The sequence below is a fragment of the Miscanthus floridulus genome, chromosome 10 (genome assembly GCF_019320115.1).
Source record: "Miscanthus floridulus cultivar M001 chromosome 10, ASM1932011v1, whole genome shotgun sequence".
In the NCBI taxonomy this organism is placed as follows: Eukaryota; Viridiplantae; Streptophyta; class Magnoliopsida; order Poales; family Poaceae; genus Miscanthus; species Miscanthus floridulus.
Window position 1 is genome coordinate 20521164 of NC_089589.1, and position 144179 is coordinate 20665342.

The window sequence follows — 144179 nt, forward strand, 5'->3', positions numbered from 1 at the left end:
ACTTGCGGTCGAGTTGTTTTTAAATTCTATAAAGAAGCAAACGAAGTCCGAAAATCATGAAACTTGCATCCATACTCCATCCAAATAAAATTTCATGCGGTGTACTCCGATGTTGGGAGTACGGATTGAGTACATGTTGTTACACCCTAAAATTTCATTTGCAAATTATAAATTAAATTTGAGCATTTATTAGATCTTCTATGCATTTTAACCTAGGCCAAATAAAAAAAATTGGTTAATTAAAATCAACTATAAGGTTTAAAAATATGTTTGTTGCATTCATGCCGAAGCATATTGTTTTTTGTTGAGTTTAGGGCTAGGTTGTTTGAGGTGGAATTCAAATTTCATTTGAGTTTTGGCTTGGATTTGAAAACTAGAAATGGAAAAGGATTTATTTTTGAAAAACTCTCTTCTTCCTCTTTTCTGGCCCAACTTCAGAGCCGGCCCAGCCCCACGCGCCCTCCCTTCCCTCCTTTGCGCTCGCGGCCGCTCCGCGCTGGCCTGCTCCAGCGCCTACGCATGCGCGTCTACAGCCAGCAACGCGGCCCGCTCCGCAAACACGCCCTTCCTCCGCGCGCACGAGACCGTGGCCCAGCTTCGGCCTGCTACCGCGCCTACGCCTGAGCATCCGCTCTCTTCCTCTCACTGCACGTGGGACCCTCACGTCAGACGCGCCTCCCTCCTTTCCTTTCTTCACTACCCGGTGATGGTGTTGCCATTCTCGGCAACTCACTGCTGCGCCCGCGCTAGCAATGAAAGGGCTCGCAATCCTGTGATTCTGCAGCTCCACCGCGCTTGCTTTCCATTCCCGCAGCGCCCCTCTCACCTATAAGACCCGTAGCCAAGCCCTCCCTCTCTCCCTTCCTGTCCGCTCGAGCTCGCACACCACCGCCCCGTAGCCGCCTACTCCGGTGCCCAATCCACGTCGCCGACGCACCCCGGAGCTTTGCCGATGTAGCCGTAGGTGTCCTCACCACTTTGTTTTGGTAACCATTCTCTCAGAATCGCTCTCACCGGCGACGTGTTCTCTTTCCAGTTTGGCGCCGTCGTCGACCGGATCCCTTGGAGCTCTCCTGGATGCCGCGAACGCTTCCATCGAACTCGCATGAGCCGCTTGAACTTCCCGTGCTGTCTTTTCGGTAGATGTCGCTCTGGAGCGCCGTATCGGCGAGCTCTAGTCGCGTCGTCCATGGTGCCGCCATGGGGCTGTCGTTCCAATATGCTACCCCTCCCTACCTTTCAGTCGTATCGGACTCACGTTGATGCACTCATCGATCCCGTGCCCTCGGCTTGGTCTGGGGTGGCCGGAATCGCTCATACCAGCGACACCGGCGAGCTCAGGCCATCGGCACCCATGGCGCCGCCATGCGGGCACAGCACGCCGACGAGGGAGGCCCCTTCGTTCACCTGCGCCGTTAGATCATTAGCGAATGGCTCAAATTAAAACGTACCCCTTCGGGGTCATAACGGTCCACCGTGGACCCGTGGACTCGATCCACGGCATCCACGTCACCGGCCCACGCACACGTGGTGCATCGCAGCACTCACGCGTAGCCGCGTGGCATCTAGTCAGCAGCCACGAGGGTCAACCCGTAGTCAGCCACGCACTTTTGCAATTTAGCCCCTCGGTTTTTAGTGAATCAACCCACGGTCCAGTATAGTTCAAAAGAATTACTTTTCAGTTCTGTTTTTATCCGTTTTAGCCCCTGTAGTTTTTGCAAATAGTGTGTGCCGTCCATAATTTGTTTAAATTCAGATTTTATTAGTTTAAATTCGAATTTGAGTTCGGTTTATTTACAGAAATGCCATTGAATCTTGTTTTAAGCATAACTTTTGCGTTTTAAGTCCGATTTGAGTGATTCTTTTGCTCACGTGTTCATAGTAGTACGTAGATTAGTTTTATAAGCTTTTCAGTCTATATTTCTACTGTTTGGTGTACTGTTCTAATAGAAGTCTATTTGTATGCATGTGATGATTGGATTGGATGCTTGATTGGTGAATTAGAACATGTTTAGAGGGTGATCAGTTCGGGGTGAATGAGGACCAGTTGGGAGATCAGCAGTACCCGAAAGAAAACTTTGAGGAAGGCAAGTGTAGCAAAGGCCCCTTGTACCTATGAACTCTATATTCATTTACATGCATGTGCCTAAATTTGAATTACCTTTAAGGACTTTACCTAGATTACTATTGTACAACATATCCTTGATACGTATGGTTTGGGATGCATTTTGTATAGATGCTGCAGTGCTCAACATAAATAATTGTTAAACATGACTAAAGGTATTATGCAATATGTTAAAATGGAGCTTTTTAGCAACAGTTAGGGGGCTAGAGTACGGGGTTGAGTGCTCTAGTGCCTCTCCATAAGGACTTAATCCTGAAGCGGCCACCCAGGAGGTTTCGTACAACCCCAAGTGTCATATGGCTCTGACTTTAACCTGTTACCTAGATTGTACTAGTTCATCTGTAGCTTTCCGTAAGGGCAAGAGGGGGCACTAGTTGGTATGTTTCTTTTCCTGCAAGGGGTGTGTACCGTGCCGTGACCATGAGTGTCACTTCTAGAGGAGGGCCACATATGGCTAGACGGCTGAAACCATAGCAGCTACAACTTGTTAGTGCGACTAGCGAAGGGTTACATAGTGAAACCCTGCCACACTTCCTAAGTAGAGGTGTTGTGGGCTTTGCAAACCCTGGCATTGGGAATCACGGCTTGGTGGGTAAAGTTATACAATTTCTGCAGAAATATTTAACCTGTTATAACAGCCGTGCTCACGGATACGAGCGATCTGGATCCTTCATGATTAGTGGTTACTTTGGATGGTTGGGAAATGGATATAATCTTGATTATTCACTATTACCACTTGGGATTGGGATTATTCACTAAAGTAGTGATTCAGGATGCTAAAACTAGAACAACTAAAATTGCTAACCGCAGTCAAACCGTGTCTAGTCTTTTGAGCCTCATAGATCCCTTTGATATACTTGCTAAGCATGGTGAGCTTACACTTGCTTTACATTCAATGAAAATCCCGGATGAGTAACAGATAATACATATGAAGAGTTTTCAGAGGATGTCTAGGACTACTAGGATGATGTTCACCAGTTGGAGTCCCTGTGGCAGTTTGGGTTTAGTTTTCTGCTGTGTTAAAGTAAATAGGAAATAAGGATAATCCCATGCTATACTTGCCTTTTACACTCGATTTCCATTTAATGCAACTCTCTTAAAGAACCTTCGGTTATCTTCTGGTTTTCCGCTCTCCAGGGACAATCGTAGCAATCAAGCATACCAACATACAACCAAACAAATGGAGAAAACTAAGAGCAGTACACCACATGAGACAAAACAACGTACTAAAAGAGAGCTAGTTCTACGGTCACAAGGTCAGAAGAAACGTCGAGATCGGAGCTACGGTTAAAATAAACGACTGCCGGAAGATTTGTATTTGTAAAAAAAACAAAACAACTACAAGCTTGATTTATTTTAATTAAGAAAAACCATATGGCTGACAACAATTTAGATTAGTCAATTTGTATTTTTCTTCAAAAACAAGTTAAACCTAATCATATCTTATTCATAAATGTTGCCGTACAAATTAAGCAAACTAAACTTTAACTTTACAAAATAAAATGACATGTGAGAACACCTATTTTTTAGTTTAATATATATAACGTGGTTTAACTAATCAAATTATAAATAAAGAAACTATATTCATGTAGCGGTTAATCATATAAACATTTATATATAAAATACTGTGTACCACCTATTTTACTTTTAATTAGAAACTAGTTCCCTGCATATTAATCAATTTAATATTTAACTATTATACATAAAAAATGAAAATCGTCAATACTAACACGTAGATCACGTGAGCACAAGAATTCTTAAAAACATAGTTATGGCCAAGAGGATATGGAAAATTGAAGATATAGGATCTCATTTAAAGTCATTAGAATTTCAAGATGAATAAAATAAGTAAACGATAAGCTTGCTTGATGATCTTGAGTAGTGGATGTACGTACGCACTGTATGCACCTGCTTGCTTACGTGATGGTCAGTTTTGCTTGTGAAGCCTAGCGACAGCAACATCCGCCGAGTAGACAAGCGGCAGCGACATAGTCGACCAACATCAAGAAGGGCGGTGGCCAGCACAAGCTAGCATAGGCAGCCAAGCAGAAGATGCATGGTGATTAGCTTCAATGGCAAGGTAAGGGAGCACATCCACGGTGACTGACCCCTGCAGTATTCAGAGCAGAGAACACGCACGGCATGGAGTCAAGACACGTCAGGATGGCTGGAGCGGCTCTACACCACCGGAAGTCGACCGTGAGCTCGGATGGCCGGTCTTAATCTGCCATGAGGTCGCGACGGTGTCTGCTCGTGCGAGCTCCCTGGCAACTAGAAAGAAGCAACGGGAACACCAGGGATCAGAGAATTTGCGAGAGGGCGAGACAGAGAGAACGAGATGCGTTGCTCACGTTCACGGGAGGCTCTTTGAACCATTGGCTGCAACGCAGAAGTGACGGAGAGGGAGATCCCGCTGCAGCGGCGGTGAAGTTCCTGGCGACGCGCAGCGTGAAGCTATATATCGGCGTGCCGACTCGTCCACAGCGTTGACGTCGGTCATCCGGGCGAAGCAGGAGGTGATTGGTGTCGGCGCAGATTGATGAACTTGGGCGGCGGCGCTTTGACGACGAGAGCTAGGGCATGGGATGGATGAGAAATTAATGGAACAGGACAGGATACCTAGTGCACTACTCTACGTAAAAAAACGATTTTTAGCAACGGTTCGATTTTTTTTAGCAGCGGCTGGTGATGGAGCTGCCCCTACAGTGACGTGCTCGGTTGCCCAGACACCAGCCGCCCCTACAAATGGAACAGCAGGGGCGGCTGGTGTTACGAGCCGCCCCTACAAATGGGGTCTGATTTGTAGGGGCGGCTCAATCACCAGCCGCACCTAGAAATGATATTTGTAGGGGCGGCTGGTGATTGAGCCGCCCCTACAAATAGCCTCGTATTTATAGCACCGATTTGTAGTGGCGGCTCAATCACCAGCCGCCCCTACAAATGCCTCCCATATAGAACAGATGCAGCACCTTCTTCCTCCTCGGGTCACTCACTCCAACCCGTGAAAAAAGGTGGGAAGACCTTGGGCACCTCCCAAAAATTGCTCTACTAAGGGGGGAAGGTTTTGGTCTAAAATCCTTTGGTGGAGAGGTTGTAGAAGGTAACAAAATGCTATTCCATACTTTTTTTTGAAGTTTTAATGGTTGGTTAGTGAGTAATTAGAGTTTTATTTTTCTCTCTCTTCTATGGTGCTTGAGCTATTTATGAAGCAAATTAGACCCAACTTTTGAATGTACTAGGGTAAATTAGGGAGGGGAACAAGATCATACCCTTATTTGGTACATATTTCTTGATTTTATTGAACAATTAGTTAGTTTTATGGATGTTTCATGTGCATGTGGATCTAGATCTAGAGTTTGGTTTTTTATTAATTTCGTTTTTGTAAATTTATGTTTGATGAAATTGGACTAGGGTTTGTATGAAAGATATTGGGTAAAGTATAATTCTTGCTAACTGTTGTCTTTGAAATTATTTATTGTAATCAATAAATATGTATTTTAATTATTTATGAATAAATAGGCCGTTAATTAATTTTCTTTTACTATGGTATGTTTGTATGCTTCATGTAATTATATTAGATTTATATTCATATATATCTGAAGTATATACAATTATTCTCAAGTAATTATTAATTTGTTTCATTTTTATATATATCTAAATAAGTACTCCTTTAATGTTTGTTTTGTTGTTGTTGTAAAAGATGGAGTACATGAACTCTTGGATGTATGGTTCGTTAAGGTTCAAGGCAGGTTTCCGTGAAGAGGTGGATAAATTTATTGAAGCCGCAAAGAAGCATGCAACGACATTGAAAGAGAATAAGGATACAATTATTTGCCCATGTAAAGATTGCAAGAACCGTATGGCATGGACAGATGTGACTATCATCAGATCACATTTCATTATGCGAGGATTTGTTGAGGACTACACAGTGTGGATTCATCATGGTGAAACGGTTATTGTTAACGACGAGGATGAGGAGGAATACGACGATGAAACCATAGAATCCCTGTCCCAATATTCAGCAAAGCTTGATGCACGAATAGATTTCGAGTTTGGCAATGAACAAGGTGGTGATGCTGGTTTTGGGATCGTAACGACGAAGGTGGTGCCAATAATGATGGTGGAGCACGTGTCGGGGATGAAGATGATTTGGAGGACATGATTCGAGCCCTTGGACCAGAGATTTTACTAAATAGCCCAAAAGGTCTAGAAAATTTGGAAAGGGTGACAAAAGCATCGAAGGAGACTGTGTATGGTGTTGAAAAGGGTTGTCCGATACATTGGACATTGCTACGTTTTGTGCTTGAGCTGCTCATCCTGAAGGCTAAGTATGGCTGGTCAGACTGTAGTTTCAATGATCTATTGCATCTCCTGTCATGGGTGCTGCCACAGCCAAACTCAGTTCCCACCAACACATACCAAGAGAAGAAGGTCAGAAGTCCATTGACAATGGGGGTTGAAAAAATCCATGCATGCCCCAACCACTATATACTTTTTCGTGACGAAACGTTCAAGTCACTGGATAAATATCCCTGGTGTGGGGCCAGCCTGTACAAGAACAATGACCTTTACGGTGGGGACGAAGCCTCCACGGGGAAAAAGAAGAATAAGAAGGGTACCAAAAAGGTGGTACAAGAATCTCAGCCCCTAGAGGACACTCCATTAGGCAACGATGCAAAGCAAAGAAGAATTCCTGCCTTGGTAATGTGGTACCTGCCAGTGACCGGCCGCTTGAGACGTATCTTCGTAAACCCTAAAGAAGCCGCACTCATGACATGGTGGGATGATGAGCGCAAGGTGGATGATGATAAGATTGCACACCCGGCTGATTGTAGTCAGTGGCAAATGTTTGATGAGAAGCACAAAGAATTCAGCGATGACCTAAGGAATGTACGGTTTGGCTTGAGCATCGATGGAATAAATCCCTTCAATGAGAGGATGAGCGACCACAGCACATGGCCAGTGATCTTGACCATGTACAACATTCCAACATGGCTGTGTCAAAAGAGAAAGTACCTTCTCCTCACTATTCTTATTTCTGGCCCTAAACAACCAGGCATTGATATAGACGTGTTCCTCGAGCCCTCGATGCAAGAAATGGAGAGGCTATGGAGGCATGGGGAGCAGATGTACGATGCGTTCCGAAAGGAGGACTTCATATGTAGAGCAATAATATTTGTTACTACCAATGATTACCCCGTGCTGTTTGCTTTGTCTGGACAGATCAAAGGGAAGACGGGATGCTTGGTTTGCTTGTATGGTACTACATGGGTGTACTGTCGATGCGGGACCCACAGGATACCCCACAAGGGAAAGAGAAGATCTAGTCTAACTAGGATTCTTCCCATGTAATCTTAGTAGTAGTACTATTTAGTAATCCTACTAGGAACTCTCATTGTAAATCGACTAGGACTCTGGCCTCCTGACTATATAAAGGAGGGTAGGGCTCCTGGGAAAAAGGAGAACAGAACAACAATTGTACGACACTTCATAATCAATTCAACGCAGAGGCTAACGCCGGCTGGACGTAGGGCTGTTACTCGACCATAGTCGAGGGCCTGAACCAGGATAAATCGACTGTCTCTTGCGTTCACCATCAAGTTCTGCATACGCTGAAGCCCGAACAATACTGCCCCGGGGACCCCCGTGGCAGGCTATCGGTGGTAAAACATCGACAGCTGGCGCACCAGGTAGGGGCTTTCGGTGACTTTGCATCCGAGAGCTCGATGGACCTCGATAACATGATCTTCCCGACGGGATCAACTTTCATCTTCGGCTCATGGATCTGCGAGGCGGACAACTACGGCAAGCTTCAAGGCCATCTCCTCAAAGATCCGGATCATCATGGAGAATTTCCTATTTCAACAACTACGACGGATCAGCTCACCAGAAGATTCGCGCAGCTCATAATATCCGATTCAAATCAGATTTCACGGCTACGCGCATCCGACTCGAATTCAAGTTCCGTGTCCAAGGTGAAGTTTTATCCGAGTTCTTTCAAGAAACCGAGTTCTTTTTCGGCAGGATTCCAGAGCACAACCCAAAACAACTCAGATTACATTCAGAGTTCTTTCAAGAAGTCGAATTCTTTTCCGTTTGGGCTCGACAACATGGCAAAATCCTATCAGGGACAGTTCGAAAGATCCTTCAATCCAATGCTTGGGATACCACTGACAGGAGCCCAGGAGGGTCTTGTGCTAATGATAACATCGCAAGACTGTATCATCCACTGGCTAGGTTCCGTTCCTGAAGATAGCGGAACCCAACTAGTCGGTACAACAACAACAGCTACTCTACCTTACCAGGAAGGAGACTCGATCTGCGACATTGAGGCATCTATTGAAGTCATCAGCAACTCCAACAGTATGAAAACTAACACCAATAACAGAACGGCTCACGCACGGGAAGTACTCATGGTTCGACGTCCTCGGTCACCATTAAATCCCCCAGAAGCACCTGATGTCAGGTCATCAGATGAATCAAAATCCAACATATCACCCTTTGCCCAGGGTTACGATGGAGAAACCGAGAGTCAGAAACAAGCTAGAGAAAGAAAAAACAAGTTGAAGCAAGGGCGCCAACACCGTGCTAAGCAGCGCAGGGAAGCCTGGATCAGATATGAGTCAGAGTTGGCTGAATACGATAGAAGAAAATCACAACGAGAAGTCAAAGGAAGACGCACGGCAAATACGCCTTACGATAAGATTCGAGAAGCATTAGAAGAACTCAGGGCAACTTCATATCCCGGTGAGAAGTATGAACAGCTCCAAGACTTGCTCCGGTCGACGATCCCGAGAACGCATGAAGAAAAAGCCCAATCAAGACTACCCGCTAGATCAACAACCCACAGGTAAGAAGATCAAAATCAAAGGAAGTCCGCTTTCGAAAGACTTGGGCCAGGTGGAAGCCATAACGGAGAAAGTAGGAAGGAACATAATCAAGGCCACCAATTTGAACAGCCAAGAAAGACCAAGAGTAGGGTGCCTACCCAGACAGCTTCGTAGAATTATTCCCATCAAAACAACAGTTGGCCAGAAGGAGGAGCCAAATCCGAATTCAAAGAAGCCGGAACACACGACAGATTCCCCTGTTTCGCGAACAGGCTTGCATCGGTACGATTACCCCATAAGTTCAAACCGTCTAACCATTCTAAGTATGATGGCAAAACCGAACCAAGGCAATGGCTCAGAATATATTCACAATCAATTGAACTAGCTGGAGGAGACGACGATATCAAGACCATGTTCTTTCCCATGGCACTAGAAGCCATGCCCCTCCAATGGTTCGACAAATTAAATCCAGGATCTATCAGAAATTGGGAGGACTTGCAAAGTGCTTTTTGTGAAAATTTTGCAGGAATCATTACACACCCAATCACTCATGCAGAACTGAAAGGACTCAAGCAAAAGGGAGGCGAAAGTCTCAGAAATTACTATCGATGATTCGGCGAACTACGGGCTCAAGTGCATGACATCACCGAACGAGAAGTAATTGAAGCTTTCTCTCACGGAATCATGGCTAGGTGGTAATTTCAAGACTTCTGCAAAGAAAATCCGAGAAATAGTGAAGAGTTCAGACGAACGGTAGAAAAGATGATTACTGCAGAAGAAAAAACACGAGAGAGGTTCCCGGATAGAAGCAACCAGGACAACCCGGACAAGCAAAATCATCGAAATAGCAGACATCAAGAAAGAAAACGTAGACCAGACAATACCGTGGCAATGGCCGACAAATTAAAGAAGTTTTCCAAACCCAGAAGATATGATGACATTGAAAACATACGTTGCCCATTGCACCCTAATGGGAGGCACACCATCCAAAATTGCTACACTTTCAATGATCGATACACAAGAAAAGATAGTAAGGAGAACACCAAAGAGGACAATCAGAAAAAAGATGAAGACAACCACGAGGACAAAGGATTCCAAAAACCCAGGGGAACGGTAGCAGTAATCTTCTCAGGGGCTCCAGATTGCAGAAGCAAACATCAAGAAAAACTAGCACTATGGACTATCATGACAGCAGAACCGGCTACACCAAGATATCTCAATTGGTCACAGTATCCTATCCAATTTACCAGAGAAGACCAATGGACTAGCGTGGGAAACGCAGGCCATTATCCACTGGTTCTAGATCCAACTATTGCTGGTATGACTGTCACCAAAGTACTAATCGACGGGGGAGCCGGGCTCAATATCATCTTTTCAGAAACACTAAGGAAGATGGGACTACAACTTGCCGGGATGATTACACCAACAAGTACACCTTTTTACGGCATAGTACCAGGCAAGGCAGCCATGCCACTCGGACAAATTACTTTACCCGTTACTTTTGGAACTCCTTCGAACTACCGAACAGAGTTTATCAAATTTGAGGTCGCAGACTTCGATTCGTCATATCATGCAATCCTCGGACGCCCAGCACTGGCAAAATTCATGGCAATACCACATTATCCGTACTTACTACTTAAGATGCCAGGACCCAACGGTATCCTTTCTCTTCGAAGTGATTTGAAGCGTGCTTTTGACTGCGACGTTCAGGCAATCCAAATTGCAGCCAAAGCAGAAGCCGACAATGGAAGAAAAGAAATAGCCACAATTGCTGCAGAGATGAGCCAAGAAGAATTACAAATACCAGCTAAAAAGCCCAGCATCATCGCACCACCAAAAGAAGCCGACGTCAAGCAAATCGACTTGGGCACTGGCGGTACCTCCAAGACAGCAACCATCAGTGCTCACCTCTTGGCAAAATAGGAACTCGCGCTCACCAACTTTCTTTGGGACAACAAAAATATCTTCGCTTGGAAGCCGGCCGACATGCCAGGTGTCCCAAGAGAGTTGGCTGAGCACAGATTTGATGTTAATGAAAGCTCCAAGCCTGTAAAGCAACGGCTACGATGATTCTCACCCGACAAAAAGGCAGCGATTAAAAAGGAAATCACAAAACTGATGGCAGCCGGATTCATCAGAGAAATCCTTCATCCAGACTGGCTAGCAAACCCGGTCCTTGTGCAGAAGAAGAACACGGATGAGTGGCGCATGTGCGTCGACTACACAGATCTTAACAAACATTGCCCAAAAGATCCGTTTGGGCTACCACCGCATTGACCAGATAGTTGACTCAACAGCAGGGTCTGCACTATTATCCTTTCTCGATTGCTATTCAGGGTATCACCAGATCGCATTAAAAGAACAAGACCAGAGCAAGACGTCTTTCATTACTCCGTTCGGTGCTTATTGTTACAAAACCATGTCGTTTGGACTAAAGAACGCTGGCGCCACATATCAAAGAGCTATCCAAACTGGCCTTGGGGAACAAATCGGTGAAAATGTGGAGGCATACGTGGATGATGTAGTGGTGAAAACAAAGAACCCAGACACTCTGATTGAAGATTTAAAGCAAACCTTCGAAAACTTGAAGAGATGGAGATGGAAGTTGAACCCAAATAAATGTGTATTCGGAGTTCCCTCAGGACAACTACTCGGATTTTTGGTCAGTCAGCGCGGGATTGAAGCCAGCACCAAGCAAATTCGAGCTATAATAGAAATGGGCCCACCTAGAAGTATCAAAGATGTGCAGAAACTAACAGGATGCATGGCGGCCCTCAACCGTTTCATATCAAGACTCGGCGAAAAGGGATTACCTTTCTTTAAACTACTAAAGAAGACAGACAAGTTTGAGTGGACAAAAGAGGCCGACGAAGCTTTCAAGAAACTTAAGGCATACCTCACATCCTCACCAATTCTCACACCCCTAAGGAAGGACGAAGATATGATGCTATACATTGCGGCGACTACTGCTGTGGTCAGCACGGCAATAGTCGTAGAAAGAGAAGAAGAAGGATGCGTGTATAAAGTACAACGACCCGTATACTACATCAGCGAAGTATTATCTGAATCAAAAATATGGTACCCGCATGTACAAAAACTACTCTACGCCCTATTGATCACTTCACGCAAACTTCGCCACTATTTTGAAAGCCACCAGATCACAGTGGTGACAGACTTCCCGCTCGGAGACATCTTACACAACAGAGATGCGACGGGACGCATATCAAAGTGGGCAGTTGAACTCGGAGCTCTTAACATCGACTTCACCCCACGGAAAGCAATCAAATCTCAAGCCCTTGCCGATTTTGTGGCCGAGTGGACAGAGATTCAACAGCCTTTATCAGATACAATCCTTGACCACTGGAAGATGTACTTTGATGGGTCACTCAAACTAGGCGGAGCCGGTGCAGGCATTCTCCTCATTTCTCTAGAAGGAAAACAACTCAAGTACGTCCTTCAGATATTATGGCAAGCTACAAATAACGAAGCAGAATATGAAGCCCTCATCCACGGGCTACGAGTGGCAATTACCCTCGGAATCAAGAGATTACTCGTATACGGCGATTCAGCAGTAGTCATCAACCAAGTCAACAAAGATTGGGATTGCACCAAAGAAAACATGGGTGCTTACTGTGCTGAAATACGGAAACTTGAAAAACATTTCCAAGGATTAGAAATTCTACACGTCCTGCGCGATTCCAACATTGCAGCAGATGTCCTCGCCAAGCTCGGATCAGACAGAGCGAAGGTTCCACCCGGCGTATTCATAGAAGAGCTATCAGTTCCCTCTATCAAACAACCCGGTGAGACAACCCCTGAAATTCAGGCTAAAGGCGTTCAGATCTTGGTAATCAACACTTCATGGAGCCAAGTTTTCATCGACTATATCAAAGAAAATAAATTGCCAGCAGATAAAGCAGAAGCCACCCAAGTTGTTCACAGAAGCAAAAACTACGTTCTAGTAGGAGATAGACTTTACAGAAGAGCAGCATCATCAGGAGTACTCCTAAAATGTGTCTCATTTGAAGAAGGCAAAGAGATCCTAGACGAAATACACTCAGGTTGCTATGGAAATCATGCCGCTTCAAGAACACTGGTTGGCAAAGCATTTCGCACCGGATTCTACTAGCCAACTGCTTTGAAAGACGCAGAAGAACTTGTTAGAAAATGCAAAGGTTGCCAAATGTTTGCGAGACAAGCCCATGTACCAGCTCACAATCTTATCTGCATCCCACCCGCTTGGCCTTTTTCCTGCTAGGGGCTGGATCAAGTAGGACCCCTGAAAAAAGCAAAAGGCGACTTCGAGTACATCTTTGTAGCAATCGACAAGTTCACCAAGTGGATTGAATACAAACCACTCGCGAAATACAGCACAACCAAAGCAGTCGAGTTCATCCAAGACATTATCCACCGCTTCGGCATGCCCAATCGAATCATCACAGATCTAGGCTCCCCCTTCACAGCTACAGAATTCAAAAGCTGGGCACAAGACTGTGGTTTCAGTATAGACTATGCGTCTGTTGCACATCCAGAAGCCAACGGACAAGTAGAAAGGGCTAATGGACTCATACTAGCCGGATTAAAACCAAGGTTATACAAAGAACTAGTGGACTATGGGTCCAAATGGATTGAAGAATTACCTAAAGTAGTATGGGGGCTACGAACTCAAATAAGTAGAGCAACAGGCTACTCACCCTTCTTCCTAGTTTACGGGTCAGAGGCCGTACTGCCTGCCGACTTGATCTGGACATCACCAAAGATAGAACAATACGATGAAGGAGAAGCAGAACACACAAGAAGATTAGAACTCGACAGCTCAGAAGAAGTCAGAGTAAACGCTACCCTCCAATCAGCCAGATACCTACAAGGTTTAAGACGACACTACAACAAGAGTACCCATCCTCGATCATTACAAGTCGGAAACTTAGTGCTAAGAAGGATACAAAAAACTGACGGACGACATAAGCTACTCAGTCCATGGGAAGGTCCGTTCATTGTCACAAAAGTCACCGGACCAGGCACATACAAGTTAATAACCGAAGATGGAAGAGAAGTCAGCAATACATGGCACATCAGCCAGCTAAGAAGATTCTACGCGTAAAAACAACTCAAGAAAAAACAGATATGCAAGCCACAAGGGACCAACGTTCACAATCGACAAAGGACGATATTCCTCGACAACATATGTATTAGTAATCAATAAAGATGATATTCATCCATAGCATGTCTTGTCATGACTTTCAACTAGTTGTTTTCATGAAACAAAAAGCAAAATGGCTGAAAACATGCCTGAGCATCTCGGCCGAGAGCAAAATAGCTGAAAAGACGCTTGAGCCCGCCGATGAGGGTAGCAAAAAGCTAACACCCGAAACAAAAAGCAAAATGGCTGAAAACATGCCTGAGCATCCCGGCCGAGAGCAAAATAGCTGAAAAGACGCTTGAGCCCGCCGATGAGGGTAGCTAAAAGCTAACACCTAAAACTAGTCGACCGAAATTAAGCTTAAAAATACCCTCCACCTCTTCGTTCTGAAAAGCAAGAGGCTCGGGGGCTACATCCAGATAGGAATACTTTTTCCTCAGAGAAGCACAGCACAAGCGCCACTCAAGAACCGAAGTTTGTCAAGGCAACATTCTATGCCGAGTCGTTTTACATAGCACAGACGAAAGGTTGTCAACACAAAGATCTACATCTAACAAGTCATAGCGCGGACAAAGCACTCGATGGATCACAAAAGAGGAAGAAAGAAAAGTACTCAACAAACCAAGGGATTTTGCCAGGATAACGCACAGAGTTGTTTACAGAGCAGAGACGAAAATGGGACAAAGTACTCAGCAAGTCAAGTAACTCCGACCACACCCGGGCAAAGAATACATCAACGAAAATAAAGAATCTTCATTTGAAGAGGAGTGTAATATTACAAGAGGCTGGTCAATTGGATCAGGCATTGTCATCAGGAGGGGAAATATCAATATTAAGACTGTTTACAACCCTACTGGCTAAACCTTCGACCTCAGACTCCATCCTCTCAATGGCATCAAGGTATTCTTGGCTATCAGCTTCCTCTGCTATCTTGGACAGAGGCGCCTCTGGAGCAAGGACCCGGACCTAGGCCAGCACATTCTTGGTACATACTTGAGCACACTTCTTCGCGAACTCTTGGAAACGAGTCGGAATCCGAGGAATGAACTGAGCCCAAGATTGCCCGTCATCCGCTGGAGTCCGGAGAACATCAGCTACTGAACGAAAGGATTTCCACAAAATGTTCCAATTTTCAGTAGCCGTCGCCAGCTTCCCAGACAAGTCTTCAATAGTTTTTTGGGCCTGCACAAGATCTTTATCAGCTCCATGCCTGATCAACTTAGCAAGTGCAAGTTCTTCTTCAGCATGAGTAATTACCTCCTTAGCCTTGTTATGACTTGTACGAACAAGAGTCTTCATTTCATCAATGCCCTCCGAGAGCTTTTTTCCTTCAACTCGGAGAGCTGGACAAGACACCAAACAACAAGTCAGCAGGAGGGAAAGGTTTGAATACTGAAAGGAACAAAGAGAACTCGGAATACCTTTACATTCTTTCTTCACGGCTTCCAAGCTCTTCATGGCCTCTAAGTTCTTTGAAGCCTCCCGGATAGCAGCATCTTTCTGTTTCTCCAACTCCTGGGCAACAGTGTCTCTCTGTTTCTCTACCTCTACCACCCGGGCACGGAGAGCATTTTCCTCTTTTTGATGCGACTTACGCTCAGTCTCCAACTCGGCCCGGAGGAGGTCAAGGTCAGTCTTCAGAGAACTTACCTCGAAGGACAACTTCTTCTCGGTTTCAGATGAAAAGAAGAAGCCGGTATGGTCACGAGAGAAAGTCTAAACAATTAAAGAAAGAGAAAAATAAGGCGTAAGGACGAAGGCAAAACAAATGGCCTAAGAAAGAATCTCAGAAAAACTTACGTAAAGCTTCTCCCCAAAAGAAGTCGCAGAGGATGCCAAGCTCCCCCAGGCTACGGTCAGCTCCGATAGCCGATGGGTGGCATCGAACTGTTGCACCACGTCACCGGTAAAAGAGGGACCGCCGGAAGCAAGAGAAGGGGAAGGAGAGGCCGGCTGGGGCGAAGAAGGAATGACCAAAGCAACCTCCCGGCAAGCCAAAGCCAATCCCTCAGAAGGACCCAACGCGACGGCCACAGTCACCTCCAGGGTAGCCAAGTCCGCAACTTCGCCAGGTAGCTCCGAAGCCCCCGCAGCAACTTCACCAACAGTATGTTGCGAGTCCTGAGGCTCGGAACTCAATGGCACGGCGGAAGGTTGAGAAGAAGTCGATGAAGAAACGAGAGAAGACGAAAGACTGAAAATTGATAAAAGAAATAACCGATGAGAACCAGAAGAAGGAAGACAGAAGTAAAAGGATGAAACCAGAATCTACTCACCCAGCCACTTTCTTCTTCGCGAAGCCAAAAGAAGGCCTCGCAGGGGGGACCACGACGGCGAAAACGTCCCCGCCACCCGACGACGGGAGCGGGATAGCAGATACCGGAGCCACGGAAGAAGCCAGGGCTAGAGCCATGGAAGAACTCTGCACTGGAGGAGCGGTAGAGCTCGGTACCGAGGCTACCAAAGAACTCGACACCGGAGCTCCAGAAGAAGTCGGCGCGGGAGCCTCAGAAGAACTCGTACCCGACGTCCGATTACTTCAAAAAGTTCAGGACTAAAAGTCAAGACAAAGAAGAAAAATTCAATGCAACAGGAATATGAAAACAACTCACCGCCGCATGATGAGGGGTACTTCGTCATCCTCCTCTCCCTCAGCCAAGGAAACCAGAGCACCTGCTAAAAAAAGAATAAAAAGTACTCGGTTCAAGAGAAAAACAGGAAAACAAAGGAACAAAGAGTATTAAATGTGCTCACCTAAGAGCATGCTAGCAACAACTGGAGTACCTAAGAGAGTACTTGGTTTGCGAGGCTTCTTGGAGACAGGCAGGCCAGATGAAGACCCATCTATTCGCCCCCTCTTCGGGACACTACAAGGACCGCGAGGGACTAGACGAGGAACATATTCTTCATATACATCAACAAATCCGGAAGAAACTCCAGGAAGTGCTGTGGAGGATGGGGACTTACTAGTTGCAGAAGTTCCAGCAAGTTTATCCCAGTCTCCGCCATGGCAGGGAGAACATCAAGAGGGATCGGGTCAATAAAGTTCCGCCCAAGCACCTATGAAAAAGGATAAAATAGCAAGACAAGGAAGAGCTAAGCAAAAATGGATGCAGCAAGAGTACATAAAGTATCCAAACAAAGAGATAAGCAACTCACAGCTAGGGGCGGGTTGTTGGCAGAGAACTCAGAGACAGCAAGAGGAATAACGCTCACTCCTTTCAGCATCTTCTGGAGACGCTCGAGTACCTCCTCATCGGTCAGCTGAAGGGCTGGGACCATGCGTGAAGGATCCTCGGCCCCAGAATACTCGAAGCCAAGGTGTTCCCGCTCTTTCAAAGGCTGAACTCAGCGACGAAGAAAACTCAAAACAATACCGAAACCGATTAAACCCTGCTGTTTCAGCATGCTAATCCTATCAAGGAGTGGCTGGGTCACTTGAATCTCAGCAGGTGACTCAAGTTTCTTGTCCCATCGGTCATTCACCACAGGACCAGATCCAGAGTGGACGACAAGGGAAGGGATTAAATTGGCAGCGTAAAACCAGTCGGCACGCCAATCTTTTACAGAATCAACCAGGTCATAGTCAAAGAACTTGCTCTTAAGACCCTGGCGAAACTGAATCCCGCAACCGCCAAGAACGCTGGTTTCTTCGTGGCGGGGTTGAAGTTTCAGACGAAAGAAGTAGCGAAAAAGAGATAGAGAAGGAGAGATTCCAAGGAAAGCTTCACAGAGATGAACAAAAACGGAAAGATGCAGAACAGCATTAGGGGTTAGATGGTTCAGACTAACCCTGAAATAACCAAGAAACTGATGAAGGAAGGCGGAAGCAGGAAGGCAAAGTCCGGCGCGGACAAAGGAAACGAAGAGGACAATCTCACCAGGACCCGGAGCAGGAACCCGATGCTCGCCCGAAACTCTCCATTCAGCGATGACTTTGCTTTGGATCAAGCCGTCGCTGACGAGCTCGCGCAGCTGATCTTCGCTTGTTGTTGGAGCTGGCCAAACCTTCTGAGCAGCCCTCATGGCCACGAACTCTTGGTTCTCGATCAAAGAAAGGGATGACTCCTCGTCCACGAAGGTCGCCTGGGACTTGCTCACGGTTTTCTTCTTACCCATGAACTAGCGGAAGCAAAAAGGTACTGGGGAAGATGAAGCTAGATGGCGGCGCTAAGGACGGCGGTGGCAATGGCGACGACGGATGATTAAGAGCTAGGGTTTGAAGGCAAAAGAAAGGCAGTAAGGAAAAAGAGGACGAAGGGTCTATAAATAAATTTTACAGCGTTAGAAACGGCCCACCATGCCCGTTAAAACACCGTGTGAGAACGCAACGGTCCATTTACCGACGCAGCTAAAACGACAGAGGGCACAAATCCACACAACGGTACAATCCAATGGGCAGATTTCAGACTTATCCGTCCAGCACCACGGCAGGGTTATCAGATCACTACAAGAACAACCCGTCAACCAAGAAGAAACAAAAGGCTACCTTCCAAGGAACAAAGGAACTCGGTTATTTAAGAAAGAACTCGGTAATCTCATGAACGACAGGGATCACAGCTGAGAAGTAAAGGACAACTCAGAAGACAAGATTCGTTCCATTACAAGCGACTTCAAAAATAGAAGATTACAAATCTTACAAGACCCTCCAACTGTTTATTCCAAATAGCAAGAGGCTCGGGGCCTACACTCAGTGAGTGCACTTTTTCTTCAAAAAAGCGCACGTCACCAAAAGACTTCCTCAACGTAGACCACTACGAGACATTACGACAAAAAGAACCCGGAACAAGCCATATTCGAGTTCTTTTTGATAAAACTTCAACGAACAATCAGAGCAACTTCAAGGCAAGATCCTCCAGCTCCTTGTTCCAAATAGCAAGAGGCTCGGGGGCTACAACCAGATGGATGTACTTTTTCTTCAAAAAGCACTCACCACTCAAAGATCCCAAGAAGCGCTACAAGGTTTCACTCCAGAAAGCACTCGGATGATGTTTTGTTCCTACTCAACAAGACCTGAAGGAGCAAAACAAGACTTTCAGAGCTCAACCATGAAGTGCTCGGGGGCTTGTCGATGCGGGACCCACAGGATACCCCACAAGGGAAAGAGAAGATCTAGTCTAACTAGGATTCTTCCCATGTAATCTTAGTTGTAGTACTATTTAGTAATCCTACTAGGAACTCTCATTGTAAACCGACTAGGACTCTGGCCTCCTGACTATATAAAGGAGGGCAGGGCTCCTGGGAAAAAGGAGAACAGAACAACAATTGTACGACACTTCATAATCAATTCAACGCAGAGGCTAACGCCGGCTGGACGTAGGGCTGTTACTCGACCATAGTCGAGGGCCTAAACCAGAATAAATCGACTGTCTCTTGCATTCACCATCGAGTTCTGCATACGCTGAAGCCCGAACAATACTGCCCTGGGGACCCCCGTGGTAGGCTATCGGTGGTAAAACATCGACATGTACCTAGATGCATCCAAGAAGATAGTTTACCTAAGGAACCGACGCTTCTTAAAGATAAGTCACAAGTACCACAGCAAATTGTTCTTTAGATTTTATGACAACGCCCCAGAGATTGAACCCCCTTCGGAGAGACGTCATAACGGAGAACACATGTACAGAATGGTGAAAAACATACACGTCGTCTATGGAAAGAAGAATCCGGATGGGACGAACAGAGATAGAAGCACACCTCCTGTCGAAGGCGTACCTTTCAAGAAACAATCGATCTTTTTTTAGTATCTGCCTTATTGGCCAGACTTAGAGGTCCCCCATGCCATTGATGCTATGCACATGCAGAAGAATGTCTTTGAGAGTCTCATTGCTATCTTGATGGACATAGGCAAGTCAAAGGATGGTCTGAAAGCACGAAAAGACATGGTGCAGCTAAACATGATGCCACAGCTTCACCCGGTACCTAGGGCTAATGGAAAATACACTCTGCCCGCGGCGTGCTTCAACCTAACACTAGACGAGAAGAGAGCTATATGCACTTTCCTGAGAGGGATCAAAGTCCCGACTGGGTTTTCAGCAAATGTGAAGAAGCTAGTGTCGATGAAGGACTTGTCAATAACACACTGCAAGGCTCACGATTGCCATGTGATGCTGACAATATTTCTACCTATTGCAATCAGGGCTATAAAGCCAGAGTTCTTGAAAATGGCCATCACCCGCATGTGCTACTTCTTTTCGAAGATCTCACAGAAGACGATTGGCAAGCAAGAGCTGAGTGACCTACATGAATTTGTGGTGGAGACACAAAACCAACTGGAGATGTGTTTACCTCCTGCTTTTTTTGATATAATGCCACATCTCATGATTCACATGGTTCATCAAATACAGGCGCTTGGCCCTTGCTACTTGCATGAAATGTGGTCCTATGAGCGGTTCATGTCGGTTCTAAGTCGATACGTGCATAATCGAGCATACCCAGAGGGCTCCATAGGGTTACAGTACTGAAGAAGTCATCGAGTACTGTCAAGAGTACCTACAAGTACAGAAAGGGATTGGTAAACCCGATTCTCGTCACAAGGGTAGGCTGGCTGGGAAGGGCACCAGTGGTAGACAAGTGTTCATCGACCATGATTACAAAGTGGTGAGTCGGGCGCATTACAGTGTCTTGCAGAGTACACAACTGATGCAACCGTATATTGATGAACACTTGGCTATCATTATGGCGGAGAGAAATGGTCGTTTGGATGATTGGGTCATGAAACAACACAAGCAATGACTAACTACATGGTTGAAGGACTAAAACATACCGCCTGGAGAAACCATAGACTCTATTACCATCAGTAGGTTGGCGGAGGGGCCATCGAGACAAGTGACATCTTGGAATACTTATGACATCAATGGGTATACGTACTATACCCACGCAAAGTATAGTAAATATGTGAACCAAAACAGCGCCGTTCGAATAGAGGCTCTCGATGGATTAGGGCGAAAGATCCAATACTTTGGCATCATTGAAGATATATGGGAACTTGACTATGGAAGGGATATAACGGTGGCCCTATTTCGATGCCGCTAGATCAAACAACACCAACTGAACGAGATCGGATTGAGAGTCCTGGACCTCGAAAATCTAGGCTACCAAGATGACCCTTGGGTGCTCGCTTCACGTGTCGCACAAGTTTTCTATATGTCTGACCCACAAAGTAACCTCCCCCCGAAGAAGAAGACAAAGCACGTGGTTGCCTCCGGGAAACAGCACATTATTGGAGTTGATGGCGTGGACGATGTTGAAGCTTACAATAACTACGATGAGATGCCGCTATTCACAGACTTTCCTAAGAAGATCAGTGTTGTGGAAAAGAACCTCCCCAAAGACATATTGCCATGGGAACGAAAAGGTGTCAAGAGGAAAGTCGTTACACTGGGCTAGCTAGTTGTTGAACGTGGAGTGTTTGTGTAAGTGCGTGTTTGTAAGACTTTATTTATGCATGCGTGTGAGACTATATATTTATGTACATGTGTAAGACTACATATTTTTTTATGTGTGTGAGACTACATTTATGCATATGTGTGAGACTACCCTTTGCAACATTCAGATGACTCTATTTGAACATCCACTCTATTACTACTAAAACTTTATGAAATCACTTAACACTTTATGAAATAAAGAAATGACCAAAATAAAAGTAGGAGATCTTGATGAGTTATATAACTCTTATATTCATCACCTTTACAGCTGAAATCATTTAGTGTTTGAAAATCAGGTTTGAAGCTGTAATTTTCTAAAATTTAAAATTTGAATTGTTCAAAATTAGTGACAAAGATAGATGACTAGATTAAAATGATAGAGCACGATTTTAGAAAATTTTAGGGAAAAAAACAATCACATTTAGAGTTAGTATGAAGGAGAAAAACTAGTTACAAGTTTCAGCCATAGATTAAAAAGAGAAATCACACTTGTTCATCATTGATCATCATGAACAGCTGTGATTTTTCTTTTTAATCTCTGGGTAAAATTTGTAACTAGTTTTTCTCCCTCATACTAACTCCAAATGTGATGATTTTTTTCCTAAAATTTTCTAAATTCTTGCCCTATCAAGTTAGTGTGTTGATTTGGTTATTCTTTTCATTTGACAAAGTTTGAGCACTTCAAATTTTCAAATTTAAAAAAATGACAAGTTCGAACGAGATTTTCAACCACTAAATGATTTCAGCTGAAAAAGTGATGAATACCAAAGTTGTATAACTCATCAAGATCTACAACTTTTATTTTGATCATTTCTTCATCTGACAAAGTGATAGTAAACATTGTTCACAAATCAACATGTTTCTCATATAGTTTATGAAACTATGAGTCATATGTGAATTTATGAACAATATTTACTAATACTTTGTCACATGAAGAAGTGACCAAAATAAAAGTTGTAGATGGTGAGGAGTTCAACAACTTTTATGTTTACGACTTTTATTGTTGAAATCATTTAAGGTTTCAAAATCTTGTTTGAAGTTGCCATTTAGTGAAATTCAAAATTTCAACTATTCAAATTTGGTCAAATGAAAATATGATCAAAATAAAAGTTGTACATATTGATGAGTTCTACAACTTTGGTATTCGTAAGTTTTTCATCTGAAATCATTTACTCTTTCAAAATATTGTTTCAAGTTTAAATTGTTTGAATTTCAAAATTTGAATCGTTCAAACAAAGTCACATGACAAGATGACCAAAATAAAAGTTATACATGTTGATGAGTTATACAACTTTTATGTTTATAATATTATCATTTTATTTAATTTAATGTCATAAAATTGTAGTCGAAGTTTTAAAATTTAAATTTTTAATTTTTGTTTTTTTGTTTTCTATATTGTTTTGAATACAATTGTTTATATATATATTTCTTCATATATAGATTAATAAAAAATATTATATTTGTGCATATACACAAATTGTTTTATATTACTTTGTGTTTTTATGATATAAAAAATATAGAATTTATAATTAAAAAAATAGAAACTATTTGTAGGGGCGGTTGGATCAGGAACCGCCCCTACAAATGCATTTGTAGGGGCGGCTGGATCAGGAACAGCCCCTAGAAATGTATTTGTAGGGGCGGCTGTATCTGGAACCGCCCCTACAAATCATCCCAACTATATATACAAGGCCGCACACAGGAGTTGCCTGTTGGGCGCTCTCTTCTTCTCCGACGTCGTCAGGCTGCCTCCCGGACCTGTCCCGACGCCTGCCCCGCGCGCCCCCTCCTCGCACCCGCTCCCTCACCATCCTTCGCCATGCGCTGGGTCGCCCCTCGCCGTAGTCGTTCCCTCGTGGCGCAACCGCGCCCACGTTCCCCACGTCGCCGACCGTCCGTCGTCCCTCGCCGCCATCCGGCCCTCTCCCGGCGGCCCCCCTACAGATCCGGCCTTCGCTTAACTCGGAGAAGCCGCGGCACCTTCACGGCCGCCCAAAACACCCTGGATCCGAGTAGCTCCGCATCCTCTTCGGTAGTTCACAGTCCTAGCGGTCGGATCCGGTTTGCCAAGGTTCGTTTCTTCCCTTTTCTACCCTACCTACTGTTCCCTTGATGCAAAAGTGAGTCGCATAACAGGTACTACATCACAAAAGGCTTGCATTTGACTATTTGTGCTCAAGTATTGCTGCTTGCAATGGAAACCTCAACTCTGCATATCATTCCTTCCTTTGAAAAGTGTCTGCCCCAAAAAACTGATTGTTATGAAACCTAAGCACTGCAATCTTATACTACGGTCAATTTTATTCTTGCATAAATTTATTGTGGTTCAATATCTTGTAGATTCTAACTGGTTGGATAAGAAGATACTAGTTTTTAATTTACTGTTCTGAGACCTACTTTTGTGGCCAGCCTGGTAAACATCCAAAGTCAAGATAGCTTATATATTTGTAAACCTTGAAATCAGAACACAACAGTCAATAGGGACAAGACCATTGCCACAATGTCACCATATAGGTTGTCCATAGGTTAAGCTCATCGGGAGAACATAACTGACATTGTCAAAGAATAACAGAAAAATAGTTTTGACTTGGCTTTAGTTCTAATATTGATTACAGCTGGAGTATGGTGTTTGTTTATCTGGATTTTGTATTCATCAGCAAAGCTCAAGTTATCACAGAACTGAGTTTTGTCTCACATGTCCGAGACACTTCATCAGTCATCAGTATTGTTTGTACTTGAGTTCCTGTTTGAATGTTTGCCTAGCACTTAGGGTCGGAGATCAAACCATGACACTTTTATTAAATTGTATGTCATGTTGCAACCCCACGGACATGTTCACAGCTAGCAGTTTATAGAAAAAACTTCAAGTACATGTGAAACACTGCTGCTTGATGTGTCGTCTTATTTTTGTGTGTGCGCTACATAGCCAACTAGCTAGCCGGTATATATGTTCGTCCGACTGACCGACCTCACCACCGGCACACGTACCTTTCCCATGACACTTACAGTTTCAATTTCATTACCGAGCAATCGATCTTATATATTACATTATGACATCTGTAAAACGATTCTTCTATGATTCATCCGTATTGATCATGGATCATATGCTGCATTATTGGCCAATACACTCTCAGTTTGATTGCTCTTTTAGGTTCATTTCCTCACTCTTTCTTAGACATTAGATGAAATAGATAGCCTGTTCTACTGTTGTAATTAATGTGCTGCTATTCTATTGTCTCAAGTCCTACTGTTGAGGGTGGCAGTTTAGCCTGTTTTTTATGCTCTTTGTTTTTGCTGATTTGGATACACTTCTTTTTGGGATCGACCCATCATGGTCGTCTGCATTGTCTTATTATGAATAGATATCCTGTCCCCGAGGTAAATAGAAACTGACACTTTACTCAATATGACCACTAAAATATATACTTAGGGTGAATCTAGTATATATCGTTGCTGGAGCATTGCTAACTCAATTCATTGAGTACAACTAGCTGCAGTTCATTGAGTTTACATTTGGTTTATTTATTTGCAACTCAGATTACAGTGGTTCATTGAGTTTCAGAAAATTTATAGTAGCTAGCTGAGTTTAGTGTGGTTTTCATTTCCTGTGCAATGTCATTTTCATGATACAACAATCTACCTTTATAATTTGTTCCATGCTTAGCTGTTGTGTTTTTTTGGAGCTGTTTGTTTCTTATATTAGTCTCTTTTTAGCTTGAACTGCATGGATGCTTGGCCCGTTGGTGGATGGTTAGTTGTAGGTTAGTTTCATATCAATGTTTGAGTGGTTAGTAATTGAGCCTTTCAGTTTTAAATATTTGAGAAGTGAATAAAATAAGTTTCTACTACTACTGCTGGCTGGCTGCTGGCCGGCTACTCTACTACTATACTGTCCTCCTGCTCTACTACTATACTGTCCTCCTGCTCTTCTACTACTATACTGTACTACTCTACTACTCTACTACTACTACTATACTACTATACTGTCCTCCTGCCTTTCAGTTTTAAATATTTGAGAAGTGAATAAAATAAGTTTTAAATATTTGTTTCCCTTGCTGTTGGCTGCTACTCTACTACTATACTGTCCTCCTGCTCTTCTCCTACTACTCTACCACTCCTCTTCTACTACTACTCTCTACTCCACTCTACTCCTCTCCTCTCCTAAGCAGTTGTTGCTTTTTTTGCTACTTCTACTACTTCCTTACTACTACTGTTTACTACTTCTACTTCTGTCTTCTATCAACTACTTGTACTTCTGTCAACTACTTATACTACTTCCCTACTACTACTGTCTACTATTTCTGATTGTCCGATCTGTCTATCAGGTTCAGAAGATATTAAGCATATGATGTTCATGTGTGATTGAGCAAAGTCAGTATGGCAGCTGTTGCTTTTTTTGGGAAGCAGCACCTGCTTTTTTTTATCAAATCTCCCCTCTCCTCTATTTTTGCCACCTTTCCTATCCTCTATGTTTGGGAAGCAGCAGCTGCTTTTTTTACACATTTTCCTCTCTATGTTTGTTAAGCAGTTGTTGCTTTTTTGCCAAATCTCCCCTCTCCTCTCCTCTCCTTTGTTTTGCCGATGATGAAATTGTCCAAGTCCATACATTATATGGAATATGAGCTGATGATCAAGAACTTGTGAGGAACTTGGCATCATTAGCAGCCGCCCCTACATTACCTTCTCCTCTCTTCTCTGTTATGATGCCTTGATGCTCCAAGTTCAAGATCAGATGATGTTTGACATGTTTCTGAGGCCTCTACCACTGCTACTTCTCGTTTTTTTATATATTGTTGTTTTATAGGACTACTTTGGTTTATAGACCTTTTTGATTTCTTATACCTTCTCGCGTACCTAAAGCACACTTTCTTGCATCTATTAGAATAAAGCGCGAAATAATGTCGTGGACACCAGACAGTGCAGCCCGATGCCCCGAGCATGATGAGCAGCCAACCCTTAAGGAGCAAGCACTAGAGGACCAGCTTACTCAGGAACAGTTCAATAAGGAGGTACAAAATGATCTAGAAGTGATGCTTACTCAGGAGCAGTGTGACGAGGAGGAAGGCCCTGAAGGAGAGGCTGCTGAAGGCGAAGAAGAGGATGATGCTGATGATGACTCAAGAGGGATATGTAAGTCCCGAGGATCCTTTCCCACGTGAAGCCAGAAGGAGGCCAACGGAGGAAGATTTGGACAAGGACTTTGACCCGAACGAGGAGGTAGGGAAAAAGCCTTAGCTTGTAAATTTTGCTAAAGCTTTGGCTGTGTTACCTCTGCTAACACTTTGACCTGTCATATATACAGGTCCCTCCTGAAACTCGGAAAAGACGACGTCGACGTCCACGACATCTCGCTGGACAAGATGGAGTAGAGGAAAGGAGAGCAGAGGCAACAGCCACAGAGACGGATCACGATGCCTCTGCTCCACAACCTGAAGACACAACCATGACTACCAAGCCTAAGAGGAAACGAGGGGATAGAAAAGGAAATCTATATCCAGATAAGGCATGCTATGTGATAACGGAGGTTGGCCCAGCAGGGGAGGTCCTTGAGCCGAAGGAATTAAGAGGACAATTCCGTAATGTGATCGGGGCCCTAGTAAGAGATAAATTGAACCCAACAATCCCTAACTGGAAAGAGGTACCAGAGAACAAAAAGAATGAACTATGGGATAGGCACTTGAGGGTCAAATTTAGATTTCCGGAGGGTAAGCACGAACTGGTAAAAAAATGCTTTTAGGATGATGGGAGAGGTATTACGACATTGGAGGTCGGACCTCAACACGAAGTATATCCAAAAGGGGTTAACTCTATTCAAAGAGTTTGGCAAAATAACTCCTAGTCAATGGGAGGAGCTCATAGCTCAGAAGACTTCACCGGAGGCATTGGAGCTCAGTGCCCGTAACACCGAGCTGGCGAAGAGGAACAAACACCACCATCATCTAGGCCCGGTGGCTACTATGCCAAGGAAGAGTAGTTTAGAAAGATGGACGAAGAGGCCGCAGCTGCTGGGAATATCGATGTGACAAATCTGAAGGTACGCTCAAGGAACTGGATATATGCGAGGAGTACAGAAACATCCGGCAGTAATCTTAAGTTTGATAAGCCGGAGACCCAAGAGGCGGTATCAAGGATACTGAAATATGCTGAAGACAAGGAGAAGGGCTCCTTCAATCCTTCCAGAGAGAGGGACGAGCTTAGCCTTGGCTTGGGAAACAAGGAGCACACAGGCCGCACCAGGGGGCTAGGGAAAATGACGACCTGGAAGCAAGGATTCGAAGAGGACAGGCACATGTACAAGAAACATGGCTGAGACCGGGAGACTAGTCTTGAGCTCCAAGTGAAGGCTCTAGTTGCGAAGGCGCTGGAGGAGCAAGGACTGTCTACGGAGCCACGGATGTTAGTGACGCCGCCGGGAGAACTGGCATTAGTTGGCAGCCCTCCGAAAGTTCCTAGCAGCCAAGGTTCCACTACAGCCTCAACCCCCGTCGATCGCATACGGGAACCAACTAGTTGCACCTTGGTGTTTCTAAGCGGCCGACAGAACACTATGATGGAGGTTGCAACGGGTGTGGCACATCCTCCCGGTGGCTTACACCACAATAATAAGATACCGTCGGATTACACTAGGGTCGAGGTGCATACCGTGAAGCCCGAGTTCATGTAGTGGAGGATAGACTACGCAACTCCCGAGGGGCTAGTGTTACTCGGTGACGTTATTGGGCAGTTCATCCTCTGGCACAAACGGGACATTATATTGACTGCTTCTTCGCCGCCTCCCCCTCTCCCAAATTTGGAGCGAGTTGTTGAGGTTGGGGAGATATTTTCACCGTCTCGTGACCACCACGTACCTGAGATGCCACATTCTTCCCCGCCTCCTAGCGAGCATGTGCCTGATGAGATGCCACAACCTTCTCCAGCTCGTACCAAGCAAGTGCATGATGAGATGCCACAGTCTTCTCAACAAGCACAGCCGATACATGAACAACGAGTGCCTCCTGAAGAAGGTGATGCACAAGAAGACAAGGACGTGCCTGAATGGGAACTTCGAAAGAAGATTCCAATCAACATAAGGCCAGTTTATGTTCTGGTGAAAGATGTCTCATCGGTGTCCAAGTGGTATTCACATGACCAGTTCAAGCCTGAGAACCAAGTTAAACAAGTCCCAGAACGGGGTTCTGAGGAGGCCGTAACTAGCAAACTCCACCAAATTGCGAAGCATTATCCAAATGTTGATGACATCAAATGGTCAAAGGATTGCCCGAAAACATATGAAAGAGGCAAGCCCTTTATACCAAACCGGGACATCCGGCGCCTACCACTTGGAATGAGAAGGTTCCATGATTGGTACTTGCGTGTTCTCCCAACAAGCATAGATCTCGTACAAGCATGCTTCCCCACCGGCACATTTGGAACCCCAGCCAGGAAAATTGTCTTTGACTTCAATGACATGCACACATGCTTTCACCTGGGAGAAATGGAGATGAATCTAATTCGCACGTGGTGCTTGTAAGTCCTTGTCCTCCCGATATGATATGAATGTAATCTTTGAATTTTGTTGTAACTAACCAACGTCGTGATTTGTAGAATGCAAGTGCACATTGTCAAACAAATGCCAAGTCTGAAAGCCGGGTATGTAGACCCTTAAGCTATAGCCCAACCAAATTTTAATTACCCTAAACAGTGGACAGTGGATGCCAAAGAGCTAGCTGCTGCAAAGACTCTTCGGGAGAAAGAGCGCATCTGTACGGCGAAACTAAAGGAAGAGTCCCTTAAGGTTGCGGCATACATTGCTCTGGCTTTTAAAAATCTACAACAACACTCTACTATGTGGCTACCATACAACTTCGAGTAAGTTCAACTATATACTTAAAGCTTTGTTCGATATATTTTATTCGATGCAAAAGAGCTTATCTAGTTCTATGATTAAATCCATGCAGCAACCACTGGATTTGTATAGCCGTCGATGTCGGGAGGAGCATGGCATGGGTCTTTGATTCAATAGATAAGGACCCGGCGACATACAAAGACTTCATATCGATTCTCAAGACGTATACATATCGACAATCCTCATTAGCTTATATATTTGTATACATACTTGTAATGTTCACTTATGGATACTTACAAGTTGTATTTGCTAAAATAATTCGAACAGGGCATTTAGGTTCTATGTCACTCATCATCACGGAAGGCATGATCCAGTGAGGAAGGAAAAGCTGGCTATAAAAATACTATGTGCGGTAAGTGTAACTTACTTCTTCAGTACTCCGTTACATGGCTGTCAAAAGCATTACCTAACATTTTCATATGCAAAACACACAGTGCCCCAAGCAGAGACTTGGGAGTGTACATTGTGGATACTATACATGTTCTATGATGAGTAACACCAGTGCCTACAGGAGACACCCCTTAAGGGTAAGTTTGAACCTCTTCATCAGTAGTATAAAAACTTCATACATGGTATGAAATACTAAACCGAAACTTGTTCTCTTGTAGTGGAGAGAAGAGAAAGGAATGAAAAAAAGACCCATACAAGGATGACCAATTCTTAGAGCTCGTTGACGACCTTTGCAACTTCATATTGGACCAGATTGTACACGTCAAAGGCGCCTACCATGACCGAGAGTCTGACTTAGGTAGAAATCCTCAGTACCAACACCTTCGTGAGACTGAAAGGCTAGCTCTAGGACGTTGATAACAATGTTTATGGAATTTGTATATTAAATGATGGATTGTATATATCCTTACGAATTGGACTTGTAATTATAGTTTATATAATACTATTGTGCTGGTAGTCGTGTTCGGAACGTTGGTCGCGGGGCGTTCGGCAACGCGGTTCGGAACGTTGGTCGCGGGGCGTTCGGCAACGTGAACGTTGGATGGAATACGCGGAAACATACAGTTCTGGTCGAATTTGAATTGTAAATTTGAATTTTTTTTTGCGGGAAAACGTACTGTAGGGGTGGTTCTAGATTGAACCGCCCCTACAAACAGGTATTATAGAGGCGGCTGGCACTATAGCCGCCCCTATAAATCAATTTGTAGGGGCGGTTGGTGATTGAGCCGCCCCTACAAATCGATTTGTAGGGGCGGCTCAATCACCAACCGCCCTACAAATCGATTTGTAGGGGCGGCTTGGGAACCGCCCCTACAAATGCATGATTTGTAGAGACGGTTCGGTAGGGGCGGCTGGCCAAACCGCTCCTACAAAGGGTTACCAGCCGCCCCTAAAAATGCTTTGTGTAGTAGTGGTGGCTGGGTTTATCATGTGTAAGATACACACCTTCACTTGCGAGTCTGAGTCGACGTGGTGGTAGAGTCCATCTTGAACACGGCAGTGGTGGTGGTTCGCTGGCACCTGGATCGGCGGCAAAAGGGCAGGCCAGCCTGGGAAGGCCTGTCTAATGCTCAGGAGGACCCCGAGAGAACTACTGGTGATCCCGAGACAAATATTGGAGATCGATTAAAGGATGAGGCACGCACAAATAAAATATCTTGAGCTCACGAAAAGAAATTTAGAACATCTAAAAGAAACTGATTATGCAGCAAGAAATACAAAGTTTCACCGAGGAGAGATAATAGAGGGAGATTGATAGATGATGATAAGAAAAGGATTTTGGAAAGCTCCACGCATATAAAAGGATTAAACTGCAGAAACAAGGAATTTTGTTTCACCAAAAAGACAGAGACATGTCGAATAAAGATAACACATTTTGAAAACTTTATGCACTCACAACACAAACTCAAGTAACAAGCATACATCATATCACCAAAAGCCTGTCAAATTGATTTCGAAAAATTGGGAAAACCATTTTTTATAACTAAATTTGCGCTAGCTCGAACCAAACTTGGTAAATTTTATCCAAATATTAAAACAATTTATTTTATTTAGTGTTTTCTATTCACAACCCAAAATTGGAAATTTTGGGGTGTGACATTAACTGCCCTACATCACCACATCACCATTTGTTGAGCTTCTTAGCCATGGCGTCCACATTCTTAGTGAGGTTGTCAAGCTGCACAGCCATGTCGTCCATATTCTTATTGAGGTTGTCTACCTTCACAGACGCAGCGTCAACCTGCACAAACTTGTTTTTGAGATTGTCGACAGCCCAAGCTAGAGCGCGGAGCTTGTGCAATATGGGGGCAGTATCCGTTGCATCCAGGGCGTCCATGAGGTTAACTGGTGACTTGGAGACCTGTGGAAGAGAAAGCATAGTAGTATTACTAGTAGTCAATAATAGTAGTTGCTAGAACAAGTTTTTGCTGTTCTAATTTCTAAAATGCATAATATCTACCCAACCTTTCATACTACAAAGTTTTAGGTCTCGTTGAGCTCTGCAATTTGATAAAGGGTGTGTCTCCATATGAGATTTTTTGGTATTTTCAAAACTTTGAATAAAAAAGTTAACAATAACAAACTAGTAGATTGGGTTGGGCACAACAACTTTGATATTAACCATGTAAACATTCAAGGTGGTTTAGAAATTTTAAATATTGAATTTCAAAATCTCAGAACTTAAGACACATATTTGGGACTTTAAACAACTTCAACTCAAAAAACTTTCAACTACAAAGATGTAGATTATATTGAGTACTACAACTTCGGTATATATGACGGCAACATCTGAAGTTATTTGGAACTTTTACATTTTAAATTTCATATTATGATAAATTTAAACAATATTTTGGGATTCTATATAGTTTCAACAAAACTTCTCAACTACAAAGATGTATATCCTTTCGCGAGCTACAATTTTAATATAAAATTTGTCTTTATTCAACTTCATACAAAAAAGTTACCAACTATTTTTGGGTGCAACTATTAGCAGTGTTGGGGATTTTTAAGTGTCCACCTCTATTAATCTATTTTTAGAGGCGGACCCTTAGTATGCATCCCTCTGGTATTAGTGATTTAAGAGAAAAGAATTTTAAGATGCCCACGTCTATTAATCGATAAACAAAGGCGGGGCCTTAGAACGCCTGTCTGGTTAACCAACTATAAATAGCGATGGTCACCTTAAGATGCCTATTTTTGAAAGAGGTGGGCTTTTGCCTAGAGACCACATAACCAATTATGAAGGCAGTCCGAAGATGTGGCTGGTCCAGTTAATCAGAGAGATTTTCTCCTAAAACCATTTTTCTAGTAGTGGGCTTGAACTTTAAAAAAGGCAGGACTCTTAAGAGGTTTGTCTTTTATAAATAGACTATATTTTCACAAGGTAGTTCTCTGAAGAGGTCTGCCTCTTTAAATCAATTTACGGAGGTGATCATTATTTGGGTATCTCCTAGTAGACTAAATTTGAAATTGACTAGTATTACGAGAGACACTAAAACTTTTCTACCGCTTTTATAATAAAAGGGGTCGTCTCCAAAAATTATTTTTATGCAAGTGTCTTGGCAATGCCATGGCCATATATGGGCATTACAACTTTAAAATGTGTCAAGCACTACAACTTTAGTATATGAGATGTCTCTATCCGAGATTGTTTTGAAATTTTAGTAATTTGAATATCAAAATATATGAATTTAAATTAAATAACTAAGACTTTAAATAACTTTAAATAAAAAATTTATCATTAAGAAACCTGTAGATCAGGTAGGCCACTGCTACTTTGTAATTAGCCATGTGAACAATTAAGGTCGTTTGGAAATTTTAAATTTTGATTTTTTGAATTTAAATAACTCCGACTTTAAAGCTTTTTAACTACAAAGTTGTAGATTCTACTAAGAACTATAGCTTTAGTACAGACCATGTTAACATCCAAGGTTGCTCAAAAATCTTAAATTTTAAATTTGAACATTCGAGAACTGAAAACAACATTTTGGGAAACTAACCAATTTCATATAAAAAACTTCTCAACAATAAAGTTGTAGATCACATCGAGGGCTACAATTATGATGTAAAGTCCGTCTTCATCATAGTTCATAGAAAAAGTTATGAACTTTTTAACAGCAAAAAGTGTACCACAACATTTGGGCATCAAGATTTGGACCCCACCATGGGGCTATGGGCATCAAGATAATCAAAAACAACATTTGGGTTATCGCATTTGGACTCCGTGCAAAGAAACAAGTGTGTGGACCTATTATGTCGAAACCGGCGGTTTCCCAAACCGGCTAAGCTAGTTTTCCTGGATTCTGAGACCATTTGGAGTCCCGATTGGTTTTGGCTCGTGTTTTCACGTGGGAAACTTAAAGAAGTGTCTTAACCATGTTTCCTACTCGGATAAGACCAACCCCTTATATATCGAAGGATCACGGTTGATTGAGAGCTTCAACATCTAATCGTTCAAATAACATCTGTTACTCCTTTTACCCTAACTTTTCCAACCTCCTATTGTTCTGCGCGTCTCTCAATGAGATTCGGTGGCATTCTAGGTGGTCTTGCCGACCCTAGGACAAAACCTTAGCGGTCATCTCCTTGACAGGTCTTTCTGGGAAGTGTTCTCAAGTTCTTTCGGCAAAGAACGGGCTTGAAATAGGCTCTATCGACTTGTTGGTTAGTACGTGCTGATTTCAGAGTTACAAGCTGCGTGATAGGTCATTGGGCCACCTGGTGCATTCTAGGCCTTGCTATTGTGTGATCCGAGATTCAATTAGGCATCAACATATTTTTTTTTGATGCAACTATGTGTAGACGCGGGTTTCTTTATATGCCCGCCTTTATTGATCGATTTCTAGAGACAGACACTTAGTATGCCTGTCTATGTTAATTGTCATTTTCAAAGATGGGCATATGTTAATCGATTAACAGAGGTGGTCGCCTTAGGACATCGTGGCTCTGTTAATAGTCAATTAACAAATACGGTCACCTTAGCATGCCTGGCTCTCAAAATAAATAAGAGCTGGGTATTTGCCTGGAGGCTGCATGGCCATTTATAGAGGTAATCCTTAGATGTGTCCATCTCTATTAATAAGAGAGGTTGTCTCCTAATTTATTTTTGAAGTAGAGATACCATGAAGTCCGTTCCATAGTCTTATGTGCATGCACTCGTCGAAAATCTTCCTACTGCTTACCTCCCCATGTGGAATGGGCCTATATACGCAAAGCACATGTATTTCACTTTTATTCTCACTTCATGTGAAATGGTTAATCCAGAGGAGAGTTCTTTGGAATGATAATTATTATAAGCTATGCTAGCCCGAACCTCTTTAAATAACCAAGGTGACACTAAAACACAACACACATGGATACAACATGACGGACCAGAGCACACTAATGGGCGAAGGTATTACACCTACTGTGCACTTAGGGTTAAACATCAATTGTTAGGATGTGTTTTCATTTTAATTGTCAATCCCTCATCCCCCACTACACATAAACACACACACTTTCATTTTTATCTTTCAGTTTCCAGGGAAATAGTATATATGTTGCTGGTAATATGAAGAGCATCCATGCTTTCCATAATGAACATATCATATACGTACCTGCAGGCCAATTAGATCTTCTGGCAGATCAGAATACATTGACATTTCATCAACCCTAGGTTCTAGCTCTTCAAGTTCATCGATAATGTCCTTTATTTCTGGCCTTTTATCCCGATTTTCATCTACACATCTTAATGCTATGTCGATGCACCTCTTCACTGGTGAAATGTCTATTTCCCGTGGTGATGAATGCCCCGACGTGCCCTGCAGCTTTCCTTTCCAGTTTGTAGTTACCTACGAAACGGGATCATGTAGTTAATTAGATGGCAGTTACACTCAGATATATCTAAGTAGTACATAAAACACATAATATTCACAAATCTCTGTTCATGATACGGAGAACAATTTTCCTTACGAGCTCAATAAACTGTTTGGGAGGCATTGTACTACGGTGGTAGATGCCATTATTTCCAGCCATTATTTTTATCATGATTACTCCCAAACTGAAGACGTCAAACTTCTTTGATATAGCGCCATCAAGTATGTATTCTGGTGGCATGTACCCCCTGGACCATAAGAAGCATAAAAGATATTAAAAATAACCACACTTTTTTGTTGGCAAAGTGTTACAAGAATCAATAGCTCAGAACATGATTGCCCAACTTACAGTGTTCCCTTGCGGATTTCAGTTTGATGAGTTATTGTAGAAGAAACAAGCCTAGACAAACCAAGATCTCCAATCTTTGCCGTCATCATATTGTCCAGCAAAATATTAGCAGGTTTCAAATCAAGGTGGTAAATAGGTTTTCCCTGTGCACTATGTAGGTGGTGTAAACCCTCACAGGTACCTTTAATTATTTTGAAGCATGTGGGCCAGTTAAGACCACAAGATTCATCTGCAATGGGAAAATGAAAAACACATAAGGTCTATCGAGTTTGAATACGTACACCGATTTAAACTAATTTTCTCATATTCGACGTACAAAACCATCAATAAATTAAATAAACTAATTTTCTCCTCAGTCCTATAATCGCACGCATGCCATATTCCAGAATACAGTATACCTGAAATGTGATTCTCAAGGTTTCCACCTTCCACATATTCGAAGCAGAGAACTCTCTCCATTTCATGAGTAGCAATTAGCTTCCCCTCATGACAGATGAACTTACGATGTGATATTTCATGGCAGTAGCCAATTAACCCAACGATATTGGGATGCCGTATCTTGCAAAGGTTACGGAATTCATTGTCGAACGCGTTATCATCAAGTCCCTGCAGCTGATGAAGCCTCTTCACAGCAATCACTTGGTCATTATACAGGCCCTGTTGTGATCAAACTAGTTAGTATAGATGCATAAGGAGTGGTGCCAAAATAGGATTATTACGTTGTAAATAAATTATTAGATATACCTTGTAGACAATTCCATAACCCCCACTACCAATCATCCGATCAATTCCAAAATTGTTGGTAATATCTTGAAGCATATGGAATTTAATGTCCATGTTCTCCCCCACAAGGCCCATCTTGGATCTCTTGTTCCTGAGACACAAAAGGCCTTTTCACACAAGACTTCAATCCAGCATATGCTAAATAGATTCACAAAGCGTAACAGGCCGCAGCCTCCCACCCCACCACCGCCACCCACTACCAACCGACTTCTTTCTGGAGGTGTAGGAATAGATTCCTGCTCACCAATCTCTTCACTGGTTTGCCGCGGTTGGTCACTTGATTGTGCTGTATCCATTTCCATCTAAAGAATAATGATCAGTCAATGACAAGATGATTAGTGCTTTTAAATGAAGAAAATAGTGATGATTATATGTTCAGTGCATTAACTAGTAGCAACAAATTAATTCTCGCCAACCACTTTAGGTGTTTTCTTTGTCTGCACTCCAATTCACCCCCACCAATGACATGGATTTTGAGGGATTTTCTACCTAAATCCCTATGAATCCATATGCATTTGGGTGGACTGGATTGAAGCCGAACAAGCACTTAATGTTTACTCCGTACCTTCCTACTGGTCCAGGGGTTGCGCAATACAACATCACGTGCAATGGCCATTTTGGTTTTATAAATAATTTGATAATAGATGGGATGGTTATTTCTTTAAATTAGAGAAGTGATAATTATCGTGTTCAATGTTTGTCGATCACAGCAACTAGTTCTTGCTAATCTATTCAATGTTTACCTCCACTTGGTGACTTGGTTCTGGAAGAGTGGCATCAGGTTTCTGCTCGCAAATCTCTTCACAGGTTTCCTCCTGTCGAGGGGTGTGGAGATGTTCAGTTGTTCGTAGTAGTATAATGAACAATCAAACGATAGGATTAATTGTTAGTTAGAACGAGAGAAGTTATATTAAATGTTTGCACTGTAATTTGGCGAAGGCATCTAATGGTCAATAGTCTCTTCAAAAAATAATGTTTACCTCTGCTGGGTGACTTGGTTCAGCAATTTCTGTACTGGTTTGCCGTGGTCGGTCGCTTGATTGTGCAGTATCCATTTCCATCTGTAAAATAATAATCAGTCAAACATGCCTCTGGGTACCAGGTGTAGTATAGTATGTTAATAATCACTGTTAAAAGGATGAAACTAAGTGATAATAAGTAAGTGTCTTCATTCGGATCTTTGATGTTTACCTCAGGGTACCAGGTGACCTCCACTTCCACTTCAACTTCATTGCCGTCGTCAGTTTTAGTCGAACAAATTCCATTGTCGAAGCTGAGAGGAACATTCACTTTAACTTCCTTGCCGTCATCAGTTTGAATCTGCAGGTGCACTACAATGTGAAGCACCCTCCCACATGGTACAGCAACCACATTCCTCGCCAGCTCAAGAAGGAGCCATGAGTTGTCGTTGGCAGTGGAGATACTGGAGAAACGCTGACCCTTTCCCTTTGCACGCCTGAAGAGGACGCTCTTGTGTTTGCTTTTAAAGCCATCTATGCGCGCAGTGACTTTACCACTGATGATGCCACCAGGACTGTGCCCATCTTTGAGTCGCAGCCTGACCTGTACTGTTGCCTCCCGGGCGTCTGACATCACCACGTAGGTGACCTTGGCTACCGGCTTGTGGCTCTCCAGAGTGGTGATGGTACCGCGTGCGGGTCGCATGGTATCCACTTGGGCAGCGTGCCTTGGGTCATCACAATCCCATTCCCATTTAATGCGAGGATGCTTGTCGCTGCCGCTGCTAGTACCCGTAGATGTTGTCCTTGGGATGTCGATTTTGATGGAGAAACACCCGTACTCCGCCGAGATGCCCCTGTAGGGTCCAGTCAGGACCAAATCCACCATTCCCTACATGCATGCAGTCATTGATTAATAATAAGATAGTAGATTGAATGTGAAAAAGATTCCACATAAGCAATACCAAGCATTATATACTCACGTGCCCTCGTTGACATTTATCCTCTTGTTGACCTATATCCTCCTGGCGGTGTCCTTGCTCGTCCCTCCTGTAGACGATCTGGCCTCGTTTCCCGTCGAAGACAACGATTTCCATGCCATCAACAAGAAGGTTGGCATGCATGGCCAAGGCCAACAGCTCCACCCGCGGTCGGCCATGGCCCTGGGCATCGTCAGCCTCCACTGGTTGGCTAGGGCGCTCGGATTCGCCAGGATCATTGTCTTGGCTACGCCTAGTGACCATGCGGTCGTCGTCCTCCCCGCCGCCGGGTGGGCTATTGTTGTTGCCTGGCCTAGAGCTGGGGCCGCTGTCCTCCCTGGATTGCTTCATAGAATCACCACCACTGCTGGGCGGGTTACTGGGTTGGCTAGCAGCAGAGCCGCCACGCTTTCGACCTTTTAGCACAGCATTTCGCACGAGGTAAATGGCTTGTGCCTCTGAACCGCACTGGGGTTCGCCGTAGTTTCTTTCCTTCCATTCGCGGAGTTTGCTTGACAATTTCCCATATTTCCACACGAAATCACGCATAAGTTGCCTGGTTGATTCTCCGATGCCGTGCATCCACCCACCAACAGCAAAGGAGTTGTGGAGAGGATTCATCCTTGCAGACTCACAGACTATAACGATCAGGGCCGCCAGTGACAACCTGGCATGGGAATCATCAGCATCCGCCACATCTGTGTAACTCGAAAGCTCGCACACAGCACACTCCGCGGATCGACGGCCCAGATTCTTGGTCTTCAGTTTCCTCACGATTTCCTTTTTTTGTTTTTTCAGATCCTTGATATGATCCAAATTTAGTATGGATGCATAACTGGTGCCCCACTTTAGGTCTTTAGTGCTGTGATGATGGTAATCTTCGGGGATCAAGTATTTGCTATCCTCGTGGTTGTCGCGAAGCTTGTAAAGAACTTCATTATTACGGTTAAAGAAGCCATGGACGTACAAGTCGTCATCCTTCATGACCAGGGTTGTGGACGACGTCTCCTCGCCCTGCCCGTTGACCACTTGCAGCTTGACGCGAACCCACCTTCCCGGTTCAGGACGCGTCTTTCTGAGCAATGGGTGTTCTCGGGTGGAGGAGAGATTTAACAGGTGGTGGCCTTCCATTATATCCTCGCGATCTGGGTGGTCCGAGAGGATGCGACGTAGAGCCATTTATGAATTCAGTGAATGACATCACATCATCTCCGAGGGTGTATACTACAGTTGGATGCCCAGACACCATTTTCACCTGGAGCATGCATGGAAATTTAGTTAGTTAAAATAATAAAGAAAGCAATATAATAAGGCCATATTTACATCCATAGCACTACCCGTTCACTAGCTATGTACTTAGAAAAGCCAAAACGACATAATTTAAAATGGAAGGAGTATATACGTTCTTAAGGATCTAAACAGGCAGACTAATTGTTAGCCCATCAATCAAAGAGTAATTGTTAGTCCACTAGTCTACAAAGCCCCTATTTGGATGGACTCGAACTTATTATTAGTTGGACTAAAGTTTAGCGGACTAAAGTTGAATCCAATGCCATTTGGATACATGGACTATATATAAGCAATTAGTTTTCCTAAACAAAGACTCATATACACCTTTAAGTCAACATTAGCTCACCTTTGCCAACCAGTGAACTAACAACTCATTGAGGTGTGGACTAAAACTAGTCCATCTTTAGTCCTCATGTTTGGATTAGCTAGGTAGGACTAAAGTTTAGGTGATTAATAATTAATCCATTGTATCTAAATAGATCCAAATTAAACCAGCTAACAAGACTACTTGTCAGACTTAGTCGATCTAAAGAGGCCCTATCTATCTATTTCTTTAATGTTTGTCGCAGCTACTGGTCGCAAATCTGTTGCATGCATGTTTACCTCTACTGGGCGACTTAGTTGTGCAGGAAAATCTTGCATGCACTCCACCCGTGTGATTGTCCCTTTAATTTCGATGCCGGTGCCTTTCGGAGTTTGACTTTGAGTCAAAGTTTCTTTGTCGAAGATGAGCGTAGCTTTCAAATGTTTAGCTTTGTTGCTATCTGGAATTTTAATACACAGGTCCACCTCTATGCGAAGTACCCAGCCTGGCGGGACCGGAACAGCAGACCTCACCAGATCAAGACTCGCCTCCGAGCGGCCAAGAAATTGACAAGATTCCTCTGCAGCCCAAAAAATCATCCCAAAAAGTCGTGTCAACTTCCTTGAAGAATTAAAAAAACATTTATAATAGAAATAAGTATCATTGGATTTTTCTTTAATTATATTTTAATAGTATACCTATTTGATATCAATTTTCTCTATAATTTTAGTTAAAATTGAGATGTTTTTTGACTCGTGGTGAAGAAAGTTGAAATGAATTATAATTTGAAATGGAAGGAGTACCTGTGAAGAGCATGCTTCCAACTCGGAAGGGGACGCTGTGCCTGTGTTCATCGACGATGAACGCCACGATTTTACCGCAGACACTGGAGATGTCGTTATTATTGACCCGCCGCAGGTTGACCTCCACAGTGTACGGGACCATGAACATCTCCGGAAAACTCACCTTGAGCATCTCCGGGTAAGCAAATGACAATAAATCTCCCACCATGTATTCCTCTACAGCACAGGAATTCCCGTTAGTTCCAATAACTCTTGACAGGGTGACGTGAGGATAATCTAACTAGAATTTTGGGCAGGTATTGATCGAAAAAAAAGAATTTTGGGTAGGTTTCTGATTATCAGGGCCTGTTTGGATTATGATGTCTAAAGTTTAGTTAATTAAAGTTGAGGACTAAAAATTTACACCACTTTAGTCACATGTGTGGTCTAAAGTTTTGTGAGATGGTTTAAATTTTAGACAACACTTTAGACCTCTTGCTTGGAGCCTCATGAGCTAAAGTGGTCTAAAGTATAGTGGTAGTTTAGACCATAGGTCCAAACAGGGCCTCAATTTACCACACATCTTGCATTGCCTACCAATCCTCCCCAATGTTATCTTTACTATATTACTATTACTAATTAGAGGCCCTAACGGATGCACTATATTAATTCTTATCAGATGCGCTAGGAAAAAAAGATAAATCCGACAAAACCTCACAATAATAATTAACATAGCCTTTAATTTGGTAGACTCTGATCATCATCGTAGATAATAGCCATTGGATCTATCGGAATTTATAAAACAAGCACATTGTTTAGCTTGTTTAGAGTTGTTGGTTTCTATGAATCAACTACAGTTGTGATTTAAATGATTGTCTATGTTATGCATGACTTCCACGCGTTCATTTTCACATAGTTAGCATGTCCAGTACATGTCAAAGAAACATTCGAAGTACTTAGCAAAGGACTACGTCAAACTTATGTACTATTTGTTGTCTTGGTACTGATACCGGATAGCTTTCAACTCTGTAGCTGTCTGAGGTTCAATTGTGCAGCCACTTACTCTATATCATTGCCTTCAACTCTCAAGACCGTAACTAGCAAGTGGTGAAGTTTGTATTATTATTGCTTAGGAAGGGTGATCTATTGTTGGGGGAGCGCCCTCGATGCACCACCCTACCTCAAGGCCCTCGACCCACCTTTTCCCCACGTGATTGAAGTTGTACGCTTGCCATGGAGAACCCTCACGCTCCCATCCGGCCTTTGCCTGTGCCTTAGCCACAGGTATCGCTCCGATGGGAGCAGGCTCTGGGACACCCACGATGACTTGGCCTATTGTGGCCTCGCCTTGATTCTTTGTCTTGCAGGGTCAGGGGTGATGCGCAAAGCCGGCCGATCAAGAACTACCTAAGCAGCCTTCCCACGAGCACCGTCTCTGCCAGACGGAGAAAGGTGGTCCCCCCAAGCGGAGCTCCTGATGGCGTCTTCTGGGTAGTTGGGTACGGGGCACTAGAATGTCTACAATGCCCCTGTACAAATGTAAGGAGGCCCCTGGTCGGTTTCTTGGCAACTATAATTTTGATGTGCCCCCCGAGTACGGCCTATAAATACCCGATGGCACTACAGCGTAAAAGGACAAATTAATTGTCATTCACCCCTGAATTTATTTCACTTACACTAGCCCTCGCTTATACCTTTGCCCTGCCTCGTTACATTCTCTCCTGTGGGACACCCTTAGCCTCCACCGCATTGCTCGTAAGCGTGGGTTCAAACATCTATATGCACTTAACGACACATAATGCGTTAGTCATGCACTTTACGTCACATAATGTGTTAGTCACGCCATAGCTGATCGGTTTAATTTACTTTCCAAATTTATCCTGTGAAATATCTCTGATTACTTTGATTTGAAGCTAATTCATTATGATAATAATTATTGGCATTTCTCTTGCACTCTTAGGATCTTCATGTCTTGTTTAAATTTGCTAATCTTGCGAAGCTATGGAAATTAAATTTATTAGATGTGTGTATTCACTACTGGATTCAGGTTCTTTGCCGAGTGCCTGAGGCACTCGGCAAAGGCTATATTGCACTCGGCAAAGCCTTTGCCGAGTGCGGCACTCGGCAAAGCACACACGGCAAAAAATTGATCGGCAAAGCACTCTTTGCCGAGTGTATTTTATCGGGCACTCGGCAAAGGCTTTGCCGAGTGCCCCGGAAGCACTCGGCAAAGAAAAGCGACCGTCACGGCGCCGGTCCCGTTGACGGTCACTTTGCCGAGTGTCAACCCTGCAGGCACTCGGCAAAGATTTTTTTAATTTTTTTTTAAAAATTTCTTTGCCGAGTGCCAACCCGTGAGGCACTCGGCAAAGAGCTTTTATTTTTTTTAAAAAATTTTCTTTGCCGAGTGCCAACCCTCCATGCACTCGGCAAAGATTTTTTATTTTTTTTAAAAAATTCTTTGCCGAGCGCCAACCCGGAAGGCACTCGGCAAAGAGCTTTTATTTTTTTTTTGAAAATTTTCTTTGCCGAGTGCCACCACTCTAGGCACTCGGCAAAGATTTTTTATTTTTTTTTAAAAAACTCTTTGCCGAGTGCCAACACGGCAGGCACTCGGCAAAGTTTAAATTTTTTTTTTAAATTTCTTTGCCGAGTGTTATAGTCACAGCACTCGGCAAAGCTGGAAAATCTGGTTTCTGGTCACCCATTTTGCCAGCTTTGCCGAGCGTTGTGACCATTGCGCTCGGCAAAGGGGTCCTTTGCCGAGTGCAACACTCGGCAAAGTGACCCAAAACGACAAATTTTTTTTTTGCATTCCATCATGACAAATACATTCATACAAACATATATCACATATATATCTCATCCATCACATATATATCTCAACCATCGCATATATATCTCATCCATCACATATATATCTCATCCATCCACACATCCATCCGCCCATATCACATCCATCACAATATATAATAATAAGTGCTCAAGTCCATCCAAATAAGTTTACAAGTCCATCAAAGTCCACAAGTGCATCACAAGTCCATCACCAAGTGAACAACAAATGTAAAAAATACAACATGCACTCATCTCGGCCACTGCGACTGTGGTGAAGGCCCAGATGCATCATTCGTAGGTGCATGAGGTGGATTATTCGAACCACCGTCAGATGGAGACTGCACAAAGGAGAAAAGATTGCATGTGAGACAAGATTATTTTGATAGCTAATCTAGGACGATAGAGGCCATACAAGCAAAGCACAAGTGAAAGTAAAAAACTTTGATACTCACAGGAGTAGCTGCAGCTGCAGGACGCGGAGGCGGAGGTGGAACCAACAGCCCAGGTGGCAGAGACAAGCCCATACATTGCCCAAGCCCTTGTAGGAAATCCGTAATGTCCATCAGCCTCTGCGCCTGGGCCTGCCGCTCGGCCCGCTCGGCCTCCAACTGGGCCCCCAGCTCCTGACGTTCCTTCATTTCTTGTTCCAGCCGGGCCAGCAATATTTCACTCCAATGTTTCAGTAATGCAAAGCTAATTAAGGTGTGTAAAGATCAATGTATGACGAGTAAAACAGGAATAACCTCGAGTGCGTCGACCCGGTGCTATGCAGCGGTCGACCGTGTGCGAATGGCCGGGCTCTCGCTCGTGCTCCGTGCTTGGATCTGGGAGAGAGAGGGAGTAGAGGCCGTGTCGATGACGCCGTCGCCAAGCTAGAACCGTCCATGCTTCTTGCCTTGCCCCGCCCTCATGACGGCCTCTCCATCGAAGTCCTGGGTGCTCGGATCGTGGTCTGCCCCATGGAGCGACCTCGCCACCTCAGTGTACTCACTGATGCGGGAGTGGACGCTCGGGTTCGTGTATGCCTCGGGCGGGTCCTCCAGGTTGAAGGAGACATCGGACGTCGCCTTACCCTTGTGGGCCATACACCATGCCTGGAAGTCCGAGCAAGCCTGGCCACTATATGACGCCGACTGCGAGAAAGACAGCACGATGATTAGAAATCAGACAGAACTGAGCGTGACAATAGATAAATCAATTCGCGTACCCATGCTTGTTTGTATCCGGCGAGGTTGCAGCTGCCTTGATGGTGTGCTGGACCTTGCATCAGTAAACGACGGTCCCAGGCATCCCTATGCATCTTGAGGTACTCCTCCGTGAACCACCTGTCCACCATCATCGCCCAGCACTCGGGATACGCTTGGCACCACCAGGGAATCACCTACACGTCATCAAGTATTGGACATATAAGAAGATCAAATTAAACCAACTTAATCTCAAATCGAATCAATATTGATGTTCTTCATTTACCTCAAGGTACTGCTCCCGGGTCAGCTGCATCTCTCTTGCGTCTTTCTTGGTTTTCCTCTCTCCAAGCTTCGACCCGTAGTAGGTTACGATGGCCTGGATGCGCGCCTCGTGATGCATGTCGGTGACGAGTTTTTTACAGGCTTTGGTAGTCACCTGCTCCGCCCTGGCCTCAAATCCTTCCTCGCATCTGTAATAAGTCTGCATACAAAAGCGATGTATCGATTCATTATTTCAAGAAAAGTCTAATGAATGCGACGTATTGAGCAATGTTGTGCAAGGGAGACTTACCCAAAACTCTGCCTTCACCCGCGCCGCCTTGTTGGGGTACTCCGCATCGGAGGCGACGACGTAGTGGTCAAACGAGTAGGCCGGCTCCGTCTTCGATGCGTACGTGACAATGCCAGGGAAGTGCTGCCTGCACAAAAGACCCAAGATGCCGTTGACTAGCCGTGCGCTACCACCCGACACAACCACCCAGTTCCTGCACAAGTAATTAAGAAAAAATTATTAGTTTTTTTCATCATATCATATGAAGTAGTGGTGATAACATATACAGTTACTTACTTTTGTCCTTCGGGGCGAATCACTGGGCGTTGGTGAGGAAGCGGAACCTATGGGAGGCCGCGGGACCTCGCAAGTAGACACTCGAAGAGGAGTTGGAGGAAGCGGAACCCGTGCCTGCCGCCTCCCCCCCCTCCTCCTCCTCCTCCACCTCCTCCTCCTCCTCCATCTGCCGAACCAACTCCTCGTCTGACTCATCCACGGGCGCCACCTCCTCCTGCGGCTGGCGGTCCTCCTCACGTGGCGTGGGAGGAGACAGCCCCCTCCTGCGGCTAGCGGTCCTCCTCCTCCTGTTCGATCCCTCTGCCGCCCCCTCCGCCCCCTCCTGCGACCGGCGTGGTCTTTGGTAAATCGAGTTCACAGACCTATGACGGTCGCCCGCCATCTTTGTTCAATCACCTGCAATAAAAAAAAACAAGACATAATTAGAAATAGGTGCAAAAATAAACAAAACATAATTACAAAAAACATAGTATTACATGTATTAGAAATATATGCAAAAATGAACAAAACATAATTACAAAAAACATAATATTACATGTATTAGAAATAATCTTCATGATTGAAATTAGTTGGATCATAGGTCTCGTCATCACTATCAACATTGTCCAACTCATCAACACTATCCGAAGGAGGAATGTTGCCTTCATTGTCATTGCCGAAATGTAATCGCTCAAGCATTTGTATGTCCTTCAGATTTCGCACCTCGTCTCCAGCGTCCTCGTCATCATCCCTTTCATTATCTACTTCCATTCCTATCTCTTCGGTTAAGTCTATGTCAAACCTCCCTTGTAGCCCCTCTTCTTGATAGAACTCTCCATCATATGTGTTTGGGTTGAAGTTATAATCTTCATCGTTTGGGACAGGTAGTTTACCGTGTGGCGATACCTTGTGCACAATAGACCAACCCTTAAGATGCTCTGCGTCTTTGCACGCGTATGACGTATAATAAACCTGGACGGCCTGTTGAGCCACAATGTAGACATCTTTTCCTGGATAGACGGAATCCTGTCGAATCTCGACTAGCCCAAGCTTAGGGGTCCGTCTTGTTACACCAGGATGAAACCAGTGGCATTTGAATATGACAGGAGTAAGAGGTTTGGAACCATAAAATGATAGTTCGTAGATTTCTTCAATTCTTCCATAATAGTCGAGTCCATCAGTGCCGGGCGTACCAACTCCGCTGTTTGTGGTTTGTCGATTGGGCCGACTCTGCTCGTAGCTTGCTGTGTGAAAACGATATCCATTCACGTCATAACCGGTAAATGACTTGACCCTAACGGCACAGCCATTTGCAACCTGTCTTAACTCATCACTTATAGGCGCATCAGTTTGGGCTTTCTGTTTGAACCAACAAATGAAATCGGGGCTCCCTGGTCCCGCACCCCGTGAAAGAAGGGTATCATTTTCTTGCGGGGTAGGTTGCCTTGATCCATGCTAGGATTGACGAAGAAATTCCCTGTACCAACGAGAAACAAGGGGGTTGGACGACGAAACAAGGACATACGGCGAAATGAAACAAGTTCGTTTAGAACTTACCGAATGAACGGTTGCACCTCGACAAGGTTGGTCAACACATATAGCATGATACTGCGCCACTCTTCATTTTTCAATTGCTTAGTGGTCGATGCACTTGCGCTTCCAAGTTGCCCTTGGAAAAGGCTGAGGTTCGATTCATTTTCGCCAGCATTGTAACGAGGGGGTGGATTATGAACGTTAGGAAGTTTCTCAGTGTAGTATTTCTCTGTGAAGTTCGACACCTCCTCTAGAATATATGCCTCTGCAATGGAAGCCTCAATTCTGGCTTTATTTCTACATTTTTTGCGAAGAGTCTTCAGACATCTCTCGATTGGATAGCACCAACGGTTCTGCACGGGCCCCCCCATCCGTGCCTCATACGGGAGGTGCACAATCAAATGCTGCATCGACAAGAAGCATGCGGGTGGAAAGATCTTCTCTAACTTACAGAGCAACATGGGTGCCGCTTTTTCCAAGTCATCAATGATGGTCCGAGAGAGCTCCTTGGCACAAAGCTGGCGGAATAAGTAGCTCAACTCTGCCAGCACTTGCCAGACATGCTCCGGGACATAGCCTCGAACCATCACCGGAAGAAGCCGCTCAATCCATATGTGGTAGTCATGACTCTTCATCCCGTTGACTCGCAGAGTGCCTAAGTTAACTCCCCTCTTTAGATTCGCTGCATACCCATCAGGGAACATTAGCTTCTTGATCCATTCAAGTACTTCCCTCCTTTGGTCCTTTTTCAAGACGAAATCAGCCTTAGGCCTTCTCCAGGTCTTGCCACGACTAGGAGGTTGCATCTCTTGATTTGGTCTATCGCACAACGTTGCTAGGTCTACTCTAGCCTTTGGGTTGTCCTTAGACTTTTCAGTGTCCATGAGTGTTGCCTAAAGTGCCTCGGCGACATTCTTTTCAGTGTGCATTACATCAATGTTATGTGGTAGAAGAAGGTCATCGAAATAGGGGAGCCTCGTCATGCCCGAGATATGAGTCCACATATGCTGCTCACCATATCCCACAAAACCACCTTCTTCATTGGGCACGAGAGCACCTATCTGAGCATGAACCTCGGCACCATTCATCATCCGCGATGCAGGGTTTGTCACTTTGACGCCTTTCGTAAAGTTCTTGATGTCTTGTCTGAATGGATGGTCAAGAGGTAGGAATTGACGATGTCCTATCAAACGACGAATACTTGCCACCCTTCTGCAACCAAATAAACCTCACACCTTCCTTGCATATTGGACATGGGAACTTCCCGTGAACACACCAGGCGCAGAATATCCCATACGCCAGGAAGTCATGCAGGGAGTAGTGGTACCAAACGTGCATTTTGAAGGTTGTCTTTGTAGCTCGATCGTATGTCCATACCCCTTCGTCCCAAGCACAGGACCAATTCATCAAACACGGGCTCCATGAACACACCCATATTACTCCCTGGGTGTCCAGGAATTATCAACGACAAGAATACGTTATGTCGTTGAAAGGAGACACCGGGGGGGAGATTAAGGGGGATAACAAAGACGGGCCAACATGTGTATGGGGCAGCCATCATTCCATAAGGATTGAACCCATCTGTTGCCAACGCGACACGTACATTACGAGCCTCATCTGCTTTGTCACGATGTTTGTCATTAAAGCGGATCCAAGCTTCACCATCGGATGGATGTACCATCTTGTCAGGATTGTACCGTTTGCCATTTTTGTGCCATGTCATCTGTTTCGCGGATTCCTCGATCATGTATAGCCGTTGGATCCTCGGTAGGAACGGAAGGTACCGTAGGATTTTCATGGGGATCGTAAGTTGCCTCTTCTGGCCATCATCAGAGTCTACCTCCAGGTACCTAGAGGATTTACACTTTGGACAGAACTTTGCATGCTCGTGTTCTTTCCTAAATAGGAGGCACCCTTTCGGACAAGCATGTATCTGCTCATACGGCATCTTAAGTGCTCGAAGGAGTTTCTGTGACTCGTACATGCTCTTCGGCAGAATGTGGCCCTCCGGAAGCAAGGTGCCAATCACGGCCAACATCTTATCGAAGCCAGGTCGACTTAAGTTTAACTCAGACTTCAACCCCATTAAGCGTCCAATGGCATCCAGTTGAGACACCGTTGACCGATCGTGAAGGGGTTTCTGTGCCGAGTCCATCATATCGTAGAACGCCTGTGCGGCTGCTTCCATCTCCTCCTTCTCACGTCCCTCATCGAACTGTCCTTGGTGAAAGTCATCTAACATGTCTGCTACCCCGGCATCAGCATCAAAAGCCTCCACCCGTGGTCTCACCACCTCCTCTCTCATACGATGGGCTTCACCATGGTGGACCCACCGGGTGTAGTCCGGCGTAAATCCATTCTTCACAAGATGTTTACCCATTTCCACCTTGTTTACCCTTCTCCTGTTTCCACATTTGCTGCAGGGACACAAAACTAGGCAATGTCCTTTAGCAGCGTTGCCAAATGCACTGTTCAAGAAAGCATCGGTCTTGTTCATCCATTCCGTGGTGTAATCACTCTGACTTCTCCAGCCCGTGTACATCCACTGACGGTCATCCATCCTCTAACATATGTATCGGCGAGTAATGTAACCATCAATTGCATCTACATGGTGTTCCTACTGTCTAATAGGTGAGGATAGGTCCTAATCCCACCCGCAGATGTGTAGATGAGGTTAGTTTTCATGCTCTACTCCTATCCGAGACAGAATTTCGGCAGCACCTCCCCGCTGTTCTCCAGATACACGTCCTGCCAAAGAAGAGTGTGTATCCAGAGAACAATAGGGAGGTGATCCCGAAACTGTCTCGGACTAGAGCAGAACATGGAAACTAACCCATCTACGCATCCGCGGGCTGTCCAAAAAGCGTGGACAATCCGAAATAGATACGGTCATAGATATGCAAAGATCTGCATACCTCCAATCGTATCTCTTTCGAACGGGAGACGCCTAACTGGGTTACGCGATCTACGACAATGATACGAAAAGAGGGGTTATACCTAGGGTGGCGACGGAGTCAGGCTAGCGGGGCCGTGGCGGGTCGGTGCAGTGGCGAGACGACGCGGTGCAGGCAGACCGACATGGTGGCGAGAACTCCGACTCAACTCTGACGGGCTCTTCTCTACAAAAATGGAACAAAATACTGTTATTTACAAAAAAATATCGGCAGAACCTCCCCTGCACGGTGAGGTTTCCAAAACCTGCAAAAAACAACGGCACGATGGCCGACAAGCACATATGGCTCAACAGAAGCCATGTAGTTTGGATATCAATCCATGCAGAAGAATATATCCAAGTAGTACCACTACTTGTACTACTACTTTCACTATTGCTACTACTACTACCATTGGTTCTTCTAGCTACTACCACTATTGCTACAACTACTACCATTAGTTGTACTACTACTACTACCACTACTTCTACTACTACTACCACTAATTCTACTACTAATACTACCACTAGTTGTACTAATACTACCACTAGTACAACTAATACTACTACAACTACCACTACCTCGACAATAATAAGTGAGAAGGCATACCTGACGGGCGACGGGGTAGGGGCGGGTGGCGTCGGGATTGGGCGGAGTCGGGGACGGGGTCGAGCACGGATGGCGTCGGGGCGGGTGGTCCACGGGGCGCGGCCGGGGGCAGGGCAAGGCCGGAAAAAAGGCGCGGCCGAGGCGCAGGGCCGGCCAGGGTCAGGGCGGCGTGGCCGGGGGAAGGGCCAGCCGGGGGCACGGCGCGGCCTGGCGCGCGGGCAGCGGGCGGCGCGGCTGGGGGAAGGGCCGGCCGGGGGCACGGCGCGGCCGGCGGCAGGGCGCGAAGGCAGCGGGCGGCACTGGCCGGGGGCAGGGCCGGCCGAGGGCACGACGCGCGGGCGGTCGGGCGCGTGGGCAGCGAGGGCAAGGCGGCGCGGGCTGCCGGGCGCGCGGGCGCCCGGGCAGCGCGGCGTCCGGGCGGCGCGGGCGCGCGGGCAGCGCGGCGGCCGGGCGGCGCGGGCGCGCGGGCAGCACGGCGGCTGGGCGGCGCGGGCGCACGGGCGGCTGGTGGCGGCGCGGGCGAGCGGGGCGGGCAGGCGTGGGCGCGGGATGGCTGGCAGTGACTGCCCGGCCGGTCAAAAACCGCTATGTCCGCGGCTTTGCCGAGTGCCGGATCAGGGAGGCACTCGGCAAAGATTTGTTTTTTTTGTTTTTAATTTCTTTGCCGAGTGCCCCAGATCTGGCACTCGGCAAAGATTTAAATTTTTTTTTTAAATTCTTTGCCGAGCGTCTCAGATCTGGCGCTCGGCAAAGAAAATTTTTCTATTTTTAAAATAATTTGCCGAGTGCCCCCTGGACGGCACTCGGCAAAGATTTAATTTTTTTTTATTATTTCTTTGCCGAGTGCTCCTGTGGATGCACTCGGCAAAGAGGAAATTTTAAAAAAAAATTTAAAACATTCTTTGCCGAGTGCCTGATGGCTGGCACTCGGCAAAGACACCCTTTGCCGAGTGCCATGCCCCGGCACTCGGCAAAGTTTTTTGTTTTTTTTTGTTTTTGGCCTCCAATTTTTTTGTGCAGCCTTTTTAAAGCACCAGGAACTCCTAGTTACAATTTAGGGATTTTTTGTGGCTTTTTGTTATATTTAGTTACTTTATTTCGTTTACTTGAATTTTTCCGGAAATTAGAAATTTGAACTGCACGTGGTACAAATAATGGAGTTTAATGATTCGAAAATTGATAGTCATGTTAGTGAGTGTTGTGAGAGGCCGTATCCAGGAACGGACCCGAAATTTCGGACATCTTGTTCACGAAACATGTCCGCGAAATTGCGTGTGAAGTGTTTATAAATTCTATAAAAAGCAAACGAAGTCCGAAAATCATGAAACTTGTTGAGATGTCGTGATATCATATGTGGAGGCTATGATAAAAATTTCAGAAGATTTCGTGCACGTTGTCACGTACGATGCTTACAAACCAGGACATCTCCACATGTGATATCTGCTCGAAGTCGCTCGGCACCAGTTCAAGGTGAGACATCCCTTCATCTTCACATGCTTGGATTCATGTGCTGAAATGGCAAGAGATGTGGGTGCAGCCAAGGGGGCATACAGCCGTAGCGGTCTTATATACTGTAGCGGTGGCAGAGATCTGTATTATCCAGAGTGTGAGGCGTCATGGAAGACCTAGGGGCATTGCATTCTTGTCTTCATGAAGTCACTAGCACTAGATTGAGATGAGCAATTCCTTCATCTTGCCATCCTCAACGGTCATAGATATGGCAGCAGCATTGGAAATCTTTACAATGAGAGCACGAGGGTCGGGGAATGAAGACTTAGGGGCACCGTGTTCTTGTTTGCTCAAAGTCCCTGGGCAGTAGTTTGTGGTGAGCAATTCCTCATCTTAGCAGCTTCGGTAATCTGCCGTGTTCTCAAAATGGCAAGAGACATGGGTGCTGGTGTATGCGTCCACACCAGTCATAGATATAGCGGCAGAGATCTGTAAGATTGAGAGTATGAGGCGTCATGGAAGACCTAGGGGCACCATGTCTTCTTGAAGTCACTGGGTGCCAATTTGACATGAGCAATTCCTTCATCTTTGTATGATCGGATTGAATCTGGCCATACCCTCGTGCTGAAAATGACATGGAATCTGGTGTATGCATCCACAGTGGTCATATATATAGCGGCGACCACAATGATGCCATGTACAAGCCAAGTGTTCCTAGAAGTCTTGTTTTTATTTTATATAGTTAAAGCGAAGTATTGTTGTCCTGTTTTAATCTAACATAATTGCTCATGGTTTCATTTTAGTCTTTACCTTTTCTGAAATTAGAGTTCTCTAGTTATACTAACTGCAGTCTTCTGATATGGAAAATTCCTCCCTGTGGTTTCTAAATAGATTTCAGAAATATATGGAATATGCAATATGAGTTCTGCAATCAAGCCTTCCAGAAATGGCTTGAGCCCTTATAGCTTTAAAACATCCTTCACACAGCAGACATGCAGTTCTGATAAGAACTATTTTTGAACTTGCTCGTGAGGGAGAAAACATTTTGCATTTTTACTTGAGAACTTAATATTGTGTCAAAGGCCTTATTGATTATTGAGGATTTACATTATTTGAAGGGACCTTTGAGGTGTCGAGTTTACCACCTTGAGGAAGATAACACTTCTTTTTTTTTACTTTTTCACCCGCTTTCTAATTTTTTTTGTGGCAACAATACTCAGTGCTACCTCCGTTACAAAAAAAATTTGCTAGTTTGCTAAATCAAACTATCTTATAAGTCAATGAGGCCAGCCTGACAGGCCGGGCTTCAGTTGTACCCGTGATATTAGTTTTGTGCATTCCCGATATGCCTTCTCAACTTATCATCATCGGTTATCATATACATTTTTCCTCTGATTATTATTACCTTTGATGATAACCAGGGAGGAAGCCTCTGCAAGGTCTCCAGCTTGAGTTTGAGGCCAAGTCAGCTCATGATGGTGCATGGTATGAATATATATGTATCTCATACTACTTTTGTTGTTCCCTCTTTACAGTGATGTATTATTGTAATTTATGCCTAGGTAAAAATGCATTCACTTGCTGAGTGATTAGGCTAGTTAGTAGACTAACTTTACTATCATCCATGTTGCATAACTTGAGGAGGCTGCCCAATGGCCCAAGTTAAAGAATATCTGGAAGTAACTAGGTGGTCCCTCATGGAAAGAAATGGTTTTTTTTTTCTGAAAGCATTGGAGGAACTTATATACTTGTATGCATACAAAAGGTTTAAACAAATGAATAGGAAGTTATGATAAGAGTGCTTGTCTAAAGTTATTTGTTACATGTGGTCTGTGACACTTTAGTGGCACACACTAACAGAGCCATACGTATATCTGTTAATTCATCCACTGTAAGTTTATAAGCACTTTCGTTGGCAGTGGCGGAAGTGGTCTCTGCTCTGTCCTTCACTTCAAACTAAAACAATTTTATTCTTACATTTGTGGCGATCTTATATGTTGCAGGTATGATGTTGGTGCCTTTCTGTCACATAGGTGGTTGAAATCAGGCAACCTGGTAATGAACTTGGACTTTCATTTAATATTACTGAAGCCTCTATATGATAAAGATATTTGAAGTAGTACTTTACAAAACCAGTATTCCAACAGTGAAATTATATATCATTCTGTTGTTGGCTCTCTTCGTACTCTATGATTGCATTTGAAAGGAGATCTGCAGTAAGAAATTCTAGAGATGATCTGCTTCATTAGCTCTACTTGTGTTCAAACACGCCCATTTTATGGTCTCCTAGTTGACTGCGCAACTGAAGTCCAAAGCATACTTGGAATGTTTCAGATTTGAGATAGGGTCTGCAAGCTGTTAAGGATAGATGCTGCAGGATGTGGTAGGACTAGGAGGCCAGAGGCCAGTAACTAGAGGCAAGGCAGCACTAGGATGGAGTTAATCCATATTCTTAATCTTGTGTACAAGATAATTGGGAGTTTATAGAAATCTTGTCTTGGGGATAGGTCTTTCCTTTTTTCCAATTGCAAATCGCTTTTCTACCCCCACTCGTTAACCTTATAAGCATGGCTTCCAACTTTATGGAAACTATCTTGTCCAGTAGTGAACCACCATGTCTAGCTAGCAGAACCGTGCCACTTTTGAATTCCATCTATTATTAATCTATACGACGGAGACATTTCCATACCATAGTCACGGGGGTCAGGGATGTCATCTAAAAATCAAGGGACGTCATCCAAAATCAAGGGTTGGGGTCGAAAAGTTCTACATCCCAAAACTGCCTAGATCATTGCTCCACAGGAGAACAACATGGATCCAAAGGTCTGAGTTGAGTAATAGGAGATGTGGTTTTCAGTTGCTGAGATAAGCGTGACAACCAGAGTTGAAGAGGACTATACCAGCAGCAGCGGGGGACAGAACTATGCGACTTAGGGAGAAGCAGCAGCCGAGTCAAAATTAAGCATTCTCAAATGAAATTGGGAGCACAAAAGTGAAGCTGATACCATGAGCAATCGATATTACTAATGCCCAGTGTGAGATGTTGGATACAAGTGGTTGCACAACTGGAAACAGAGACTTTGCTGAGTGCAAAATTCTTTGCCGAGTGTCAAAAATCGGGCACTCGGCGAAGATCTTCTTTGCCGAGTGCAGCACTCGGCAAAGAATTGCACTCGGCAAAGATTTCTTTGCCGAGTGCCGGAAACTCGGCAAACACGGGCACTCGGCAAAGGACTTCTTTGCCGAGTGCCAGACTCTCGGCAAAATCTCTACACTCGGCATAGGCTGCCCGTGAAACGGCGCCCTGCCACGGCCTTCTTTGCCGAGCGCCTGCGGTTAGGCACTCGGCAAAGATTTGTTTTTTTTTGTTTTTAATTTCTTTGCCGAGTGCCCCAGATCTGGCACTCGGCAAAGATTTAAATTTTTTTTTAAATTCTTTGCCGAGCGTCTCAGATCTGGCGCTCGGCAAAGAAAATTTTTCTATTTTAAAAATACTTTGCCGAGTGCCCCCTGGACGGCACTCGGCAAAGATTTAATTTTTTATTATTATTATTTCTTTGTCGAGTGCTCCTGTGGATGCACTCGGCAAAGAGGAAATTTTTAAAAAAAAATTAAAACATTCTTTGCCGAGTGCCTGATGGCTGGCACTCGGCAAAGACACCCTTTGCCGAGTGCCATGCCCCGGCACTCGGCAAAGTTTTTTTGTTTTTTTTGTTTTTGGCCTCCAATTTTTTTGTGCAGCCTTTTTAAAGCACCAGGAACTCCTAGTTACAATTTGGGGATTTTTTGTGGCTTTTTGTTATATTTAGTTACTTTATTTCGTTTACTTGAATTTTTCCGGAAATTAGAAATTTGAACTGCACGTGGTACGAATAATGGAGTTTAATGATTCGAAAATTGATAGTCATGTTAGTGAGTGTTGTGAGAGGCCGTATCCAGGAACGGACCCGAAATTTCGGACATCTTTTTCACGAAACATGTCCGCGAAATTGCGTGTGAAGTGTTTATAAATTCTATAAAAAGCAAACGAAGTCCGAAAATCATGAAACTTGTTGAGATGTCGTGATATCATATGTGGAGGCTATGATAAAAATTTCAGAAGATTTCGTGCACGTTGTCACGTACGATGCTTACAAACCAGGACATCTAAGCATCGTACGTGACAACGTGCACGAAATCTTCTGAAATTTTTATCATAGCATCCACATATGATATCACGACATCTCAACAAGTTTCATGATTTTTGGACTTCGTTTGCTTTTTATAGAATTTATAAACTCTTCACACGCAATTTCGCGGACATGTTTCGTGAACAAGATGTCCGAAATTTCAGGTCCGTTCCTGGATACGGCCTCTCACAACACTCACTAACATGACTATCAATTTTCGAATCATTAAACTCCATTATTCGTACCACGTGCAGTTCAAATTTCTAATTTTCGGAAAAATTCAAGTAAACGAAATAAAGTAACTAAATATAACAAAAAGCCACAAAAAATCCCCAAATTGTAACTAGGAGTTCCTGGTGCTTTAAAAAGGCTGCACAAAAAAATTGGAGGCCAAAAACAAAAAAAACAAAAAAACTTTGCCGAGTGCCGGGGCATGGCACTCGGCAAAGGGTGTCTTTGTCGAGTGCCAGCCATCAGGCACTCGGCAAAGAATGTTTTAAATTTTTTTTTAAAATTTCCTCTTTGCCGAGTGCATCCACAGGAGCACTCGGCAAAGAAATAATAAAAAAAATTAAATCTTTGCCGAGTGCCGTCCAGGGGGCACTCGGCAAAGTATTTTAAAAATAGAAAAATTTTCTTTGCCGAGCGCCAGATTTGAGACGCTCGGCAAAGAATTTAAAAAAAAATTTAAATCTTTGCCGAGTGCCAGATCTGGGGCACTCGGCAAAGAAATTAAAAACAAAAAAAAAAACAAATCTTTGCCGAGTGCCTAACCGCAAGCGCTCGGCAAAGAAGGCCGTGGCAGGGCGCCGTTTCACGGGCAGCCTATGCCGAGTGTAGAGATTTTGCCGAGAGTCTGGCACTCGGCAAAGAAGTCCTTTGCCGAGTGCCCGTGTTTGCCGAGTTTCCGGCACTCGGCAAAGAAATCTTTGCCGAGTGCAATTCTTTGCCGAGTGCCCGATTTTTGACACTCGGCAAAGAATTTTGCACTCGGCAAAGTCTCTGTTTCCAGTAGTGATCGAAGATTATTGACCTGTTACGTAGTGTAGTTGCTCGCAGATCTTATACTAGAACTTGTATATAACTAATAACTAGGAGTAACTATTCTAAGTGAAGTATGCCTTTTCTATTCTTCCATTTTATTACTTTGCATTACAACAATTCCAAAAGTGTGACACTTTAAGAACTATAAACTCTAACTATGTTATCTTATGTTTCAGACTGTTGATTTTAGAGGACATATACTCAGGGTTTCTGGATTTGTTTGACAAGAGAGTGATGTAAGCTTCTTTTCTCAAAAGTTTAAATAGTCACTATGCTTAAGGTTTGACATGCATTTGTTTAAATGTGTCTATGAAACATTAGAATGAAACTATGCATTGAGAATACCAGTTTCATCAATGTTTCATTACATTTTATCCGAGGTGGTATTCTTGGAAACAATACTATGAAACTCTTTACTGAGAATGGCCTAAGTACACATGATAACACAACCATGCAGAATGTGGATACTTGCAGGTAGGGAGCAATGGGCAGATTCACTACTATGTCAAACACATAATTATGCTAAAATTTCAACTAAATTTGCATGTAATTTCCTATCTCATGTCTCTTTTGAGACATCTGTAACAAATTACCCACCTTCACTATTATTATAAATAACCTCTAAATATGCATCTAAATTACTTATATTTGTAGATATATAAAATATCCTAAAGTGCTCCCATATATGCTTTGTAAATTATCCATTTATATATTTTCAATATATAAAATTAACTTAAGGTATACAGGAAGGACGAGCATCAGTGTGCAAGTCACACATCTATATGCATGTATGAACTATGACTATATATCGCTTTTCATGTGAAAGACTCTACGTTAATTCTCACCAGACGTATTAGAAAAAAGATAAATCCTAGAAATTCTCACAACAATCAGGAACATCTAGCCGTTAATTTGGTAGATTCTAATCATCATCATCATCATCATCACCACCATCAATAATAGTTATTGGATCTATTTTGTTTTGTAAAAAAATTAACCACCCCTACCATTATAAAAAATACATAAAGTCCCCCCTAATTTTACCTTTGAATTACCCACATATGCCATTATGCAAGAAAATTTTAAAGAACTCTCTAGCTTTGTATCTAAATTACCCACCAATGTCATTATTAAAGATATTTTTCAAATACTCCCTAATAGTTTTTTATAAATTACACATTTTGCCATTATGAAAGATAATGCAAAGTACCCGTATGTTTGCACAAAATACCCATGTATGCCATTATGAAAGAAAATATAAAGACACATATTTTACTTTCACCTGTCATAAGAAACTAAACAAAAATATCTCTCAAATATGAAATAAATACTAATTTAAGCTATCATCACAAGTTGTTTAATATCATGATGTACGATATATCTATAACTACTAAGTTAAAAGTAAGTATAATGTTATGTTCCACCATGTGACCAAGTAAACATGTATACATTAGGGCAATTATTTATTTTGGTAGCTTATCATGCATGGAAAATTGTTCCTTAATAAACCACATAGCAATGACACTGATAATTTGTTCTAAGTTATATTAATACTCTATGACAATAAATTTCATAAGTTATCATATTCTAAATAAGTTTATATATTTTGATTGAAACTTATGCTGTAACAATATTGGTAATTTAATTTTAAACACTCTATATTTTATAATACAATGCTACTACACTTATAGTTCTATGGTATAATAAATTCAACATCTTGAGTACTGTGGTGCAAGCTGAAAAAAATCTGTAGCATTCGATAAGAATAATATTTGAAAAATCAAAATTTAGCTAGATTGGTAATGTCATAAGATATAGTCTACAACAAGAGTAGCCATAGTTTAAGTTAAGGTTTCAACACATATTAAAGATACAGAGAGGTGTCATGCAAATAGGAAAAAACTATGGATATATAGATGAAAAAAACATATAGATCAATGATTGATAAATTTATCACAACTAGATAGGAACTACATTATATCTATTATGCATATTGTATTAGAAAATGAACAAAAAGAAGAAGAAAAATCTATGGTTTAATATAAGTAACTTTTGTTAGTCAACATATTAAAAAATAATTAATGTATGTCTTCTAAGATAGATTTTAACCCGTGCAAGAGCGCGGATTGATGATAGACTAGTGTATATAGAGCACGTAACTAGTAACTAGAGTCGTTCGCAAATGACTAGTATGCGTTTTTGTAACATTTGTAGCCCACGCGCGGGTTGAATGATTCTACAGACTAGTATATGTACCTTGTACTATTTATATATATGATGAAATGCATCCTGTCGTTAAAGAAAATGCAATATTTTCCCCTAAAAATCCAATCCCAAAAATCAAGGATATAAGACTGTGGGTATTAATGGCAATACTGCAAGTGTGGTTACAGAGAAGATTAACCAAGGGAACTATGCAAATGAGTTTACTGAGACGATGGATCAAGAAAGTCAGCTTATGCTGGCAATGGGAACTGCACCTACTCAGTTGATGACAACTGCAGTAGATAAGCTGATTAATCAGCAATTCTGCATGGGAGAAACTTCATATCTGCAGGAGTTGACTCCTAAGGATATCACTAACAGGGATGAGTGCTGTAACCAAGTTGTTTGTTACAAAGTGGATGTTAGTAACTCTGAAGGGAACGTGCAGGGGGGGGGTCTGACCTGTGGAAGACACCTGAACAGGAGAGGATTGTGAATTCTGACTGCCACGTTGTTGGGAACAAGTTCTACAGTCTGATTGAAGATGAGTCCAATCACTCAAAATGGGAGGAATTCAGAAACTTGGCTAAAAAGGACTCGGCTACTGAGGATTGCTCTATATTGTTGAAAAGGTTGGAACTAGAAGGATCAGAAGATGAAGAAGATTTACTGGATGAGGAAGATATGGTCTCTCTGGGTGAGTCTGGTATTCTACCTAATCAAATAGAGGAATTGGAAGATATAGGTGTTGACAAAGGGGCAACTAAGAAGAACCAGAAGAGGAAGACAGGTTGGGGGCCTATCCTAAGGGCTCCTAGGCCTAGGAGAGGACATGAGGATGGAAGGACCATGCTGGAAAAAGCTCAGGACCTGAAAAAGGTTAAAAATCTCGAAAAAAGTACTTACCCAAAAAATTCCTTTGCTTCTGAGAATAATGCTGCTTTACTTAATAAAGCCAGATGTGTTAATATTTCCTTGGGTATTGATACCTCTACTGCGAATGATACTATTGATAGTCTGAAATTAAAAGAATTATATTTGAAGAGAAAAACCCAGAGGTTAACCTCCCAGATAGCTTAGACTCTGTGTTCGTTGATGAGGAGTTTCCTCCTCTGTCTAAGAATGACGCCACTCCGGTTTAAGGAAAAAAGGAAAGAAAATGACACTACATGGGTACAACTTGCCTCTAAAGGCAAAGTTTCCAAATAAAAAATAGTGGAAAATGATAGGTGCCTTTTGGAACATTAGAGGCCTTAATAAAGAAGGCCGTCTCCAATGCATAACTGATTTTGTTAAGGATAATCAATTAGACTTTGTGGGTTTTCAAGAAACTAAGGAGAGCTTTCAGGACTCCTTTCTTAACTATGTTCATAGAGGTTTTTGCTGGCACTGCCTTCCAGCAGTTGGTACTGCTGGGGGTATCCTGGTAGGATTAAATGATAGAAAATTTGAGGCTTTAGCCTGGGAGGATGGTAAATATTCTGTTGCTGTGATGATTAAAAATTCTCTTGATAAGTTTGTTTGGAGACTAGTTGTATGGTTCACCTTATGAAGCGGGGAAGTTAGAGTTCCTTCAAGAACTTGAGAATATCCTAGGTAACTAGGATGGACCTACTGTGTTAGGAGGAGATTTTAATCTCGTCACTAATGCTAGAGAAAAAAGTAATGGAATTATTAATCAGAGATGGGCCGATCTATTTCAAGATTGGATTAATAAATTTGGGTTGATAGAGCTTAAAAATTCTTCCAGATCTTTTACTTGGATGAATAATCAAGACCAACCTATTTTTGCTGCTCTAGATAAAGTGTTCTGCAACACTGTCTTTGAGCAAAAATATCCTCTCTCTTTTGTTTCTGTCAAAGCCAGGGCAGTTAGTGATCATGTACCACTGATTTTGAACCTGGGTTGTCAGGAAAAGAAAAAAACAAAATATTTTCAGATTTGAAAAGTGGTGGCTGGAACAGCCCTATTTTAAAGATCTGGTTATTAAAATCTGGAATACTCCATGTGCTTTCACAGATCCTTTAGATATATGGCAGTTCAAGGTTAGATTGATTAGGAAAAAAGTGAAAGGTTGGGCTCTTAATATTAATGGTGAAATTAGGAAGATAAAACCAGAACTCCTTAAGGAGTATGAAAAGCTAGACATGAAATTAGAAAAAGAAGGTTTGCAGTTAGAGGCACTACTAGAGAACAGACTTTAGAACGATGTCCTAATTTAGCATTAGCCTCGGCATTTTTTGCCCCCGGGACTAAAGGACCCTTTAGTCCCGGTTGGTAATACCAACCGGGACTAAAGGTCCCTGCCCAACGGTCGTCCGCGGGGCAGGGATCTTTAGTCCCGGTTGGTAAGGTTTACCTTTAGTCCCGGTTGGTAATACCAACCGGGACTAAAGTTTTTAGTCTCGGTTTGGGTGATGCCCCGGGAATAAAGATTAATCTTTAGTCCCGGTTTGGACCCCTAACCGGGACTAATTATCCTGGCCTATAATTCAGCTCATTTCTTCCTCCCCGAGCCCGAGCCATTCCATTCAAACTCACTGCCTCTGTTCTTCAGCTTGCTGTTGTTCTTGTTCTCTCCCCCTCCATTGGTGTTGCTCTTCGATTTTGGAGGTAACAAACTTAATCCTTTTATGTTTTATCAGTAGCTTATCTCATTTTGCGATGTAGATGCATGTGTAACTTTATATGTTGGACTTTATTATGATTTTATATGTCATTTTTAGCTCAAAATCACATGATGATTTGCATATATGTTTGGATAAACAAAAGTTAAATTAGTTCATCAAAATCACGCCTCGCTCGTCCTCGCTGGAGCACGCGCCATCCTCGTCCCCGATGTTACTATCCTCGGCAACCTAAACGCCCACGAGCTCACCGATATCGAGCAGGTCACTTAGAATTATTTTTTCCATGAAATGAAATACTTAGAAATCATGCCTTTTATTTTTTAAAATTAAATTTTCCATAAAATGAAAAACTTAGAAAATAGTTAGAAAATTATAGAAAATCCGTACTAGTTGAACTTGCGGACCGTGTTCAGGTCGGCGAGCATGTTCTCTGCCGAGCGGTAACGGACGTCAAGGAGGAGCTTTGATTCTACGAGGGAGAGCGGCAACGGTCGTAGAAGACCGTGTTCCCTTTCTCGTAGAATCGGAGCTCTTCCTTGACCAAGTACGGTGCCGTCCGGTGGAGAAATGCTCGCCGAGTTGATCACGTAAGCAAGGTCAACTAGTACGGATGGTTATTTATTGAAACATGTTTTTGAGCTATAATTTGATGGATATTTGATAACTTTAGACCTACAAATGTCATCTACAAATGTTACTATCCTCGGCAACCTAAACATCCGCGAGCTCACCGATATTGAGCAGGTCACTTAGAATTATTTTTTCCATGAAATGAACTACTTAGAAATCATGCCTTTTTTTAGAATTAAATTTTCCATGAAATGAAAAACTTAGTAAATAGTTAGAAAATTATAGAAAATACGTACTAGTTGAACTTGCGGACCGTGTTCAGCTCGGCCAACATGTTCTCTGCCGAGCGGTAATGGACGTCAAGGAGGAACTTTGATTCTACGAGGGAGAGCGGCAAAGGTCGTGGAAGACCGTGTTCCCTTTCTCGTAGAATCGGAGCTCTTCCTTGGCCAAGTACGGTGCCGTCCGGTGGAGAAATGCTGGCCGAGATGATCACGTAAGCAAGGTCAACTAGTACGGATGGTTATTTATTGAAACATGTGAAATCCGTACTAGTTTTGTTTAAATATATCATTTTAGAAAATATGAAATTTACACTAGTTTGCAAAAATAAGTATAGAAAGTAGATGACAACTGGTACCGGATCCTCGGCCTCTCGTTCGGTTGCGAAACGACTAAGGCCAGAACTCCCTCTCATTATCTGCGGCAAGTGTAAGCAGAAGATTGTGATGGAGTACCGAGTCAAGAGACAGGGACCCAACAAGGGTCGTGTTTTCTACAAGTGCCCGGATCGCAATGTGAGTTTCTTACGCATTTTATAATTATGGCTAATTGACCTGCTTTTCTTGAATATTTTTGACTAAATATTTTTTGGCTTTAATTTTAGTGGGAAGGCAATGGATGTGATGGTTGGTACTGGGAGGAAGATTATGCTACATACGTGCAGAATTTGGGTGCGCTTGAGGTAGTGGCTGCTGCTGATGAGGCAGTGAGCCAGCAGGAGAAGCTTATTGATATTCAACAGAAGAATGATTTGTCTGTTTTAGTTGCGTACGATCACGAAATAATTATGTTACTGAAGTGCATTGTAGTTTTAGTTTGTTTAGTGATAGTTGGGATTGCTTACGTTGTAGCCAGGCTTAGTTAATTAATCAACCGTGTGTGTGTCATTTATGTTGTGTAATAAAATACTTAATTATGTTCAAGGTTTTCATAATTTGTCGTGTAATACAGATTATGTCACGCCATTGGATGTACAATGCCGATCGCTGCTCCCAAGACTTTATTGAGGGCTTGCACTATTTCTTAGGTGTGGCCGAGGCAAATAAGCGGGATGGTTTCATGTGCTGTCCATGTGCCCTATGTAAGAATTTAAAGGAATATTCAAGTTCAATGAGTCTTCATTCACATTTGCTTAAGTCAGGTTTCATGTCAAACTATATATGTTGGACTAAGCATGGAGAAAGCGGGGTCATGATGTAAGAAGGTGAAGGAGAAGATTTAGACATTGATGACATTATTGCTCAGTATGGTGCCTTTGATGATACTACAATGGGGGGAGATGAAGAAGAGGTAGCGGTAGAAGATGATCTCGGTGATGCTCTTGGCGATGCCATTCGTGATGCACAACAAGAATGGGAAAGTGAAAAAGAGAAAGTTAAGTTCGAGCGCATGCTTGAGGATCATAGGAAGTTGCTATACCCGACGGCCGAAGAGGGGCAAAAAAAGCTGGGTACAACACTAGAATTGCTATAGTGGAAGGCAAAGAATGGTGTATCCGACAAGGCATTTGGGAATTTATTGAACCTCATAAAGAAGATGCTTCCGAAGCCAAATGAATTGCCCACCACTACGTACGAAGCAAAAAAGGTTGTCTGCCCTTTGGGATTAAAAATCCAGAAGATACATGCATGTCCTAATGACTGCATCCTCTACCATGGCAATGAATACGAGAATTTGGATGAATGCCCGGTATGTAAAGCATCGCGGTATAAGATCGGGCGCGATGATCCTGGTGACGTCGAGGGTGAACAACGTCCTAGAAAGAAAATCCCTGCCAAGGTTATGTGGTATGCTCCTATAATACCACGCTTAAAATGTTTGTTCAGAAATAAAGACCATGCAAAGTTGTTGCGGTGGTATAAAGAAGACCGTAAGGTAGACAATATGCTGAGACACCTAGCTGATGGGTCCCAGTGGAGAGCGATAGACAGGGAATTTCCAGAGTTTGCAAATGAGGCTAGAAACTTAAGGTTCGCCTTAAGTACAGATGGTATGAGTCCTTTTGGAGAGCAGAGCACTAGTCATAGCACTTGGCCAGTTACTCTATGTATCTACAACCTTCCTCCATGGTTATGCATGAAGCGGAAGTTCATTATGATGCTGATCCTCATCCAAGGTCCGAGGCAACCTGGCAACGATATTGATATCTATCTGAAGCCATTAGTTGAAGAACTTCTAGTTTTATGGAACAAACCAGGTGTACGTGTCTGGGATGAGTACAAACAAGAACACTTTGACCTACGAGCAATGTTGTTCGTAACCATCAATGATTGGCCTGCTTTAAGTAATCTTTCAGGTCAGACAAACAAAGGATATAATGTATGCACACATTGTTTTGATGACCTTGACAGTATATATTTGAAAAGATGTCAAAAGGTCGTGTACCTTGGCCATCGTCGATTCCTTCCTTTGAATCACCAAGTAAGAAAGAAAGGGAAGCATTTTAAAGGTAAGCCAGACCACCGGAAGAAGCCTCATAACCGAACCGGGGAAGATGTACTCGCAATGGTCAAGGATATGAAAGTAGTATTTGGAAAGGGACAAGGCAGTGAATCTATTCCCAAAGATGCTAAGGGACACGCACCCATGTGGAAGAAGAAGTCCATCTTTTGGGAGCTACCCTATTGGCAAGTCCTAGAGGTCCGCAACGCAATCGACGTGATGCACCTGACAAAGAATCTTTGTGTGAACCTGTTAGGATTCATGGGTGTGTACGGGAAGCCAAAGGATTCACTTGAAGCACGCCAGGACTTGCAGGGCATGAAAGAACGAGACAACCTTCATCCAGAGAAGATAGATGATGGACGTCATTACTTAAGTCCTGCTAGCTACACGCTTAGCAAAGAAGAGAGGGACAGCATGTTCGAATGTCTAAGCAGCATCAAGGTCCCATCGGGATTCTCCTCCAATATAAAGGGTATAATAAATGTGCCAGATAAGAAATTCCTAAACTTAAAGTCCCACGAAGCTATGTGCATTCCTCAATACGTGCTTATGACGCAATTGCTTCCAGTTGCTTTAAGAGGAATTCTACCTCCACATGTACGTCTAGCCACCGTGAAGCTATGTGCATTCCTCAATGCAATTTCTCAGAAGGCAATCAATCCAGTGGAACTAGCTACTCTACAGAATGATGTGGTTCAATGTCTTATCAGCTTTGAGTTGGTGTTCCCTCCATCCTTCTTTAATATCATGACACACATCCTAGTTCATTTGGTGAAGGAGATTAGTATTCTTGGACCTGTGTTCTTACATAACATGTTCCCCTTCGAGAGGTTTATGGGAGTCTTGAAGAAATATGTGAAAGTCCGTTCTAAGCCTGAAGGAAGCATCGCCCAGGGCTATGGAACAGAGGAGGTCATTGAGTTCTGTGTTGACTTTATTCCTGACCTTGCCCCGATTGGCGTTCCCGAATCACGACACGAGGGGAGACTCAGTGGTAAAGGAACTTTAGGGAAGAAAACATATATCGGCATGGAAGACGATTATTTCAATAAAGCACACTACATAGTTCTTCAGAACTCGTCATTGGTGCATCCGTACATCGAGATACATAAGGAGTTCTTATGATCCAAGTTTCTAGGGAAGACTGAAGCTTGGATTAGGCGTCAGCACATGGAAAGTTTCAGTGGTTGGTTGCGAAAAGAATGTCAAGGCGATGACAATATTGATGAGCAACTGTATTTATTGGCTAGGCAGCCATCGTGGCATATCCTCACGTACCAAGGGTACGAGATAAATGGGAATACATTTTACACAGTTGCCCAAGATAAAAGGAGCACCAATCAAAATAGTGGTGTTCGCATAGATGGCACAGATCCAAATGGGAATATACAAACATATTATGGCCGCATAGAAGAGATATGGGAACTAGACTACGCACCTAATTTAAAGTCCCTTTGTTCCGGTGCCAATGGGTGAAGCTGACCGGAGGAGGGGTAACAGTCGACAAAGAGTATGGAATGACAACAGTGGACCTCAACAATATTGGGTACAAAGAGGAACCATTCGTCCTTGCTGCCGATGTGAGTCAGGTGTTCTATGTGAAAGACATGTCTACAAAATCAAAGAGAGGAAAAAACAAAGACATCAACTCAATGATCAATGAGCCAAAGCGCCACATAATTCTTTCTGGGAAAATAAATATAGTGGGAATTGAAGACAAGTCAGACATGTCAGAAGATTACGAAAGAAATGTCCGAATTCCACCCTTCATAGTGAAGAAAGATCCAAGCATCATGTTAAATGATGAAGACACTCCATGGTTACGACAAGATCATAACCAAGGGTCATACGTCAAGAAGAAATTCACTATTGTGCCCGCATGATACAACGATGCATGTTTAATATATTATGTTTTAGAGACGGATATTATGTAATATGTTATGACTTCACAATCCTTATATAGGCCATTTTTGAGAAAGTTTAATATATCTTGCTGAGATGATCAAACTTGGTATTTGAGAAAGTTTGGACGGTTCAAATTTGTGATTTTTAAATTTCGACGCCTACAAACTAGTTTTCGGGACCCTAGATTGTCTCAAATTGAAAAGTTTTGAATACCAAGTTTGTTAAGCTCATCAATATCTACAATCCTTTTATAGGCCATTTTTTCATTTGAGAAAGCTTGAACAAAATGTAGTTCAAATTTCACAAGTGTGTGACATAGTTTTAGAAAGTCTATATGAGATTCAAGAAGTTGTGATTAGTGTTTGACAAAAATTTCTCAAATGGGAAAATGAGCTATGTAATAATTGTAGATCTTGCTGAGATGATCAAACTTGGTATTCAGAGTTTTTTCATCTGAGGTCATTTAGTGTCTCATTTGAGCAAGTTTGACCAAGTCAAATTTGGTCAAATGAAAAAACAACACTTTGACTCTAGTATTATGAACTATAAATTACTTCTAATTGAAAAGTTTTGAATACCAAGTTTGTTAAACTCAAAAAGATCTACAATTGTTGTTTTGGTCAACTTTCCATTTGAGAAAGTTTGGACGGTTCAAATTTGTGATTTTTAAATTTCGACACCTACAAACTAGTTTTCGGGACCCTAGATTGTCTCAAATTGAAAAGTTTTGAATACCAAGTTTGTTAAGCTCATCAATATCTACAATCCTTATATAGGCCATTTATTCATTTGAGAAAGCTTGAACAAAATGTAGTTTAAATTTCACAAGTGTGTGACATAGTTTTAGAAAGTCTATGAGATTCAAGAAGTTGTGACTAGTGTTTGATAAAAATTTCTCAAATGGGAAAATGAGCTATGTAACAATTGTAGATCTTGCTGAGATGATCAAACTTGGTATTCAGAGTTTTTTCATCTGAGGTCATTTAGTGTCTCATTTGAGCAAGTTTGACCAAGTTAAATTTGGTCAAATGAAAAAACAACACTTTGACTCTAGTATTATGAACTCTAAATTACTTCTAATTGAAAATTTTTGAATACCAAGTTTGTTAAACTCAAAAAGATCTACAATTGTTGTTTTGGTCAACTTTCCATTTGAGAAAGTTTGGACGGTTCAAATTTGTGATTTTTAAATTTTGACTCCTACAAACTAGTTTTCGGGACCCTAGATTGTCTCAAATTGAAAAGTTTTGAATACCAAGTTTGTTAAGCTCATCAATATCTACAATCATTATATAGGCCATTTTTTCATTTGAGAAAGCTTGAACAAAATGTAGTTCAAATTTCACAAGTGTGTGACATAATTTTAGAAAGTCTATGAGATTCAAGAAGTTGTGACTAGTGTTTGATAAAAATTTCTCAAATGGGAAAATGAGCTATGTAACAATTGTAGATCTTGCTGAGATGATCAAACTTGGTATTCATAGTTTTTTCATCTGAGGTCATTTAGTGTCTCATTTGAGCAAGTTTGACCAAGTCAAATTTAGTCAAATGAAAAAACAACACTTTGACTCTAGTATTATGAACTCTAAATTACTTCTAATTGAAAAGTTTTGAATACCAAGTTTGTTAAACTCAAAAATATCTACAATTGTTGTTTTGGTCAACTTTCCATTTGAGAAAGTTTGGACGGTTCAAATTTGTGATTTTTAAATTTCGACGCCTACAAACTAGTTTTCGGGACCCTAGATTGTCTCAAATTGAAAAGTTTTGAATACCAAGTTTGTTAAGCTCATCAATATATACAATACTTATATATGCTATTTTTTCATTTGAGAAAGCTTGAACAAAATGTAGTTCAAATTTCACAAGTGTGTGACATAGTTTTAGAAAGTCTATACGAGATTAAAGAAGTTGTGATTAGTGTTTGATAAAAATTTCTCAAATGGGAAAATGAGCTATGTAACAATTGTAGATCTTGCTGAGATGATCAAACTTGGTATTCAGAGTTTTTTCATCTGAGGTCATTTAGTGTCTCATTTGAGCAAGTTTGACCAAGTCAAATTTAGTCAAATGAAAAAACAACACTTTGACTCTAGTATTATGAACTCTAAATTACTTCTAATTGAAATGTTTTGAATACTAAGTTTGTTAAACTCAAAAAGATCTACAATTGTTGTTTTGGTCAACTTTCCATTTGAGAAAGTTTGGACGGTTCAAATTTGTGATTTTTAAATTTCAACGCATACAAACTAGTTTTCGGAACCCTAGATCGTCTCAAATTAAAAAGTTTTGAATACCAAGTTTGTTAAGCTCATCAATATATACAATCCTTATATAGGCATTTTTTCATTTGAAAAAGTTGTAGAACAAAAAATACTACATTTCCTTTATTTTTATAGGTTCAACAAAAATTTCCTGCCAATTTTGGTCAAAAACCGAGAAAAAATTGAAACATTGACGTTACAATAATGTGATAATAAATTTCCTATCGAATAATATTAGTTTTATTAATTTTAAGTTACGAATATATTTTTGCATTAACAAAATACTTAGTATTAGTAACATTTATATTCTATATTCATAAAAGAAATTAAAAACTTTAGGTTACAAAATTTTCCTATTTACAATAACTAATTAGTTAATCAATAGTATTTTTTTAAAATAAATATTGCAAAGTATTGAAGTTGCTATGGAATTAATTGATTAACCTAGTATTAAACAAAATCAAAATCCCAGGCCTTTCCAATTACGCTGGCGGGTTGCCAAAATTTTCAGGCCTTCAGTCCCGGCCCAGGCCAAGAACCGGGACTAAAGGGTGGGCGGCAATTTCGGTGCCCGCCCAAAAATACCTTTAGTCCCGCCGGGACTAAAGGACATTTAGTCCCGGCTGGTAAGACCAACCGGGACTAAAGGGTTGGACCTTTAGTCCCGGTTGGTCTTACCAGCCGGGACTAAATGTCCTTTAGTCCCGGCTGGTGTTACCAGCCGGGACTAAAGGGTCCCGGCCTATATATATCGAACGTCTGTTCTGTTCATCTTCGATCTTGCCTCCGTCGCCATCCGCCGTCGTCGAGCTCGTCTCTGCCGCGCCGCTGTCGTCCTCTACTCCCGCCCGGCCGCGCCATTCTCCCGGCCCGCATCGCGCGCCGCATCCCGTCTCCGCCGCCGCACCCGACCCCACCCTCCGTCGCCGACGCTTCCCGCGCGCCCACCGTACCCTCCGTCGAACTCTCGTGATCTGCTGCTCTCGATCGGCCATGTTTTTTAGATTTTTTTTACAAAGTCTCGGCTGTATGTTAGATTAAAATGTATTAAATTTTAATTAGTAGTTTATTGTTAGTTTTTTAGTTATTTTTTAGATAGTTTTTGATATATGTTAGATTTAAATGTATTAAAATTTAATTAGTATTTTATTTAGATAGTTTTTTAGATAGTTTTTTATTATAGTTTTTGATATATGTTAGATTAAAATGTATTATCTATTACTAGTTTATCTAATTTCATGTTAGATTTATTTAATTGGATTTAGTAATTATATATTCTATCTCTCTATATATATCTAGAGAGAGATTCTATATGTATACATATGTACTTAATTATTTCTATTTGTATATATACATGTACTTATTTTCATGTGTTGAGAGAGAGAGAAAATTATATCTAGAGAGACATTCTACGTGTTATCACATGCATATCTAGAGATATAGACATATGCACTTATTTCTATGTGTTGAGAGAGAGAGAAAATATATTGTATCATTCTATGTGTATATATATACATGTACTTATTTCCATGTTTTTGGATCGAAAGTGTTTTTGATTCGATTCCAAAGCCTATACCTTATTATTGTTTATCCTTATGAAATATTATGTGTTATTATATTTAATTGGATTTAGTAATTCTATATGTGTTATCACATGTACTTATGTTATGTACCATAGTAATTCTATCTATGTGTTATCTTGAAGATACAAATGGCTGCTCCGGATGATAACTTGAGTGATGACATAATGGCGGATATTATCAACGCCGGCACCAATGTGGATGTAGATGACACGAGTCAGTACTTTGCTGATTATGAGGATATCCTGAATATGCCGGTGGTTGAAGATCAACAAATTGTCGCGCAAGAAAATACTGGCGAGGTATATTCGATTATCTATCATCTCTTATAGATGCATGCGTACATATATTTGTTGTTAATCGTTGTGTTTCTACTCATGTAGCCGATCTCTGGATCTACATCAACCACCGACAAAAGTAGGAAAGTCCGAGGGCCAAAAAAGCCATTAGAGGGCCGTTTCATAATATCAGAATTCGACACCGACACCGGCAAACCATTGGGACCACATGCTCAGAAATATGTCAATCAATATGGGTTCATTGTAAGGGATAGGATCCCAGTTAGTGCTCGTGAATGGAAGCAGAAGATATCCGCTCCTAATGTTAGTTTTGTATCTGATCATGACAAGAACCTAGCTTGGAGAGATATCACTCAGCATTTCACATTACAAGCAGATGATGCTTTGAAGGAGCTAGTGAGGGATTGGACAATGAAGAAGATGGCAACATTGTTCCAGAGTTGGAAGAAGACATTGTATAAAAAGTTTATCTTGAAGAATGCTACGTCAGATTTCAATGCTAAGGTGTTTGTCAAGTTGGAGTCCCATTGGGATGCCTTCGTAGAATACAAGACATCTCAAGACAGTGAGGAACGTGTGATGAGGAATCGGCAGAATGCCCGACAGAAGCAATACCATCATCGCATGGGATCAGGTGGTTATAGGAGTGCTATTCCCAAGTGGCAGAACCTAGAAGCAGAGATTACTGCCAAGGGAATCATACCTGAAACAATAGAGAAGAACTGGTCTCAACGCGTGAAGAATTGGTTCTACGCTCATGGGGGAAGCCTAGACCCAGACACTGGCAAGCTAATTTTCGGCCAAAAAATTGAGAGAGCAACACATAGACTAGCTCGTGCTAGGGAAGAAGCTGATAGTGGTGTTTTCAAGCCCAACAGAGAGAAGGATGAATTGACATATGCCCTAGAGAATCCCGAACACGGTGGTCGAACAAGAGGCTATGGGGCGGTTCCGTGGCTACACGCATTCCCAGCCGACAAGGATACCTACAGAAGCCGCCAGAGAAAGAAGGATGGGGAGGCAGAACGAATTCGTGCATTGGAGCAATTTGTTGATGAGTCACGACAAGCATTGCTTGAATCACGTGAACGAGAAAAATCTCTTGAGCCAAGAATGCAGGAGGAGATCAAGAGGCAAGTGCAGCTAGCAATGAGTCAAATGCAATCGCAATCAACGCCGGGAGTCACCATTAGCCCCGTTGGTCAGATGAAAAGCAGTTGTGCTTCTACGGAGCTGCCAGTTATTCAAGACGACGCTGGGTTGCGCTTCCCTGTTGATGACATTACCGAGCCTCTAACAACATGTGAGCTGCACATTCCAGATGGTAATAATGCATCAATCATGGTGGCTGTCGGGGTTGTATCTCCAATAGACCGAATGAAGACACCAAGAATCCATGGGTCAGTTATTCAACCTGGATATGCTAGCGTCTCGGTCGATAGAGTGCTCAAAGGTTACAGCAATGTTCCTCTTGACATTGAAGGCGGTGATGGGGAGAAGACACTAGGAGAAGCAGAGAAGACATTTATTCAATGGCGCAAACGCTTCATCATAATTCCTGGGGCGCCACCGCTTCCCCTACCTCACCCTAGGTATGAATGAAAGTGAATGAAATATTATTTTCCATTAATTTTCTATTAGCTTCAAAAATAATTGACACACAACTTGTTTTTGTAGCATGGTCTCCCCCAGCCTAGCCTAATCATTCATTCCCCATCTCATCACAGCGTCGCGGGGGGCGAGACGACTTCATCCCCACGGCGATCGCCAACTCCTACACCGGCCTCATCGCCTCCACAACGATCTCCAACTCCTACACCGGCCCCACTGCCTCCACAACGATCTCCAACGCCTCCACGCAGGTCTCCACCAACACCGGCCTCATCGCCTCCACGCTGGTCTCCAACACTGCCCCCACCCCCTCCACAGCGACGCACTACAAAGACGTCTAAGGTCCCGGTGGCAAAGAAGACCCCGAGAAAAAGAGTTATTTCTCAAGGAATACTTCCTGAAAAGACTGATGAGCAAATAGCAGCTGAAGAAGACAAAAAAGTGAAAGATTTTTTTATAGATATCAAAAACAAGAGTCAAGCGAAGCTTAAGGAGAAGCCGTACTTTTACATACCACGAGATGTGCTGAGGCAGAAGGTCGATGCTCACAAGAAAAAGATGATTGAACTTCGTAAGCCTTCGCCACTATCAGACTATGACCGCTCCCTCGTGAAGTCACATGATGCAGATAAGAAAAGGAAAAGAGCATCAGGGAAGGATGTCCCACAGCTCGGACAACAGAAGCAACCAATGCAAAATCTTGTTGTTGCTAATGAATATGGTTCCAACATAGAAGTCTATCGACCAGACAACTCCAGAGAAGTGTCGGTTCAAGCCCTTAATGCTTTTTTTAAAGATACTGGTTTAACCTTGGATCAATTGATGGGCAAAGCTCCAATCCAGAACCTGGAAGTTGATACCTGGAAGACTTATAAATATGGCAAAAGTCTGTACAACCCTGCGGCTCTGAATGAATTGGGTACACAAATATACTTGCTCAACAAGTGGTACATGCAGGCATGTGGCAGGGGTGAGCAGTGGATCTTTGTCAGATTTAGAGACCATCATTATTTCCGTGGCGATGACATCTTACATATTAGTTTCGAAGAATTGCATCAACTATTCCACTTGGACGCTCTGGACAAATCAATCATTAGCTCCTTTTGTTTGTAAGTGATTCTTACTTTTATTTAATAAACTCACTTCCATGCGTACGTGTATATAATTATCCTCACATGTAACTTATATTTATATACAGATTCCAGATGTCAGAGCTCCAAAGAATACAAGACACCAGTATTGGCTTCATTGATCCTTATATCGTATTCAAAACCGATATTATTGTCAAGGACCGCTGGGTATCTGAAGCACAGACGAATATCATAAAGTTCTTCGTGAAGCAGCACGACAAGACAACAATACTTTTCCCGTACAACTTTGAGTAAGTGTTAATAATAATGTAGTCTACACATTTTATATAATATCAATACAACTTATATGCATGTACGTGTGTGTATAAACCAATGCAGGTTTCATTGGATACTCATTGTCATTGAGTTAAACTCAAGTCAGTTAGTAATCTTGGACTCATTGAGAAAAGAGCGAGCACAATACCAAGATATGATAGACATTATCCAGGGGTAATTTCGATCTCTCGCGCACAACTATTATTGAATAGATTTTGCCATAATTTATTAACGATCGTACATTATTGGTCGCACAGGGTTTGGAAAGAGTTTATTCGGCAACACCGCAAGGATTGCAAGGCACCACTTAATGTAGTTGAAATACCAGTAAGTAGTACTATATATACTTCCCCATGTGTTTAATTACTATATCGTACTTCAATTTACGTGTGAGATGATGAGAATAATCTTCTTCTCGTACAGTGGTGTTTGCGGCAGGAACCAGGTAATAACTTGTGTGGATACTATGTTTGTGAATTTATCACTGCATACATAAGAAGGACTCCTGAAGATGTCCTCAGAGTACGTATATATCAATTTTTTATTTATTTTTAAATGAATATATATATATATATATGTATTAATACTTTTCCTTTTATTTCAAATGCAAGACTGAATGGTTGAAACGAAGGGTCATGCAAAAAGACCATCTGAAAGCAGTTTAAGAGTCAATAGCAGGATATCTTCTTGAAAAAGTGCTAAATCCCAACGGCGAGTTCTACTTTGATCTAAGGAACTAATAATGTAAATTAAATGTTTATTGATATCGTTATTTTCGAGAACAAGATTATGAAAGTGTTGTATATATACATATATATCTATAATATATATAGCTTCATACTTTATTCGAATATAATAATGCTCGAGATGAGAATTAGATGTAATTATATGCGTGCGTGTATTTATATTAGCAGCGTAGAATACGTACATAAAAATATATTATATATTAAACAAATATGTGTAACTGAACTGAAAACAAATTAAACAAAAAAAAAGAAAAAGAAAAGGAACCTTTAGTCCCGGTTGGGGTTACCAACCGGGACTAAAGGGTGCGCCAGGTTTGCTCGGCTGGAGGGCCTTTAGTCCCGGTTGGTAACACCAACCGGGACTAAAGGTCCCTCTTTAGTCCCGGCTCGATGACCCGGGACTGAAGGTTCCACCTTTAGTCCTAGGATCGTTGTCCCGGCGCGGTAACCGGGACTAAAGGCCGTTACCGCCCGGGACAACAAGTCCATTCTGTAGTAGTGAGGAGAATATGAGAATGAAGAAGATCTCTGATGACCTTGAGGGAATTTGGAGGATGGAAGAGATTAAGGCTAGGCAAAGATCACGAGATAGAAATATAAAAGAGGGGGGGGTAGGAATACAACTTATTTCCATGCTATTGCCAATCAAAGAAATCAGAAGAAAAGGATTTTAGGTCTGGAAACTCCAGAAGGTTGGGTGGAAGACATTGATAAAATGCTAGAACATGCTGTGGACTTTTACAAGTCTTTGTTTGGTAAAGAACCTGACACCAGCGTTAAGTTAGATTCAGACTTTTGGGAGGAGGATGAAAAAGTGTCTTCAGTGGAGAATGAGCTGTTAGAAGCTCCTTTCACAGAAGAGGAGGTAAAAGTGGCTTTATTTGGCTCGTATGCTGATGGTGCCCCTGGACCTGATGGTCTTCCTTTTTTGTTCTACCAAGTTTTCTGGGAAACCATTAAATCTGACTTGATGAATTTAGTGACTCTTTTTGAGAGTAGCAAGCTCAATCTGGATAGAATCAATTATGCTATGATAACTTTAATCCCAAAAGAACCTGAGGCTAAAAACTTGAAGAAATTCAGACCAATTAGTCTCATTAATTGTAGTTTCAAGTTGTTCTCTAAGTTGCTCAATAACAGGTTCATTGGGGTTGCGGATAGGTTGATAGCTTCAAATCAAACTGTCTTCATTAAAGGCAGATATATTCTTGGAAGCGTTGTAGCAGCACATGAAATCATTCCTGAGGTGCATAAGCAGAAAGATGCTGGGGTTATCCTTAAATTAGACTATGAAAAGGCATATGATAGGGTTAGCTGAAGTTTTTTGGAGGATGTGCTTGGGTCTAGGGGCTTTATCCCCAAATGGATTAGTTGGATTAGAAGTTTGGTTCAAGGTGGTTCAATTTGTATTAGAATGAATGATGAGAATAGTGTGCTTTTTAAACCTGGTAAAGGACTCAGACAAGGAGACCCTTTATCTCCTCTACTTTTCAATCTAGTAGCTGATGTCTTCTCTAGGATGCTTATGGAAGCCGCTAGACAAAATTTGATTTCTGGTCTTCTTCCCCAAGTAATGGGTGGTGGAGTGGTCAGCCTGCAATATGCCGATGACACACTTTTGTTTTTAGAAGATGATATAGAAAAGGCACAAATGTTGAAATGGTTATTGGTATGTTTTGAGAAGATGTTAGGAATGAAAATCAATTATGATAAAAGTGATTTGCTTACCATTGGCTTAAGCCCAGATAGTGCTAATAACTATGCAAAAGTTTTCTGCTGCAAGCTAAGTGATTTCCCAATCAAGTATCTTGGTGTGCCTTTGCATTTTACTAAATTAAGAAGAGTTGATTCATAACCTGTGATAGATAAGATAATTAAAAGAATTGCTGGGTGGAGGGGAAGATTGCTGTCTTATGCTGGCAGGCTGATTCTATTAAGAGCATGCCTTGCAAGTATTCCTATATACCTTCTATCCATGATAAAATTCCCTAGATGGGCTATTGACATGACCTTCTATCCATGATAAAATTCCCTAGATGGGCTATTGACATGATCAATTCTCAAATGGGACACTTTCTGTGGAATAATACTGAGGATAGGCATAGATACCATCTAGCAAATTGGCAATTGGTTGCTCAAAAAAAAGACTTTGGGGGCCTGTGGATTCCTGACTTAAGAGGCTTAAACTTGTCTTTGCTATGTGCTTGGATTTTCAGATACCATTTAAATTCTAATGCCATCTGGGTTAGGATTTTGGATTCTAAATATAGAACTAAAAATCCTAACATTCTCTGCTGTCAGGATGTGGGAGCTTCTCCTTTTTGGAAAGGGGTGCTCTGGGCTGCAGAGGCTGCATTGTGGGCAATGGAAGGAAGGTAAGATTTTGGGAAGATATTTGGTTAGGAAATACCAGCCTGGCCATTTTATATTGGCCACTTTATGTAATTAATGAGCAGCAGGGTAAAACTGTTAGTGATGTTTGGGATGGTGTAAACCTTAGGTTGACGTTTCGAAGAGCTGTCTCAGAGAATATCATGAACCTTTGGTGGGAACTGCTTTCTCTAATGGATGAGGTCTCTCCCTCTGAAGAAGAGGATCATATTGTATGGAACTATACCTCATCTGGCAGATATGAAGTCCAATCTTTGTATGCGGTGATCTCCTTTAGAGGAGTAGCTCCAATCTATGTTAGTTCTGTTTGGAAGTTGAGTATACCTCCTAGGGTACAACTTTTCTTGTGGCTGGTTTCTAATAACAGAGTTTTGACTAGAGATAATCTAGCCAAAAGGCGGGGGAAGTAAGTGATCCTACATGTTTACTGTGTAATGAGAAAAAGGGATCACCGTACCGTTGAGCACGAGGTAGATGTCACGTAGCTCCGATGTTGGCTGAGGCTCCGAATAGTTTCCTCTCTTCCAATGCATCAGACGCCTTGACATCTCTACGTATTTCCACACGTGATCGGTCATCAATTGCTCGGTGAATCCCGTCCCGGTGTTCCAGCCACACGCAATGGCGTTGTGGACAGGGTTCAACCTCGCCGACTCGGAGACCACGAACATCAGGCCCACCACTGCCAGCCTGGGGTTGTCATCATCCGCCACAGCTGGGAAGCGCGACAGCCACGCGCACGGCGCGCGTCGCGAAGGTCTTGCCCAGGTTCACTGACGTCAGTATATCTATTACTTGTGCCGCGTTTCTGGCGGCCAGTATACTTTTGTAGCTATTGCCCCAGCCTAGAAGTTTTGATCTGTATTCTTGTGGGAGCATCCGCTGGTAGCCAAGCTCGTACCAATCGCCCCTCTTGTTTCTGAAGCCCATGACGTCCACGTTGTCGTACCAATGCAGGACTGACAAAGGTTCTAGGCAAAAGCTCGGCTCATATCAATCTGGGCCAGTGATGAGGATCTCCTTCTTGAAGGTGTCACTGAAGAATCTCTTGCTGCTGTTGCTCCTGGATCGGCCCGTTCAGACCCTTGCCAAGCTCCTGCGGTGTCACCTCTTGCTACTTGGGGAGATGATGATTATGTTGCGCCGTCATTCACCTCTCTGGAGGCATCGTGGAAGAGTCCCTATGCCTTGGTGTTGTAGTTTTTTCTTTCTTTTTGGTGTATTTGTGGTTGTGCCACCATTCGCCCTTGTGTTCAGTGTGTTGTTGTACTCTTATTAGTGGATATGCCATGATCTAGCCTTGGGGCTGCTATATTGGTTTTATTCTAGTGTTCCAAAATAAACCGCACCATAGGTTTTTTCTCTCATTCCCTATAAACAAGGTAGTTGATGATAAATCAAATACTATTCAGGTGGAGATTCTCTCCCCCCGATGATAGTTCAAAAAAAACTTATCTCAGTGTGTCATATAGGTCCCAAACTTGTCAAAGTGTCTCTATTAGGTCCAAATAGGCCCGATCTACTCCGCATCAATGATACCACGTGCAACTATGATTGGATCCACACCTCATTATTGACCAGGGTAGGAACTTAATGGCCAAGCAATTGTTCGCCTATCTCTTCCATCTAAGAAGCACTAGCTTTGCCCTTGTCACCATCATTACTAACATAAACATCGTGTTTGATGTGAAGGATGATGAAGGTATGGGTTGAGGATGGCTAGTTGGCACTGTAGTAGATTGGAATTCGAAGACTGGGGGAGAGCATGGAGATGGAGATAGAAGAGAGAGGGAGAGCTTGTGAATGCAATGCTAGAGACCAACATGTGGGCTAGATGGAGATTGTTTGGACCTAAATGACACACCGTAACAAGTTCCGGGACCTAAAAATGAAATTTTGGATGTTTTGGACTTACATGATACCCTAAGACAAGTTCAGGTACATATAAAAAAATGTATCTTAAGAGTTCAGGGACATGAATGACACCACAAGACAAGTGTAAGGAACACTCTCATGCATTTTTCTCATTTTTAAGCTAAAACTAGTGTTAATTATGTCTCTTATTCATTTTTTTAAATTTTATTAAAAAATATTATAGGTCCTAGGTTATCCTCATGTTCCTACAATAGCATAAATAGTCGTTTTAGCATGCACCATGTACTTATCATGTTGAATTTGTTATATTACATATCGGTAGTAGAATGGTTTTGTAAAGCATGGAGTTAAAAAAAATCTAATCACCAATATTGATGCCACAAAAATGTTTCAGTCAAAATGTATAAACTTATTTAGAATAACAATATATGAAATTTAACGTCATGAATTGTCAGGGTCATCGCTATGTATAAACTTCTTTAGAATTAACATTTTTCCATGCTAGATAAGATACTAAAATAAGTATTAATTGACCCTAATGAATACTTGTTCTATGTGGGGGGTCATAGCATCATATTTACTTTTAATATAACAATTGTAGAAGTGTGCAATTTATTAATATATATTATTATTTATAAATTTGAGACGTTTTATATTTACTTGTAGGATGACAAACGTGGATAACTAGACACAAATTAAAAAGTGTAACTTATATTTTTCTTTCATAGTTGCATATATGGTAATAATTTAAAAGCCAATGTAGAGTTTACATTGTACTATCTTTTATAATGACATATGTGAATAATTTATAAAATATTAGGCATTATTTTAAATTATCTTTTATTGGGGCAAATTTGGATATAAAATAGATAGAAAGTTAGAGGGTTATTTTAAATTATCTTTTATAGCAGCAAAGGTGGGTAATTAATATGCAAATTTAGGGACTATTTTGAATTATCAATCGTAAAGGTAGAGTTGGGTAATTTAGATGCAAAATTACTGGTTACTTTATGTATTTTTTATAAGGTAAAGGCAAAGGTGGATAATTTTTTTAGAAAATAGAATAGATCTAATGGTTATTACCGATGATGATGGTTAGAGTCTACCAAAGCAAATGCTAGATGTTTGTGATTATTGTAAGAATTTTTAGGACTTATCTTTTTTTCTATCTCGTGCGCTAATTAAGAATTAACATGGAGGCTCCGTTAGGACCTTAGGAATAGTAAGAAGCTCTCGTAATATAAAAGGATTGAATGTACTTGTTCAAAGAAAAGGGATCACCGTACCGTTGAGGACGAGGTAGATGGCATCTAGTAGCTCCGAATTGGGTTGTGGATCCGCATAGTTTCTTCGCTTCCACTCTCGCAGGCGCCTTGACATCTCCACATATTTCCACACGTAATTGATCATCAATTCTTTGGTGAATCCTTTCCCGGTGTCCCAGCCACGTGTAATGGCGTTGTGCACAGGATTCATCTTTGCGGACTCGGAGATCATGAACATCAGGCCCACCAGTGCCAGCCTGAGGTTGTAAACATCCGCCACTACATTTGGGTCGAAGCGCGACAGCAAGCGAACGGCATGCGTCGCGAAGGTCTTGCCCAGGTTTGCGCACATGAGTCTATCCATGACTTCCTCCTCCTTTCTGACGCCTAGTATACTTTTGTAGCTGTTGCCCCAGCCTAGAAGTTTTGATCTGTATTCTTGTGGGAGCATTCGCTGGTAGCCAAGCTCGTACCAAGCTCCGTTCTGGTTCATGAAGCCCATGATGTCCATGTTGTCATCCCGGATGACTAGGGTTGTCGATGTCGTTTCCTCGCTGTCCTTCACCACCTGTAGCTCGACTTCAATCCACCTCGCCGGTTGTTCACCATCAGCACGCTGCTTGGGGAGCATTGGATGACTTCTGGTAGATTTGAGATTTGCGTCTGTGTGCAGGTCCATGATATCCTCGCGATCAGGATGCTCCGCGAGTTTGACACGTAGAGCCTCCATGAATGAAATGAAGGATGATTTTTCATCTCTGATGATATACGCTACTTCACAATTTCCTGCCACAATTAATAATAACTTAACTCATGAGAAAACTGCTTTAAATTATAAGTCACTAGCACTACGGGAAACACGTGATTTGTCGAGTGCAAAAATCTTTGCCGAGTGCCAAATTTCGGGCACTCGGCAAAGACCTGCTTTGCCATGCGCCGCACTCGGCAAAATATGGCACTCGGCAAAGACCTGCACTCGGCAAAGGCTGTCTTTGCCGAGTGCCTGGCACTCGGCAAAGGCAGACACTCGGCAAAAATTGGTAGGGGCTTAACGGCATCCAGCGGCGTCCTCTTTGCCGAGTGCCCCGCGTTTGGCACTGGACAAAGAATTTATTTTGCCGAGTGCCAAAACTTGGCACTCGGCAAAATAATTTTTTTTTGGTTTTTTGCCACCAATTTTTTTTGAAGCTTTAGTACACTACCACAAACAACATGTTTAAATTTGGGACATTTTCATTGCCTTTTGGCATATTTCTATAGTTTATTTTGTTTTGTTGAATTTTTCTAGAAAATGTAAGTTTGAACTGCAGGTGCATCGAATAATTGGTACGAGCTTAACGCTTGCACAACATGCATGCTTACTTTGATCAAATCTTAATATATTAATATATATAGAAATGGGCAATGTATAAATATATACATGCTCTATGTTATTTTAACATTTTTAATAAAAAGTGTTGGTAATTTAAAGAATATTTATTTGTCAAATAAAAAGATAAAAATTGGGTTAGATAAATTATCTATCATAATAAGAGTACATGGGTAATTAGATACAAATTTAGACATACTTTAGATAATCTTTCTTAATGGCATACATGGGTAGTTTGAATATAGAGTCATGTGTTGCCTTATGTTGTTTTACACAATAGCAGAGGTGGGTAATTATTTATAGAATAGATCCAATAGTTATTATTATCGATGGCAATTAGGTTCTACCGAATTGGTAGCCAAATGTTTTGGATTTTGTGAGAATTTCTAGTATCTATCTTTTCTTCTATCGAGACTCATGAGGATTAACATGGAGGCTTCATTAGAGACCTCTAGTTAGAATTTCTAGTATTTATCTTTTTCTAGCATGATATGTATTTAATTGGAACATAATATTAAGATATATAAACTCTTGTTTCATCCTTTTCCGTGACTTCATAAATCATAGTTTATCTTTTGACTTTCAATCGATTTGTGCAATTTTTTTCACATGTTTGGTAGAAACTCTTGCGTTTTCCATCTTTTATTCAAAATTTATTTTTTTATTAAAAAGAGTTTAAGTCCTAGTAGTATTGTTTTCGACATATTAATTAAGTTAAAACTCAGATTGTACTGTAGCACCGAAATTGTTGAATTTGTTGTATCACAGACTTATATGTGTCTACTATTGTTTTTATATCTCTTAGAGTGCTTAAAATTAAATTACTAATAGTGATATGACATAATTTTTCAATTAAAATATAGAAACGAATTTAAAATACAACTTATAAATTTCTATGTGGTTTGTCAACTAAAGCTTTTTCCATGCTTCATAAGCTATTAAAATAAATATATATCCGGATGTATATATGTTTACATAGTATAAATGGTGAAGTATAACATTAAGATTATTTAATTTCATGGTTGTCGAAGTTTATAATATAGAAATATGTATGTCTGTTTATTGATATCGATTTATTTTTTTTGTAATAGCACATATTACTGTTTACACGTAGATTTGAGAAATATTTTTGTTTTTTTATAATGGCTTGAGGTAGATACAAATATAATGGGTAGGTTGAATGTAAGTTTAGGAGGTTATTTTTTATGATCTTTCATAATTACAAAGGTGGATAATTTACAAAAAATCATTATTATGTATTTTAAATTATCTTTCATAATAACATATGTGAGTAATCTAATTACAAAATTAGTGGGTTATATTTTAGTTGATCTCTCGTAATGACATAGACGGGTAATCTGGATATGACGTTAGAGGGTTATTTTAAATTATCTTTAATAATAGCAATGACAAGTAATTTAGATGCAATGTGAGTGGGTTATTTTAAATTATGTTTGATAATAACATATGTGGGTAATTTATATACAAATTTAGGGGGTTATTTTGAATTTTCTTTCGTAATGGCTGATGTGGGTAATTTATACGCAAAATTAGGGGGTTACTTTCTCATAATGGCAGATGTGGGTAATTTTTTATAAATTTCGGTGATGATAATTAGAGTCTACCAAATGAAAAGCTAGATGTTTCTTATTACTATGAGAATTTTTAGGATTTATCTTTTTTTCTTAGCGCATCTGATGAGAATTAATGTGGTGTCTCGGCCTATAATTAATAATAATAAGATTTTGGCTTTCCTAGGTACATCTAGATATACAATATGTCTATATATATATATATATATTGTGGATCTAGAAAATAAAAAAATGACCTATAAATTGAACGGAGGGAGTACTATAAAACTAACCCAAACTAGGCACTCGTGATGCATGAAGGCGCCATAGGTTATTGACGCGGAAGCCAATGGGGAGGTGAGCTTCTTCCTCATGCCTTGCACCGATGAAAAGATAGGCCACTACCCCTCTGTAACGCCCCGAGTCCAAATGGCTCAAATCCACCTAGAATCATCCCGACCGACCAGTCAGACAGGAGCCCTCTGCCGAAACCCCCCTTCTGTTTTGTTTTCTGGTGTTTAATTTGGGCCAACTGTTTAGTTTCAGTCTATTTTGCGTGTACCAGCGGCCTATGGGAGCGCAGCCCGCGGAGAGAGTGTGGAGGTCAGGAGCGTGCGACTTCTGTCGTTCCCACGTATGTCAGTTTTCCTATTTTTTCTTTTTCTTTTTTCCTCTTTCTTTTCTTTCCTTTCTACTATTTCTTTTTTCTTTTTCTTTTCTTTTTTCTTTTTTGTGGTGTTCTATTATTCTTGTCATCTTTTATTCTGTCTTTCTTTTCATCTTTTATTCTTTTTCTATTTCTCTTTTCTTTCGCTTTTGTTTTATGTTTTTGGTGATTTTCTTATTTTTATTTTGCTTTAAATTTTTTATTCTTTTTATTTTACTCTAATTATTTTTCCCTATGTTCTATTGAGTCTTTAATGAATTTATTCCCTTCTTATGTTATTTATTTTTATATATTTCATATCATTTGTTATTATTTTTTCTTTCACTTTTTTCTTCTTCTTTATTTAATTAATTATTTTAATTAGTAATTTTATATCTTTTCATGTTTTGCTTTTTATTTCCATTATTCCATGATATACTTGTGATGTCCATATAGTATACACATGATATTCTATTATGTACTTTGAGATGTTCACGTAGTATAAATATGAGACTCTATGATGTATTTTTTCCTTGTGCTTTGTTCTATCATTTAGTAATGTTTTCTATTTATGTATCTTTGATTATTCACATAGTATATGTGAGATTCCCTATATTATTTTTCAAGTTATTCGAGTAATATCCATGTGAAGTTTTTTAATCTATAACGTGCTTTTTTCTTTCTATTATTTATTTCTTCTCTTATGTTTTGTTATATTTTTTATTAGTTTTGTATTTCTATTTATGTTTTAATCTATTACGTGCCTCATAGTATTTGTAATTTTCTTCCCTATTCTCATCGATATTATAATTCTATTCACATAAACATGGTATTTTATTCTTCTAAATCTTTTTCTATATTATTTTGTTTTCATATTTTTTATTAGTTGTCGTGGACTATAGAGTGCGCTAGCGGTGTGTTGGGTATCTTTCTATGCTAGTTGTTCTTATTCGAGTCAAAACATGAGGAACAACAGAAGGTGAGAGTCGCGCAAGTTGCAGTCTTTCCGCTGTTATTAATTATTTTCATTATTTATTTTATTTTTTCATGTTCTATTTTTTATTCCATGAGATACATATGATGTTCTTGTGGTATACATATGATGTTCTATAGTGTGCTTTTGGATGTTCACGTGGTATAAATGAGATGTTGTGATTATATTTGTGTATTCATATAGTACTCGTGAGATGTTCTATAGTATATTTTATGTTGTTCAAGTATTACCAATGCGAAGTTCTTTTTTTTATTTTCCTCTATTACATGTTTCCTTTCTTTTTGTTATTTTTCTTTTCTCTCATGTCTAGTTGTGATGTTCACGCCGTATATATATTCGATGTTTTATGATGTATTTTTTAATATTCATGTTATATAAATGAGATGTTCTATATATTCCATAGCTTTTGTTATTCAATTTTTGTTTTTTCCTTTTATTCTTATTCTTCTTTATTCTTTATTTTACTCTAATTAACTATTTTAATTATGTTATTTTTATTTTCTATATTTTAGATTGTAAATGTGGTGCTACATGGTATATTTTGGGATGTTCATGTAGTGTAAATAGGATGTTCAATGATTATCTTTCACACGTATCCGTGAGATGTTCTGTGATATATTTCAGGTTGTTCAAATAGTATCTAGTGATGCTCTATTTTGTATTTATTTAATAACATAGGTTGTTCAAATAGTAATGCTCTATTTTGTTTTTCTTGTATTACGTGATTCTTTGCTTTTGATTAATTATGTTTTCCTTATGTTTTGTTTAATATTTATTAATTTATTTGCATTTATTTGTTTATATATTTAATAGCATAGGTTGTTCAAATAGTATCTAGTAATGCTCTATTTTGTTTTTCTCGTATTAAGTGTGTATTGTTTTGCTCCAGTAATATCCAGCAACGTGATCACATAGATGGAATCAGATGGTAGCACACGAGACACAAAGATTTATACTGGTTCGAGGCGCGGTGGCACGCTAAACCCTACTCTAGTAGTGTGGCTGCTCTTCTATTCGTATGCTCAATTACAGGGGCTATTGCTCCTAGCTACGTAGTAGATTGGAGTGGTGGAAGATGGATCCTGAATATAGGCAGGAGAGATAGGGTTACAATGAGAGTGATAGGGCTAACAGATTGGTTTTCTAGTTTGATACACGATATGTGCAACAGAGCGATCCTAGCTTTCATCCAGATAAGCCTGCCTCGGTTTGCATTGATCTCCATGTTGGTCGATCGCGACAGCCCTTCCGAGCCTCCTTCTTGACGGACGCTGGGCCGATAGCCTGGTGATGGTCACATATACGGGCGGTGCAGGTATCCCTGGCCCATATATCTAATAGTAGCCCCCATAGGACATAATGATAAGCTAGTATGTAGCTTCAGTGCTCGGGATGTCGCAGTACCCCCTGCAAGTTCTGTGTACTATAAGTACCAGTGAGCATTCCCTTCTGGTGCCGAAGTTTTGAGCAGCGGAGCTAGATATTCCTAAGTATTGAGGAGCCAGTTTGTTGTCGGTTGAGTACCAAGAGCATTTCTCGGGTAGCGAGAATCTTCTTGAAGTATCGAGTGAGGCGGCGGTATGCCATACATCAAGTGAACATAGCTCCCTGGTCGCTATGAGCACCTAGCTCGGGTGGTACACCCTATATCGAGAAATGTAGTTTCCTGGGCATAGCCCTTGGGACGTTGTCAACGCCGCGTTCGGGTGGTGGCACCCGATAACCAGAGGTGTAGCCTCCAGGATGTCCGTAGGTGCCATGGTAGGGTGATAACACCGCTGTACTCGGGAAGTCGGTTCCTGATGTATTCCGGTGTATATTTAGTGGTTGCGCATCATTAAGTCCTAGTCATAGAACAATAATAAGGATTGGGTAATTGCACCACCGTCACTCGCGTGTCACTATGCCAGTTGGTTTTTAGGATGACCTGATTTGAGTCATCTGTTAACAAACAGTAAGGGTGTCTTGTTTTTCTTCGAGACACGTTAAGTAAAGGATCTGGAATTTTCGTGAGCCTCATTAGTGGGAAGAGCGAGGTCTTTGTCTCAAAACCCTGAGGCCAATATAACAGCATCCCGGGTCGGGAACCACTATGGGCGAATAACGAACATGTGAGTAGCTATGGGCAGTTGTGCATGTTACTCTTCGAGCTGGTAACGGGTGGAACGAGTGAACGTCCGCTATCACTGAAAGGAAGCGGCAGGACAAAACCTGACCAATGGGGGCACATCATAAAACTCTTTTTCTAGATTCCAAGAGCTCATACCTTGGTTACAGCCATGGGCCAACCAGTTTTCTGGTTTCCCACAAAGGGGCACACATCTGCTAAAATAGGGTACTTCGAGCTCGTCCAGGTATTGAGAGATTTACATGACACCGAGTGTCAGAGGTTTTAGGGTTAGGCTGGTGATCATCCCGAATACCACCCTGACTCTGGTGGGGCAGGGTCGATAGTGAATGAATCACTACCACTTACACCTGCTAAATGGGTGAGCCGAGCCGAGTACTCAATCTAAGTGTCAGATCACTCACCTGTATCGGCTTGGGTGACAATACATCGAGTTTTGGACTATTGGGTCCCATGGCCTCCGCATTTACGCGGATGGGTTCCTTCTCAACGAAGTTGAGGCATCGGTCTCAGCGGCTCATTTTCCCACGCGTGTTTCTCGGATGCTGCGCCCTCTCAGAGATTGTGGTTGCATGGCTGGCCTTAACACCCGCTCTCGCCCGAAGAGACTGCTGGGATTCCATTGACCATGCGTGTTCCCAGCCTATAAAACAAAGGGAGAAAGAAGGGAGTTAGTACACTTACACAATATCCTTTGCATGCTCACCTTTCGTTGTTCGTCGTGTCTCCGTCTGTCACTAGATCTTGCCCGCCACCCATGGCCGGCGAGAAGTGTCTGAGGGAGGAGTTGGAGGAGGGGTCAGCCGAAGGGCGCGTGCCCCCCGGTCCTCGGGCCTTCTGCCTAGGATTGCTGGGGTTCAGGTGAGGATGGATCTGCTATTGACTTCACCTTGGAGGAATCTGACGTGTTTCTTGACATAGTGGTTTCTCCTCGGCGTGCTCGATGCCTTGGCCGGACGCTATCCGGGACGCCTTGTCACCATCATGTCCTCCGGTGGCGCGAGCTATGTCATCACCGGACTCGCCTTCCCCCTATGACGACGAAGGGCTCGAAGGCGACGGCCATGATATCCACACTGTGAGGAGGGTGCTGGCCGTGGCGGGACAAGCCCTTCGAGATGGATGTCGGGAGGTGGATCGGCTAAAGGCGTGCCTTTCAGTGGTCGAGACCACGCTCGGTGCCACAGATGGGGTAGCGGTCGAAGCCAGGGCTATCGATGTGGCGGCCCATTCCGAGCTTGCCAGTGAGATGAACTTTGTCTTCATCACTTTTTTGCAGGTTGCTCTTGCCTTAGAGTGGCAAACTTTAAGCCTCCTTGCAAGAGCAGCTGGCTACCGTCCAGGCTGAAGCTTTTGATGTTTGCCGGGCCAATGAAGAGTTGGCCAACAATCTAGCGGAGGTTACTCATCTGTGGGATGAATTGGCCGCCTGGGCATGTGGCGGTTGTTGGCATTTCTTAACACAATCACCAAGTGAGCAGGTTTTAAGTCCATCACTGATAACGGCGCCAGAAATGCCAGTTGGTATTTCTTAACACCATTACTAAGATTGAGTTAATCTTAGCAACGCGGCTAGGAAACACCAACTACGATAGTCCTTAAAGATTACAGACAATTCCGCAAGCGTACGGATCTATCATTGTAGCATTTCACCCGGAAGTATTCAAGGTATCATTATTTATATTTTCCCAAAGGAGGGCAAGGTATATCAAGTCTGACATTGACATAAACAGGATTACATACTTGCATAATAGACCATAATTCATGGCAGGGGTAAAATCGGTAATTGAGGATAGTGGACACACATCTGGGCTAACCTTAAGGATAAAAGGAAAACAAAGAATAAAAGAATATTCCTACATGGAGCCGACATGTTCTAATATAGCCGTGCAAAGAACAGTCAATGATCATACAACCTATATGACTAGAGTTAAAATTAAGTTCAGGATGAACGGGGAGATCTCCGAGCACTGGTCTGGTAGCAAGCGTGAGAGACTTTAAAACTCCTACACAATACCCGAACGTGGGGGAATACGAGGGATGAATAGGGCTATCACCACCTACCGCCTACCCCACTACCGTGGGATACCGTCATATTTGTAGGATCCCATGAACCCGAGCACCACTCCCGTGTAAAAGGAATCTACCTATACCCCTTGGGACTCCAACCCTACGGATTGACAAGCAAGGATATAGGCAACCCCGAAGGAACAACGAACTGTCACCCCAACCCTAGCTCTACTTCTACTCATCCAAGTCATATGAATGATTAAGCTCAAAGTTGAACATGTTAAGATCATAACACACAAACTATATACTAGTTCATATATCATGATCATGACATGAAAACTATACTCTAGTTCATATGCATTACTATATAATTGATATGAGAACTTGAACTTGGAAGAACTCTTTATAGAAATATCCATACCGAGTAGCTCTTCTTCCAAGGAGACAAGCTCTCCTTGTAGCTCTAGCCTTTGCTCCAAACTAATACTAAAAGCTAAGAACTAATGAAATACAAGTAGAGAGGGTAGGGTAGCTCCAAATGGTGTGTGTCTTGAATATGAGCCTCTCCCTTGCTTATATAATGGAGTGAGGTCGGTTTGGCCTCAGTAAATTAGGAAACCTTGGCAAACCGACCTTGCATGGAGGCATGCAACCACCAGAGGAACCTAGGCCCGCTTGGCTTGGTGCGCTCGCACCCAGGTGGGGCCGGCTCGCGACCGGCTTCGCGTGGTCGGTTCCTGCCTGGGCCTGGGCCCTTCCCACGTTGGTGCACGGCCCAGATTCTTCCTGTATGTGGGCTTCTCCATGTATTCTCCATTTGCGCATTTCTGGAATACGCGTTCTGCTCTACGCTTTTCACTTTATTTCGCATGTTTTCCACATGTTTCGAACATGTGTCCTGCAAAACATATTTTCTCGAATACAAGTGGAACTAGGTCAATAGTGTATGCATATGTGCTAAAAGTATGATTATTTCTCCTGTTTTGGATAGTAATTGGCGGTCAAATGTTGTCGTTAGTGACCGCCAACAGCGGTGCCGTCATAGCGCAGGTAAATAGCAACCGCTATGTGGTGTTGGAAGAGGCGGCGAGCACCACCATCGAGCTGCTTCCATGTGCAGGCTCTTGTCCTTTCGGCGTGAGTCAGGGCAGTGACGGTGCATGGCGTTCACCATGGGGCTGCTGTGGCCCTTGCCGCTACCCATCTTCGTCTCCAGCCAAGGGTGGACCTGCACACGGTAGTGCCTGGGTTCCTGTCGAGAGCGGAGGTGCTCGAGAACATTGACGTCGGGCGGCTGATAGCTGATTTTGGTGCCGTCGCCAAGCCAGTGCTGCGGTTGTAAGTGTGGAGCAAGTCATTAAGGACACCCCTCGTTGAGGTCGAGACCTATTGGTTTGCTCTTCTATAAAGGGTCATCTAAATAAAAAATTTTGACATGCAGACTTGTAGTATTTCTACAAACCTCCCCGTGCGTGATTGTTGTAGTTGTAGTAGCCCCCGAGCAATCGGGTAGGTTAGCTTAACGTGCCCAAATGCTAGAACCATGTAACTTTCAACAATTGCTTCGTTGTGCTTGGATGCAAGTTTTGTATCCATGTGTGGCCCCCCGAGCATGTCGAACAGAGTGTCAACTAGCTAGTGTGATTTCGCCTAGGTGACGTAATGTCTGTATGATGTGATCATGCCAGCATTTGTGTCTCAGAATTGGTAATGTTGTGTAGAACCGGGTCATAGCCCCTAAGCGGTTTTTAGGAAGGTACCTCCTAAATCGTCAGGGACATAGAATGCTTTTCTTCGTAGTGATTACGAGACATTCATGTATTATTTTTGTTGACGGAGGGAGACGACAGTTAGTGCGTATTAATAGCATGGTCGAGGCACGCCTTGCCGTCTTTGGCCCCTCTTTGCTTGGGGCTGACCCAAGACTTGTTGTGGTGAGGGCCATTAGCGCTTTAGGCCCTGGTTGCGGGGTCATCCTTGATGGCCAGATCGTCTTTCCCTTCCTCTAGCTTTGCTTCCTCTGGCGACTTGTTGGGTGCCTCTTGTGGCACTGGCATAGTCGGTGAGGCTAAGGCCTGGGGGTCGGGAGGTAAGACGCTAGCCGGAGTTACTAGTGTGAGCTGGTGCTCTGGAGACTGGGGCAAGTGGATGGGAGTTCCTGATCCTTGCTTAGCCTCATCATTGAGCTTCAGCTCGTCCAAGATCAGATCCCATTGGGCCTTTTCGATAGCCAGCCTTTCGCACTCATAGGTGTCTTGAAAGTTGCCTGCGATGGTGGTTACTCTATGCGGGCCGAGCATTTTGAGCTTGAGGTAGGCGTAGCTGGGGATTGCCATGAATTTGGCATAACAGGGTCTCCCGAGAATAGCGTGATAGGGACCCTCAAAGTCAACGACTTCAAAGGCGAGTGTCTCCTTACGGTAGTGTACCTGGTCACCAAACGTGACGAGTAGAGTGATCGTACCGAGGGGTATAACCCGATGTCCAGGGACGATCCCATGAAATGGAGAATGCGAGGGGCGCAGTTTGCTTGCCTCAATATTTAGCTTCCCGAATGCACCCTTGTAAAGGATATTTATACCACTTCCTCTATCCATTAGGACTTTCATCATTTTTACATCTCCCACCACCACGCTGACCACCAGAGGGAATCAACCAGCCTCGATAACATGTTCGGTGTGGTCATCTCTGTTGAAGGTGATCGGGCGCTTCGACCATCTTAAATAAACAAGAACTGCAGGGGCAGTGGCGAAGATAAGTCATTGGGTTACCTTCTCACATCAGCGATCCATGTAGGCCAGTGAGCCTCAGAAGATGATCATAACGCCCTCAACGTTGGGGTAGCGGTCTTGATCATCATCGTCAGCACCGTCTTTGACCTTCTTCTGGCGGCCACCCTTTGACTTGTCCTTGCTGGCTTGGATGATTCATCGGGAAGCCATGGTTTTGGCACATCTGGTTGATGATCTCGTCAAACTTGCCATGGCCTCCGCGGCTTTCTTTTGGCTTGTTGCGTTCTTATTTCTCATTATTGGCCATAGGCTCGCCTCTGCGCTTGTGAGCCTTCTTCATAGGAGAGGATTGGCCTACATTGTCGGTGAGCCGCGACTTGTACTTGCCATTGCTGGCATTGAAGCAGTCTTTGCCGTCGGTGTGTTCGTGGGCTAGGGTGAACATGTCACAGAGACTAATGTTCTTCCTTCACCCGATATCTCGGATAAGGGCCTCACTATCCGCACCTACGGTGAAGGAGGTGATAATGCTGGCATCGGGGATGTCCTTGAGTTTGTTCTTACGCTGTGTAAAGCATTTGATATAGTCGCGAAGGCTCTCACAGACCTTGCGTTTACATCCCAAGAGGTCCCACGAGGTGCCTGGCTCAGTGTAAGCCCCCTCGAAATGATTATAGAATTCCCTCTCATGGTTGGCCCATCACTTGATTGAGTCTTCCTAGAGGTTGTTTAGCCAGTTCCTGGCTGAATATGTGATGTAGATCGGAAGATATTGGATCATGAAAGACGTGTCTGGTGCGGACACCGCCTTCATGGCAAGGCGATAGTTTACTAGCCAAATCTTTGGATCTGTCTCACCTTTGTATTTGTTGATGCTTGGAGCATGGAATTTTGGGGGCATCGGGGCCGATTAGATCTTGTATTCGAACGCAGGAGGCCCAACCAAGTCATAGGTATCGTCGTCAACAGCGCATTGTGCCAGTTCAGGTCGGTTCCTTGGGTTTCTCCTGTCACGAGGAGCGTCGCCCTCGTCGTCGGAGTAATAGTTGCTCGCTGTGTCATCATTAGCCCCATCATCTTCGAGATCTCCCCCATTGGCAGTACGCCTGCCGCCACCACGTCCGCGTCCACGTCCACCAACGCTGTCGCCCGATTGTGGGGCAAGACTTTGGCAGCATTCAAGATTATGGTGCGAGGATCTGTTAGGTCGACGCGGTGGTCGAGCCCTTGAGTTTCAGGGCACGTGACTGTGGGTGATAGACGCATTGCTAAGCATTGGTATGCGGTCGGCTACGGCCGCTATCAGCTCTTGGATCCTTTGAAAAGCATGACACCATTCTTCTATAGATGGTTGTGGCATCGCCTCCTCTTCCCTCATGGCCCCGGCCATGTTTTGTTCAGCGTTAGAAAACACCAGAGCTGCTCGCAAAATGTCATTGTGAGCATGACGGCCCTAAGCTGCGTTCTGCTCTTGGAGCTGGCATTGGAGTTTCTAATTTTCTTCTGCTAGTACGTCATTGTGATTAAGTAGGCGATCCCGAGCCTACTGGCTGGTTTCGTACGGTGCCGCATAATCAAACTCGAAGTGATTGTGAGGGGAATGTTTGGGGGTGAGGTACCCGTTTTCCTCGTAATCGCTCGCACTGAGATAACAATTGCGTGTGTGCGAGATGATGTCGTCATCATCGACATCCGCATGATCATCTTCATATGATCGGTAGCAGTCGTAGGGAGAAAAGCGGGAAGCCGCTGTGTTAAGGGGTTTGGGGGCATCGACACTGTGGCATCGGCTATTTTCATTGGAGTGGTCTTATTTTTCTAGAACCATGCCACCCTGGCTAAGGTTGTGGATGATGACTCATACAAGGTTCGAGCCGGAGTCGTCATCGCTATGATCCCGATCAATTTGATGCGGGCTTTGTGAGTCCTCCGTAGGAGGTTTGGGGGACGGTGAGGCAACTTGAAGAAGCTCACTCTGGTGAGTAGTCGCTGTATGTGTTGATGCTCCCATAAATCTGGAGAGAACTGGATCCAGTGCTATATCCATTATCAGGATTCGGTCACTGAGCTTACGAAGGAAAAGAGTGGCATCAAGACTATGCTTTCAGCTGGGTTCGGCAAAAAGCTAACCGTAGCAGGTTAGATCATGGGCGATGGCGAGCGGTCCTCCGTCCATAGCCTCCTCTAGTCCGGTGGCGAATGCACAGATCTGGAGAGTCTGTTCCTCATCCTGCTTGGCCGACTCGGGCTCCTGCAAGCGCATGTCCTCAAACCGATCGGCGATGAAGTCGAGCTGCGCGATAAATCCTCCTCCTGCTTGGTCGGCTGCGTGCTAAACCCTACTCCAGTGGTGCGGCTGCTCTTGTATTCGTATGCTCAATTAATGGGGTTGTTGCTCCTAGCTACATAGTAGATTGGAATGGTGGAAGATGGATCCCGAGCCCGAGATCCGTACCCTCCTTTATATAGGCAGGAGAGGTAGGGTTACAATGAGGGCAATCAGGATAACAGATTGGTTTCCTAGTTTGTTACACGATATGCGCAATAGAGCAATCCTAGCTATTGTCCAGATACGCCTGCCTCGGTTTGCCTTGATCTCCACGTTGGTCGATCGCGTCAGCCCTTGTTGGCCTCCTTCTTGACGAAAGCTAGGCTGATAGCCTATGATGGCCACATATACGAGCGGTGCAGGTACCCCTAGCCTATATATCTGACAACATGATTTTTTGCTTTTGATTAATTAAGTTTTCCTTATATTTTGACTAATATTTATTAATTTATTTGCATTCATTTGTTTATATATTTATATTTAATAGCACATAGCGCTGGGTCGGTGAGGTGGATGGTGTCGACCATGTCAGACACTTGGACTTCCCCACATCCACTCTGCACGCTAAGTGAACCACACCTACCACTATCCCACTTACACTTTTGTCCTTGCTTCGCGTAAAAGGATTAGCCCGGGTGACGAGATCCTAATATAGGGGTATATTAAAGCCTAGGGGATCAGGGTTACCGAATGAGAGACCCCCTGACCGACCCTTCTAGTATTGCTTGGGGTCTCGGGGGCTACACCCCTCAAGTGCGCTCACACACACCCTCCGGCTAAGGATTGGGCTGAGCCCGAGAATGTCCAGTGCCTCTACTCGAGACTCGGGGGGTCTGAACCCGATCGTTAGCCCTCTCCCAGCCTTAGGCGCTAGCCAAGGCCTAGGCCTAAGGTAGGCGCCCCAAGCCTCCAAGGCCTAGGGCTCCCTAGCGCTGCCCAGCAGGCATGGCGCTATCAACCACTCCTCCGACAAGGTCACGCACGGGGCGTGACACAAGAAGACAAACTCCTCTGTTGGCTTATGGGCTCGGGGGCTTATGGGCCCACTCGTTAGACTCTCAGGCCAGCTACCTTCACCACCAAGAAGCCTCCAGAAGGTGCACCTGGTGGAGGATGGTCCAAGCCAACAGAGCCTGACACTCAACGACGCCCAAGGCTTCTTCGGCTCCACGACAACGCCAAGGCCCACACCACGCCGCTACAAGACCCTCCTGGACACTGGTGCACATAGACCAACGGCTAAACTCCCCCAAACCACCACGTACCTGACCAACCTCAATATATAGGGGGGTCAGATCCTAGAGGGGGAGGATGATTCCAAAGAGATCATTCCTGTCCAACGAACAGCTTGAGCTCTGCACCGAGAGTAGAGCCACCCCAAAAGGAGTACGGAGAGCTTCTCCCCCACTTCCATCATCTTCCTCCTCTTTGATGAGGGGAAGACCTCACCAGCGATGAGGTCTCTAGGATCAGCACCGAGCGATCCTTTAGCAAATCTCTCTCTTACATTATGTTGTAACCCCTCGATGTTGGGTGCTCTTGAGTATAAGGATCATCTGTTGCTGAACGTAGGGCCACGATAGCCTGAACTAGGATAAACCATTGCGTCCTTTCTGTGATCTTTGTGTTCTTGTGTCCACTCGAGCCACCAGAGACACACACTCGGTGACACCCAATGAACAACAATGCTTGCTGCGGTTTTGACCCTGTGATAGCTGGCGCGCCAGGTAGGGGAGCGCATCAAGTGTGATTCCTTCTTTATGATGGCTGGAGCCACCTGCCTCATCACCAGAGCAAAAGGCGCTGCCCCAGATGGTGGCGTCCGCTTCCCTAGTGAGTTCTCCATCATAGCCGGTGCCTTTGCTCTAGGCTAGGTCCCCAACTTTGGGAGCATGGCCTACGTCGCCGCCTGCTACGACAAGCTTCACCCGCTTAAAGATGCTACATCGACGGGCAGTGAGTCCCCGGCGCTGCCCCCCTCATTGGACCCTCCAAGAGTGGGTCGAGGAGATCGTCCCCACTAGATCTAGCATAGATCTATTGAGGGCCAAGTGTGGCGTAGGCCCCACCCGACAGTTGGCCCTAAATCCCATCGAGGCAGGGCGGCGCCAACTCATCACGCTGACTTGCCGAGGCAGATGGTGTTTGGGCGGCCGGATGACCGCCGCTAGTAGCTCGAGGAGACCCAGGCTCTTGCCTGGATGCCATAGCATCCTGCTCCCCCACGCCATGAGGAGATCCACCACAGGGGCGCCCACCCTTGATGAGGCACGGATCTGCTCCATGATCTTTTGGGGGAGTAGGGCTAGGACCCCGGCAGCAGCTGAGGGCAGCTCTATGAGAGGTCAACATGGTGAGACTGACTTGTTGGAAATGCCGATCACCTTTAATCACCATGACTACCCTAGCCATGTACCCAGTCCAGGCCATTTCCCACTCATCGTCAACCCCATCGTCAGACAGGCTTCCCTCATGAAGGTGCTGATGGATGGGGGCAGCGGCCTCAACATTCTCTACGTCGATGCCTTGGACTGCATGGGGATTCTAAGGGAGGACCTCCGCCCGAGTGGAGCTTCCTTCTTCGGAATCATCCCCAGAGTATGAGCCACCCCCCTTGGGAGAATCTTGCTCCTGGTCACATTTGGGGATCCTTCCAACTTCTAGAAGGAGATCCTTGACTTTGAGGTCATCAATTTCTCAAGCCCCTTTCATACTCTGCTGGGCCAGGCGTGCTATGTGAAGGACTGTTTTGCACTATGGCTGCCTGAAGCTCAAGATGCCCAGCCCATGGGGAATCATCACCATGGCTTCCTCTGCCGCTGAGGCCTACCTATGCAAACAAGAGGGCACGACCCTCGCGGCTACTGACGTCGTCGCCGCCGACTTCGCCCAAATTCGGTGCTAGCTGAAGGAGGAATACCCACATAGCACAAAGGGGAGCGTTGTGACAGGGCAATTTGTCTAGTCAATGACACCAAAGCGGTCCGGGTTCATCCATAGGACCCCTAGAAGCTTATCCGCATAGGCGCCAACATGTCCCCAGACATGGAGGCGGCCCTTACAGAATTTCTGCGTGAGAACACCAACATTATCACATGGAAGGCTTCCGACATGCTCGGCATCCCCCATGATATCGCTGAGCACTGCCTCAAAATCAAGGCCGAGGCCAAGCTTGTGCAGGAAGCCTAGGAAGCTCACCCGGCTATAGGACTTTTTGACCACGCCACCGGTCTTGACCTCCACCTTAAAGGGGAAACTCTGTTCCTGCACACCATCAGTGTAGCTCTGGTGGTGGAATGAGAAGAGGAGGGCCATGCCCTCAAGGTCCAGCAGTCGGTGTACTTCATCAGCAAGGTCCTCTCCAATTCGAAGGCCCACTACCCGAAGGTCCAGAAGCTCCTCTACGCCATGCTCATAACCAAGCACAAGCTCCGGCACTACTTCGATAGCCACCCGGTGGTGGTGGTGTCCTCCAGCGGCCTTGGAGACATCATCAACAACCACAAGTCCACAGGCCGCATCGCCAAGTCGGGGCTTGAGCTTATAGGCCTCAATATCACCTACGCCCATCGCGAGGCTATCAAATCCCAAGTGCTTGCCAACTTCGTGGTAGAGTGGACTGAAGACCAAGCCTCTACCGTCCCTACCAAGATAGAGTACTAGACCATGTACTTCGATGGCTCCCTCACGATCGAGGGTGCAGGGGGAGGGGTTCTCCTCATATCTCCTAGTGGCGACAAACTAAGGTATGCCCTCCAGCTAATCCATTTCCTGGCCACTAACAAAGTCAAAGTACAAGGCTCTCCTCCATGACATCCGGGTGTCCGTCGAGCTCGGCGCTCGGTGCCTCTTCGTATGAGGGGACTCTGAGCTGGTTATCAACCAAGTGATGAAGGAGTCCTCCTACCGTAACATGAGGATGGAGGCCTACTACAAGGAGGTCTAGAAATTGGAGAAGTTCGATGGCATCGAAATCTACCACATCGTCCAGTGGGACAACGAGGAGGCCGATGCCCTGGCAAAGATGGCATCCTCCCATAAACCTCCCTCGCCGGGGGTTTTCCTCAATGTCCTTGATTCCCTTTTTCCTCGTCTACGGGGCTTAGAACGAGTGTGAATCGATCAACCGGTTACACACCCTTCTTCCTCGTCTACAGGGTTGAGGCAGTCATCCCCTTTGACCTTGACTTCGATGCCCCTAGGGTCCACTTCTACGACGAGAAGCGAGCCAAAGAGTAGCACCAACTGGACATAGACATCCTCTAGGAGGTCAAGAACACCACGGTCCTATGGTCTACCAGGTATCAGCAAGGACTCCATCGCTACCACGCTAGACAGGTACGCAAACGCTCCTTTGTTGTAGGTGACCTCGTCCTCCGGAAGGCGGCTTTGTCAAAGAAGAGCCACAAGCTATCTCCTCCATGGGAGCTCCCCTTGCGCATCTCATGTGTGATCCGACTAGGGGCTTACAAGATCAGCAACATCTCAGGGGGAGAGTATGACAATGCATGGAACATCAAACAACTATGTCATTTTTATCCATAGCTCGTCTTTCTTGTATTTCATTTCCATACTTCTAATCCCCTGACAGTTGCCCACCCCATAAACGAGCAGAAGGGACGCCCCTAGTGCTGCCTGCGGTTCAAAGCCGGCTCAAGTGAGCTTCAAGGCTACCCCGGGGAAAATAAAGTGCGAGGGACACTTAGGAGATAGGCCCACGTGGCCATAGTTGGGACGCCTAGAAGCGTCCTGACCATCCTAATGAGTGATGTCTGAGTACCGTCCTTGAGCTGCTTGAGGAGACCCATCGAGGGAGGCAGCGAGCCCCCGAGCCTAGCAGATCAGGCTCGGGAACCAAACAAGTGGCTCGGTCAGGAAGCCGAGACTCTCTAGTTTGGGTGACTCCACCAAGGCACGGAATGACTATAAACTTGGGGTTCTCACGGGCCTACCCTATAGTAGCACGGGCACGATAATCTTGGCCACCAAGGCTATTGTCGCAACAGCCCATCCCATCAAGGGAACAGCAGCACCAAGATGCAACTCGCCTTAACACAAAGCATAGAGGCCCCACGATGGCCTCAAGGGCTACACCAAACTCCCTAGACAGAGATCCTGGTCTCCTGATTGACGGGCGCCTGGGTGGCACACCCCTAAAACTAACTAACTCTCTAGAGTTGGGTCGGGAGCCACTGAGCAGCGGGCCCAATAAGGGCCCCATCCATGCTCGGCATGCTCTCCGCACCCCGACTTATGTTGCTAAGGTTGGCACAAGAAGACCAGGGCCACTAGAAGGGCATGGCATGTGGGGTGATCAGGTGGCCCCAAGCCAGAGCCTAGACGCTCTCGATCACCTAACCCATGGCAGGCCTAGGTCAGAAAGGAGGGCACCCCCGGGCCCACGGCTAGCAACTCCTAGACGAGTTCACCGGGCCCTTGCTCGGGCCTCAGACTTATGCAGCATGGGTTAGTGCGGGTCAACACCACAGCTCGGCTCTGATAGCCGAGCACTCCTGTCATACTTAGGAAAAGACCCACGAAAGGCACCATGCTCTCCTGAGCGGAAGTCATCCCGGCTACAGCTGGCTTGGTCACCAAACATTCGAACTCAGCCCTTCGTCGCCATCATGGATTTGGCTAAGTGAGGCCACAAAGGGCTCAGGGGCTCCTGACGAGATCCTAACATAGGGGTATGTTAAAGCGTCGAGATCAAAGGTTCCCAAACGAGAGACCCTCCTACCGACCCTTCCAAGACCGCTCGGGGGCTCGGGGGCTACACCCCTCAGGTGCGCTCGCATGCACCCTATGGCTAAGGGATTGGGCCGAGCCCGAGCATGCCCACCACCTCTACTTGAGACTCGGGGGCTCGCCCGAGCCTTAGGCTCCCGATCATCAGGAGTCTAAACCTAATCCTTGGCTGCCTCTCGGCCTTAGGCACTAGCCAAGGCCTAGGCCTGAGGTAGGCGCCCTTAGCCTCCAAGGCTCGAGGGGCTCCCCAGCGCTGCCCAGCATGCATGGTGCTGTCAACCACTCTTCTGACAAGGTCACGCACAGGGCGTGACACAAGAAGACAAACTCCTCCATTGGCTTTAGGGGCTCAGGGGCTTCTGGCCCCATGCGTCAGACCCTCAAGCCGGCTACCTTCACTGCCAAGAAGCCTCCAGAAGGTGCACCTGGTGGAGGCCGGTCCAAGCCGATAGAACCTGACACTCAGCATGTCAGAATGGAGTAGCCGGTCGATGCCCAAGGAATCTTTGGCTCCACGACAATGCCAAGGCCCACACCATGGCGCTACAAGACCTTCCTGGACTCTGGCGTGTGTAGACCATAGGCTAAAATCCCCCAAAACCACCATGTACTTGACCTACCTCGATATATAATAAGGGGAGGTCGGATCTAGAGGGGGGAGGACGATTCCAAAGAGATCATTCCTGTCCTCACCGAATAGCTCGAGCTCTGCACCGAGAGCAGAGCCACCCTAAGAGGAGTATCGATAGCTCCTCCCCCAGTCCCATCGTCTTCCTCCTCCCCGATGACTCTTCGATGAGGGGGAAGACCTCACTAGCAACGAGGTCTCTACAATCAGACCCGAGCGATCCCTACCAAATCTCTCTCTTACACTCTATTGTAACTCCCCGATTATGGATGCTCTTGGGTATAAGGATCATCTGCTGCTGGACGTAGGGCCCCGATAGCCCGAACCAGGATAAACCGTTGTGTCCTCTCTGTGATCTTTGTGTTCTTGAGTCCACCCAAGCCACCGGAGACACACCGAGAGCAGAGCCACCCTGAGAGCTCCTCCCCCGCTTCCATCGTCTTCCTCCTCTCCGACGACTCTTCGATGAGGGGAAGACCTCATCTTTGTGTTCTTGAGTCCACCCGAGCCATCGGAGACAGATGAAGAGCAGAGCCACCCAGAGAGGAGTACCGAGAGCTCCTTCCCCACTTCCATCGTCTTCCTCCTCTCTGACGAGGGGGAAGACCTCACCGGCGATGAGGTCTCTAGGACTCCCCGCTTCCATCGTCTTCCTCCTCTCCGATGACTCTCCGACGAGGGGGAACACCTCACCGGTGACGAGGTCTCTAGGATCAGACCCGAGCAATCCCCTACCAAATCTCTCTCTTACAATCTATTGTAACTCCCCGATTTTGGGAGCTCTTGAGTATAAGGATCATCTGCTACTAGACGCAGGGCCCCATAGCCCGAACCAGGATAAACCGTTGCGTCCTCTCTGTGATATTTGTGTTCTTGAGTCCACCCGAGCCACCAGAGACACACTCAGTGACACCCGATGAACAACAATGCTTGCCGCAGTTTCGACCCCGCGACACCGGGGATGGTGAGATTTACTCTAGAAGCCTTATATGTTAGTCTAACTCACCTTAAACAACCAAGGTGGGACTAACCCCCCCCCCCCCCTAATATCTCATTAACATGCACATGGACCACTATGAGTCAAATTCCAAACTGTTCCGAATGTCACACACCTCGAGAGGCAGGAAAATACTTCCGTCGTCGATCCCGCACCCCTATCAACAGGCATCGAGAAGAGGAATGTGGGGGAAGATAAGGGGAAATCCCAGGATGGTGCATGGAAGCCAGATGAAGCACTTTGTGTGCTTTAGGGAGAATACCACCTCGGAACAAGTTTCTGCCGGGAATGAAGAACACGGAGTAGCAGCTACAATGTTTCTACGGTGCGTGTGTGTGTGCATAAAGAATATATTTGCGCGGGAAGCTATTTTTTTTATTATAGCTATTAGATTTTTTTACATAATTTTTTGTTTTTTATTTATTTGACTATAATTATTTTCTCTGGATGCTTCCCAAATACATTTATATACAAGAATTCCATACATCATTAACAAAATCTTTTGCTTAAAGATTTATCCACTTCCTTTTTATTTCACTTATATATCTAGTGGCCATGCAATGTTTGCTATGGCGAGATGTTGGTATGCTTCATTTCTCTGGTTAGCTCCATAAAAATCGTTGTCTAAGTCTCTAATAATATTTAATATTCTTTAGCCCTCTTATAAATTTAAATTTTGACTAATCATGTGCCTTGCACACATATCTGTAGTTGCCTTTTTTGCCCTAAAATGTCTTTATATTTATCGCAACTCTGCTAAAGTCTGCTTATGCCACTATTGCCTCAGGCAGCCGTTAGTCGGGCTCGTCATCACACCAACATTGATTGGAGCAAGCATTTCAACACAAAACTTTGAAACCATTCTTGGCACTACTGAGTTGTTGATATCTAACCTGCTACTTATACTACTCTATTGCATTGTTGTGCACCATGCTATGACCATATTTGTTTCCAATTGTACTGAGCTCCTTGTGAAGAAAAAAAAATTAAAATTATATCCTTTTTATTAGTTTCAGGTTTCTCACACATAAAGGTACTCGCAAAAAAAAGAACCGATAGGAAGTCACTAGGAAAAAAAGAATCCTCGAATCAAGAAGCGAGAAGAGGGGGAAAAAATCAAAATCGGAAAGTAGAGTCTCTCGACGGAAAACGGAAGGGAAGGAGTTGAGCAAAGAAACGCTTCATTCTTTAATATTAGATAGAGATAGAGAGATATATGAAAGGATTGAATGTACTTGTTCAAAGAAAAAGGATTAGCGTACCGTTGAGCACGAGGTAAATGGCACGTAGCTCCAAATTTGGTTGCGGTTGCACATAGTTTCCTTTCTTCCAATGCCTCAGACACCTTGACATGGCTACATATTTCGACACGTACTCTGTCATCAATTGATTGGTGAATCCCGTCCCGGTGTCCCAGCCCCGTGCAATGGCGTCGTGCACAGGATTCGTCTTTGCGGACTCGGAGACCATGAACATCAGGCGCACCACTGCCAGCCTGAGGTTGTTAACATGTGCCACTACATTTGGGTCGAAGCGCGACAGCAAGCGAACGGCGTCCTCCGCGAATTCCTTTCCCAGGTTCGCGGACCTCATCAGTGTATCCACGACTTCACTTTCGTTTCTGGCGGCCAGTATACTTTTGTAGCTATTGCCCCAGCCTAGAAGTTTTGATCTGTATTCTTGTGGGAGCATCCGCTGGTAGCCAAGCTCGTACCAATCGCCCTTCTTGTTTCTGAAGCCCATGACGTCCACGTTGTCGTCCCGCAAAACTAGGGTTGTGGACGACGTTTCCTTGCTCTGCTCGTCCTCCACTACTTGCAGCCTGATGTGAATCCACCTCGCCGGTTGTTGATCAACACGTGGCTTCGCGAGCAGTGGGTGCCTTCTTGTATTTAAACAGTGGTCCTTCAAGATATCGTTGTGGTCTGGGTGATCGGCAAGAATGCAACGTAGACCCATCATGAATCCAGTGAATCCATTATCTCCAATGGTGTACTCTACTTCAACTACATCATCAGGTGGATAACCAGGAGGAATCAATCTCATCTGCAGTACGGGAATTTAGTTAAAAGACAGAAAGTGATGATAAACTTCACTGCTTGGCGCGCAACTGATTCCTCGGCAATCTCTTCAATGCTTACCTCCTCTTGCTGACTTGCTTCCGGATCATTACCAGTACTCTCCTGCTCGCCAGTCACTTCAGTGTATACCTCCGCTTGCTGACTTGTAGCTTCTGGAGCATCACCATTAGTTTCCTGCTCGCCAATCCCTGGGCTAGTAGTACTTGTTGGCTGCCTCGCCACAACAGGATGCTCACCAACGAGCGCATCTCCCATGCTGAATTCCACTGCTGCAATGCTAGAATTCCACTGGTTGAATAATCTCACATAAGACTATAAGAGTAGAAGGTGATGTTCATATGAGCACATAGCATGAATCTACGGAAATTGAGACAATTTTACAATTACTAATTAGGCCCTCAAAGGAGGCTCCACCCTAGTCCTTACAAGATGCAATAGAAAGGTAGATCATTAAAATTGTCACATATATTCAGAAACCTCCTGCAACCAATTAGGTATAATTAAACCATGAATTTGCATTTATTCAACACATTTTCATCTAACTTTCCCACCACTACTATTATAAAAGATAATCTAAAGTAACCCTATATTGGCATCTAAATTACTCACATCTACCATCATAATAATCCATGTAACATCTTAAACTATGTATCTAATGTACCTAACTCTATCATGTTAAAATAAATTTACAAATCCCCTCAAATTTACTTCTAAATTATCATCTTGTAATATAAAAAAATTAATTCCCATAAAGCACGCCAACATATTATTCTAAATACCAACTATGCCACTATTAAAATAGAAGAGAAAACTAGCACAAAGTAAATATACATGTGTGCCACTGTGCAGAGTTGGAAACCATAAAATATTCCCTTAACAAATCACATACCAATGAAATTTATAGAAGAAATCACTAACATGTATAACATCAAAATTACTTTCAATTGTCTACGAAATATGTTTTGATAGTGCCTTTATTATAGCTTGTAGATGTTAATATATTTTAGTAAAAACTTGGTCAAAGCTATGAAAGTTTGACGTAGGAAAAGGTCAAAGTAAACTAAAGTAAAATTGAATTATAATTTAGAAAAGAGGGCGTAATTAGAAAGGTTCCATCTCTCGGAAGACAGAATATGAAATTCTGTCGATGGCTCTAGGTACTAAACAGCACACGACCACACACCAGCCAAGTCCGAGGTGTCCAACTCCAAAGGCTATAAGCATTTGCTACCCTGGAAAAAGAAGGCGCCACCCTTTGCTTAATGGAAAGAAGTGTTTTTTTTTCTCGAACGTGCCTTGGCACGGTATTCATTAAGCAGGAGAAGACAACATAACAGTTACATAACAAACAGCAGCAGTAATCCGCAGATTACCGAGGCTAAACGGCCCTATGGCAGCATGGGGTTGTGATTTACGGCAACATATTTTGCGACTACCTGAGGAAGCAACCTACATCAACGACAACAGCGACAACAAGTGCTTGTAACCAGCTAGACACCATCAAAACATATTTCATAGACAGCGACAACAGGTGCTTGTATCTTCAGCGCCAAGTGCATCAGGGAGGTTTGGGTACCATTAAAGGTTCTCGAATTCCTTTCCTTTCAAAGCGTCTTCTTTGCCGATGAGCTTCCTATTGCGAAGCCACGATTCCATTGCCTTCTCCTCCTGCAACACGATGACATCCTGCAGATGAAGCTTCCTCAGGATGAATCCCCACACCTCTCTGCTATAAACACAGCCAACGAGAAGGTGATCCATTGTTTCTGGTAGTTGATCACAAAGAATGCATGAATTGGACTCTTGCAACCCATGGCGAAATCTTCTGTGTGCTGTCCAACAATGACCATGCATTACTAGCCAGAAGAAGAAACAAACTTTTGGAGGCGCCGCGGTCTTCCAAATGTGTTTGGCATGGAAAGAAGTGTTTGGTGAGGGGGTTTTGGTGTGGTGGATCATTAGATCCTAACTCCAATCTTAACTAGCTCATTTTGTTTGAGGATGGACTTTGGATTGATGTGATACATTTTTACATTATCCCTTACAACACATGGTTCGAATGGTTAATTTGGTCCACCAAAATTAATGAAATGGGTCTATTTAACACTCAAAACTGTACTTTTGCAAATATAAATTGTGCTTTTACTGGTCAGTAGTACTCAAAAAAGGGTAAATTTGTTGTAGTACATTCTTTAATGGTGGTATTTTTCGCGTTTAATTTTCATCCTGGGCTACCCAAGAACATCAACGTAATTCAGATGTAGGCATGTAGCCCCAAAGCCCACTTATAGTATCTGTTGTGAGGTATGTATCCAAGAGGCGTAACATATTCAGATTTAAAGCGATTCCACCAAATAAACGACGTTACAAAATCATGCAACTATAGCCCCCTATTCCGCATGAACACTTAGGCAAAAACCAGACATGCATAGTCAGTGATGAACCTTTTGTAGTGTGACTGTTTCATACAAGACATGGCAGTAGATCCAGTGATTTGATGCGTAAATAAATAAATAAAGGCACCAGCTGGTAAGATCTGCCCGAAATTTGACACTCACACAGATTCTCTCTGAAAAAAGAAAAAAAAGAAAGGAAAACAACACAGATCAGCAGAGATCGAGATCAGATGTGGTTTACATAGAACCATGGTAAGATTTTAAACTGTATATATGCACGCGCGCGCAAGAAGCTATGTAGGAGCAAAGTGGCCTCCAGCTCCAAATGAACGAAGCAAGGAGGCACTAACCTGGTAGATGATGGCGACACGGGAGACCGGCCGGCGTCTAGCTACGCAGGCGGGCTGGTGAGGCTGCTAGCTGCTGGGCGCCTCCCAGACTCCCAGTGTCCCAGAGAGACGTATACCCCCTACGCGGCAGCGAGGCGGAACGAGCTGGAGTCCTCGTCCCCGCCCCCGGTGACCCAGATCTGCTAGGAGGAAGAAGGATGTCGAGTTGATATGCAGATTTGTCTTCTTGGTCTCAAGGCTCTTGGCCAGCTATCTAGAGATACATGGAGCCACACTGCACGCTACATGGAATGGAACCACGCTGAACTCCTGTGCGTGCAGTGTACACCATGTGTGAGTGTGATAAGGCTACACCGGCGCAGTACGCTCGAGGGCCTACTGGCCGAGTTTGTGTACGCCCAGGCAAAATAATTGGCCGGCCAGTGCATGAAGTGCCTCCTTTGCTTCATTCGTTTGGAGCTGGAGGTCACTTTGCTCTTCCCAGGGAAAAATTTATCGGCCGAAATCTCCTGATATTTCCGATATATCCTTTTTATCCGTAGGTGCCGATAAGAAAAATATTTATCTTTTTCGTACAAATTTTGTTTAAATTTATTTAAATTTACTTAAATTTAAATTAAATTTTATTTGAATTTGGTCCGATATTTCCGATATATCATGTTTATCCTCTTTATCTGTGACCCCCGATAAATTTTAATTTCTGAAAATGAAAACCTTGGCTCTTCCTGGCGATCATGGTGGGGCAGGGCCACCCAGCGCGTAACATGGCACTGCGGCAGTCCCGTGAGCGCATGCCTGCCTCTTTCGGTAATGGCCCGCAGGCCGCCTTGTGTCCAAAATGGAAATGGGATGGGCGTTGTTCGTGCTTTATTTGCTCAGAGAGGAGGAGGAATTCGTAAGAGGTCCAGGACAGTTCGTAGTAAAGATTGGTTGGCCAGCTAGAGATGGACATAGATGCATGCACCATGTACGTACTACGCTACGCACCCATGGAGCTCAATTATTAACGCGTCGAGTCAAGCTCATGGAAGGATAGGAGTCGTCGAGTTCATAGCAATTACCAAGCAGCGACGTATAACCTACACATCGAGCACAGTCATATATATTGAGGCGCACTGAATTCATGTACATGTGCTGGACAAAGGCCAAAGAGCGACTGAATAATATGTCCTCGGGACTTAGGACAGGTAGGCAGCTCGATCTGCTCCTTCATCAACTTGAAAGAGGGGCAGGGCAGGGACGTCCAGGCCAGGTCAGTTTCTGTTATGTCTTCACTCTCGTCCCCACTACAGTCTACATGTGGGTTTGACTATCTACTGTAGTATCTCTCATCCTTTCTTAGCCAAGGAGGCCGTCTTTAGTTGACAAATGCAGTGTTCAGTGCCTTGCCTACCTTTGCAATGTCTACCTTCCTACTTCCAAAAACAGTTGTCAAGCAAATTGATAAGTTTAGGAAGCACTGTCTATGGCGTGGATCTGATCTCAATGATAAGAAACCACCAAAAGCAGCTTGGCCTATGGTGTGTCTTTCAAAAGAAAATGGTGATTTGGGTGTTCATAACCTGCAAACTCAAAACCAGAGCCGCCTTCTTAAAAATTTGCACAAATTTTACAATAGATTGGACACTCCCTGGGTTCAGCTAGTTTGGGAGACAAGGTATGCCAATGGAAGACCACCAGCTAGAACTCGTACAGGCTCTTTCTGGTGGCGTGATATTCAAAAACTTATACCAACCTTCAAAGGCATGGCAATGGCCACAGTTGTCAGTGGGTCTACATGTTTTTTTTGGCTTGATTCATGGAATGGTTTTTCTCTTAGCACTCAAATGCCTGAATTATTCTCTTTTGCAAAGAACAAATATATCACAGTGCAGCAGTTCTGTCAGTCCTCAGCACCTCAGGATTTATTTCACCTCCCACTCTATGAAGAAGCATACCAACAGTATAACCAGCTTCTGATTATTGCTGACAGCATCAACTTACAGATTGGCTCTGATTCTTGGACTTATATTTGGAACTCTGGAATTTTTACCTCCAAGCGAGCATATAAACACATCATGGGACATATTCAGGTCCATCCAGCATTCTCATGGCTTTGGAAGTCTTGTTGTCAGAACAAGCGTAAATTCTTTTTCTGGTTGTTACTAAAAGATAGATTAAGTACTAGAGAGCTCTTGAGAAGAAAAAGAATGGCTTTGGATAATTACAATTGTGTTCTTTGTGCTCAAGCACAGGAAGAGTGTCTGGTGCACCTCTTTTTGGCCTGTCCTTTCTCATATGCTTGTTGGGCGACTCTTGGCTTGGTCATTCAGAACCCCTCTGAGAGTGACACATGTGGATCATGGATGCATATATGCAAGGCTACTTGCTGTTAGGTTTAGTCCAACATCCAATATTTATGGTAGAGGAGCATGTTATATAAGGCGGGGCAATCCTCATCTATCAAGGTAGTCTTTTAGGTTGAGTTAGGCTTAAGGTCTTGGTTTGTTGTGGGCTCTTGTGGATCTAGATTTGAGGGAGCACTAGTTCGTGTGTATAGGCCCTGTTTGGCAGAGCTTCAAGTCTGAAAACCGGGATCAAGGAGCAGCTCCAACTTGGATCTGGGATCCCACTGTTGCTGAGAAAAGTCTTTAGGAGAGCTCCACGGTGGATCTGTTGGGCTGGCCTAACAACTAGCCAAATTGTAGCCAATGAACAAGAGCTCTTCCTCTCCTCTCTCTCATGACAACCCTGGCCCCATGCATCAGGCTCATCTCCTTCCTAAAAATCATCCTTGTACGTGCGTGTGGCGAAATCTGCCCGGAGAGATGCGCGTGGCGAGGTCTGTGCATCAGGGCGGGGTGGCAACCGCGCAGCCGGCGGCGTGACAAGGTCGTGACGCGGGGGGGGGGGGGGGGGGGGGGGGCGCCTGCACGACTGGCGGGGGCCGAGCATGCGCGACTGGAATGCGCACAGCCGGCGCTGGAGCTGGGCGGAGTTGGCAGCGGAGCGAGGTCACGCGAGTAGTAGCAGACTCCACGCGCGCGAGGTCTTGTAGGCAGCAGTGGGCTCCGCGCGGTGAGGTCACGCGGGCAGCCAGCGGCGGCGAGGTCACACAAGCAGCGGGCTTCAGCGGCGGAATGCGCGATGATGGGGCTGGAACCTAGGAGGGGCACGGGAGCAGTCTCACGTGCGGGCGGCGGTCTCGATGGAGCTCGGGCTGGGGCTTGTCGTGACAAAAAAAGAAGAAGCAAAATGAACCGTTAATTTTGCGCAATGAGTGGCATGGTGGATAATTTGGCCAATTCTAGAGATCCATGAGTTTTCAGAGCATCTCTTGTGGTGCTCGAGGAAATCCCTGGATCTGGCCCTCTTATCTGGATTTTTGGTGGATCTGGATTCCATGGAGCTGAGGTGTTTGTGGTAAAAAGAACTAGATTTGAAGCGGTTTTGTGTGGATCTAGAGCACTTGGAGCTCTCCCAAACAAGCCCATAGTAAGGTGCACAGATTTGCCTTGCACTCTACACTACTTCACAACTCTTAGTTAACTCCTAGAAGCAAGATTGACCTATATCAACTTCATGCTTCAGAGAACAACTTGATTTAGAGAATTAATGTAGCCACAAATATACTTAATTTTTATGTGTTATGAGGGTAACCTCAACCTACAAAACTAAGTCTATCTGTGGATTCTCGGACAAACTGGCTTTCATCCCTAAATTATTGGTAGAACGCTCATGGTACGGTTGCTGTTCCACAGCGGTCACTCTTTGGTACTTGTTTTTTTTTCAAATACTACTATATGAATTAAGCTTTCACCTCAAAAGAGAGGGCAATGGAATTTCCCAGCTCCTCCAACAGAATATGTAGTATAACCAAGGGCAGAGCATAAAGCAAAGGAATGTCAATATACAATTGTAACTTTTGAAATTTGTTAGGCCTTCTTTATTTCAGCTTATGGTTGCTTTTGCAACACAGAATCTTCAAAAACCGTGTGTGTAGTGTAAATTCAACCAGCATCATATGGTGCGTCTACGTTCCATAAGGTCCTATTTGGCCGGGTTATATCCCAAGTCATCTACTCCAAATTTATTTGTACAGACACTAACACAGAGACCATCATCTATAACATGCTTCATCACGGATCACTGGATCAGGAAGCAGAGGTTACTAGCACAAGGCAAGTGCTTTTGCCATGGATGGGGAAAAATCAGTGGCAGAACTGATCACTAACCTGTTGGAGGACTGAGGCTTGACCGGAGCGAGGATCCAATTCCAAAGCTTCTGCCTTCAGAACCTGAGATGGACAGGGCTCGCTTTCATTGTACGTTGACGCGATGGGTATGGACTATGGTCTATGGAGGAGCCATCATCCAGTGGGTACGTATAGCATATACTGCTGTAACAAGAATGTATAAAAACATGGGCCCCGCGTGGTGGACCTAAAAGGACCCTTCCCAGTGGACTGCAGGTGTATATAGTACTCCTACTTTTGTAATGGAAATGTATAAAGCCAAGAGTTGATCTCGGCTTTTGCATAATCTATATGGTGGTGCCCAGGGTGATGGACTGTGGTATTGGGAAGACGACCAATCCGAGTAGACCATGCTGTACAGATCCACGCATCTATTCCTGTGGCTTGCAACTGATGGGCCCGTTTATACCTTTGATGGTGATGGACTAGGGAATAATGATGATAACATGCGGTCTTATTTGTGGTCTGTTAGCTTTAGATAATCGGTGCCCTAAAAGAAACCGATCGAGGCAACTCGCTGGATCTCTCTCTCTCTCTCTCTCTCGCAATGCCAAAGTGTTGGAGAGAGCCATCTACAGGCATGTGACTGCTGTGTTGTGCTGTTTAGATGTTTAGCTGGGCGGTGTGTGCTGAGTGGCACAGCCTGGCATCACTAACTTTTTTTTTTAGAATTAGGCCCGGCACAACTTGGCACGGGCACTATTGTAAGGTCATGCCTGGCCCGCCAAGTACGCCATAGTGCATGATTACTGGGCTACACATTAAGTATGCGGACATTCCAATAGTTGCATGACCAAGTACTTTTCTTAACTATGGGAATTAGCCCATTAAAAGCCTAGCTACAAAATAATTCCTTTACTTTTCCTCTTTGAGTTCCTTGTCCCCACTAGACCCCAACCTACGCTTCTCCAGGTTCTCCCTGCCCGATCTCGTCGCTCCCGCTTCCTCTCCTCACCCGATCGCAGGCTCCCGCGCCCTATGTGGCCGGCCTCTACTCCCCATTCAATGCGCTCCTCTTCGTTTCCCAATGCTTCATGTCATTTTCAGCTACCTTTCGGCATCTGGACCTTCCTCAATGTTGGCGGCGTGACGCAGCGGCTCTAAAAGTGGCAGTGGCAGCGGGGCACAGTAGCTCCAGTGGCGTGGCGCAGTGGTTCAAGCCAGAACATTTTATAATTTGCAAAGGATGGATCGGAGTATCTAGACAAGCCAAGAGCAGAAAAAGATTAAGCATAATTGTAGTCCATGTGTTTTATAGTAATCTATTTAGGTGCAAATAATTATAGGAAACAGCGGGATTTTTCCAAAATTCGACCCTGTCTATTTCAGGTTATGCTTGCTTTTATTTGCTATATAGAAGCATGAGGTTGAAACATGTGTGGTGTAAATTCAACCAGAAAAAAACATTATGGAGGGTCATAAGATCGTATTTGGCCGGGTTAGATCCGATCCCAAGTTATCTGCTCCGAATTTATTTGTGCAGAAACTAGCACAAAGACCTGTCTATCCAATGATTTAATCACGGATCAGCAAGCAGAGGTTACTAGCAGAAGGCAGTACGGAAGTACTTTTGCCATGGATAGAGAAACATCAGTGGCAGAATCGATCACTAACCTGTTAGAGGACTGAGGCTTGCTCCAAGGTTCCAAAGCTGCTGCTGCTGCCTTGATAGCCTGAGAAGAACGGGGCTCGCTTTATCATCGTTGACGGACTGGGGTATGGACTATGGAGAAGCCATCCAGGCGGGCGTATATACTACTGTGATTAACAAGAATGTAATGTAATGTACGTATATAAAAACTTTGGCTGATGTCGACTTTTATGTAATCTACGGAGGTGGCCCCGCGTAGTAGTGGACCGAGCTAGAAAGACCCTTCCGAGTGGGCTGTGTCGTAACATGCTTCTAATACATGTTTTTAAGCAATACTATAAGAGATCTGGTTGCAGACTACACAAATTTCCTTTTTAAACGATCTAGTACGAGATCTTCTTGTTATATATTAAAAATAATGAGCAAGCCTAACAGGAGACAGAGGATCGGAGAAATCAAAGGCAAAGCTAAGGGGAAAAAAAACAGTGTAGAAACACAAGCGTTACTTGTTCAGTATATTTACCGATCAGTTCACAGTGCCTCCTTCAAACAAAGGCTCTTTAATTAATTTCTTCTTCTTCTTTTGAACTGGTGGACTGATGCTTGTCGTTTTAGTGAAGATTTGGGACACACAATTGCTGTCACGTAATAAATACCGGCATCCCTAGTTAACAGTTACGCCCATTAATAAACTTTTTTTTGCGAGGGCCAATTAATAAACTAGTAGTATGCCGAATCACTTTATGGAACAACTGGCCAATCTGCTCTGTGCTCTGCACACAGTTTGTTCACTGCAAACAAAATCAGATACTGCCTACTCAGCTTATTAAAAACTTTGTAAATGTTGAAACTTCTCGGCGACTGCATTGCTATTGCTAATAAAGTAAACAATTATTGCACCTAACACTGCAACTGCTATAGCTAGAAGATGGAGCTGTGCAGATCAAGACAACTAGTAACGCCAATTGTCAATATGATATGAAATAGCAGTTCCATGTACCGATGATTTTCACATGGTCACATGGAGATGACAGCACACAAACTTTAGGATTATTACTCTTAGTTAGTGAAGTTTCTTTTATTTCCTCTTCTTCTTTTGATGTAGATAAAAATAATACAACTCATGGATTGATGCTTGTCCTTTTAGTGCTAATTTAAGTTTGGACCACAGGCTGCTGGTAGCTGCTCTCACGTAAATATATATACCATCCCTAGTTTACAGTTATGCCAGTTAAACTAGTACTGTGCTGAAGAACATATGGAACACCTAGCCAATCTGCTCTGTGCTCTGCACCCAAATTGTTCACTGCAAACAAAAACAGATACTGCCCACGCAGCTTATTAAAAACCTTTTTTTCGAAATTTAGCTCATTAAAAACCTTGTAAATGTTGAAACTGCTCAGTGACAACATTGCTAATCAAGTAAACAATTGCACCTAATAAGGCTGCAAATGCTAGCTATTCGATGGAGCTGTGTAGATCAAGACAACTGGTAACCCCAATTGTCAATATGATACGAAATAGCAGTTCCATGTACCGATGATTTTAATATGGTCATGGAGATGACAGCACACAAACTTTTAGATTATTACTCTTAGTTTGTGAAGTTTCTTTTATTTCCTCTTCTTCTTTTGATGTAGATAAAAATAATACAACTCATGGATTAATGCTTGTCCTTTTAGTGCAAATTTAAGTTTGGGCCACAGGCTGCTGGTAGCTGCTGTCACGCCATCCCTAGTTTACAGTTACACCTTAAACTAGTAGTGTGTGCTGAAAAATTTATGGAACACCTAGCCAATCTGCTGTGTGCTGTGCACCCAACATGTTCACTGCAAACAAAAACAGATACTGCCCACACAGCTTATTAAAAACCTTTTATTTCGAAAATTAGCTTATTAAAAACCTTGTAAATGAAACTGCTCTGTCTGCATTGCCAATCAAGTAAACAACAACACCTAAGACTGAAAATGCTAGCTAGATGATGGAGCTGTGTAGATCAAGACAACTGGAAACCCCAATTGTCAGTATGATATGAATAGCAGTTCCATGTACTGATGATTTTCTCATGGCCACATGGACTTTTTTTTTGACATGACAGCACACAAATTTTTGGATTCTTACTCTTAGTTTTGTGAAGTTTCTTGGGACCATCTCCAATGAAAGAGAGGAACATATCAACTACGTACTAGTACCAAACCCCGGCTGGCCTTGGATGATCGCTGTGGTTGATTGCACCAACGTAATTATAAATTTCTCCGTTGTAGATAATGAACTCGTGTATGTTATTTGCAACTTGCAAGCACTTGCAATCAACTATTTTTTTTTTCATTTCCGTTATACAGAACAAGGAGCGGTCACGTGAACTGGCCTTGTTTGAATCCTCGTAAAGACATGCTCGTTTTTTCCAAGAAATGCGGCTCTGCGTGTCGTTCTGCATGTGCATGCTTTGGCGCAGCACAGGGACAGAGCGGCCGTGTCCCTGGCAGTGGTGGCAACACTTCTAACCGCAACAACTAGAATACCATTGAGTATTCTAGTTGTGGGTGCAGATGCACCCACGAAAAAATAGAATACCATTGAGTAGATCAATTTTTCAACCTGTTTGTGGCTCAAGTCTCAGCATCTACATGGCAGGCGCACCCCCTCCGATTTGCTCTAGCTTCGCCACGCCGCAGTGGTGGTGGATAGCTGCAACAGCAAGGTGGATGGCAGCAGCAGCAAGGTGGTCAGCGTGCGCCTCCTCAGTCTGGTTCGTGGGTCTGTTATAGTCCACTGCCCGGCCACCAATAGCAGCAGCCCTGGTTCTGTCCGCCGCAACAGCAGCCAGCCTGGCGTGGGCAGGGGCTGCTTAGACCTCCTCCTCCGCAGCAACAGGCACACTCGGCGCTCCAGCCGAGTTCTCCACTCCGGCTTGCATCCAGCAGGGGTCTCATCATGGCCTTCAACTAGATGGCGCTTCAGGTGCTAGTCCCTGGGTTCTGGACACCGGTGCCACATCTCAAATGGCTTCTTCGGATGGTATATTACTCACCCGCCTTCCTCCTCCTTCTTCATCCATAACTGTAGGCAATGGTCATTCTATTCCTGTTGTTAGTCGTGGTACTTCCATCCTTCCCACAGCCAACACCTCCTTCCATCTCAACAATGTTCTGGTTGAGCCTGACATTGTGCGCAATCTTCTATCTGTTCGTCAATTTACATGTGATAATCATTGTTCTATCGAATTTGACGCCCTTGGTTTTTCTGTTAAGGATCCATGGACGGGATGCGTGATTCTTCGCTGCAATAGCAGCGGGAACCTCTACACCATCTCACCAGCTTCGCCATCCACAGCTGCTAGTTGCAGTCTCGTCGTCACGTCCACCTTATGGTATCACCGTCATGGTCATCCGTCCGACTCCGTCGTCGCTTCCCTTAGAAACATGTCGATTATCATGTGTAATAAAGCGGCACGCTCATTGTGTCATGCGTGCCAGCTAGGCAAACACACATGCCTGCCTTTTGCTAGTTCACTTTTAATTACATCAGAGCTTTTTGCTCTAGTTCATTGTGATGTCTGGACCTCCCCTGTTCCTAGTGCTTCGGGTTATAAATATTATTTGGTCATGCTTGATGATTTCACTCATTATCGCTGGTCCTTTCCGCTGCACCAGAAATCAGGGTCGCGCGGGAGGGAGAGGCCGCGAGCGGAAGCTGGCTCACGTGCACGGTGCCGGTGACGCGTAAGATCGCGCGAAGCAGGGGAGGGCGTGTGTGTGCGGGCGTAGGAGAGGCTCGTGCGGGCGCAGAGGAGGAGGGAATCGCGGCTTCTGTGCCGCGAAGGGGTGGACGCGCGGCCTACAGTTGGCGACGCGGGAGATCATGGCAGGGCCGTGAGTTGGGGTGGACGCGCGGCCGTGGAGTTGGCGGCGCGGGTTAGGGAAGAGGAATAAGTCGGAAGGGAACCCGGACTCTTGATACCATGTAGAGAATTAGGGGAACACCTCACACCCATTAGGGAGGGGTGGATTTTATATATATAGTCAAGATACAACTTGGAGTACAAGTTACATGATATACATGTGTTAGACTATACATATCTCTAATACTTGCAACTAGCATATATGTTCCCTACCATGGCATATTGCAGGAGTATGCCTACCATGCATGTGGAGTTCTTCAGCCTGCCTCTAGACTTAGAGATGAGTGGAAAAATTGAGCATGCACAAAGAGCTTCTTAATTAACCAGGGGGGTTAATAAAAATTAGGCAACTCTTTGGGCCTTATATACGGGCTGGGCCTACCCTTGCCAGACATACCCAATTGCCAATTCTGAGCTCGTGTCCTTCTTCCCCGTGGGGGAGGCATCAAGATTCAAGCAGTGGCTCAGGCTCGACGATGGGCTAGCTCCATGGACCATGATTTTAGCGCACGGACATCACCTACCCCGTGGAGTAACGAGGATCACAGAGGGCGCAGCCAAGGACGCTATGTGAACCCAGGAGGAGGGAAGGGATGCGGCCGGCAGATCAAAGGAGAGCAAGGAGGAACTTGCATTGACGCTGGTGAACCACATGAGGGCGGCCACAAAACGAAACGCTACCAAGGAATGACCTGCTGAGTTTGTTGGATGGGTCTGAAATGTTTTGAGTTTGTTGGGATGGATCAGAGCTAGACTGGATCTGGGCCTGCGCCTGGGAAATAATGGTCCAGATCTAACCCATAAGTAAACTGATAATACTACTAATTTAATGAATTAAGACACAGCTGCTTTGGGATTTATGCTAAATTTTAGTGAGGGAGCACAAGAGCACTAACCTGGAAGATGGAGGGGTTGCTGCAAAGCTGCTGCCTCCCAAAGAAGAGACGGCTTCTCGCCTTCACCTCCCAAAGCATCAGCAGACTATCCACCACTCGACCAGGTTATAAAGGATAACTAGGAACGGAAAGCTGTATCCATGATGGCTTGAAGTTCAGATCTTGGACTAATTTGTTAAACCTACACAGAGGAGTACATCTCTTGCTCATCTGAGAAGCTAAAATATTATTATAAAAGCTAATAGCAAAAGGCCAATAGTAAGAAATAATATCAAAAGCTAGAAAGCCAGCTTTTGAATTAAAAGCTGCAGCTCAAATAAACAGACCCTTGTAGTTGAGTTGAAGAATTGAGCATGCACAAGAGCTTCTTAACTAGTAGGATGGTAAAAAATTAGGAGTAAAACCGTTGGATCACTAACCTGGAAGATGGAGAAGCTGCTGCCTCCCAAAGAAGAGACTGCTTTGACGCAGTCGGTCAAGGCATGTACTCATCGAACTAAATTGATGGATTGGCTAGGAATGTACCCATGGAGACCACTTGTTGAGGTGCTGATCTCACGCTATAATAAAACTACTCCCTCCGTCTCCAAATAAATCAATTCCTAAAAATCGTGGTAGTCAATTTTTTTAAGTTTGACTAATTTTATAGAAAAAATAGCAACATCTATAAAGTAAAATGAACACCTTATGAAAATATATTCTATGATAAATCTAATGATACCAATTTGATACCATAAATCTTAATGTTTTTTTCTAGAAATTCGATTAAAGTTTAAAAAGTGTGACTTAAGACAACTCTAAAAATCTATTTATTTAGGGACAGAGGGACTAGATTGTATTGCATTTGCACCGTTCACCAAGAATGGCGTGGTGCTAAATTATTTTATCGATTCGTTTTAAAAAAATTATTTCATTGACTAGTGCACCGTCAAGATGCAGGGGTTCTTCAGCTTAATACAACTTTTAAGATTCCATATGAAATGTGCCGTTCAAAGAATGGCCATTAATATGCATCCATGATATAATGGATTAGCCTTATTACAGTATCAGATAAAAACAAAGACTGTCGATCACTTTTGTATATTTTCTTTTTTCCAACTTTTTGACGAGGTGATATAGGTTTTTGTAAGCTGAGGATTGCCTGATTGGTCTCGGCTAGCTGGAGATACACATGTACAGATTATCACAGTTCACCGAACACAAAGGTGCGTACGCTAGCAGAGAGTTGACACAGCCTTCTGACGTTTGCACTACTGTACGTACTTTCTAATCTCTTTAAAAAGTCTAGCCGCAGGCCGGAGATGCCGCTTTTTTCCGACAAAAGAAGAATTATCTTAGATAATAGCAGTGTACATCAACACGTTACAAGCACTCTGAATTACACAAACATCCAGAAACTGATTTTCATCTAAATTGAAATCATGCTGTGAAAAGCTCCAGAGCTCAAAACCAAACCTGTATGACGCTTTGTAGTATGGATGACCGCAAAGGCAAACACTCGGCAAAAGGCCTGAGAACAGATCACTTCTACAGAAAACTTAATCGAGGCGGGCAAAAATGATTAACCGAGGCGGGCATCCCAACCGCCTCCGTCGAGAGGTCACGGTTAATCTAGCCTTAACGGAGGCGGTTGGTTCTTGCCCGCCTCATTTAATCAAATAAAAAAAATAAAAAAATAAAACATGTGGACAAGCCCAGTGAGCCCACCTACAGGTCTGCCAAGCCCATCCACGGGCCGTTGCTCTGCTCGCCGGAGCACCCCACCAGAGCGCCCACTCACTACGGGAACCAGGAGCTTTGCCTAGTGCCAGGGGCACTCAGCAAAGCCCCAAAAACACTTGGCAAACGGTTTGCCGAGTGTAACACTCGGCAAACGCCACTCGGCGTACGTTTTAACGGCAAGAGCTGTTTGCCGAGTGTCAATCGTCAGGTACTCGACGAAGACTTTGCCGAGTACAAAAAACACTCGGCAAACATTTTTTTAAAGAAAATAATAAAACAAGCACCAGCCACCACCACCGGCCGCTCCAACGCTCGGCAGCCGCACGGGCCACCACCATCGGCCGCTCCGATGCTTGGCCGACCACCCCCACGCTGCCACCACTGGCCGCCTCGTCCGCGCACGCTCGTCGGCCAGGACCGCCACTGCCGTAGGCAGTCTTGCTCGCGTGGGGGCCCGAGACACCGCCGGGGAGCCACGCCACCGCCGCCGTGCATGGTCGCCCAGCGGGGGTCAATAGCGGTCCGCCCACACGTGTATCCGGTCGTCCCCACCGTGGATCTGCTGGACCCTAGCTGGCCGGCCATGGCCACCATGCCGGAGCCGTCGCTAGATCTGGCCGCCACGCCCCACCGCCGCCATGCACCATGCCGCCCGCAGCGCGAACCGGCCGCCACTGGCAGAGGGAGGGCCGCATCCGGCCGGGAGAGGGAGGGCCGGGAAAGAAGAATGGGAGGGAGCGCCGGGGTAGAAGGAGGGGCGCCGGGGAAGAAGAGGGAGGGGCGTCGGTGGGGGCCGGCCGCCGCCGGCGGTCCGGGAGGGGAGGGGCGCTAAGGCAGGTTGCTCAGGAGGTCAGGAGGGGAGGGGCGCACGGGGTGCTCGGGTGGGGAGGGGAGGGTATTTGACGGAATTTTTTTTGTTTGCCGAGTGTCCTAGATCTGGGCACTCGGTAAAGTTTTTTTTTCTTCTCCTTCTGGTCCAAAAAAAGATTATTTATTTATTTGCCGAGTGTTTTTTTACACTCGGCAAACCCCCTCTTTGCTGAGTGTTTTTTTTGCCTGGTGTTTTTAGCACAGCACTCGGCAAAGAACTTGTTCGCCGAGTGCCTGACGGAATACACTCGGCAAATTTGACGTTTCCGGTAGTGACTACTACACAAATTCTTTTGCTCAGCATTTGGTAAAGTGTCTCGGAGGCGGGCAGGCATTTCAACCGCCTCGGTTAATGCCTGGATTAACCGAGGCGGTCATTATTCTATTAACCGAGGCGGGCAATGTAATACAACCACCACGGCTAATGCCTATTAACCGAGGCAGGCATTATAATGCAACTGCCTCGGTAAATCATTAACCGAGGCGGTTGTTTTATAAGGCCCGCCTCCTAAAATCTGGCCTAACCCGCTACTATTTTGAAGCCCAATACTAGTGTCGAGTATATAAACACAATGAAACCCTAACCTCACTCCCAGTCCACTCTCTCACCGCCCTCTTTCTCCCAGGCGCCACAGACGCAAGGACGAGCGGCTCCCTCCTCCGGTCCCTCTCTATCCACCACCTCCCTCTCTCTCTCCACCGCCTCTCTCTAGTCCTTCTCTCTCTCCAGGGCGGTTGTGGCGCGCAGCCGGGCGGCGCGACAGCATGGGGCCGCGGTGGCGTCGCGAGGCATGGCGAGACCTCATCGGCATGCGGGGTCACGACGTCATGAGGCGCATCAGCGCGCGAGGTCCGAGGCTAGATAACAGGGTTGCGGTGATGCGGGGCCGAGGTAGGTCAGCTCTCCCCATCTCCCTCTCTTTTCCTCTCTTCATCTCCCTCACTCTCGCCCTCGCCGGTGCTCAGATCCACGGCGACGGCGGGCGGATCCACGGCGACTTCGCGTGGAGGAGCAGCAGCCGTACGGCGGATTTGGCCTTCCCTCTCCCTCGAGCTCCTACGGTGGCGCCTCAGCTCTCTCTCCCTCTCCTCCGGCGGCGCTACGACGAGGAGCACCGGCCCCTCTGAGCTTGTGCTCAGATCCGGCAAGTGGGTGCCTAGATCCGACAGCGGGGAGGGCAGATCCGATGGCGGGGAGGCGGTTCCGTCCAGCAAGGTGAGGCGGGCGGCGCTCCACCTCCAGTGTAGCGGCACGGACGAGGCGGGCCGGCGAGGCCGGATCCGGTGGCGGGGAGGTGGATCCAGCGGGCGAGGCGGGCGGCGCTCCTTCGGCAAGCAGCGCCCACGGCGGTGCATGGATAGGCTCGACGGGCCCATAGATGGGCTCGACGGGCCTGTCCACGAGTTTTTGTTTTTTTATTCGATTAACCAAGGCGAGACGGTTGCGATGCCCGCCTAGGTTAAGCGTTTTTGCCCGCCTCGGTAAAGTGTTTCTGTAGTAGTGACCCCGCACCGCCCGTGCCGCTGTCGGAGCACCCACTGGAGGGGCCGCTCACTGGATCCAGCACCGCCGCACAAGCACCCCCGGATCCGATCTCCTCCTCGCTGGATCCGGGCTCGTCCTCACCAGTCACTAGATCTGAGCTCCTCCTTGCCGGATCTGATGGCTTGAGAACAAATGCCCAGCTTCTACTTTCTAGTCTATTCCTTCTTCTTCTTTTTGCCACTGAGGAATGAGGAAGACTGATCTAAAACTTATTATCCTTAGTCCTTCATCGTGGCCAGATCTAACCATAATAAAAAACAGAAAAGAAACTAGAGAAAATTATTCCATGGCGGTGACACCATCTCCGCCTTGATGTCGCCATCAGGAAATAAAAGTCTCCATGTCGTAATATTGGTGAGGATGTTGACGCCGTGTTGTCTCCCTCATCTTCAATAGAGCCGCAGTGGAGAAAACAATTTCAGCCTACCCCCTCGCCGTTGCTGGATAGGAGGAGGAGATAAATCCCTAAAACCAAAAAACTTGGCATGGAGAGACACTAACCCTAAGGACTCGATCTATTGAAAAAACTTATTAAAAACGATAGATCCCCACTCCCTTCGGCCTCCGGCGATATGCCTGAGTGGGAGGGAGGGGGACCAGTGCTGGTGGACACCAGAGGCGGCGGCGGCAACGCTCGGAGTCGCGAGACGCGAGTTGTCATGAGACGCGAGTTTGGCCGGAGATGCCGCTGTAGTGGAGACGACGTCGTCGTTGCTCACGTCCAGACATGAACTAGTAGCCCACATGTGCCAACGTGGTCTTCGAAGTAGCGATTCAGTTTTGTCCTAACACTAGTATTAGGACAGGGAAATGGTTTGTAGTCCGGCGGTAAACTCATTTCACGTACAAGCGTTTAGCCAACTTCCTTCTCAAGCAACCTTATGTGCTATGTATTTTACCAAATTTAGAAATTTGTATATTTCCCTATCCAGTTTTCAAAACTAAAACAACATTTTGCATCAGTCACAAAGAAAATATATATATATCACATCGTAATGTATACTCCAACCACAATCATATATATTTATAGTATAGTTCCATCACTCATCGTATGGTTCATCACTAAGGATTTAGGCCAAGCTGGAAGTGGAAGATGGAGGAATGGTAGCGGTATTGCCTTCCAGATAAGAGATGGGCTCGTGCCCTTCTTCATTGACACGGTCAAGGAAGAAGGTCTACTCATAAGCAAATTGTTTTATTTATAGTCATTTTGAAAAGAAAAAAAAATGCTATTTGCCCCCGGCAGATTTGAATGATAAAAATGGGTCCTATATATGGATGGCGCCAAAGCCCGTGGTGCTATGGTACACGACATACTTTGGTGCTTATTAACCTTTGACACGCTAGCGCGTATGTGGCTCATTTCCAAATTGCTCCAAAAACTCGTTTTCTTCTTTGAAAATAAAAACAACTGTGAATGGTTTCGACTTTGTCTTGGTTTGTTAAACTTTAGTTTAAAATTAGGTTTCAAACAATTTAGATGGTTATGTTAAATAAAATGATGTCAATTTCGAGAAAGAAACTCAAAAAACCAAATCAATTGCCCTGTTATCCGATCCACCCCCTAGCTACGTTACATGTACCTATCATGCCCACTTGTTTTTCCCCCTTGATTCATAACTTGTCCACTTGTTTTTTTTTAAAAACTAGTCACTGTTTAATACTAATAAAAAAGTTATTGGTACGATATGTACTTTAAAAGCACAATTATTGGTGTTCGTGGTTGTTGGTCACTTGCAGCCTGATGTGAATCCACCTCGCCGGTTGTTGATAAACACGTGGCCTCGCGAGCAGTGGGTGCCTCCCTGTGGAGTAGGGATTTAAACAGTGGTCCTTCAAGATGTCGTTGTGGTCTGGGTGATCGGCAAGAATGCAACGTAGACCCATCATGAATCCAGTGAATCCATTATCTCCAATGGTGTACTCTACTTCAACTACATCATCAGGTGGATAACCAGGAGGAATCAATCTCATCTGCAGTACGGGAATTTAGTTAAAAGACAGAAAGTGATGATAAACTTCACTGCTTGGCGCGCAACTGATTCCTCGGCAATTTCTTCAATGCTTACCTCCTCTTGCTGACTTGCTTCCGGATCATTACCAGTACTCTCCTGCTCGCCAGTCACTTCAGTGTATACCTCCGCTTGCTGACTTGTAGCTTCTGGAGCATCACCATTAGTTTCCTGTTCGCCAATCCCTGGGCTAGTAGTACTTGTTGGCTGCCTCGCCACAACAGGATGCTCACCAACGAGCAGTGGCGGACCCAGGATTTCAAAGTTGGGTATGCCCAAGCCCAAAGCTAAAGAAAATATATTATAAATTGAGCAAAGATCAAAGGAGAACTTGAGTTGTTGCCTCTGAATTTGGTTAAGAAAGATACCGAATCAAGATCTGTCTGCGCTTCCAGATGGCTCTAATGGTGTGCGTCTGTGATGGCGACCAACGTGCCATCCTAGCCACTAGTATCTAGTGGGGTGTGAGGCGACCCGCGGTTGAACTACACCTGCCTGCTTGCCGAGTGCTCGAGCCACAATAGTGGTAGATCAGCTACAACACTGTGCATTTTAGGGCGACACCGCACTCGGGTTATTTTAAGGTTGCCAGGCGGCGTGGCCAATGTCTTCGCTAGGCAGGCGCTAGGATTTCGTCTCGCGGGAGCATCCGTCGGGCTCGCGGCTCTTGCGCTTTGCCTCACGAGTTTCTTGACCAAGGGAGGAGAATGGACTAGAATCAGCCTTGATGGCCGGGTGAGCAGATAGGTAATGGGCTGCAACGTGGTTTCGTGGGCTGTTTTTGGATGAACAAGATAAAAAGAACTACGATACTAAAGCTTAACTATATCGTGCATATATGTATACCTATATATACTAGTTTTTACGGCAAAAATATTGGGTATGCCCAGGAATACCCGGGCACAACACTAGGTCCGCCCATGCCAACGAGCGGTTTCATCAACATCACCTCCGGTTCAGTCGCATCATCTCCCATGCTGAATTCCACTGCTGCAATGCTAGAATTCCACTGGTTGAATAATCTCACATAAGACTATAAGAGTAGAAGGTGATGTTCATATGAGCACATAGCATGAATCTACGGAAATTGAGACAATTTTACAATTACTAATTAGGCCCTCAAAGGAGGCTCCACCCTAGTCCTTACAAGATGCAATAGAAAGGTAGATCATTAAAATTGTCACATATATTCAGAAACCTCCTGCAACCAATTAGGTATAATTAAACCATGAATTTGCATTTATTTAACACATTTTCATCTAACTTTCCCACCACTACTATTATAAAAGATAATCTAAAGTAACCCTATATTGGCATCTAAATTACTCACATCTACCATCGTAATAATCCATGTAACATCTTAAACTATGTATCTAATGTACGTTCGCTTGGAGGAATCTGGAGAAATCTGGATGAATCTGGAGGAATTTGTGAGAGAAAATCAGCCGTGAACAACAACTTTCAGCCATGAACGGTGAAATTTTTGCACCAGCGAACGGGCCAAATTTACAAATCCCCTCAAATTTACTTCTAAATTACCATCTTGTAATATAAAAAAATTAATTCCCGTAAAGCACACCAACATATTATTCTAAATACCAACTATGCCACTATTAAAATAGAAGAGAAAACTAGCACAAAGTAAACATACATGTGTGCTACTGTGCAGAGTTGGAAACCATAAAATATTCCGTTAACAAATCACATACCAATGAAATTTATAGAAGAAATCACTAACATGTATAACATCAAAATTACTTTCAATTGTCTATGAAATATGTTTTGATAGTGCCTTTATTATAGCTTGTAGATGTTAATATATTTTAGTAAAAACTTGGTCAAAGCTATGAAAGTTTGACATAGGAAAAGGTCAAAGTAAACTAAACTAAAATTGAATTATAATTTAGAAAAGAGGGCGTAATTAGAAAGGTTCCATCTCTTGGAAGACAGAATATGAAATTCTGTCGATGGCTCTAGGTACTAAACAGCACACGACCACACACCAGCCAAGTCCGAGGTGTCCAACTCCAAAGGCTATAAGCATTTGCTACCCTGGAAAAACAAGGCGCCACCCTTTGCTTAATGGAAAGAAGTGTTTTTTTTCTCAAACGTGCCTTGGCACGGTATTCATTAAGCAGAAGAAGACAACATAACAGTTACATAACAAACAGCAGCAGTAATCCGCAGATTACCGAGGCTAAACGGCCCTATGGCAGCATGGGGTTGTGATTTACGGCAACATAGTTTGCGACTACCTGAGGAAGCAACCTACATCAACGACAACAGCGACAACAGGTGCTTGTAACCAGCTAGACACCATCAAAACATATTTCATAGACAGCGACAACAGGTGCTTGTATCTTCAACGCCAAGTGCATCAGGGAGGTTTGGGTACCATTAAAGGTTCTCAAATTCCTTTCCTTTCAAAGCGTCTTCTTTGCCGATCAGCTTCCTTTTGCGAAGCCACGATTCCACTGCCTTCTCCTCCTGCAACACGATGACATCCTGCAGATGAAGCTTCCTCAGGATGAATCCCCACACCTCTCTGCTATAAACACAGCCAACGAGAAGGTGATCCATTGTTTCTGGTAGTTGATCACAGAGAATGCATGAATCAGACTCTTGCAACCCATGGCGAAATCTTCTGTGTGCTGTCCAACAATGACCATGCATTACTAGCCAGAAGAAGAAACGGACTTTTGGAGGCGCCGCAGTCTTCCAAATGTGTTTGGCATGGAAAGAAGTGTTTGGTGAGGGGGTTTTGGTGTGGTGGATCATTAGATCCTAACTCCAATCTTAACTAGCTCATTTTGTTTGAGGATGGACTTTGGATTGTTGTGATACATTTTCACATTATCCCTTACAACACATGGTTCGAATGGTTAATTTGGTCCACCAAAATTAATGAAATGGGTCTATTTAACACTCAAAACTGTACTTTTGCAAATATAAATTGTGCTTTTACTGGTCAGTAGTACTCAAAAAGGGTAAATTTGTTGTAGTACATTCTTTAATGGTGGTATTTTTCCCGTTTAATTTTCATCCTGGGCTACCCAAGAACATCAACGTAATTCAGATGTAGGCATGTAGCCCCAAAGCCCACTTATAGTATCTGTTGTGAGGTATGTATCCAAGAGGCGTAACATATTCGGATTTAAAGCGATTCCACCAAATAAACGACGTTACAAAATCATGCAACTATAGCCCCCTATTCCGCATGAACACTTAGGCAAAAACCAGACATGCATAGTCAGTGATGAACCTTTTGTAGTGTGACTGTTTCATACAAGACATGGCAGTAGATCTGGTGATTTAATGCGTAAATAAATAATAAGGCACCAGCTGGTAAGATCTGCCCGAAATTTGACACTCACACAGATTCGCTCTGAAAAAGAAAAAAAAAAGAAAGGAAAACAACACAGATCAGCAGAGATCGAGACCAGATGTGGTTTACATAGAACCCAGCTGGTAAGATTTTAAACTGTATGCACGCGCGCGCAAGAAGCTATGTAGGAGCAAAGTGGCCTCCAGCTCCAAATGAACGAAGCAAGGAGGCACTAACCTGGTAGATGATGGCGACACGGGAGACCGGCCGGCGTCTAGCTACGCAGGAGGGCTGGTGAGGCTGCTAGCTGCTGGGCGCCTCCCAGACTCCCAGTGTCCCAGAGAGACGTATACCCCCTACGCGGCAGCGAGGCGGAACGAGCTGGAGTCCTCGTCCGCGCCCCCGGTGACCCAGATCTAGGAGGAAGAAGGATGTCGAGTTGATATGCAGATTTGTCTTCTCTTGGTCTCAAGGCTCTTGGCCAGCTATCTAGAGATACATGGAGCTGCACTGCTCGCTACATGGAATGGGACCACACTGAACTCCTGTGCGTGCAGTGTACACCATGTGTGAGTGTGATAAGGCTACACCGGCGCAGTATGCTCGATGGCCTACTGGCCGAGTTTGTGTACGCCCAGGCAAAATAATTGGCCGGCCAGTACATGAACAGTGCATCCTTTGCTTCATTCGTTTGGAGCTGGAGGTCACTTTGCTCTTCCTGCAGGCGATCATGGTGGGGTAGGGCCACCCAGCGCGTAACATGGCACAGGAAGAGTGTCTGGTGCACCTCTTTTTGGCCTGTCCTTTCTCATATGCTTGTTGGTCGACTCTTGGCTTGGTCATTCAGAACCCCTCTGAGAGTGACACATGTGGATCATGGATGCATATATGCAAGGCTACTTGCTGTTAGGTTTAGTCCAACATCCAATATTTATGGTAGAGGAGCATGTTATATAAGGCGGGGCAATCCTCATCTATCAAGGTAGTCTTTTAGGTTGAGTTAGGCTTAAGGTCTTGGTTTGTTGTGGGCTCTTGTGGATCTAGATTTGAGGGAGCACTAGTTCGTGTGTATAGGACCTGTTTGGCAGAGCTTCAAGTCTGAAAACCGGGATCAAGGAGCAGCTCCAACTTGGATCTGGGATCCCACTGTTGCTGAGAAAAGTCTTTAGGAGAGCTCCACGGTGGATCTGTTGGGCTGGCCTAACAACTAGCCAAATTGTAGCCCATGAACAAGAGCTCTTCCTCTCCTCTCTCTCATGACAACCCTGGGCTCGTGCATCAGGCTCATCTCCTTCCTAAAAATCATCCTTGTACGTGCGTGTGGCGAAATCTGCACGGAGAGATGCGCGTGGCGAGGTCTGTGCATCAGGGTGGGGTGGCAACCGCGCAGCCGGCGGCGTGACGCGGGGGGGGGGGGGGGGGGTGGCGCCTGCACGACTGGCGGGGGCCGAGCATGCGCGACTGGAATGCGCACAGCCGGCGCTAGAGCTGGGCGGAGTTGGCAGCGGAGCGAGGTCACACGAGTAGTAGCAGACTCCACGCGCGCGAGGTCTTGTAGGCAGCAGTGGGCTCCGCGCGGTGAGGTCACGCGGGCAGCCAGCGGCGGCGAGGTCACACAAGCAGCGGGCTCTAGCGGTGGAACGCGCGATGATGGGGCTGGAACCTAGGAGGGGCACGGGAGCGGTCTCACGTGCGTGCGGCGGTCTCGATGGAGCTCGGGCTGGGGCTTGTCGTGACAAAAAAAAAGAAGCAAAATGAACCGTTAATTTTGTGCAATGAGTGGCATGGTGGATAATTTGACCAACTCCAGAGATCCATGAGTTTTTAGAGCATCTCTTGAGATGCTCGAGGAAATCCAAGGATCTGGCCCTCTTATCTGGATTTTTGGTGGATCTGGATTCCACGGAGCTGAGGTGTTTGTGGTAAAAAGAACTAGAATTGAAGCGGTTTTCTGTAGATCTAGAGCACTTGGAGCTCTCCCAAACAAGCCCATAGTAAGGTACACAGATTTGCCTTGCACTCTACACTACTTCACAACTCTTAGTTAACTCCTTAAAGCAAGATTGACCTATATCAACTTCATGCTTCAGAGAACAACTTGACTTAGAGAATTAATGTAGCCACAAATATACTTAATTTTTATGTGTTATGAGGGTAACCTCAACCTACAAAACTAAGTCTATCTGTGGATTCTCGGACAAACTGGCTTTCATCCCTAAATTATTGGTAGAACGCTCATGGTACGGTTGCTGTTCCACAGCGGTCACTCTTTGGTACTTGTTTTTTTTTTTCCAAATACTACTATATGAATTAAGCTTTCACCTCAAAAGAGAGGGCAATGGAATTTCCCAGCTCCTCCAACAGAATATGTAGTATAACCAAGGGCAGAGCATAAAGCAAAGGAATGTCAATATACAATTGTAACTTTTGAAATTTGTTAGGCCTTCTTTATTTCAGCTTATGGTTGCTTTTGCAAAACAGAAGCGGGAAGTTGAAACAAATTAATCAAATCTTCAAAAACCGTGTGTGTGGTGTAAATTCAACCAGCATCATATGGTGCGTCTACGTTCCATAAGGTCCTATTTGGCCGGGTTATATCCCAAGTCATCTACTCCAAATTTATTTGTACAGACACTAACACAGAGACCATCATCTATAACATGCTTAATCACGGATCACTGGATCAGGAAGCAAAGGTTACTAGGACAAGGCAAGTGCTTTTGCCATGGATGGGGAAAAATCAGTGGCAGAACTGATCACTAACCTGTTGGAGGACTGAGGCTTGACCGGAGCGAGGATCCAATTCTTTTTTTGAACGAGAACAGGGTTTGCTAACCACTCAGGATGATACACTTCTTTAATAAATCCGACAGCTAGGAGCCATTTTATTTCTACCCTAATAGTCTCCTTGTCTGGCGCGAATCATCAGAGTTTCTGCTTGATCGGTTTGGCGGTCGGCAAGACATTCAAGGAGTGCTCGATCTTCTCCCGTGGTACCACCGGCATGTCTGTAGGTTTCCAAGCAAACACATCGATGTTGGCATGAAGGAAGGAGACGAGCGTGTTTTCCTATTTGGGGTCGAGGTGAGCCCCAATCTTCACGGTCTTGGAGGGGTCGTCGAGGCCGAGGCCGACCTCCTTGGTTTCCTTGGACTTGGTGGAGGCACGTGGAGGCTCCAGCATTGGGATATCCAAGTCGTCGGCAGGCACCATCCTGGCGTCGGTGACCATGGTAGCCATCTGGATGGAGAGGTCGGTGGCTTCGGCGAGGGCGAGACTCTTTGTCTCGTAGGCGTGGGCGATGGAGAGGTTGGCCCGTAGGGCCAAGACTCCTACAGGCGAGGCCATCTTTAGCACCAAATCGGCGTAGTGCAGTACGACCATGAACTTGGCCAGAGCTGGCCAACCAAGTATGGCGTGGTAGGCGGTGTTGAAGTCGGCGACGTAGAAATTGATGTGCTCAACGCGGTAGTTGCTGGCCATGCTGAACTGTACTGGGAGGGTGATCTCTCCAAGGAGTTTGGATGCCCTACCAGGTACCACGCCCCAGAAGGAGGAGTCGGAGGGTGCGAGGTCTCCTATCCCAAGGCCTAGCTCTTTTAGGGTTCCGACCAAGAGGAGGTTCAGAGTGCTTCCGCCATCGACGAGTACTTTCCTGAAAAGCACTTTTCTGACGGTTGCATCAAGAACGAGGGGGAAACGCCCTATTTAAGGGATGTCCGCCCACTAGTCGGCCCTGCTGAAGGTGATGGGGACCTCGGACCAGGGGCGATAGCTGGGGTTGGCGACGGTGTCTTCCGCGTTGACGGCGAGGACCCGGTGGGTGGTGAGCTTCTGATCTCTTCTGCTTTTGGCGGCGGCAAGGCCCCCAAAGATGGTGGTGACCACTTTGTCATGATCCTGGAAGGCGTTGTTGCCCCCAGGTGGTCAGCGGTCTCCGGCTCCGTCATTGTTGTCATCGTCCGGCTTCTTAACCTAGAACTCCTTAGCCAAGCCGAGGCAGTCCTTCAGCTTATGCTTGTTATTTTTGTGGAGAGGGCACGGGCCTTCGAGAATCTTCTTGTACTGCTTGTCGTAGTTGCGCTTGGCGCGAGGTTCATCAATGGCGGCGACGATGTGGTCTCATCGGCGGCGGCGATATTGACCAGATTTGGACCCTTCTGGCCGGTCACGGCCACTGTCACGATGGTGACTGTGGTCGTCGTAGCGGCAGTCGCTGTGCCGTCGGTCGTCGAGTCGCTCATTGCTGCGACGAGTTGGGCGATGAGTGCCCGCATCATCCTTAAAGCGTACTTCGGCCTCTTCGATGTCAACGTTGAGCGGCTGGAGGGCTGAGTCTGGATTACCGAACTCTTGCTCGTATTCTTGACGGCGGCGTACTTCTTCTTCATGGCGAGAGAAACGGCGCTCGTCGATATGTCATCACGCGTCTCGGAGATTATTGAGGTACGCTCGGACGTCTTGGTCAACCTCCTGGTCATGTTGGCGAGGGTGTTCGAAGCAGTTGCCCCTAGCTCCCCCCTAGAGAGGTTGTCCATTGTCACGGTGCTGGTCGGCGAAGCGACTTTGGCTAGGGCGGCGATTAGATCTTGGCACGGTGGATCGGCGAATCGAGCTCGTCGAGTACGAAGGTCTCTGATCCTGGCGAATCTCATTGACCTGGTAGTGTGCCACTTTAAGCATGGCGACAACCTTGGCGACCTCTGGTGTTTGCGGGAGCCGGGCGAGCTCATTGGCGACCATAGCCAAGTTGGCGCTTGGAGTCTAGTAAACGTCGTGGCCGTCAACACGGACAAATTCGTCGAGGTTGCGTTGGAGTGGGCGTGGCCTTCCTTGCGAGTCGAGCTAATCGTTACAAGAAACCTCGACTAGCACAAGGGCAGCCTCATTTGCTCAGCGCTACACACGGTTGACATTCCTATTGATGCGAGCGACGCGGTCCTCCTCGGTTTCCCCATCCCATGGGGGGTTGTCGAAGTTGACGTTGAAACTTCCACCTCCACGGATAAGTGAGGGAAAGGAGGTTGTTCGGCGGTGGTTTCAGCGACGGTCTCCGTAGAGCCCTGGGACTTGGAGTCCGGATTTTCCTCTAGGATGGTTTGGAGGGATGCTTCGGGACATCGGCCGACGTGTAGCATGTTGACAGCCGGCGAGAGCTGGTTAGCGATCTGGTCGGCGAGAGGATGGATATCTCCCACCTGGTCGGCGAATTTGCCCCTTAGGTCATCTTGATAGGCGGCGGCGATGCTGGTCAGCCCAAAGGGTAGGGCCGTAACCCTTGGAGTTTCCTGATCCACCCCCGATAGATCTGAATCAGAGGGTGGTCAGCACTGGACCAGAGTAGTCAGAGCCAATTCTGCGATGGAGAGGCAATCGGCAAGCTTCTAGCCAACTTGATCGATGGATGCGATCAGATCGTCATTGTTGATTTGCCTCCTCGGGTAGCAGGGGAGCGGGTGGTGAATTGTCAGTGAAGGCGACCTTGGAGGTGGTTTTGAGATTAGATCTACAGTCGTAGGTGTTGGGGTGATCGGCGCAGTATTGATCTACACCGGCTCGATGAGGTCTCCGACTCTGTCAGCGTTAATGGTCCAGGAGATCGATCTGACCATGAAGAGTTGGCCAGGCTGTGGGAGGGACGAAGAGCCTGCAAAATGTACCATCTTGTTGGACATGGAAACAGCATGCACACCCCTACCTAGCGCGCCAACTGTCGATAGAATATCGTCGGCAGTCCTCCGAGGGGTATCCCACGAAGGTAGATTGATCGACAGAGATGCGTGTAATCGAGAACAAGAAGGCGACAGGGACACACGAGTTAGACAGGTTCGGGCCATCAGCACGACGTAATACCCTACTCCTATGGTTTGTTGGATTGTATTGGCTATCGTATGATATTGCGTGTATTTGGAGGGGGTCCCTGCCCGCCTTATATAGTCCGGGGGGCAGGGTTACAAGTTGGTTAGATCTAGGAGATAACCGAAAAGTAATAACAGATTACAGGAATCATGGGATCATACGTATCCTAACAGATCTCGTAGTATCTTTAGGATATCTTCCCGGTGTCATATGGGATGAGCCGAGCAGTGTCGTGCTCTGCAAGGCTTTGTCTTATGGGTTGGGCCGCCCCTGGGGGCGCAGCCCATGTGGCTTGCCGTGGGTATCCGGGGTCGTACCCCCACAAAGCATATGCTACCCACGAGTTTCAAGTTCAGAGTAAATTCTTATATCAAAACAGTCGTATCCAAAACTCGAGAGAATTCAAGGCTGAAAACTAGGTACTTGAAAGGAATTACGACAGAGCAACTATTCATCATTTCCATTGCAAGAGATTATCCTTAAAGTTCATTTATTTATTTAGCTCTTAGAAATCAAACTAGACATGTACTTTTTATTTTGTTTTTATTTTTAAGATCACACCTTACTATTATATTGCTAAGATAAATTTTTATTTTGTTTTTGTTTATTATGCATCTTTTTATTTTAATTAACATGAAGCAAACTTAATAGTAAAACCAAAGGGAAAGAAATACTTATCTAGATACATGTGGGATGCTCCTCCCCCAAGATGGATGTTGTCATGGTTTTTCTTAGAGTGAGTCTACCAGCAGAAGTCTTTCTCATCCATCCAGAAGTTGTGTTCCTCGTGCAACAAATGTAGTGACAGTTCGGGAAAATGTACTTCGGATGGATGGCTTTACTATTGATTATCCTGCAAAATACTCCGACAAGAACACCAAAACTCGTGGGCACAGATTAGGATAAGCGATTAGCGGTCAGCCATTAAGAGATTTGTTGTCCTTGGAGGTTTAGACAGGTTTAGACAAATTTTCTTATTTATATAATACAGAAAGAAAATATGCATGCATGTTATATATATATATATATATATATAATTTTTTGTGCACCACAGTGAATCTTCCCGTGGGTGTTTGCACACCGTAAAATTACTCACATGGGGCTTAGGATTTATGTTGCAATATTGTAATGCAGTCATGAAACTTTTTATCTTCCTGTTCTAAATGCAATGCTAATGCAGGAAAGTAAATATGCTAAAGTGAAAAGTAATTCATGCAATACTAAAAAGTAAATATGGATAACTACCGATATTACCTCTCGGCGAGGGTTCGGATTTTTATGTCCTCTGGACAGGACTCTTTTCCTATCTTGTTTATTCCTTGGGTGCATCAGTCAGTCCTAGGGATGGAGACCCTGATGGTTGCACCTCTTGTGATTCTAGTGGCGATGTTACATTTTCTTTCCATTCATGCTTGGTCTATGGACTTGACATTGGCGGAGCGGGCTCATCTTTTACAACTTCTTCAGGTTCCTCATCTTCCTCCCGACTTTTCTTTGGGGATTGATTCTTTTGGTTTCGGGATGATCGATGTCTCCTCCAAGAGGGGGGCTTCTTCGGCTGCTTATAAGTGGTATAACTATTGAAATAACAGCGTACCATTTCTCTAGGGAATTGGAAGTGGACTTGTCTAGATCCGACGTAGATGATCGCGTTGGTAGTGTTGAGGAACGGTCTTCCAAGGATGATGGATGTATCGTCTTCTTCTTCTCCCATGTCTAGAGCCATGAAGTCGGCAAGGGTATAGTGATCATGTATCCTTACTATGACATCCTTTGCTATTCCTTTCGGAAATTAGAATTATTGGTCCGCCATCTGCAATTGCATATATGTAGGGAACAAAGGTTGATCACCAAATAAGTATTCATATGTTACCTTGGACATTATATTGACACCTGACCTAATGTCACAGAAGGTCTTGTGGAAGATTCTTTGTCCAATGGTACACTCGATCATGGGTACGCCTGGATCATCCTTCTTAGCAAGGAATGGTGAAGTGAGTAGGTGGTTGTACTCTGATCAGAGTGTGTTGATCATATTGACTGATTCTTCTTGTGGCTGCCTAGCTTTGTTCTTTCTCCTTCTCCTGTTATTCTTCTTCTTGGTCACTGTTGTCTCTTCGGGTAGGTATTGCGTCTGTGGATTTCCAGGAGATTGCAAGATACGATTCTTAAAAGAAAACTTTTCCTTTCTATCCTTGATTGTGAAACATTTCTTGGCACTATCCATGTAGATGATGGATTTTGCGGTGCTTAGGAAAGGTTGGCTCAAAATAATGGGTGCCCTTACATCTCCACCTGTTTCCAAAACCACAATGTCTACGGGAACATATGATTGTCCCACTCGAATAATAGCGTCTTCAAGAACTCCCTTGAGGTAACAGAGTGACTGATCTGCAAGCTGCAAATGTATATTTGTGTACAACAAAGTATCTCCATTAATTTGATCATAAATTACCTTAGGCATGATGTTGACACTTGATCCAAAGTCACAGACAGCTTCTTGAAAAATGTGAGGTCCAATGGCGATGGGGATGACAGGTCTCCCTGGATCGCTCTTCTTTTCCGGCAAGGTATAGTCTATCCACCTTCCCATCGATGGTTGTATATAGTAATATGTTGCATTGTGAATATTGACAAGATTTGCAGTTTCTAGATCTTCCGGTTGCCCTAGAATCTTACCTTTGTCGGACGAAGGAACAACAGAAGCCAGCTGAGCTATTTGTGATTCTATCAATTTATTAAAGCTATGCTGATTTTTAATGGCAGAAACAAAGCTATCCATTCTATTATTTATATTCTCTAGAATTTTATCATTGGTAGCTACCTTTCTAGATAATCCCTCCATAAATTTGGAATGGCTAGCAATTAATTCTCTCAAGGGTAGTTGATTGAAATTATTAAAATTAATACCTTGATAGTTACCTTGATAATTACCTTGGTAGTTCGGTCTCTATTGCTGGTTCCATCCTTGATTCTACTGAGGACGAAAGTAGTTGTTGTTGTTGACAAAGTTCACATCCTCTTGGGTTTCAGGACAGTTGTTTCCTGAATGCCCAATGTTTCCACACACTTCACATGTCATGCAAGAATCATGAATATGCATGACTTCTTGCTTCTCATTGGCTCGATCTTCAAGCTTCTTCATCAGCAGGTCCATCTTAGCAGATAGCATGTCTACCTCTTTGAGTTGATACATACCTCCACCCCTCTTGCGAGTTTGAACACGTTCTTCATTCCAACCTTGATTGGAGGCCATCTTCTCCACAAGAGCTGTTGTAGCTAGTATGGTGAGTGACAGGAATGCACCTCTAGCAGCAGTATCCATAGTCTCACGAGTACTATTGGTCAACCCATGGTAGAAAGTCTGCATGAGTAGTCAATTCTCCATCCCATGATGAGGACATTCCGCAATGTAATCTTGAAAGCATTCCCATGCCTCAGGGACAGATTCATCATGTTGTTGCTAAAAGCTTGAAATTCTCCCACGCAGAGCATTGGTCTTGCCTGTGGGAAAGAACTTTGCTAGGAAGGCAGTGGAGCAGTTATCCCATGTAGTATTTCTATCTTTGTTCACGTAGAACCATTGCTTTGCCTTCCCCAAGAGTGAGAATGGGAAAAGGCGAAGTAGTATGGCATCTTGGGTCACTCCTTTGATGGTGAAAGTGCTACAAATCTCCAGAAAGTGTTGGAGATGTGCACTCACATCTTCATGTGCCTTTCCACAAAACTGGTTTGCTTGCACCATGTTGATGAGAGCTGGCTTGAGCTCAAATCCATTGTCTCCAACATTGACTGTTGGTCCAGTACGGATGTTGGCCGTAGTTGGAGCAGAGAAATCACGGAGAGTCCTGTTAGCCATGGCTTCAAATTCTGGTGTTAAGCTTCAGCTTATATGGTTGTCTTCCGATTTTAAAGCTAGAATTTCTTGAGTTTAGCTCTAGTCCTTCTGATTAATGCTTCTGGATCTTCAACGTAGTTTGTTGGAAGGTCAAAACCGGTCATACATTACGCTGCATAAGATACACAAGTAGACAAAACAAGGGTAACTTTGCTTGAGCAGAGGTCAATGGTTATCTTTGATCATATCAATAAGTATAAGTTTATCAATACTTCCTTTGCCTAGCTACCTTCCCCGGCAATGGCGCCAAAAATGCTTGTTGACATTTCTTAGCATCGCTACTAAGAACAGAGTTTTAAATCTAGTCCTTAGCAATAGCAGCTAGAAATGCTTGTTGGTATTTATTAACGTGTCACTTGTTTTTAAATAGCCACATATTATAAACCTATATCTCCTAACTTTACTAGGTTGTCATCCCTAGTGATGATATTAGAGATACTTATTGGTACTACATAGCACTACTACTAGAATAATACTAAACAATTCTTTATTAATTATGTGACTAGGAAGAATAAATAAATATATGAATGAAAAGGATCTGCAAGCGCACAGATAATATATTATTGCAACATTTTACCAGAGAGTATTTCAGGTATCATTATTTATATTTTTACCACAGGGAAGGTCTAGCATGGACATGTATTGATAACTTATACTATTGAAGGAGAAGTAAACCATAACCAATATTCTACTCATAATAGGGGTAAGTCATAGGATAATATATATATATATATATATATATATATATATATATATATATATATATATATATATATATATATGATGAGTATTGATCAATGATAATAATAAATCACTCAGAGTACTCCTTTCTATGGCATTAGCATGGTCAGGTAGAATATTAGAGGAATAATTCCTAAGTCATTCTTAATTACAAGTCAAAGCATACATTGATGTGTAATTATACCTAGTAATCATTGCTAAGATCATCGTCATATCTACACATAAGGGATATTACTAAGGAAGATTAAGAATAGAGCTTGCTCTTCCTTCATAACCGAACCCTACGTGAGCCTATATTCGGGGAGTGGACTACAAAGGACTCAACGAGAGTGTCACATCCGCGATCTACCACATGACCCAGAATATAGGGTGTATCCGCAGGTAAACAACGTATAAGCACCACGCTTACACAATGTCGACCACCCACCCATAGATCCTTAGAGTGAGTGCTATACGAACTTATGCATGAACATAATGATAATCCAACTATACTAAGCATATAATCAAAGTAGACCATGAACATTATAGCAAAGAATATGAATAAGATGAATACTGATATTGTCATAACAATTGTAACTAGCATATAAAAGTAATGGAGATACAAAAGAGAGAGGGGTACAAAGATTATACCAAACCACGCTCTTGATAAGATCAGGAATCCAAGCGAAGCCTGCTTGCCTCCCTTTAGACCTAGCCTAACTAGCTATGCCCTAGAATATGGTGGAGCTCTGAGGATGATTAGGGTTTCTATCTTCTCAAATGACTTATGCCTAGGGGGTGGCAGGGGCTGGTATATATGGCCCGGAGCATCCAATGTGAGCCCTTGGATCATAACCAACTTAAAGGATGGCGTAGATGCAAACTAGGAGGCGGGGAGAACTGACATAACTATGAGGTGCTGACAGGTGGGTTCTAGGGGTCGGGCAGCTAACAGGTGGGGGCGTCTCGCCCTCCGCTTCGGTGTGGAGTCCTCTCGAGTCTTCTAGAATCTTCTGGTGTCCGTTTCGCTAGTGGATAAGCGCAATTAAATTTGACATGTAGGTCCACCTTGATGGTTTTCTGGATAAACCCTAGTAGAGAATACAGATTCACCAAAACTCGTGGAATTTGTTAGTTTAAACCCTTAAACCTTCATTGGTGATTATATTTATGCCCTTATACATGTTATATTGATGGTTTATAAAGGTTGTTAACTACCGTCAACACTTGGGCACATTCCTCCGCTGCCCTGGTACAGACCAGTAGTGAGTGTCACTCGACGCTTCATAAGGTGGTGATTGTCGCCTGTTACGATGGTGCTGCCGGTAGGGACGAACGTTCTTGATCAGCTCTGATGCCTCCCGACATAGATCCGAGAGGTGGTGGCTCATGGAGTCCGCCATGGAACCGCAGGAGCCTTGACCATGGCTCATCTCCATCTTAGTCATAAGATGGATTTGCGCGAGGATGGCGCCCGGGTTCCCGACGGCGGACGAAATTCCCGACGACGTCGACATCCGCCGGTTGATTGTCAAGTTCAGAGATTATGCTGAGACGATTGCCGCCATTGTTGATGTGGAACAGCTCATCAAGGATGCCCCCCCTTTAGGAGTAGATTCCGTACCTCTTTGTAAAAGAAGGTGTAATAAAGTTTGGATTTTGCAGTTATTCGATGTCTCTGCAAATTGGATTCTCTGTGCGTGGTGATTGTTTGTGATGGTATGTAGCCCCCGAACGCTCGGGTGGGTCGGCGTGGCGCATCTGAGGGTTGGAGTCATGTCACAATCGTCATGAACCCGTAGGGTAGTTGACATCCTGAGACCATCTTTTGATTATGTGACAAGTTTTGTCGTGCACATATAGCCCCCGAGCAGTTTGCTCGGGCTTCATTCGACTGGTTATCATCGAACTTCAAGTGGCGTGCTGATCGGTTAGCATAGCTACGCCAATATTGGCATCATGACCCAAAGATATCTCGTGATACTTTCAGGGTCGAGATGCTTGAAGGTGTTTGTCACGTAGGACCTAAGGCTTTACTCAATCTAGGGAGAGAGCATGAGGCTTTGGTTCATAGTGAGTGTCGATCAAATTTGGGTGGTTCACCCTGACTCGTTTGGGGCAGAACAATATTGCTTGGAGCAAGTTCTTGTTCGGCATAGCTTGCGCACCTTTTCATTTCCCGTCTTTCTTTGTCTTTAGTGTTTGATGCTGGTTTAAGCTTTTAGACCAACTACCTAGGGATTATTCGACCAGAATGAAATGTCCTAGTAAAAGTCCATGCAAGGTCTTGTTAAGTCACTTATACCATTTCAAGGCCTATGAGACTTCGATCAGTGGAAGAAAAGGGGAACATGTATACAGTCCATAGGACGGCCTCTGTAGTTCCCTGATCGTAATGGTAGGTTAGTGTAACTTTCGATCATAACACTATAGATGTTCATAACTGGGTCAGTTTGATATAGCCAACCCCCAAGTGATTCGAGATATCCTCCTCGAGGTGCCCGGGAGGTATCGATATACATTTGCATCAAATGGATATATGTGAATTCTCGCAGAATGTAATGCAACTGAGAAAAACATGAAACAATAAGGGTGAATTAGACATAACTGATGGTTGTTGACTATTGTCCTGATGCTTGCTGAGTTCCTGCTGCCAGGCTATGCCCTCAGGGGTAGGAGTCACCATTGGATACATTCTTGTGACCCTTCACTGTCCATCTCGCTTGAGGGTAACCTCTTCGTCGATGAGGGGAGATCCATTTAGGTTCTCTATCCTGAACAATAGACGAGTCGGGAGCGATCGAATCCTTTGGCTAGCAAGAACATAACAAGACGACTGGTGCAGCTACATAGTTTTGCATGTAGGCCGATTCATAGAGTTTTCAGCCTTGCTTGGCTTGGGGGTGGTACCGGTTGTTCGGGCCCTCCCCTCGGGTGATCCGGCTTGGCAATCTGTTAGCTAATGAGGGTTCCCTTCTCGTTGAGGGAGGGACGATGGCCCCCTCTTACCCAGTGGCCATCGGCCATCAGATGCAAGTGTGCAGCTTGGATCGAGAGTATCCCGAAGCAGGGTCAGCTCTTGAGTAGTTGGCTGTGCTGTCCTGTTACCCTTTTCGGTTACGAAAAAGGTCTTAGCCTTTCATCGGTGGGGACCGTCCAAGTTTTGGCTGCTTGTCCGGTGATGATTCAGCGTTGGTGCCCTGTCGTACATGGGATGGCTTCAGTCATCGTCCCCGTCAGAGTCAGAGTTCTTGAGTAGCTAGTCGTAGTTATAGAGAAAACGATGGAAGGCCTCCAGATCAATGAGTCTGGATACGTCGGTGTCGTCCCACCAATCTTGTTGATCGGGGGTGCCATCGGTGTTGTTGCGGTCTGTCAGTTCCTGCGGCTGGTGTTCCTCCGTGGGAGGTTCGGTAGGGTTCCACCGTAGCCTACGAGAGTGTCTCGCCATGTGTTGTCATTGTATGCCCTGATCTTGTCAAAGATCGGGGGGGGGGTGGGGGTGAGGTATGGGTATTGGATCTGAAGTGAAGTCGAGATCCATGGTTTTGCTGATGCGAAAAGTGGGGACGACCTCACCTTCTTGTCCATCTTCAATGAAAAGAAGAGCATAACGCTTCAGGTATACCGTGAGGGCATCCGGTCTGGCATCCACAGCCTCCTCCAGCCCGGCGGTGAAAGCACGGATCTGGAGGGACTGTTCGCCTTCTTCGGTCGGCTCGGGTTCCTAAAGGCATAGGTCCCCGAATTGGTCGGCGATGAAGTCGAGCGTGCCGAAGTGATCCCCTTGCCCCGCCGCTCCTGTTCTAATTCATCGCCGATGTTGAAGATGACTCCCATCTGAAACATAAGATTAGTCTAAACGCGAAAGGCCCCTACCTGGCACGTCAACTATCGGATTATTTTGCTCTGGCAATATTCAGCAACGTGATCGCGTAGACGAAATCAGATGGTAACACACGAGACACAGAGATGTATACTGGTTCGAGGCACGGTGCGTGCTAAACCCTACTCCAGTGGTGCGGCTGCTCTTATATTCGTATGCTCAATTACAGGGGTTGTTGCTCCTAGCTACAAGGTAGATGGAATATGTGGAAGATTTAATCCCGTGCCTGAGGTCCCTACCCTCCTTTATATAGGCAGGAGAGGTAGGGTTACAGGGAGGGTGATCGGGCTAGCAGATTGTGTTCCTAGTTTGTTAGACGATATGTGCAACAGATTGATCCTAACTATCGTCCAGATACACCCGCCTTTGTTTGCCTTGATCCCCATGTTGGTTGATCGTGTCAGATCTTACGGGCTTCCTCCTTGATGGTTGTTGGGCCAATAGCTGGGTGGTAGTCATATATATGGGTGGTGCAGATACCCCTGGCCCATATCTCTGTAGCATACGAAACACCTGCAACATACCTCTAAAATATCTGAAACACTTGACACACACGCTTGCAACATGGGCTTTGAAGCGCAACATCTACTTGCTGCTTGGATGTAATGAAGGCTCGACAACGCGGAGTTCAACACCGTGGAGTGGTGCGGGCATGCCAGCGTGCGGGTGGCTGTACGGCCCCGGCGAGCAGTTGCGTGGCTCCAGCGATAGGGCAGGCGGGTGCGATATCTCATGACGAGGTGCCCCCACGGTGGAGGCGGCAGCGCCGCTCATGCCGAGCGACCCCCGCGCTGGAGAAGGTGAGCGGCGAGCGGGCGGCGTGGTTGAGTCGAGCGTGAAGGTCTGATGGCGCGGTGCCTAAGGCCGCGACAGGTGAGGAGGAATGGGGAATCAATATTTTTTATGAAGAAGTCATCCGAACGGACGGACGTCTTGAGGAGAGCATTACCGCGGTGGATAAGGCTGTGATGGGTGAGGAGTAGCAAGGAGTTGGCGTTTTTTATGGAGAAACCATCCGAACGGATGGATGCACTGAAAAGAGCATTATCGTTCTTTTTTACATAACATTGATAGTTGCATAGGTATTACTAAATAATGGATGACATATTGTTTGTGCAGCTGGCATAGTCCTGATACCTGTTCCGAGGCCTGCTCAGTTGCTTTTGACGGTTGCTCCGCGTTGACGTTGAGAGATTAGGAGGCAAACATGATTTCTAGTGATTATCGGATATCTCCGAAGAGACGATTTCTAGTGATTATGACTCAATTTCTTGGCATGTCAACTACCCTCCTTTCTTGAGATAAAAAAAACTACCCTCCTTTCTTTTGAATCAGAACCCAGCCAACGAACGAGCCAAACTATTTTGCAAGTCATTCTAATTCACAGAGAAACATTTTGAGCGAAAAATGAAATCCGGTATGTAGTAGAATCCAGAATGCTAGTAAGTGGGCCCTAAATTTTCTCTTAGTTATTCGATTGCTACAAAAAAAACCATTCCAAGTTTCCAACATGGTGTAGAGATGTGAAAGAATTATCACTTTTTCTCTCACTCACAACTAAAAAGACTAAAAAATGGATAATTTTTTGGTGCGACATTCTTTACTTGGGGTCGTCGTTCTACCAACAAGTGATCCTACGCGTGGCATGCCCTCTGCTCCCTTCAATTCACCCCGAGATGGGCCCACCCGGCATTGACCGCGTGCCTTAAAGGAAACCTCCCGTCCACTTTACTTCGTGAGTCGCGTCAATCACGCGCTCCCGGCTATTCCACGCCCCCTGCTTACCTTCTCTTCTCGGAAAAAAAACCCTAGCCAAGCTTGGAGCCTCAACACGCCGCCGCATGGATCCTCGATGCGCGGGCAACAATAGCTGTTGTGGTGTCGCTGCAGGGCCGACCGGAGCGCTCGGTCCCCTCCCGGCTAGTAGTGGCGCACGCACCCCCTCCATCTAGGCCAGCGGCGCTCAAATCCTTGGAGATGGTGCACCGATCTGTCGGAGAGGGGCGGCTCCAGCGTGGCTGCTGGGCCTCGACGACACCAACGCCGACGACGAGGCCACATCGGGCCGTCACTCCCTCCCTACCCTCAGAGGTCTGGGGCTCTCGCACGGAGGATCTCCATTCGAGCGGAGCAGCGAGGAGCACCACCGCGGAGGATCTACATTCGAGCACTAGGACTAGGAGCAGCGTGGGCTACCGCACTGTCACTGGTGAGTGGAGGATGACTCCACCACCCTTGTCCCTTGTCCAGGTACTACCTTGCAATTCTGTGTGTTTCGTAGACCATACCACCTAAGTCAGCAGTCAGCACCAATAAAAACTTGGTTGCCTACTTTGGAAATACTGCTGTTTGACTGGGTGAAGAAATATAATAGGGGTTTGCTCCTCTTCATAGATGAAGCAGATGCTAGTGAACTTTTAGTAGCATTGTTTTTATGTTGCCCTTAAGCACTAGGCACTAGGTTGCTACGATCAATTCACCATTATTCTTGATTCATGAAAGGTGTCAGTTACACATAGGTTTTGCTTGATGGTAGATAATGGTAACATTTGTTATTAGTTGTAGAAACACATTTAGAATTTTTGTGTCCGACTAAATGCATTGTGTGATAGAGGTTATTTCAATATTACTGACAAGCTTATTTTCTGCCAAAAGTAGCTTGAAACTGGAGATGAATGCAATCCAATAGCTATATTATGTTGCCTCTTGTGAGTTTGAATAGTGCCCGCTCCAAACTAATGTGAAACTTAAGTTGTAGGAACTTTTCACTCTGTATTCTCTTGCAAATTTTGATAGTTGGCATCACCAAATCTGATAGTTCCCATTTTCTGTGTGTTCTAATATTCGAAGATTTATAATGTGACCACACTGAGAGCTGCTTAAGATTCACCATCCTATGCAAGCCCAAAATTTACACTCCAACGCAGTTTCATCTCTGAAAGTGAATTTATTATTTCTGCTTGACCATTGTGCTGACAGATGATTTTCGTGCCAACTCCCTTCGACAATAGTGTAAACAACATC

General features: G+C 44.3%; 4 protein-coding genes and 1 non-coding gene across 5 annotated transcripts; 1 reads left to right on the forward strand and 4 right to left on the reverse strand.

The window, feature by feature from the left end:
• Positions 1-31478: 31478 nt before the first annotated feature.
• LOC136488150 (cysteine-rich receptor-like protein kinase 44) lies at positions 31479-36494 on the reverse strand. The gene is made up of 6 exons (XM_066485171.1): positions 36305-36494; positions 35959-36217; positions 35561-35789; positions 35309-35459; positions 34954-35187; positions 31479-31718 (listed from the first exon to the last, which is right to left on the reverse strand). Exons 1-6 carry the CDS (start codon positions 36416-36418, stop codon positions 31479-31481), a joined length of 1227 nt encoding a protein of 408 aa, XP_066341268.1. The 5' UTR covers positions 36419-36494.
• A 2848-nt stretch (positions 36495-39342) lies between these two features.
• Positions 39343-78059, reverse strand: LOC136488151 (uncharacterized). Its single transcript, XM_066485172.1, has 4 exons — positions 78033-78059; positions 40680-40895; positions 40176-40456; positions 39343-39537 (listed from the first exon to the last, which is right to left on the reverse strand). The coding sequence occupies exons 2-4, from the start codon at positions 40885-40887 to the stop codon at positions 39343-39345; spliced, it is 684 nt and encodes a 227-aa protein (XP_066341269.1). The 5' UTR covers positions 40888-40895; positions 78033-78059.
• Positions 78060-80713: 2654 nt separating this feature from the next.
• Positions 80714-104203, reverse strand: LOC136488152 (60 kDa jasmonate-induced protein-like). Its single transcript, XM_066485173.1, has 2 exons — positions 104041-104203; positions 80714-81501 (listed from the first exon to the last, which is right to left on the reverse strand). The coding sequence occupies exons 1-2, from the start codon at positions 104201-104203 to the stop codon at positions 80714-80716; spliced, it is 951 nt and encodes a 316-aa protein (XP_066341270.1).
• Positions 104204-127148: 22945 nt separating this feature from the next.
• LOC136488153 (uncharacterized) lies at positions 127149-130275 on the reverse strand. Its single transcript, XM_066485175.1, has 2 exons — positions 129895-130275; positions 127149-127208 (listed from the first exon to the last, which is right to left on the reverse strand). Exons 1-2 carry the CDS (start codon positions 130273-130275, stop codon positions 127149-127151), a joined length of 441 nt encoding a protein of 146 aa, XP_066341272.1.
• A 5762-nt stretch (positions 130276-136037) lies between these two features.
• On the forward strand, positions 136038-136146 carry LOC136490305 (small nucleolar RNA R71). Its single transcript, XR_010767595.1, has one exon. It is a non-coding gene; the product is annotated as a small nucleolar RNA R71 (small nucleolar RNA).
• The last annotated feature ends 8033 nt before the right edge of the window (positions 136147-144179 follow it).

Bases quoted from the DNA above. Each gene is read 5' to 3' on its own strand.
- LOC136488150 (XM_066485171.1), bottom strand. From the start codon at position 36,418: ATGGGCCTTGTGGGGGAGAACATGGACATTAAATTCCATATGCTTCAA. The intron at 35,790-35,958 runs GTATACTGTATT...TTCCCATTGCAG, and splicing joins CCTTGAGAATCACATTTCAG to ATGAATCTTGTGGTCTTAAC. The intron at 31,719-34,953 runs GTACGTATATGA...TCTCTTCCACAG, and splicing joins AAGATCTAATTGGCCTGCAG to GTCTCCAAGTCACCAGTTAA.
- LOC136488151 (XM_066485172.1), bottom strand. From the start codon at position 40,887: ATGGTGGGAGATTTATTGTCATTTGCTTACCCGGAGATGCTCAAGGTG. The intron at 40,457-40,679 runs GTACTCCTTCCA...TTTGGGCTGCAG, and splicing joins TGGAAGCATGCTCTTCACAG to AGGAATCTTGTCAATTTCTT. The intron at 39,538-40,175 runs GTAAACATGCAT...TGCATGCTCCAG, and splicing joins AACTAAGTCGCCCAGTAGAG to GTGAAAATGGTGTCTGGGCA.
- LOC136488152 (XM_066485173.1), bottom strand. From the start codon at position 104,203: ATGGGAGATGCGCTCGTTGGTGAGCATCCTGTTGTGGCGAGGCAGCCA. The intron at 81,502-104,040 runs GTAATGATCCGG...TAATTGTGGCAG, and splicing joins TGGCGAGCAGGAGAGTACTG to GAAATTGTGAAGTAGCGTAT.
- LOC136488153 (XM_066485175.1), bottom strand. From the start codon at position 130,275: ATGGCCAGCAACTACCGCGTTGAGCACATCAATTTCTACGTCGCCGAC. The intron at 127,209-129,894 runs GTGAAGATTGGG...TCTTCCTCCTAG, and splicing joins TCGACGACCCCTCCAAGACC to ATCTGGGTCACCGGGGGCGC.